Source organism: Petromyzon marinus, chromosome 20 (assembly GCF_048934315.1).
Source record: "Petromyzon marinus isolate PM22_M1 ecotype Great Lakes invasive population chromosome 20, UKy_Petmar_22M1.pri1.0, whole genome shotgun sequence".
NCBI lineage: Eukaryota > Metazoa > Chordata > Hyperoartia > Petromyzontiformes > Petromyzontidae > Petromyzon > Petromyzon marinus.
In genome coordinates, this window is record NC_133686.1 from 4,254,626 (window position 1) to 4,367,998 (window position 113,373).

The window sequence follows — 113,373 nt, forward strand, 5'->3', positions numbered from 1 at the left end:
ATGTTCACATGGACCATTCGATACGCCTATCGGGAGACCCAAGAATCGATTTTAATTGATGCGCTTGTCGATGCCTGGGAATGGCTGAAGAAGTGTTCAGGCAAGCATGGAGAGGTGCCTTGAGTTTCCACCTGAGCGACAGGAAGGGGGTTACACGTGGATTAGAGGTCATACACAGTCAAGTAATTGACTTATTTTACCAGGCAAAGGCCCACTGAGCTATATAGCTCTTTTCCAGGAGCGACCTGGAAATGCATAATAGCGCAACGAAGTGGTTTAGCATACGTACATTTAAACGCATGATTATAAATGTGGAGGAAAAAAACCGAAGGACCCGGATATAAATGCATGCGACCATGGGGAGAGAAACACGCAAACTCCAAATATACAACAGGCGTCGGGATTGAACCCACGACCTGTGTACCAGGCGAGGTAGTCAACATCTCGCCACCGTAGGTTTTAGCAGAGCACAGTCACTGGAAGAGGTGGCCTTAGACAACGTCCTCCGTGCAGGAGCTGAACAGATTGTTTTTCAATCGTGAGACATGAGAGATGACGATGGTCGTTAAGCAGTGGATAGATCGTCACGGCTGTGAAGATGAACCAGGGAATAATGTAGTTCATCGCAGAGGTTGTAGCACTCGCACCAACCACACTTGTGTCTCCAGGGCAGAGATGATTTCCCAAGCGAAATGCTGAGGGAGGGTGGCGTTTGTGCACAGACTGCCCTACATGACCTCATAACAACAGTCTGGATCACTGGACGGGTTCCGCAAGACTGGTACGATGCCCTGGTGGTCCCCATCTTTAAGAAGGGAGACCGCACAGACTGTAACAACTACAGGGGCATCTCACCCCTCAGTGTGCCGGGAAAGGTCCTGGCAAGGATTATTCAACACCGCCTTGCTAGGCACGCTCAGGAGAGGCTTGCGGAGTCCCAAAATGTAGTTTCAGGAAAGGGCGGTCCTGCACAGATGGCATATTTTCTGTCCGTAACTCACAAGGCATAACCGCCATCGAGCAAAATCTGGTCATCCTCGCAGCGGCTTTTGGCGAACCTTTCAAACAAAGACGGTCACTGCATCGCGCACTTTCAGATGCCCTTCTGCGGCCGTCTGGAATGCTCTTTCGATAATGGGAAGCCACTGGAGCTATGCAATTTTAAATCACCGAGATTGAAAATTATTTAAAACTGCTTTTTGTGATTCGTTTGTCCGTCCCCCTGCCGCAGCTTTTAGCGCGGTTGGCTATAAACATTGCGAATTAAGTGCAACATTCACACGTTCCAGCTTCGCTGCGTTTTATTTTCCGTGTTTTTTTTATGCATCTCACAAGCAACATGATACAGCGGTTTTCATCACATTTAATTATGCAGAGAAAACAACAACGCACAAAAAGGGGCACGTGCACACTCGCGTGTACGTGGACGCTGCGGGTTTACAATGGGGGTGGTCGTTTAAAGCAACGGTAACATGACAAACTTGTCCGTATTTCTAAAACATTTCAACAAAGCAAACCCCCCCCCCCCTCCCCGTTACAATTTTTTTTGAATAAATCACGTGAATTCAACTCAAGTGTGACGTTAGGCAGGTGAAGTTATATAAAGTAACTTGTTCTCAAAACGTTGAACCGTCCCGTTTATGAACCAACCCACATTAATTCAGTGCCGTGATTTATTGAATACAACTGATGTCTCGTGCGGGGATCTTGGCAGGCTTTTTTAAATTTGGAAATTACGTTGGGCCAACATTGGTTCAGTGGTTCCAACCTCATGCCAACGTTGGCACCAAAGTTGACTTGTCGAGTTGTTATGGGGGTTATGTTGGGGGGGGGGGATTTTGTCCATCTGCGCTTGCCTTCAATGATTTAAAGCATAAACCTAGCAGTAATGGGAATCTAAAAGCCTCGCTGTGCCTTGCTAAACGGTGCAGCGTGTTTTCCAACAGCTTTCATTGGCACATTTCCCCAAGACACGTGTTCCGTTATCCCATCTGTTATATATTTTCTACGCAGAGTTGAAGCCAAAAAAACAAGCATACACCTTTCACAAAGCCCCCGTGTGGTGAAGAAAGCCCCCGTGTGGTGGTGCGTGCGACGATATGTGGGGGAGCTTCTTGTGACGAGACACGTGTGACCATCTCGGTAGGACTGAATTGGCATTGGCGCTGTACTGAAAAATCCCACTGCTTTGAAAGACACTGCTGTAAGGAGAACAAAAACTACTTAATTTTGGAATCCAGAATATTAACTACCCAAAATATAAAAAAATGCTGATGTTGAAGAAGCTCCCAGCGCGTGGAATGGAACATTGTGCAGGACGACACGAGGCACAACTGGAAAATACACAGCTATAATTTACAATCATTTGTTAATCTACTGATGGATGAAGGCCTCCCAATCCTGTCATGTATGTGTTTTTTTTGCCATACTTCGCCACAATGGTCAGTGCAGGTTGGCAAAGAAGGGGGAGGGAGGTACATCTAGGATTGGTTCAGTTATCTCTCGCCGCTGATGTTAGCCCGTGACCAGATATCAAACTCGGGTAGCCGGGTTCATCGCACAATGTGTTGTGCCCACACACCATATGTGCAACTCTACTGCTAGACGAGAACTTTCCTGCGCTGGTGCAGATCATTTTACCATACTTCACGCTGGAATAAACTCCGATTGCGGTCGGGACTGCTGCTGATTTGGCTGCCGAGTTATTTTTTGGGGGGCGCGGGATGAATCGCCGATCATGCAGATATCGGCCAACCGCAAAAGGTAGGCGCCTCACGTAACGCGATCCTAAACAATTTGGATTACTCGATCAATGATTCGCTTGGTGATTAAACCCCTCGATTATTGTGTCATAGCCTCGATTCTGTGAGCTCATTCAAAAAGGCAAAGGTTATTCTGACGTCAGTTTTTTTTACGTAAAACTAATTTTGTGAGTGTGTATGCTGAACTTATTTCACACCGTATGCAGACAACCATGCTAAAAATAAATACGTACGTACGTGCGTGTGCACGCAAAATAATTTGCATTCTGATATCTGATTCCGCCCACCGCCACCGGTCCCGTCGCCCCTCTATCGATCATTCATACTCCAGCGGTCCCTCACTGGCAGTAGAATGTCAGCACGTTGGGTTGGTTGTCGGGCCCTCACTGGCAGTAGAATGTCAGCACGTTGGGTTGGTTGTCGGGCCCTCACTGGCAGTAGAATGTCAGCACGTTGGGTTGGTTGTCGGGCCCTCACTGGCAGTAGAATGTCAGCACGTTGGATTGGTTGTCGGGCCCTCACTGGCAGTAGAATGTCAGCACGTTGGGTTGGTTGTCGGGCCCTCACTGGCAGTAGAATGTCAGCACGTTGGGTTGGTTGTCGGGCCCTCACTGGCAGTAGAATGTCAGCACGTTGGATTGGTTGTCGGGCCCTCACTGGCAGTAGAATGTCAGCACGTTGGATTGGTTGTCGGACCGTCACTGGCAGTAAAATGTCAGCACGTTGGATTGGTTGTCGGGCCCTCACTGGCAGTAAAATGTCACCACGTTGGGTTGGTTGTCGGGCCCTCACTGGCAGTAGAATGTCAGCACGTTGGATTGGTTGTCGGGCCCTCACTGGCAGTAGAATGTCAGCACGTTGGGTTGGTTGTCGGGCCCTCACTGGCAGTAGAATGTCAGCACGTTGGGTTGGTTGTCGGGCCCTCACTGGCAGTAGAATGTCAGCACGTTGGGTTGGTTGTCGGGCCCTCACTGGCAAAAGAATGTCAGCACGTTGGGTTGGTTGTGGGGCCCTCACTGGCAGTAGAATGTCAGCACGTTGGGTTGGTTGTCGGGCCCTCACTGGCAGTAGAATGTCAGCACGTTGGATTGGTTGCCGCGCACGAGCAGCACGGGTGCCCGCAGGTCCTGCGAGAGAGCGTCGAGCCACGCCATGTAGAGCGCGCTGGGACACGAATCCTTGCGCCCCACGGGCATGCTGCTGCTCACAGTGCACGAGAGACACAAACGACAAGGAAAAATAAGCCCCCACCCAAGCGTTTTACATGGAGGTGAAGATGCGTGCCCCCCCCGGCAAAAGACTCGGACGAAACTTTCTCCCCGTTTTACAGAAGGCTTCAAAAACAGGTCCGCGATAAATTTGTTACAGAGTGGTCCAGATGTGGGCCCCAGCAAAAGACACGGACAAAACTCCCCCCCCCCCCCCCCCCGTATATATGAGCCTTGGTAACATTGTTTGCGGCAAGCGTGTTGCAGGATTGTCCAGACGTGAGCCCCCCCCCAACCCCCCAAAATCAGAATATTTGTACTGGAGGATAAATTCGATGAGCTATAAAGTTCTTTTTCACAGATGTCCAGTAGGGGCGCGGGGTCAGAACGTTAGAACAACAAATAGTACAACAACACGATAGGAGTGCAAAGTATAGGTTAGGTAAGCAAATCGCTGAAAAGTAACATTTTAAAACTACACTTTTTTTATCTAACCAGATAAGGCCCACTGAGCTATTAGCTTCTTTTTCAGAAGTGACTTTGCCACAAATGATAAGCCCAACGAATTAGCTTAGCACGTGGAAATGTATAGCAGCAAAACAATCTTATCTAAACACATGCATCTATTCATTAATGGATCCCGAACATTTTTGTTCCGTTTGCTTAACTAATTTCTGTTTTCGCACCCAATATGTGTGGAATTTGTATTTATTAAATTAACATTGGACCACCCAGTGGAGTACACACTGCACCAGGTAGTCGTTTCAAGGTCGAGTCTACCTAGGGGAGGGCCCCCAGGACTGGTTGCTATATTCGTCTCGTATTCTTGCTCTGCCGCCTGCCGCTTTCACGGTCGTAATCCGTATTACGTGCGACCAGCGGGCCCTCTCCGCAGGGTGCTTTGTGACACTTCACGTGGCCTCAACGTGCACATAGCCTGGCACAAGCGTCGTGGTGACGTCACCGCCGGTTATTGTTGTTGTGACACGTGCCCGTTCCACCACGCGGCGAGGATGCCCCACAATCGCCTCTCTCGGCGGCAAGAGGCCGCGCGTGTTTCTCCATCCCAAAAACAAAAATGTCCCATGCCACTGGAAGGCGACCTGCCGTGAGTTTATGGTTCCCTACTGAGCGGTCAAGTGGGGTTGAGGTGGGGGGTGCGGAGAGAAAGCGAGAGAGAGAGAGAGACCCAGGAACAGTGGTGGCCACTCACACAACGACGAGCGCAGAGTCCCGGGAGTAATCCAGCAGAATCTCATTGAGCCGGATCTGGCGAGACGTCTGTCAACAAAACGCACACACGTGCAAAGACAGATCCCCCCCCCACGTATAGCCTCAACAGCCTGTTGGGCAAGTACTGTCACGCGAGCACCTATGAAGGTCCGGCACGGTACACGAGGGGTGGGTGGCCAGCACCACGCCCGACCGCATTTGTCTCCCCTAGTGGCGACGTTTACACACCGCACCAGGTACTCATTTGAGGCCGAGTCAACCTAGGTGAGGCCCAGGACCTGTTCAGGTCACTGTCACTGGTGTTGGCCGTGGGCGGGAAACGAACTCGGGTAGCCGGGTTTGTAGCGCAGCGTGCTAACCGCTACACGTGCACACACACACACTTGCTTTATGGCCACGCTGGTGATGCCTGGCCCCAGGACTGATTTAAGTTCCACCGTAGAATGCCCTGGATTCTGCTACGACCCCCACACACACACACAAAGAAGTTATTCATAAATCAGTTCACTGATGTGATCACGGAATTTTTGGGGGGGTTTGCTTTGCTTTTTTACTTCTGCTTCTTCCACTCTGAGCTTAATTTCTCAATGAATATTGTTCACTAGCCTCCAGCCCGTCCAAGGACGGGTGAATTGCAGTAAATCTGAAACTTGCAAGCGATAAGCAGACCGCGACGTCATATTCATTGCATCAATTCGTGTGCATTTTGTAAGGCCGCGGTGAGACAGACTTATTTCATTAAATGGTTATAATCCTTTGTTCATCATGACGTCCTTTTTACTTCTGTCTCAATAGCGTTACGGAGATCGCGTGACGTGAGGGTTCTGCCTTTGTAGTGAGGGTTGTAAGTTGACGCTGAGGAGGGGGGAGGAGGCGCCTCGCCCTCCCATGTGGAGTGGCGTCACCCGTACATGATTATTAATGACAGGGGGGGGGTCCCCACCTGTTCATGATTATTAATGAGAGGGGGCTGGTCGACGTGGAGTGACGTCATGTGCGTTACACACTGAGATTCTTGGGTAAATGTAGTAAATGTTTGCTGGTAGACTGGAGTCGGCACGTGACTAGTAGTAGCAGCCACGGCCGTAGCGAGGGATATACTGGATGCGGTGTGCTGGGTGCAGACATATTTTGTTGGGTTGCTGAGCCAGAGAGACCCAGCCTAAGCGAAGCCCTCCTCCGTCCAGCTCGTTCTCAGGGGTTCATGGCAGATCAGAGCCGTAAGCGTTCAACCTTAATGAAAAGTGATTGGTGGATGAGTTCTAGCTCGAGGTGACTTTTTGCAAAGTAATATTTTATTGATCACGGAGAGATGATAGGATGATAGGCCGAGTTGACCCTCAGCCAGGATTTGACCTCTTAACCTTCCGATTGGGAGTCAAGTTCCCAACCAACATTGCCACCTTGCTGGAGATGAGGGATTAGGGATTTGGGATTTCCTCTCGGGGTCAGAGGTCATTGATGGAGGATGCTGAGCGGACCTTGGTGCGGTGACGCTGGATCTCCTCATCGGAAATCTTCCAGGGGCAGTTCTTCCTCATTTCCTCCAAGGCCAGCTCATCCAGGAAGCCGTCGTTGAGCCGATACGGGGCTATGGTGTCCTCGAAGCGTTTCTGGCTGTGCGGCACGAGTGTCATCGTCGTCATCCATCCATTCATCGTCATCAGTCATCATGAATAAGTCCTTATCGTCAGTTGTCATTAGTAGTCATTCATCATGATCGTCATTTATCACCATCATCAATCAACCACCACCATCATCATCATACAAATACCGAAGTTAAATTAATGGAAAGAAAACGTAACGGTAAACTTAAAAAAAACAGTGAGGGTGTACGGTTAGAACGACCTTCATAGTTTTTTCTACCCATCTGGACAATTCCAACATTTTTTGGGTGACCGATTGCCTCGGTGGCATAGCTATCGAGTGTGCAGGCAGCGCAACTGCACCTGGGCCCATGGGCCGGAGGGGCCCAGGTGATGCGCTATGAAGAGGTGGGGGGATGGAAATTGGACAGGAGGCCCCCTTTGCGACATCACTGGATTGGCCAAATAATTATAATTATTTGATATAGATATCCCCAGTCTGTCAATGTAGATTTTGAACAATATACCTGCCGATGTCAATATCTCTAGAGTTTTGCTCATTGGAGGTCTCGCAGTTTTTCCCGTTGTGTGTTTTGGCAACATGGATGTTTGCGTGTATGTATGTTGAACTTCTTTCGTATCGTACATAGCCAACCGTGCTCAATCGGAGGTGTGTGTGGGGAGCGGTAGTGTCGTGGTTAGTGTACTTCGCAACGAACACAGCGACTCGTGTTTGATTCCCGCTCACGGCCACCAACACCAGCAACGATTATCTGAACCGGTCCTGGGCCTCCCCTAGGTCGACTCAGTCTCACAAATGAGTACCTGGTGCGGTGTGTAAACATCGCCACTGGGGAGACAAAAGCGGCCGGGCGTGGTGCTGATCACCCACCCCCTCGTATGTCATGCCGGCCTTCATAGGTGCTCGCTAACAGTCTGTAAAGACTACATAGGGGGATCTTTCCCTTTGTAGTGAATGCATCTGCGATCGCTGGGCACTGCTCACTGTTCTGGCCGGGGTCGCTGGTTGATGTCCAGAAGGACGTGCACCTCGTGGAAGTTGAGTCGGAACTGGTTCAGCAGTTGGACCATGCTACAACAGGGACACGTGGGCACAGAGAGAGACATGGGGAGAGACGCACCAACACAGAGAAAATGAGCATCACTAGCTCAAAATATAATGGTTTAGAAAAATTACCCACCTTTTATCCACTATTGTAGTACGTTGAACTTCTTTTGTACCGTAAATAACCACCAGTGCTAATCGGAAGTGTGGGACTAAACACAAAAAAACTAAACTATTGGATAAAAGGCCTTTGCATACTGTAGCGTCATGGGGGGGGGGGGGGCGGTGGTTGTTTGACCATACTTCACCACACTGGTCAGTGCGGTTGGCCAAGGCGGGAAGCACATGTCAGAGCATCGAAAGTCAGCGCAGCAAATTGGGATTTTTTTCCGCGCTCCAAATCTGCCGACACCCCTCCCCCCCGCAGCCTCCCGGCGGCCCACACCGCCTCTGCCGCATGCACCGTGACCCGACCACAGCAGCATTCGCCTCCCGCCGTGCTTGGCCTGCGAGTCTTGGCGAGGTTCGGTGCATTCCGGTGGATTTGGTCCTCGTCTCCACATCGCCCAGCGAAGGAGCAGGTGGCTACTTGCTGGGATTTATAGCAGCCGGATAAGGAGCGGGTGCTCGAGCTTGTGCGACGTATGAGACTCTTGCTCGAGTTCAAAGAAAGCGAAGGAAATTGAGGGTCCGGTCATGGTGCGGCCGCCGGGAACCCACACGCGGCGCTCCTCCTCCACGCGGTTGAGCTGGCCTCCGATGAAGACCCGCAGCTTGCAGTTCCGCCACCTCTTCTTCCTCGTCAGCAGATACGGGATGAGGAGGGACAGCCCTGCAGCCCGTCAGAGCAGAGCGCACGGTCAAACTCTCCTGCGTCACCTATGCATTGGTGCAGGGTGATCCACCACGGATCAGTTCACCGACTTTATTGGGTTAAGGCGCAGCCCTTGCAACTGCTGGCAGAAGGACCTCCCGCTAAACACAGCTCTATAGATCCATAATACAGGGGTTTTTTTGGGGTTAGATCAGGTAAATATATAAATGTGTCATTAAACCCGCCACCACCCGACACAGCCAATTAGTAAGGCTTGTCACGTCAACAGAACGTGCCAATTCGTTACTAGTACAGCACACCGGTGTGTGGGAGAGCAAAGCCACAACATTTACAATCTGAGTACGACGTTTTGTATTGGTGGAACTAGCTGGATGAATAATAATTGTTTTTTTACCCCTTTTATCTGGCAACAAACTGACACCTTTTTTACAAGGAGTCATGTTTGCATTGACCACAGTACCTGCGGTCGGAATGCAAACAAAAAACATAATTCTGATAATGTACGCACTGTTCTTGAAATTGATTGGTCCACACCCGAGAAAGCTTTCCTTAGAACCTCGTCTCACATGGTGTTGGACCAGATGGCCAAAAGGCGTCATTGGTCCAACACCATGTGAGACTAGGCTCTAAGGAAAGCTGTCTTGGATGTGGACCAATCAATTTCAAGGACAGTGCCAATACATTATCAGAGTTATGTTTTTTTGTTTGCATTCCGACCGCAGGTATTGTGGTCAATGCAAAAATGACTCCTTGTAAAAAAGGTGTCAGTTTGTTGCCAGATAAAAGGGTCAAAAAACAATTGTCATATTTTGCTACTGGCAAAGGAGGTTCCAATGGTAGCTTGATGAAGTTATCTCGGTGAAACATCCTTTGTGTCGCCGCGTCTCTCTCTCTATCGCGGGGATGCTGCGGATCGCCCTGCGCCGGTACCTCCGTCGTCGAAGAGCCAGTAGATGTCCACGTACTTCTTCCCCTGGGAGCCCTGGAAGCTGCTGGGCGTTTGGACGTCTGTGATTGCGGCCTCTGGATCGGCTGTTCCCATGGACAGAGCGACGGGGTGCGTTAATGGGGTGCGGCGGGCAGACTGCACAGAGGGTTCACTTTTCTCAGTTGAAATTCTTTTTTTATGTCACCAGGTAATGCCCACTGAGCTATGAAGCTCTATTCATCAGAAGCGACCTGGCCACAAATGATAGCTCGCCGAAGTGGCTTATCTCGTGGAAATTTATAGCAACCAGATACTCTCAAACGCCTGTTTCTACATGTGGAGAAAAAAGAAACCAGCGGAGATAGACACGCAAACTCCAAATATACAACAGGCTTCAGGGTCAGAATCGAACCCACGATATCCTGTACACCTGGCGAGGCAGTTAACATCTCCTAGCCACCGCGGCACCCCATCATCTCGCTCACGTTTGATGGTGGCTCACCCGGCTGCTCCGATTTGGTGGCGAGATCTCAGTGCCTTGCTGTTCATCATTCTGATTGTGATCAGTCATGATCAATTCACTGCTGAGAGGCGATAAGGTGTCATTTGTGGAAAGAGATCGAAAGTTGATTGGAACTGGGGACGCCATCTTTGTCAGCTGAGCCTCACTCGCCGTGCATTAATTGCAATGTGAATTCCTACGATACCCAAACATCGTCATGATCATCATCGTTACGTTTTTCGTAAAATGATGCATTGATTCACTAACATCGATTCTGAAGCTCATGAAACATGGTTATAATTGCATGTGTTTTTAGAGATGTGTGTCTATGCTGTATCCAATGGGGCCCATGTCACCCCTCGAGAGGCACTAACATTCACTGCGATGCGAAATAATAAATAACATCGAATCAATCTTGACCGTGAATTTCGACAATTTCATTGCCTCTTCCTGGAGGTTGTATAAATCCACCCCTAAGCATCGTCATCATCATCGGCAACAATCACGATTATAGTTATTGCCGAATTATTATTGTTGAACAAATACGCCTGCTTGATACTCTTTGTTTTTTTTGGGTAAAGTCATGTAGGTAAAATAAAAATAAAAGAAAACAATTAAATCACGACGTTTCGGAGGCAACACAAGCTTCCGTCTTCAGGTGGAACAGTCACAGCAAAATCGCTGCATCAAGTGGGGAGGCTCTGAGAGCCTCGAGCTTAAATACAGGTTAAGGGGGGGAGGGCCAAGTAGAGGACATTGATGGGGTGCGGGGCTAAGTTAATCCGTCTTTTGTTATGTTGAGGGTGCGGTGGATCCGGTGGGCCACTGCACGCGGGCAATGGATCCACCGCACCCTCAACATAACAAAAGACGGATTAATTTAGCCCCGCAGCCCATCAATGTCCCCTACTTGGCTCCTCCCCCCCCCCCCTTAACCTGTATTTAAGCTCGAGGCTCTCAGAGCCTCCCCACTTGATGCAGCGATCTTGCTGTGACTGTTCCACCTGAAGACGGAAGCTTGTGTTGCCTCCGAAACGTCGTGATTTAATTGTTTTCTTTTATTTTAATTTTACCTGCGTGACTTTACCGAAAAAAACCAAAGAGTATGAATCCTTGCAGTCACGAAAGCTTCAAATCTAGATTTTACGCCCGCTTGAGTTTTTGTTTCTTTTCGGCCACATGAGTGTCGAGCGACATCTCCAGCGGTTCCGGGGCGCCCTCTTCCCCGAGCCGCGCACTGCCCGGCGAAGCGCGGCTGAAGGGCCGAGCGCAGCGCGTGCATTGACTGAAGAGCGTGGCCACAACGGTGCTTTCTGGGTGGCCGTGAGTCTCGAGAGTGCGAGCCAAGCCACCTGCGCCGCTGCCGTCCCCATTGGTGTGCGAGTGTCCGTTTTCCGTCCCGTTAAACGCCGGGTTGACTGCACGCACGCACAAAGGACAAAGGGACAAAGAATCCCTCCGAATGGCTTCCGCAGAAGAGTCCCGGCGGCCCGGTTCACCAGGGTGGGTGGGGGGGGCGGAACCGAAGGTGTTATGATATCTCTAACGCTGCCCTTAAATGTCAACGGACAAGCCTAGAGCCACAGCCTTACGCTGTGGCTCTAACTGTGATAAATGAGTCGGCGAGCACAAACACGGGCTTGGCAAGAGCCGCAGAGGTTCTCCCCGCCAAAACAGGCCGAAAGGTGCTGGGGGCGTCAATTTTACGCCGGCCCTCGATGCCGGCCGGACACGCGCGCGGTGGGGGGGGTGGGCGGGGGGGGGTCAGCGATGAGTGGCCGAGTTGCACCGTCGCAGGGGGGCAGACCGCTGGGGTGCGTCGCGAAGGAGAGGTAGGAAGGGAGAACGCGGAGCCATCGACAAGAGGCTTTAGTGGGTCTCACCTCGCGCCTGCGCGGATTGGGACACGTCCAGTCCCTCCTTCACCCTCAGGATGCAAACCCCGAAGTTTAAGTCGAAGGCGTCACTGAGGAACACAGGGAGAGGGGATGGGCAGGGGGTGGGGGGGGGGGGGGAGAGCCGCTGCGGGTGGTGGGGATCGCGTTGACGCGACGGGAAAGCGTGGACCCGATCCCCTTTCTCCGAGCGGTGACAAGTGCACAGGGGGCGTAGCGTGGCCGCGGCACCTACTGGACTATGTTGATGTAATCCTCCATCTGCTGAGGATGCTTGGAGCGCCAGTTCTTCTTGAAGCCCATCACCAGGACGTCCGGCTTGAACTTGCCAAGTCCGGCAGCCTGCCGCGCCAGCCACGAGGATATTTCACTCATGGCGCGGAGTTTGTGGGGGGGGGGGGGGGGGCACAGGGGAGGGGGCAATAGCCCACCCAAACTGGACACCTTTATTTATTTTCAGTAGTTTACAAGTAAGATTAGATATACATTTCCTTGTTGCACCTGCTCGAATTCCGCCGACGATTTCACAGCCGCACCTTTGGCTTGGTCTCAAATTGAGCGAGATTCCGTCACAATCGCCAACATTTTGACGTCTACGAAATCCGTGACTTTGTATGACATCATCATCATAATCATCGCCACTCTTGCACCGCACTCCTCCCATCTTGGTATCATAGCCACGAGAAGTGAGAACGAACACATTACATGAGGTCGCACTCGTCACGCACAAAGTGCTCACCACAAATGAACCACAACACCTTGCTGATTTCATCAAGGAGCATAAATCATCACCCAAACTCCGGACATCCTCGCAGCAGCCATTGGCTAGCCATCGAACAAAGACGGCCACTGCATGGCGTGCTTCTGCAGCCGTCTGGAACGCTCTTCCTTTCGATATTAGGAAACCACCTGGCGCTATGCACTTTTAAATCATCTATATTGTCCTTCCCCCGCACCTCCGATGAGCATGGTTGGCTACGTACCGTGCGAAAGAAGCTGAACATACATATACAGGATCCTTTAAAAAAATGTTAACACTTCTATGGGACTATCGTTTATAATGGAAAAATAACGGATTATACACTGTAACAAATGTAATGTTAATAGCTTAAAAAAATCAAGAGTCTCCACTTGCTCGCCATCGTTGTCAACACGTGGCCCGGAATCTTCTCCAGGTGGTCTCCGGAGCCCGGAGGTACATTTCTTGTGGTATTGTTGCAAATTCTCAGAAGTGTTAAAAACAATTTAAGCACCCTGTATATACAACATACATAACATAAACTTTGCAATGGGAAAAAGTGATGGAATCCTCGAGGGGGTGGCGCAAGCGGCCAACCAAACCCCAGCCCGACCGCTGACCCGAACAGCTCCACCTTTGGTTTACTCTTGGAACAGATTCGGATATTCGCGAAACAACCATTTATCGGCACATCTCCTACAAAAAAGTGGCAAAATCGTTGACAAGCGTTAACACGCGCGTTGAGGCCAACGAGGGGACGTGCCCCAGGCTACGCATCGTATGTGTCTGTCTGTCAAGGGACATAAGTGGCCTTGCGGCTTGCACAGCATGCGTCACCACAAAGGATGGTGGGGCCCGTGGTCAAGACTCATAATGGGAGTGGCAGCCAAAGGAGGGAGCGTGCCCAAGTGTTTGTATGTTTAACTTCTTTCGCACCATACGTAGCCAACCGTGCTAAGTTTTCAATCTAGATGATAATTTAAAAGTAAATAGCTCCCAGTGGCTTCCTAATATCGGAAGGAAGAGCGTTCCAGACGGCCGCAGAAGCGCATCTGAGAGCGCAGCACGACGCGGTACGTAGGGAGATCGCCAAAATCGGCTCGTGCGCAGGAAACTCGATGGACCGTTGCGTCGCGCCACCGTGGGAGACATCGACGGGGGGGGGGGGGACGCCTTCTTCCGGCAGTGGACAGATCACAGACAACGTTGAAGTGAGCCCTCGGGGTTTACAGTGCCCGCCCGGTGGGGTGCAGTCGCTCGTACCTGCAGCATCATCTGGGTGCCGGTGCGCAGGTCACTGGTGGCCACGGTGTGGTAGAAGGCGTGCATTTTGCGCTTGGCCATCCACCGCACCTGGCCCTCCAAGCTCGCCTCCTTCTGCTTAAGGCCGCCGGGGCCCTGTGGGGGTCAGCGGTAGAGCAGCGGTTTCGTACGTGTGTGTGTCGAGCTTCTCTTCGCACCGTACGCAAGCCGATCGTGCCGATCGGAGGCGCGGTTAGCAGGCGCTGCGCTATGAACCGGGCCGACCCCCGAGTTTGATTACCGCTCGCGGCCACCAACACCGGTGACAATTATCTGAACCGGTCCTGGGTCTCGCCTCAAATGATAAACCTGGTGCGGTGTGTAAAACGTCGCCACTGGGGAGACAAAGGCGGGCAGGGCATGTTGCTGGCCACCCCCCTCGTGTGTCACGCCGGCCTTGATAGTTGCTCGCTAACATAATTTGCCCCAACAGTTTGTTCAGGCTACACGGGGGATCTTTGTCTTTGTAGCGGAGCCTCGATGCATGTAGAGTGTGGGGACGCGGATCCGGGCCGTGCTACTGATCTGCTCGCTCTCCCGCTGCCGAGCCACCTCGGGAGCTGTACGTGTGCGCCCTTTTTGTCACTCCACTGCTGGATGAAGGCCTCCCCCACACCATCGGGGGGTCATGGGGTTTTATTTTACCGTGCTTCACCGCGCTGGTCGGTGCAGCTTCGCGAAGGCGGGGAGAATATATGACAATTTTTTCTATTCTTATTTTACCAGGTAAGGCCCACCGAGCTATGTAGCTCTATATCAGACGCGACCTGGCCACAAATGACAGCTCAACGAAGTCGCTTACCACGTGGACATTTATAGCAGCCAAATACTATGAACGTGTGATGTTGATTCTAAATGCGGAGGGAAAAACTGGAGGACCCGGATAAAAATCCACGCGACCACCGGGAGAGAGAGAGACACGCAAACTCCAAATATACAAAAGGTGTCAGGGTCGGGATGGAACCCACGACCTCCTGTATATCAGGCGAGGTGGTGAACATCTCGCCACCGTGGCGCCTTACATAGTACTGCTGCACTCCATAACGCGGCGTTCTTCACTCATTTTCAGACGGTCACTTTCGCCGATCAAACATCCTCAGTGTGCGAGGGCCGCCACGCCATTTGAAACCATTGGGGGTTTGACAGCAGCAGCACGATGATGACGGGGTGGCTGTTTGCACCATTTGTGCATTGTCAGGGGGCCTCGCAATGAAGAACGCCGCTCTATAGCGATTTATTTCACTGTGACTGCCCTCGGCTGGCCGCCACGGTAGCCCTGCAAAGCAGCCTATAACACCTGCTTTTGTCTGCGCAGTTGCTCGATTGATGATTTAAAAGCTCGCACGGCTGACGGCCCCGCGCGTGCTCACCGACACCACGTTCCCGCACAGCATGAGGCTGTGCTTCTTCGTGAAGGTCCCGACGAAGTCCACGAGGGCCGGCCGCAAGTTGGGGGGCCCGGTCAGCACCAGACACTGAGGCCTGCGGCAAGGGCAGAAAATCGTGCGTCAGCCAGTCTCTATCTGCTGCTGCTGCTGGACAGGCGTAGAGGCCCAGTGGCGTGCTGTGGCTTTAGGCCTGGTAGACGGCGACACGCACGTGGCGTCAAGGGTTGCCCCTTCGCAATGCAAGGGGGTTGCGGGGGATGATTCCACTGCACTTCACCACGTTGCAATTATTTCCCAAGCAGCATTATTTGTTGTTGTCTTGAGACAAAAGGCAGACGTTGTGCAGTTCGCGAAAGACCACGAGATGAGGAGAGGGTCGATTGCCAAAGTAATTGATGGCTCCACCACGACCCCCATGGTTAAGGGACTGATGATGAGGATGATGATGGCTCTAGTAGAATCTATAGACGATAAGAGAAGCTAAGACGATGGTGATTTGGATGCTCAGTATTTTCCCACCACGGTTGTTCTAACCCAACCCCAGCACGAACACCCCCCGAACGGCATACCGGTAGTTCTTGATGTGTTCCTCCACCTGGTTGAGACCCACGGTGTAAGACAGCGCCATGTTGTAGGATCCGGCCTGGACCGACGAGCCCCAGTTCACGGCTGCCGGGAGGAGACAGCGGTGGAAACTGCACATCAGCTAACCCCGATGGAAACATACCGCTTATAACACAAGTCAAGTGCATCACAACAGCACCGATTACATGAAAAAGGAGTGATATTTGAATCATCTTCCTTCGTTTAAATTCCTCCATCATACAGTGAGTTTTCTCATTTTTAACTCGGCAAATATTTAGTTTGGGGATGTTTCGATGATTCTGCTTTGGTCTGTAGACCCACAGGCTGGGGAATGAAAACACAACTCAGAGTATTTGAGAGGTGGCTGGGTTGGGGTTCAGAGGTCAGAGCAATGAGCCAACGCTGCTGAGATCCTGGGTACGCAAATCAGGCAGGCACCTCTGAATAAACAGACGGCTGTGACCAATGACTGCACAAGGAAAATATTACGTTAAATTTTCTTCTGCGCCTTAGCTAAATTCCAGCTTTGAGAATGAGAAATATCAGTCTGGCGAACATTACTCTCAATATCAAAATGCTGTCCTTGACTGTTAAGGAACAGTGGTCAACAGAAGGCATCTCAGACGTAGTTCTGTTTCATCTGCTTCCGTGGGCCGTTCTCTAACACGACGGCTCGCACTGCTCTGCGAGAGTTCCAAACAGATTCTTCATCTCGTCACGTGACACCGATGGTGCACTCGCGATAAAATGTGGCAAAGAAATATTTTATTTGTATGTAGAGAAACTGCCTCCATATGTATTATTTGTATTTTCACAGAGTTTTTGTTGCATGCTGGAAAAAAATATCTGGCCGAAGGATGACACTCGTGCTATGTTTGCAGGGCTCACTGCCTACCAGGCCGAGTGGCCTAGGAATAGCCCGGCCGCATGCCAGTAGCACGGCCCGGATCCACGTCCCCGCACTCTACGCGCATCGAGGTTCCATGGACGCGGCCTCGCTACAAAGACAAAGATCCCCCCGTGTAGCTTTAACAGACTTTTGTGGCAAGTGCTGTTAGCGAGCACCTATAAAGGCCGGCACGGCACACAAGGGGGTGGGTGGCCAGTACCACGCCCGGCCGCATTTGTCTCCTCAGTGGCGATGTTTACTACACACCGCACCAGGCACTTATTTGAGGCTGAGTCGACATAGGGGAGGACCGGTTCAGCTAATCGCCACCGGTGTTGGCCACGAGTGGGAATCGAACTCGGGGTCCCCGGGGTTCGTAGCGCAGCGCGCTAACCGCTACACTACCGTGGACGCGGCTCCGCTACAACAACAACAACCGCCATTCGCCACTAAGTGGCGGTGACATCACCGCCACTTAGTGGCTTGTGCCAGGCTATGTGCACGTTGAGGCCACGTGAAGTGTCGAACGCCCCCGCCGGCAGGAGGTCACGGGGCAGACCCAGGTGCCACGGGTCAACCGACTGAGATGACTACTGGCCAATGCACCACCTGTGCCTCCCACAGTTGGCCCCGCTACACAACAACAACAACCGCCTATCGCCGCTAAGTGGCGGTGACGTCACCACGACGCTTGTGCCAGGCCATGTGCACCTTGAGGCCACGTGAAGTGTCAACAAGCGCTCGTCGCTACGCACGCACACGCAAGCACGCGCAGATTGCCCGCGCCGCCACAGTCCCGCTCACCTGGCTTCTTGTAGATGACGTAGGCCAGGAGGAAGACGACAATCCCCACGACGATGAGCGCGGCCCACCAGGTGAGCAGGAACATGATGACGATGGAGATGATGGCGCCGAACAGGGACGCCCACTTGCTGTAGTAGCGGAACGACGGGCGCCAGCCTGACAACAGAACCCACTCGCGCTCGTGACACGCAGCAAGCGCTCGTCGCCAGCGAACCCGCGGTACCTTTGTGTTGCGTTGCGCATCTCACCGGGAGAGTTGGTGATGGAGGCGTGGAAGCAGGAGAAGTTGATGAGTGCGTATGAGGCCAGGAAGAAGTTGGAGATGATGGGGGCGATCGTGTTTAGCTCGGCTGTATGAGACACATCCCCCCCCCCACCCGGCGGGCAGCGATCAGGGTTAGGCGGGACACAACGTCACGCGAGCTTCGACCATCCTCGCCGCGTCGCGCGCTTTCAAATGCCCTTCTGCGGCCGTCTGGAACGCTCTACCAGTAGTAGGAAGCACTTTTAAATCTCGATTGAAAACTAATTTCTTTAGAACTGCCGTTTGTGTTTAGTTTGCTGTCCTTCCTCCGACACCTCCGATTTGCACTGTTGGCTACGTACGGCGCGAAAGAAGTTCAACATACATGCATACATCAACAGTCCTGATAACCTCATGAAATACGGGTTTTCATTGCAGTATGCGGTAGCAGATGCGTTCCAAGAAAAGGGTGCACAAAGCGGAACTGCGCGAGGCAGCTGCCTGCCAAATAGCGCACACAGCACGCACACAATGTTCTCCCACGTCTGACCGCATCGCCGCATATAGAGTGAATGCAAACCGCATAGAGCAACATTTGGGTAAAAAATATGTTAGCCGAATAGAGTAAGCGTCATCGCACAAACCGAACGAACCCGCGTAGAGCGAGGGAAACCTGTACCCTGCACCCGGGGTATTGCCACCATGACTTGACCATCAACATTTTTAATTGCACACTGGAGGTGGGCTGTTCAGGGCTCCGATACAGTTGGTGACGTGACACAAACCTAATCTCATTGCCCGCGACCATTTGCACATTTGCAAATATTCCTCTCGGCGCTCGTTTGTGTCCGCAGGTTTTTTCGGCCAACGCTTTCATCTGTTTGACCAGTTTTCTGTAAGGTGAGTCCCTATTACGAACAGAGCATCATGGTAAAATGAATTTGTATTGGATCATCTTTACCAGAGTTCTCATGACCCCATGTTACCCACCAGACATTGCCGGCTTATCCTAGTAGCTAAAGTATCTACACATGCTACGGACCCCACACTTCAAAGGGCCCCGTGCTAAATGCTTTCAAGATATAAATTCCGATTCAGTGATTCTGCACTTGCTCTATTACTATAGTACTATACCGCCTTCAACTTATCTGGCTGAAAAGAAAATGAAAAAATACAATTACTTTACTATGCAAGTAAAAAATGTACGTGTTTTAATACTTCTGAGTTTTTATTTATTTATTTAGGGCCCCTTTATAACATATGCTACAGGCCCCGCACTAGCTTAATCCGGCACTGCCACCAGACAGACGGACAGTGCTAATGCGTGAACCCTTTCAAAGCCAGTTGACGAGCCTTCGAAATAAACGCGAACGGTGTCTGCGGAGAGGAGGATTCACCGATGAGGATGAAGCCGACGGCGATGATGAAGGTGAGGATGTAGCCTGGGATGGGCTCGTTGTTCTTGCCGTAGCCACGGCCAAACATCCCAATGCCCGGGTAGAGTTGATCCTTGCACAGGCACTGTAAGTGAGGGGAGGATGGGGGGTGACATTGCCAACCCTGAACCAACGGCACGGGCTCAGCTTCTGCAGCAGGAAAAAAAAACCCGACCCGCGCCTCCAGACCCGCGCGTTGGCTTGGCCTCGGGGGCGTGGCCCTGGCTCGGCTCGGATGCGCCGATGGAACACGGGGGCATCAAAGGGTGCGCGTTTTGCTGCCGACCGCCCATTTCCCGTTGCTCTTGCCTGGAACACTTTGGGAGCGCTGACGAGGCAGGCGAGCGCCGACGACAGCGTCGCCCCGAATATCCCGGCTGTGATGAGCGGCGCGATCCCCGACACCAGGCTCATGGTCTGTGGGGCGCGCACGGGGTCCACACGCACGTGCAGAAACAAAGATCCCCATAACAGACTGTTGGGGCAGGTGCTGTTAGCGAGCAGCACCTATGAAGGCCGGCACGGCACACGAAGGGGCTGCGTGGCCAGAACTTCGCCCGGCCGCCTTTCTCTCTACCCTAGTAGTGATGTTGCTGACGCATCGCACCAGGTACTCATTTGAGGACGAGTCGACCTAGGGGAGGCCCGGGTCTGATTCACATAAGGGTCACCGTTGTTGGGCGTGAGCGGGGAATTGAACTCGGGGTAGCCGGGTTCGTTATGCGGCGCACTAACTCGCTACTTCTACTGCTCCCGACGAGCACACATACACACGCATGCGTGCAGGGAACTGCAGGGATGCACTTTTTACCTTTAATTTTTGTTTCACTCCAAATCAATCAAGGCCAACGGGATGGGATTCAAATAGCGACGTCTCAGGTGGGAGAGGGAGTGTGCCCCAGGCTGCACCTGGCCGCTGGCCAGGGGTCCCCCCCCCCCTCCCCGCACCTGGTAGTTGTTGCTGAGTCCGTAGAGACAGCTCTGCGCGAGGGTGCACTCCGAGAAGTTCCAGCCGTGGCCGCAGCCGAGTCCCACGCAGGGCACCGGGGGCACGCCCTCCGGCAGGGTGTCGTTCAGACTGCCCGACGCGTCGCGGATCACGCACGACGCTGCGCGAGGGGCAAAGAATAAAAGACCACAGAAAGTGACGCTCGTTTCCTCTGTGCGTTGGCGCGTTTCTCACCATCTCTCTCCCTCTCTGTGTGCCCGCGTGTCCCTGTTGTTGCATGGTCACATTGCTGAGCCAGTTGCGGCTCAACTTCCACGAGGTCGAGCGTCCTTCTGGACATCAACCAGCGCACCCCCCCCCCCCCCCCCCCGGCCAGAACGGTGAGAAGTGCCCAGCGATCGCAGATGCATTCACTACAAAGAGAAAGATCCTCCACGTAGCCTTTACAGGCTGTTAGCGAGTAGCACCTATGAAGGCCAGCAGGGTGCACGAGACGGCACCACGTCCACCCGGCCGCCTTTGTCTCCCCAGTGGGCGATGTTTACGCACCGCACACGGTAGTGTGTTTTGGCTCAGTCCACCTAGGTGTTTATGGCTCAACGGGACGTAGATCTATCTGCGTTCATTTGTTTTCCTTGCGCCTTTACACAAAAGAAAGCCTCGGAACGCTTTACACAACAAGAAAAAATATATACATTTAAAGAATAAGAGATTATAAATAGATACATCAGAGGAAAAAAAAAACACCAATAATTTTGAGAGCGATGTGATAAGCGGAAAATGCATTGGAAATGAAAAATACGAGCAAGCAGTATGGCCTACTGAGCTGTATGGCTCTTTTTCAGAAACGATCTGGCTACCACAAATGAAAGCTCAACGAAGTGGCTTATCAGGTGGAAACATATAGCAGCCAAATCATCTAAACGCACGTTGATTCTAAATGTGGAGGTAAACCCCGGAGAAAAATCCACGCGACCACGGAGAGAGACACGCAAACTCCAAATATACAGAAGCAGGCGATAAGGTCGGGATCAAACCCACGACCTCCTGCATACCAGGCGAGGTAGTTAACATCTCGCTACCGCGGCGACCCTGCATGTACGTGTGTTGAACTTCTTTCGCACCGCACGTAGCCACCCGTGCTAATCGGAGGTGCGGGGGAAGGACAACAAACTACACACAACCAACTAAACACAAACAATTAGTGCCACGTTGTGGGGAAGCCAATGGTGCCAAAACGACGCCGCTCGGCCCCATTCACCGATCGCCAAGTGACTCGGATTTGCAGTTGATGAGAGTTGACGTGGCGGTCAACAGATTGTGGGGAAGAAAGTGAAGTGAACGAGATGCGACATCTGGAGACAAGGGGGTGCGCGCATTAATGGTCATGTGTACAGATGCCCCCCGTGACGTCCTAACATAAGAAGTCATGTGCATGCCAGCACATTACATTTTTTTTTAAACACTAACCATGCTGTGGAACAATGACACCGGTGTACACGTGTGTGTGTGTGTGTGCGCTACACGTGTGTGTGTGTGTGCGCTACACGTGTGTGTGTGTGTGTGCGCTACACGTGTGTGTGTGCTACACGTATGTGTGTGCTACACGTGTGTGTGTGTGTGCGCTACACGTGTGTGTGTGTGCACTACACGTGTGTGTGTGTGCGCTACACGTGTGTGTGGGCTACACGTGTGTGTGTGTGTGCGCTACACGTGTGTGTGTGTGCGCTACACGTGTGTGTGTGTGTGCGCATCTCACCGATGGTTGCAGATATGACCAGGTAGGAGACGGTCGTCCAGAAGATCGACAGCATGGTACCCTTGGGGATGGCGATGTTGGGCTCCTTAAATAGTCACAAACGGGGTTCATTGTAACTTGCTTGTCAACGCCGATGACCCCCCCCCCCCCCACGTCTGTAGCCATACAGATTGTTAGGGTAAAGTGCCGTTAGCGGTCACACACCTGTAAAACCCTGATCAGTGCCCTACCTTAATGCGGACAAATTCAGATTTTATTGGTCACCCCGTGCTATTTTTCGCCCGTATTGAAACTGCAGTAAGCCGTATGGACCTAAAAACTAAATTTCCCTATGCAAAAATACGGGTAAACCGTATGGGTTGACAAGAATGGAGTAACACAGAGTAACACCACAGTGACACAGAGTAACACAGAGTAACACCACAGTAACACAGAGTAACACAGAGTAACACCACAGTAACACAGAGTAACACCAGAGAAACACAGAGTAACACCACAGTAACACAGAGTAACACCAGAGAAACACAGAGTAACACCAGAGAAACACCACAGTAACACAGAGTAACACAGAGTAACACCACAGTAACACAGAGTATCACAGAGTAACACCACAGTAACACCAGAGTTACACCACAGTAACACAGAGTAACACAGAGTAACACCACAGTAACACAGAGTAACACCACAGTAACACAGAGTAACACACAGTAACATCACAGTCACACAGAGTAACACAGAGTAACACAGAGTAACATCACAGTAACACCACAGTAACACAGAGTCACACAGAGTAACACCACAGTCACAGAGAGTAACACCACAGTAACACCACAGTAACACCACAGTCACAGAGAGTAACACCACAGTAACACAGAGTTACACCACAGTAACACCACAGTAACACAGAGTCACACCAAAGTAACACAGAGTAACACAGAGTAACACCACAGTAAAACCAGAGTAACACAGAGTAACACCACAGTAACACCAGAGTCACACCACAGTAACACCACAGTAACACCACAGTAACACAGAGTAACACCACAGTAACACCACAGTAACACAGAGTCACACCACAGCAACACAGAGTAACACCAGAGTCACACCACAGTAACACAGAGTAACACAGAGTAACACCAGAGTAACACAGAGTAACACCACAGTAACACACAGTAACACAGAGTAACACCAGAGTAACACAGAGTAACACAGAGTAACACCACAGTAACACAGAGTAACACCACAGTAACACCACAGTAGCACAGAGTAACACAGAGTAACACCACAGTAACACCACAGTAACACACAGTAACACAGAGTAACACCACAGTAACACACAGTAACACCAGAGTAACACAGAGTAACACCACAGTAACACGACAGTAACACAGAGTAACACCACAGTAACACAGAGTAACACAGTGTAACACCACAGTAACACCACAGTAACACAGAGTAACACCACAGTAACACAGAGTAACACCACAGTAACACAGAGTAACACCACAGTAACACGACAGTAACACAGAGTAACACCACAGTAACACAGAGTAAAACAGAGTAACACCACAGTAACACCACAGTAACACAGAGTAACACCACAGTAACACCACAGTAACACACAGTAACACAGAGTAACACAGAGTAACACCACAGTAACACAGAGTAACACAGAGTTACACCACAGTAACACACAGTAACACAGAGTAACACAGAGTAACACAGAGTTACACCACAGTAACACCACAGTAACACCACAGTAACACAGAGTAACACCAGAGTAACACAGAGTAACACCACAGTAATACCAGAGTAACACAGAGTAACACCACAGTAACACAGAGTAACACAGAGTAACACCACAGTAACACAGAGTGACACAGAGTAACACCACAGTAACACAGAGTAACACAGAGTAACACCACAGTAACACAGAGTAACACAGAGTAACACCACAGTAACACAGAGTAACACCACAGTCACACAGAGTAACACAGAGTGACACCACAGTAACACAGAGTAACACCACAGTAACACATAGTAACACAGAGTAACACCACAGTCACACAGAGTAACACAGAGTAACACCACAGTCACACAGAGTAACACAGAGTAACACAGAGTAACATCACAGTAACACCACAGTAACACAGAGTCACACAGAGTAACACCACAGTCACACAGAGTAACACAGAGTAACACAGAGTAACACCACAGTCACAGAGAGTAACACCACAGTAATACAGAGCAACACAGAGTAACACCACAGTAACACAGAGTAACACCACAGTAACACCACAGAAACACAGAGTAACACAGAGTAACACCACAGTAACACCACAGTAACACAGAGTAACACCACAGTAACACCACAGTGACACCAGAGTAACACCACAGTCACAGAGAGTAACACCACAGTAACACCACAGTAACACAGAGTAACACAGAGTAACACCACAGTAACACAGAGTATCACAGAGTAACACCACAGTAACACCAGAGTTACACCACAGTAACACAGAGTAACACAGAGTAACACCACAGTAACACAGAGTAACACCACAGTAACACAGAGTAACACACAGTAACATCACAGTCACACAGAGTAACACAGAGTAACACAGAGTAACATCACAGTAACACCACAGTAACACAGAGTCACACAGAGTAACACCACAGTCACAGAGAGTAACACCACAGTAACACCACAGTAACACCACAGTCACAGAGAGTAACACCACAGTAACACAGAGTTACACCACAGTAACACCACAGTAACACAGAGTCACACCAAAGTAACACAGAGTAACACAGAGTAACACCACAGTAAAACCAGAGTAACACAGAGTAACACCACAGTAACACCAGAGTCACACCACAGTAACACCACAGTAACACCACAGTAACACAGAGTAACACCACAGTAACACCACAGTAACACAGAGTCACACCACAGCAACACAGAGTAACACCAGAGTCACACCACAGTAACACAGAGTAACACAGAGTAACACAGAGTAACACCACAGTAACACACAGTAACACAGAGTAACACCAGAGTAACACAGAGTAACACAGAGTAACACCACAGTAACACAGAGTAACACCACAGTAACACCACAGTAGCACAGAGTAACACAGAGTAACACCACAGTAACACCACAGTAACACACAGTAACACAGAGTAACACCACAGTAACACACAGTAACACCAGAGTAACACAGAGTAACACCACAGTAACACGACAGTAACACAGAGTAACACCACAGTAACACAGAGTAACACAGTGTAACACCACAGTAACACCACAGTAACACAGAGTAACACCACAGTAACACAGAGTAACACCACAGTAACACAGAGTAACACCACAGTAACACGACAGTAACACAGAGTAACACCACAGTAACACAGAGTAAAACAGAGTAACACCACAGTAACACCACAGTAACACAGAGTAACACCACAGTAACACCACAGTAACACACAGTAACACCACAGTAACACAGAGTAACACAGAGTTACACCACAGTAACACACAGTAACACAGAGTAACACAGAGTAACACAGAGTTACACCACAGTAACACCACAGTAACACCACAGTAACACCACAGTAACACAGAGTAACACCAGAGTAACACAGAGTAACACCACAGTAATACCAGAGTAACACAGAGTAACACCACAGTAACACAGAGTAACACAGAGTAACACCACAGTAACACAGAGTGACACAGAGTAACACCACAGTAACACAGAGTAACACAGAGTAACACCACAGTAACACAGAGTAACACAGAGTAACACCAGAGTAACACCACATTAACACACAGTAACACAGAGTAACACCAGAGTAACACCACATTAACACACAGTAACACAGAGTAACACCAAAGTCACACAGAGTAACACAGAGTAACACAGAGTAACACCACAGTAATACCACAGTAACACAGAGTAACACAGAGTAACACCACAGTAATACCACAGTAACACAGAGTAACACAGAGTAACACCACAGTAATACCACAGCAACACAGAGTAACACAGAGTAACACAGAGTAACACCACAGTAACACCACAGTAACACAGAGTAACACCACAGTAACACCACAGTGACACCACAGTAACACCACAGTAACACCACAGTAACACCACAGTCACAGAGAGTAACACCACAGTAACACCACAGTAACACAGAGTAACACCACAGTAACACAGAGTTACACCACAGTAACACCACAGTAACACTACAGTAACACAGAGTCACACCAAAGTAACACAGAGTAACACCACAGTAACACCAGAGTAACACAGAGTAACACAGAGTAACACCACAGTAACACCAGAGTCACACCACAGTAACACCACAGTAACACAGAGTAACACCACAGTAACACCACAGTAACACAGAGTAACACCAGAGTCACACCACAGTAACACCACATTAACACACAGTAACACAGAGTAACACCAGAGTCACACAGAGTAACACAGAGTAACACCACAGTAATACCACAGTAACACAGAGTAACACAGAGTCACACAGAGTAACACCACAGTCACACAGAGTAACACAGAGTAACACCACAGTAACACAGAGTAACACAGAGTAACACCACAGTCACACAGAGTAACACAGAGTAACACCACAGGCACACAGAGTAACACAGAGTAACACAGAGTAACATCACAGTAACACCACAGTAACACAGAGTCACACAGAGTAACACCACAGTCACACAGATTAACACAGAGTAACACAGAGTAACACCACAGTCACAGAGAGTAACACCACAGTAACACACAGTAACACAGAGTAACACCACAGTAACACCACAGTTACACAGAGTAACACCACAGTAACACAGAGTAACACCACAGTAACACCACAGTAACACAGAGTAACACAGAGTAACACCACAGTAACACAGAGTAACACCACAGTAACACCACAGTTACACAGAGTAACACCACAGTAACACAGAGTAACACCACAGTAACACCACAGTAACACAGAGTAACACAGAGTAACACCACAGTAACACAGAGTAACACCACAGTAACACCACAGTAACACCACAGTAACACACAGTAACACAGAGTAACACCACAGTAACACAGAGTAACACAGAGGTACACCACAGTAACACACAGTAACACAGAGTAACACCACAGTAACACAGAGTAACACAGAGTAACACAGAGTTACACCACAGTAACACCACAGTAACACAGAGTAACACAGAGTAACACCACAGTAACACAGAGTAACACAGAGTAACACCACAGTAACACCACAGTAACACCACAGTAACACAGAGTAACACCAGAGTAACACAGAGTAACACCACAGTAATACCAGAGTAACACAGAGTAACACCACAGTAACACAGAGTAACACAGAGTAACACACAGTAACACAGAGTGACACAGAGTAACACAGAGTAACACCACAGTAATACCACAGTAACACAGAGTAACACAGAGTAACACCACAGTAATACCACAGTAACACAGAGTAACACAGAGTAACACCACAGTAATACCACAGCAACACAGAGTAACACAGAGTCACACAGAGTAACACCACAGTCACACAGAGTAACACAGAGTAACACAGAGTAACACCACAGTCACAGATAGTAACACCACAGTAACACAGAGCAACACAGAGTAACAAAGAGTAACACAGAGTAACACCACAGTAACACCACAGTAACACAGAGTAACACCACAGTAACACCACAGTGACACCACAGTAACACAGAGTAACACCACAGTAACACCACAGTAACACCACAGTCACAGAGAGTAACACCACAGTAACACCACAGTAACACAGAGTAACACCACAGTAACACAGAGTTACACCACAGTAACACCACATTAACACTACAGTAACACAGAGTCACACCAAAGTAACACAGAGTAACACCACAGTAACACCAGAGTAACACAGAGTAACACAGAGTAACACCACAGTAACACCACAGTAACACAGAGTAACACCAGAGTCACACCACAGTAACACCACAGTAACACCACAGTAACACAGAGTCACACCACAGTAACACAGAGTAACACCACAGTCACACAGAGTAACACCAGAGTAATACCACAGTAACACCAGAGTAACACCACAGTAACACAGAGTCACACCACAGTAACACAGAGTAACACCACAGTCACACAGAGTAACACCAGAGTCACACCACAGTAACACCACAGTAACACCACAGTAACACAGAGTCACACCACAGTAACAGAGAGTAACACCAGAGTCACACCACAGTAACACCACAGTAACACAGAGTAACACCACAGTAACACAGAGTAACACCACAGTAACACCAGAGTAACACAAAGCAACACAGAGTAACACCACAGTAACACAGAGTAACACCACAGTAACACCACAGTAACACACAGTAACACAGAGTAACACCACAGTAACACCACAGTTACACAGAGTAACACCACAGTAACACAGAGTAACACCACAGTAACACCACAGTAACACAGAGTAACACAGAGTAACACCACAGTAACACAGAGTAACACCACAGTAACACCACAGTTACACAGAGTAACACCACAGTAACACAGAGTAACACCACAGTAACACCACAGTAACACAGAGTAACACAGAGTAACACCACAGTAACACAGAGTAACACCACAGTAACACCACAGTAACACAGAGTAACACCACAGTAACACACAGTAACACAGAGTAACACCACAGTAACACAGAGTAACACAGAGTTACACCACAGTAACACACAGTAACACAGAGTAACACCACAGTAACACAGAGTAACACAGAGTAACACAGAGTTACACCACAGTAACACCACAGTAACACAGAGTAACACAGAGTAACACCACAGTAACACAGAGTAACACAGAGTAACACCACAGTAACACCACAGTAACACCACAGTAACACAGAGTAACACCAGAGTAACACAGAGTAACACCACAGTAATACCAGAGTAACACCACAGTAACACAGAGTAACACAGAGTAACACACAGTAACACAGAGTGACACAGAGTAACACAGCGTAACACCACAGTAACACAGAGTGACACAGAGTAACACCACAGTAACACAGAGTAACACAGAGTAACACCACAGTAACACAGAGTAACACAGAGTAACACCAGAGTAACACCACATTAACACACAGTAACACAGAGTAACACCAGAGTAACACCACATTAACACACAGTAACACAGAGTAACACCCGAGTCACACAGAGTAACACAGAGTAACACCACAGTAATACCACAGTAACACAGAGTAACACAGAGTCACACAGAGTAACACCACAGTCACACAGAGTAACACAGAGTAACACCACAGTAACACAGAGTAACACAGAGTAACACCACAGTCACACAGAGTAACACAGAGTAACACCACAGTCACACAGAGTAACACAGAGTAACACAGAGTAACATCACAGTAACACCACAGTAACACAGAGTCACACAGAGTAACACCACAGTCACACAGATTAACACAGAGTAACACAGAGTAACACCACAGTCACAGAGAGTAACACCACAGTAACACACAGTAACACAGAGTAACACCACAGTAACACCACAGTTACACAGAGTAACACCACAGTAACACAGAGTAACACCACAGTAACACCACAGTAACACAGAGTAACACAGAGTAACACCACAGTAACACAGAGTAACACCACAGTAACACCACAGTTACACAGAGTAACACCACAGTAACACAGAGTAACACCACAGTAACACCACAGTAACACAGAGTAACACAGAGTAACACCACAGTAACACAGAGTAACACCACAGTAACACCACAGTAACACAGAGTAACACCACAGTAACACACAGTAACACAGAGTAACACCACAGTAACACAGAGTAACACAGAGTTACACCACAGTAACACACAGTAACACAGAGTAACACCACAGTAACACAGAGTAACACAGAGTAACACAGAGTTACACCACAGTAACACCACAGTAACACAGAGTAACACAGAGTAACACCACAGTAACACAGAGTAACACAGAGTAACACCACAGTAACACCACAGTAACACCACAGTAACACAGAGTAACACCAGAGTAACACAGAGTAACACCACAGTAATACCAGAGTAACACAGAGTAACACCACAGTAACACAGAGTAACACAGAGTAACACACAGTAACACAGAGTGACACAGAGTAACACAGCGTAACACCACAGTAACACAGAGTGACACAGAGTAACACCACAGTAACACAGAGTAACACAGAGTAACACCACAGTAACACAGAGTAACACAGAGTAACACCAGAGTAACACCACATTAACACACAGTAACACAGAGTAACACCAGAGTAACACCACATTAACACACAGTAACACAGAGTAACACCAGAGTCACACAGAGTAACACAGAGTAACACCACAGTAATACCACAGTAACACAGAGTAACACAGAGTCACACAGAGTAACACCACAGTCACACAGAGTAACACAGAGTAACACCACAGTAACACAGAGTAACACAGAGTAACACCACAGTCACACAGAGTAACACAGAGTAACACCACAGTCACACAGAGTAACACAGAGTAACACAGAGTAACATCACAGTAACACCACAGTAACACAGAGTCACACAGAGTAACACCACAGTCACACAGATTAACACAGAGTAACACAGAGTAACACCACAGTCACAGAGAGTAACACCACAGTAACACACAGTAACACAGAGTAACACCACAGTAACACAGAGTAACACAGAGTAACACCACAATATCACAGAGTATCACCACAGTAACACCACAGTAACACCACAGTAACACAGAGTAACACCACAGTAACACAGAGTAACACAGAGTAACATCACAGTAACACAGAGTAACACCACAGTAACACACAGTAACACCACGGTAACACAGAGTAACACCACGGTAACACAGAGTAACACCACAGTAATACCACAGTAACACAGAGTAACACAGAGTAACACCACAGTAACACCACAGTAACACAGAGTAACACCAGAGTAACACAGAGTAACACAAGTTGCAAATTACAACCACGGCCACAACTTCAAGCTACAGAACAGTCTACATTCTAATTCAAAGGCGAATGTGTAGTAATAATTAAAAACAATTTTTTTTTCAGTCGGAGACTTAGTCGAGTCATCGCCAATCCGGGACTGTCCTCGGGTCTTAGTCTGTAAATTTAATTGAGTTACTAAGCTAAACAATTTTACTAACCAGGTTAAGCCCACTATGAACTCTTTTTCAGAGGTGACCTTTGCCACACGTGATGATATGCTCATGGAAGTGGCTGATATAATCATCAACATCACCACCACACGTAGATTATATTAAATCAAACACAACTGTCGGCAGTTGCAGAACATGCTTGCCAACAAGGACACTCAATTGGATTTTGATAACTTTGAAGTGTTGTGTGAAACTAATTATTACTGGCCAAAACTAATTCGAGAATCCATTGAAACTGAGAGAAATATAAATTATTTTAACTGCTCTGACAGCTATAGGCTTAGTGCGGCCTGGAAGCGTATTACGAAGTAATACACATTACAATTACAATTCCTTATAGAGGAAACACATACTAATTAACCGATTGATAATCTATTATATAATTACAATACCCCCCTGCTCCTCCGCCTCTGATCTCTGCACCTGATGGGTTCAGGTGATGACGTCACCCTGCTGCTCTATTTAAGACCTGAAGCAGGTGGATTGCTTCACAATTCTGGCAAATCGCCCGATGATGCTGGATGTAACTACCAGTGAAACGTCGTACTACTCAAATAGTCAATGTCGTGGATTTACTCTCCAACACACCGGTGGGCTGAAGTAGTAACTAATTTGCGTTTTTTTTACGTGACAAATCCTTTACTAATTGGCTGTGTCGGGTGGTGGAGGGCTACGACACATTTATACTTACGCGATCTAACCCCAAAAAGCCTTTATTATCCCCTAGACTCGTTGACTACAGCGGTGAAACATTTAATTAAAATTCCCTTTGGTCATTAAATCTTGATGTGAGAGTGGCGTGCAATTCCACCACCCCAATATTATCATCACTATTACTACGTCGGCCAATCATTGAACTCGCTTTTATTTTCTGTGTCTCTCGCGACGTAACTAACTTATCTCAGTTTGCATCTCCAGTCAGAATACTGCAGTGAAAGGTCATCCCGTCACAGTGAGTCACGCATTGTTCTTCAACGGTTAGCAGTAGTAAGTCGACGTCGTCACAGCCATCGTTCACGAAAAAAAAATAAAAGCCCCCCCCCCCCCCCCCTTAATTGCCAAATTTTGTTGGCACTAATTTCGATAACAAAACTGACACTGCGTCGGTGCATCCATGCGTCCGTACATTTGTGCGTTCACGCTTCCATGTGTTCTTGTGTGCATCTGCGCGTTCATGCATCGGTGCGCCCGTACATTTGCGCGTCCAATGTGTTCGTCCGTGCGTTCGTGCGCGCGTATCGAGCGCGGCGTGCCGGAGTCCCGCCGAGACGGATCTCACCCTAAGGTCGCCGGAGATGTTTGCCCCCGCCAGGATCCCCGTGGCCGAGGGGAAGAAGATGGAGAACATGCCGAAGAAGGTGCCCTGCTCGCCCCTCCAGTCAGGCCCAATGTTCTGCGCAAAGATTTCGGCTGCAGAAGCGGCAGAAGGCGAACAGCGGTGGCGTCAGAAACGCAGCGAGAAAGATTCGGATATCGTACTCTTTTGGTTCTTTCGGTAAAGTCACGTAGGTAGAAGATCAATAGATCGCAACACAGGCAACCGTCATCAGGTGAGACAAACGCAGCAGGAGAACTGCTGATGCAGGATGTCGTTTCGTCCTTTTGCTGTCGCTGCTGCCGCTGCTGCTGCTGCTGCGCTCAAACACCGCCACGGATAACGGGGCGACCAACTGGCTAAACGGGACAGTGGTTGTCACAAATGCAGAGAATCTGGACAAAAATAAAACTCAGAACGAGGTGGATTCCGATTGTTAATTTTTTTGGTCTGCGAGGTTGCCGAGCCCACGGACCCAGGTCTCAAAGCCAGCGGCGGCGTCACCGGTTTACGAGAGGGCCCAGTTTCCACGTGTCCTTCGTGTTCACTGATGGGTCTAAATCAATTTGTATTTATTTTGGACAATGCGGTAACTCGCTCACACGAAACATCTGACTTGCGATAAAGAGCTGAGAAGATATTGGTTAATAATTTTGGAGAGAGAGAAAAAAAACATGGAACGATGCGATTCACTACAGCGAGTCAGGGTCGCTCCTGAATGCAGGAATTCGTTAGTTTGCTAGCGTTGTGGTGAATGGTGGCACCTCGAGTGACTACACGGCTGACATTAACCCGCTGGATACGACATATACCAAACAATAATTCCAAATACACATCTATAAGGCGAATCCTTCCACCCCTAACCAGTGCCAACGCTTCGTGATTGAGCCACCGGTAATTTGAACATTTGACATAGGCCCTGTCGTGTCAATGTTACCTTTTATTGTGATTCGTTGAGTGGCACGCGCGCGCGCGTGTGAGAGAGCGTGTGCTAAAGGTTACAAATTACATCTGTAGTTGTAGAATCCCTTGGACTGCTTCTCCTTGGTGGAGGGAATAACAGTGCCCACCAGGTAGTTTGCGAAGGAAATCATGATCACGATGAAGAACACCACCTGGGCCTGCAGAGACGAGAGGCGATGGTGTTAGCGGGTTCACTATCTCTCCCCCAGCCCAGAATATGTTTCTGCACCCGACACACCGCATCGAGTATACACCTCCTGATGTGGCTGTGGCGACACCGCTCGTCACGTGCCACCCAACGCAGCATTCTACCGACGACCCGCAAAAAGCTTTGTCGCACCTCGAATGAACGTGATCCATCACAAATCGACTGGTACCTATGAACACAGTACTCGATAAGGAAGTGATGAAGACGACGGTGATGATGATGGTGGTGAGGAGGTAGATGACAGTGTTAGGAGGGGAGGCTTCACACACTCGTCACCTTGGCCTCCCACTCCATGCCGGCGAGCGAGATGCCCAGCAGGATGGTGACGGTGATGACGCCGATGATGCGGATGTCGTTGATCGGGTCCACCATGGTGCTGCCCGTCTCCTGCGTGAGACAGCCGCTCGGCGTTTACCGTGACCCCGGCCGGTGACCCGATGGCTCGCCGCGCCGCCGACTAGCACGGCCGGCTACGTGCGGTGCGAAAGAAGTTCAGCGCACTGGCCCTGGATGTTGACAACTTGCTGAACCCTCCTGCCGGCAGAGCCTCGGGTGCAACAAGAAACAGCTGCTCGTGATGATGAATGATTCATAGATGGGATAACATAATCTAAGTTTAACACGTACGCTTTCGCGACCAATATTATTCATAATGAAGGTTGTTTGGGTTAAATTGCGTAAGTGTAAATGTTGTGTCGTAACCCTCCACCACCCGACACAGCCAGTAAGGTGTGTCACGTAAACAATGCGCCAATTCGTCACTACTTCAGCGTTGGAGAGTAAATCCACAACATTTACAATTAATGAATAATATAATCTGATTTTATATTTATGGCGCGCCTTGACTCGAGGCGCTTGACGTAGTTTAAAACGTGTTGGCAGAATAGAACGCTGTAGATGGAAGGGGCATGCGAGGATTGATGAATGGGTGCTGACCGCGATCGTTGGGTGCTTGGGGATCACGAAAGGGCCGGGTAAGGAGTGGAGGGGTGAGGGAAGAGGTTTGGGCAATGGGGAAGAGGTTGAGGCTTTAGGAGAGGAACAAGAAGGAGGTTAAGTATGGGGGCTGCCTTAATGTACAGGGGCAGCGTTGACTCTATGGTGCAGCGTTGAGTCTGGGTTGAGTTTGTGACGATGTGAGTTGAGTTTGTGATGATGTGAGTTGAGTTTGCGATGAGGTGGGTTGAGTTTGTGACGAGGTGGGTTGAGTTTGTGACAAGGTGGGTTGAGTTTGTGACGAGGTGGGTTGAGTTTGTGACGAGGTGGGTTGAGTTTGTGACAAGGTGGGTTGAGTTTGTGACGAGGTGGGTTGAGTTTTTGTCGAGGTGGGTTGAGTTTGTGACGAGATGGGTTGAGTTTGTGTCGAGGTGGGTTGAGTTTGTGTCGAGGTGGGTTGAGTTTGTGACGAGATGCGTTGAGTTTGTGTCGAGGTGGGTTGAGTTTGTGACGAGGTGGGTTGAGTTTGTGACAAGGTGGGTTGAGTTTGTGACGAGGTGGGTTGAGTTTGTGTCGAGGTGGGTTGAGTTTGTGACGAGGTGGGTTGAGTTTGTGTCGAGGTGGGTTGAGTTTGTGACGAGGTGGGTTGAGTTTGTGACGAGGTGGGTTGAGTTTGTGTCGAGGTGGGTTGAGTTTGTGACGAGGTGGGTTGAGTTTGTGTCGAGGTGGGTTGAGTTTGTGACGAGGTGGGTTGAGTTTGTGTCGAGGTGGGTTGAGTTTGTGTCGAGGTGGGTTGAGTTTGTGACGAGGTGGGTTGAGTTTGTGTCGAGTTGGGTTGAGTTTGTGTCGAGGTGGGTTGAGTTTGTGACGAGCTGGGTTGAGTTTGTGACGAGGTGGGTTGAGTTTGTGACGAGGTGGGTTGAGTTTGTGACGAGGTGGGTTGAGTTTGTGTCGAGGTGGGTTGAGTTTGTGACGAGGTGCTGCCGCACTCACGATGAGGAGGTCGCGCACCGTCTCGGCGAAGCCCACGGTGTGCATGGCCACGGCCACCGCGTTGGCGAAGGCGAAGATGAGGCCGATGGAGCCGCCCAGCTCGGGCCCCAGGCTGCGCGAGATGAGAAAGTAGGTGCCGCCTGCACATACACACACGTACACACACACACGCGCACACACACACATACACACACGTACACACACGCACGCACACACACGCACATACACACACACGCGCACATACACACACGTACACACACGCACACACACGCACATACACACACGTACACACACGCACACACACACGCACGCACATACGCACGCACTCACACACACGCACACACACGCACGCACACACACACGCACACACACACACATACACACACGCACACACACACATACGCACGCACACGTACACGCACGCACACACGCACGCACGCACACGTACACGCACACACACGCACACACATGCACACACGCACGCACACACGCGCACACATACACACGCACACGAGACAAAATGGAAAGGATCCCCCCTCCCACCTCAGCATAGCTCTGGAAGACTGTTTGGGCAGTGCCGGATTATGATTAAGTAGCTACTACATATGTAGCTACTACATATGTAGTAGCTACACATGTTGCTCTATTACTATAGTACTATACCGCCTTCAACTTTTATGAACGACTGGGTGTTTAAGGTTAGCGATTTGCCGTATTATATGGCTGTATGGCAAATGAAAAAAATACAATTACTTAACTAAACAAGTTAAAAAAATATTTTTCATTTATGTTTTTTAGGGCCCCTTTACAACATATGCTACAGGCCCCGCACGAGCTGAACCCGGCACTGCTGCTGGGGCAAGTGCTGTTATGAAGGCCGGGCACGGCACACGAGGGGGGGTGTGGGGTTGGCCAGCACCACGCCCGGCCGCCTTTGTCTCCCGGCGGGGATGTTTGGACACCGAGCACACAAGCACGCCAAACATGACACCGACAAACAGACGATCTCCCCCACCTTGTGTAACCGAACAGATTGTTGGGGTAAAGTGCCGTTAGCGAGCACACAGCTGGCAATCACTTATCAGTGCCCTGCCTTATCACAAACCAATTCAGACCTTATTGGTCACCCCGTGCCCCTTATAAATCTCAACGTCCATCCCACAAAGTCCCATCACAAGGGAGAAACACAAACAAATAGGCTAAAACTCTTCTTATTTTTCATATTTTGATACTGGCCACAAAAAGGTCCCATGATAAAGTTTATAAAGGCATTAAAAATGATATCGCGACTCTCGAAATCCGTAGCACGAGCACAAGGAAGAGCGAGCGAGCAGAGGGCAGACGACGAATGGATTCAACCAGAGATTGACATCGAACTACAGAGTGGGAATATATGAGCGAAGCAACGAAGCCGGTAAAGGAGAGACAAAGGTGGACCGAGTTCATGCAACGCCATCGTCACTGTCGTATGTACGCGCGTGTGTGTGTGTGTATGTATGTTGAACTTTGTTCGCACCGCACGAAATTCGACCGTGCTAGTCGGAGGTGCGGGAAGCATCTCGAGCTGACGGGAGGGAAAAGAGGAGCGAGAAGACGATGTAGATGATGACGATGTCGATGATGACGATGTCGATGATGACGATGTCGATGATGACGATGTCGATTATGATGACGACGATGACGATGGTTGTGGGCACGTGGCTCACCCGACTTGACCTTGCCATTGGTGGAGATGGCGGAGATGGAGAGTCCCGTGATGCTCGTTACGGTCACGGACATGAGGATGATGAGCCACGTGAGCGCTAAAGACGCGCGCCAGACACACAAAGGCAAAGATCCTCCATGTAGCCTCGACAGACTGTTGGGGCAAGTTAGCGAGTAGCAGCACCGATGAAGGCCGGCACGACACACGAAGGGGGGTGGGGTGGCCAGCATCACGCCCGGCCGCCGTTGTTTCCCGAGTGGCGATGTTTACACATCGCACCAGGTACTCACTTGAGGCTGAGTCGACCTAGGGGAGGCCCAGGACCGATTCAGATAATCGTCACTGGTGTTGGCCGTGAGCAGGAATCGAACTGGGGTCGTCGGGTTTGTAGCGCAGCGCGCTAACCGCTACACCACCGCTCCCCCCACGTGCACGCATTCAAATACGTGAAGGTTTACGTCCTGCGTGTAACGGGCGCATAACACTCCAAGGTACTTTAAAAAATGTCAGATTTTTGTTGCTTTACACTCGTGATCTCACCCCCTGTATTTAGAACAATAATAAAAGCCCTTAATTAAGGAAGCCTCACACAGTTCTGTGACTCCTGACAGAGAGTCTTAAGCGTCAGCGAGTCTTCAGTACACTTTTTCAATCGGATCCTGCATTAGTATGTTTGGCAAACATGTATTTTTTTCAATTTTTATTTTACCAGGTAAGGGCACACACTGAGATAGGAAGTTTTTCTTTTCAGAAGCGACCTGGCCACACATGATAGCTCAACGAAGTGGATTATCACGTGGACATTTGTAGCAGTCGAATACTCTAAACGCGTGACGCTGATTTTAAATGTGGAGGGGAAAACCGGAGGACCCGGAGAAAAATCCACGCGACCACGGGGAGAGAGCGAGAGACACGCAAACTCAAAATATACAGCAGGCATCAGGGTCTGGATCGTACCCACGACCTCCTCCATACCAGACGAAGAAGTGTCTGGCCAAAGTTCTTTGCATGCGAGTGGATAACACTCAAAAGCACCGCAAATATGGATTCCACAATCCATTGCTGTACTGTCATCCCTTGGCCAATTCGCAACCGGCTCGTATTCTCAGGTAGTCTCATATCAAGTACCACGAACTAAACGCGTAACTGCTTAATGTATTCGATCCAAGGCATCGAGGAAATGCCACGACGTGTCTTGCTAAATATATTCCGGCTTAACTGCCTTGTCTAACCCGAGAAGCAGTGCCGCATTAAGCTCGTGCGAGGCCTGTAGCATAAAGGGCCCCTAAATAAAAAAAACATAAATAAACTATTTTTTACTTGTATAGTAAAGTCATTGTTTTTTTATTTCCGATACAGCCAGATAATACGACAAATCGATAACCTTAAACACCCAGTCGTTCGTAAAAGTTGAAGGCGGTATCGTACTATAGTAATAGAGCAAGTGCAGAATCACTGAACCGGAATTTATAGCCTGAAAGCATTTAGCGCGGGGCTCGTAGCTACACATGTAGCAACTACATGTGCAGCTGCTTGTGCTACTAGGATAATCCGGCACTGCCGACAAGTGAATCCAAATCAGGTCACACGGTGCAGGCGATAACGCGAGCTGTTACAGATCAACTTCATCAGGGTGTGTGTGCGCGTGTGTCTGGCCTTAACGTGCACATAGCCTGGCACAGGCGCCGTGGTTACGTTGTTGAGTCACTTCAGTTCAAGTTATTTGGAATCACCCCGTGAGCCGAGAAGCTCATAGATCGAGTTTCAGAAACACTAACAACAACAGCAGCAGCAGCAACAACAGAAACCACCGCTTGACGAGGTGATCGCTCACAGCGATTCTCCCCAAGCAGTCTGCGTTAAAGGCCATGTGGGGGTGGGGGGGGTGGGGGCATCTTTGTCGTTGTGTCCCGTGCGTCGTGAGATGCCTTACCGATGCCGGCCTGCGCCGTGATCCAGGGCAGCCGGAGATAGAGAATGACTCCCCAGATGTTGAGCATGCATCGGATCTGCACGCGCACGTGGCGATGACGCTTCGTTAGCCCGCTGCACAAGACAAGCCGTGGAGCCGACCACAGGCTGGCGGGGGCAAGTGCCGATGATGAGCACCTCGTAAAGGCCGATTACTGTCGCGTGGCCGGGTTACCCGGCCGCCTTTGTCTCCCCGGCGCTCGTGTTTACGCACCGCGCCATGTAGTTATTGTGGGCTCGGGGAAGCACAGGAATGGTTCACATATATCACTCGCCGCTGATGGTTGTCAGCCTTGGGCCTGGGAAATTGAACAACGCTCACAGCCAACACCGGTGACGACTATCTCAACCGGTCATGGGCCTCCCCTAGGTCGACTCAGCCTCAAATGAGCACCTTGTGCGGTGTGTAAACATCGCCACCGGGGAGACAAAGGCAGTCGGGGCGTGGTGCTGGCCACCCACCCCCTCGTGTACCGTTCCAGCCTTCATAGGTGCTCGCTAACAGCACTTGCCCCTACAGTCTGTTAAGGCTGTACGGGGGATCTGTGTCTTTTTTAGTGGTTGTTGTGCTGGTTGTGGTGGTGGCGTTTGTGGTGGTGGTTGTGGTGGTGACGTTTTGGCTGTGTTGGTCGTTGTGGTGGTGGTGTTTTGTGGTGGTGGCATTTGTTGTTGTAGTGGTAGTTTTGGTGTTTGTGGTTGTGTTGGTGGTGGTGCTTGTGGTCGTGTTGGTGGTTGTGGTGGTGTTTGTGGTGTTTGTGGTGGTGGCGTTTGTGGTGGTGGTTGTGGTTGTGGTGGTGGTTGTGGTTGTGGTGGTGGTGTTTGTGTTGCTGGTCGTAAATCCCAACAACGTGGGAGCCTCACCATGACGCCCTTGACCCAGCCGAAGCGAATGAGCTCGGGCTCCGGTGCCGTTTCATCGGCGTCCCCATCCTCTCCCCCAACGGCTCCCTTCTCTACCCCAGCGGCTCCTTCCTCGGGGGACTCCAGCGGTGACGGCGGCAGCTGTGGGGGGGGGGGGGGGCAGGAGGGGTGGAGAAGGTGGGGGGGGAGGCATGACCCCCTCTCTCTTGAGACCCAAGATGCCACCTGAGTTGTCGATGCACCCCGGGCCATCTCAGCCGCTCATGCCAGGGTTCAAAACCACGTGGCTGTGCCAGCCACGTGCGTATTAGTCACAGCAGTCAAACAGCGAGGCATCGCACATCTCCCGTTGACAGCCCTGAGCCAGGAGTGGAAAGTCCACGTTCCTATAGGCGGGGGCGAGTATGCGCATAGTATAAGCACGGTACATGCGTACACCCCCCCCCCCCCCTCCCATTGAACAAAGAAAACTGAACAAGAGCTAAAGGGTGCACGAGAAACAGACAAAAAAGAATCATAATGAGAGCATGTGGTTATATTGAAGGAATCCGATGAGCAGTACGGCTCTTTTTCAAAGACGTCCAAACACATGGGTCGGATATACAAATGGAAATCACAGATCAAAAGTACTCTTACGGGAGGTACGAGGGCTTGGGTAGGGCACATTGCGAGAATGTCAACTGCCAGTGGGCAAGACCGGTGGATGGAATGGCAGCCAAAGGAGAGAACGCGCAGGCGAGAGGACGACCACAGTGGAGAGGCAGCGATGAGATGAGCTCACGTGTAAGACGGCGAGGGATGGCTACGGTGTGTGTGGGTGGGTAGCCATTCATCTATCATCATCTATCAGATGTCGAGCGAACGCGAAAAAAATGATCATTTATGAATCGTGATGGTTGTTGGTCGTGAAAAACCGACGCGTAAATTTTGCACAGTTTGGTTTAAAAGACGTGCGCCGGGAATTAAATGTAGAAGTGACACTTTGGGAGTTTTGTAAGCATGGGTTTTGAGTTCCAAAGCTCACACCCGTGCCACTGTAGGTTGCGCCTTTTACTCGAATCTGGCGCTGGTAGTTTGCGCAGGAGCTACACACACACGCGTAACCTTCGCAGTAGCATCGCCCTATATACTCACGATAAATCATCGTTACATCAGAGACCTGGGGGGCAAGGCACGTTTGTATATATTTTCCCGAATTATATTTGTATATTTTCAACAACAACACGTGAAACTAATGCAGTGAGCCCTAAAAAAACGAAACTATTTTTTTTTTACAATGTACAAGGTAAGGCCCACTGAGTTATGAAGCTCTTTTTCAGAAGCAACCTGGCCACAAATGATATCTCGACGAAGTGGATTGTTATCATGTGGACATTTAAAGTAGCCAAATACTCTAAAGGCGTGATGTTAATTCTAAATGTGGAGGGAAAAACCGGAGGACCTGGAGAAAAATCCACGCGACCGACGGGAGCAAGACTCAGCAGACCACAAATATACAGCAGGGGTCAGGGTCGGGATCGAACTCGCAAACCTCATGTATACCAGGCGAGGTAATTAACACCTCGCCACCGTGGCACCCCAGCAGCTGTGATGTCGGGGTAAAAATCATGAGACAGCACGACAAAGTTGGAGTGGAGATAGGAGAAGAGAGAAATGGGAGAAGAGAAAGAGGAGAGGGGGGAGGGGACGGATAATAACAAGAATACGGATGGTGGGAAGATGTCAGATGAGGAACGACTAAACGACGGGACATCAGGTCGTCCCCGCACGCCCCATGAGCGATCCTTGTGGAAGAGGGCGCACCTTCACGGGCGCTCCGTGCAGCTCGGCCAGAGAGGGCCGCACTTGCTGGGCCCTCTCCCCCGGCACCACGGTGTTGCAGTAGAAGTCGATGCGTGGCACCGCGTCCACCGTGTCGTGCCCCCACGTATTCTGGTCGTAGGTGTCGCTCGCGGTGTCGTAGCCCGTCAGCTCCAGGTCGCCTCGGGCGCGACCCTCCCCGGCGTCGTCGGTGTCGTCTTCGCCTCCTCCTCCTCCCAGCGAGGAGAGGCGGCTCACTCGGAAGCGGCTCGGACGAGCCGCCTGGCCGTCGTTCTCGTACAGGGATTCCGCCATGGGTCCCGACACCTCGAATCGCCCGCGTCTGACGCCGAGCATGGGCGGCAGTGGACCCCGAGGGTGACACGGCCGGCTGGAGTCACCGGTGGTGCGGCTTGAGATTAATGTGTGTGTATTGAACTTCTTTCGCACCGTACGTAGCCAACCGCGCCAATCGGAGCCACCCGCGACGCTGACACGGTCAGCTGCAGCCGCCCGTGGTGGAGGTTCCAAACGCGGGCGAACTCGCGAGGCGCACAGCCAAAGGCCCCTGGCGCCCGTAATTGTTTTAACCTCGGGTTTTTATAAACCGCAGGGCGTGCGCTCGATTGACCACCGCTAATTCGTCTCGCTCCCGGAGATCTTTACGATCGGTTTATGCGAGCGTGGGTGATGACCCTGAAGTCTGGTTCATGCCAGCAGTGGACGGAGATGGGCTTCTCGTTAGCGAGGTGCGCCTCGGGGCAGCGAATTAAAATCGACATCAGCTGATGACTGACAAAAAAGAAACGTGCCCAGAGCTCATTCGGGTTGAAGTAGTTTTCTTTGCGTAAAAATAAAAAAAAATAACACAACGCACATTAAGCGTGGACTGGAATTTCCGAGAAGGCAATGGAGCAGAGCGAGAGATAATCTCACGTCAATCTCAGCGCATGGTCATGTTGCTGCAATGGAGAGTCACGCCAGTTTGCTAAGGCCCGAAAGTATGTCATTCATGTTATTATTCATTTACCTACTTGTAGCCTCAGGAGTGTGTTTTTGTTTGTTTAATGAATTTGTTTTAAAGGCTAATGCTTGTTTTCCGGTCTCGCAAGTTTGTGTAAAGAACCAACGATGGCTTGACATGTATTTGGCAGAGAAGAAATTGTTGCCATTATGATTCATAATAATGTAGGGGGGTTATGTCAAATTTGTAACTATAACCCTCCGCCAGCTGACATAGCCAATCAAAGCAAGTTGTCACGTGGGTAAATATGCCGATTGATTTTTTTTGCTCAGCAAAGTTGGAACGTTGAAAAGCGAGCTAAACGTTTACGCCTGCATCGCCTACGCATTCAATTACAACCGATGCTGCTGCATTGTTGAGACAGCAATATGTTTAGTGCCATTCATTTGCAGGGTCAATGGACATTAAATGATAACCCACACATTTTGGGAATCGCATAACGTATTGAAGTTGAGGATTACTAAAGTGGTGCCACCACAGATGCCATCATGGCCAGAGCCTTTGATCTCAGCACACCTCGCCAAATGTTTTCTACCCCAGAAACATTACCAATATTAAGGATTTTACTTTAACAAACATCCCACGCATTATATTCTTCGTTCTTTCGGTAAAGTGACGTAGAAGGGAAACAATAAAATAACAAAAATATAAAACAATAAAATTCTCACGACGTTTCGACTGCAACACAAGCAATCATCATCAGGTGTGAAAACCACAGCAAGACAATTTGAAAAAAGTGGCGGTTTCTTTAACGTTAGCACCACGGAGAGCGATTTGGCAGTTATTCAGATGGACGAGTCCATCTATGTTCGGAAAAGAGGAGGGGGGAGACGAAAATAATGGATGCGGTCTGAAAGCCACCGTAAGCGTGAAGAATCAATTAAGACCCGAAATGATTGATCAAATCCTTCTAATGATTGCTAATCCAGAATCCATCTTTTCGGTTGAAATTGTCTCTGTGTTTGTATATGTGGATAGCTTCATGAACGAATCTCTCATGGTAACCAGATGGCTTGCAGAGAGCCTCTGTCTTGGAGAAGTCAATGTCATGTGAGTCTACTGAATTATAACAGTGATCTGCCACGGCCGAGGTGTTGTTCCTACCGTGTTTTAGGTCTGCTTTGTGTTCACGGATGCGGTCCGAGACGTCGTTTGGTTTCTCCAATGTAACTACTACCACAGAGGCAACTTAGTTTGTAGACACCAGGGTACTGTATGTCCGGAATCACATCTTTTACAGACGGAACCAGATCACAGATTTTATGTAATCTATTGAATCGGACCTGGATCTTGTGTTTATTCAAGATTTTGGAGATCTTTTTTGTGATCCCCGCAATGTAGGGTAAAGTGATGTTTTTGAAAGGCTCCTCAAGAGGGTCCTTCTTCATGGTTGGAGTGATAGCTTTGCGGATTGTGTAGTCGGAGTAACCATTAGCCTTAAGAGCTTGGTGTACGTGCTTGAGTTCACTGGCTATGTGTTCCTGGTCGGATATGCATTTGGCTCTATGGTGCAGAGTCTTCATGAGGAAATTCTTCTGGGATGGATGGTGGTGGGAATCCGGTTTCAGGTAAGCATCCGTATGGGTATCTTTCTTGTAGACAGAGTGGCTCATTGAACCATCAGGTCTCTTTTTTATTAGGACATTCTAAAAAGGTAGCTTGCCATCTTTTTCGACTTCCATGGTAAATCTGATGGCTGGGTGTATGTAATTGATGTGGTCGAAGAATTGGTCTAGAGCAGGCTGGCCATGTGGCCAGATGACAAAAGTGTCATCCACGTACCTCTTCCATAAGGTTGGGCGCAGAGTGGCAGTCTGGATGGTGTCAGTCTCAAATTTCTCCATGAAAATGTTGGCTACAACCGGAGATAGGGGGGAGCCCATTGGGGTGCCCTCAGTTTGTTTGTAGAAAGTTCCATTCCAAGTGAAGTATGTATTGGTTAAGCAGTGTCTCACCAGGGGGGGGGGGGGGTACCTCAGTGTTAGTCCTTGATGAACCCCTCCTCTTTTCCGAACATAGATGGACTCGTCCATCTGAATAACTGCCAAATCGCTCTCCGTGGTGCTAACGTTAAAGAAACCGCCACTTTTTTCAAATTTTCTTGCTGTGGTTTTCACACCTGATGATGATTGCTTGTGTTGCAGTCGAAACGTCGTGAGAATTTTATTGTTTTATATTTTTGTTATTTTATTTTTTCCCTTCTACGTCACTTTACCGAAAGAAGCAAGAACATGAATCCCTGCAGTCACAAAAGCTTTCAATCAAAATTTAAAATCCCACGCATTGTTTAACAGGGAGTAGTCGGCTTTCGCGACCAATATTATCCATAATAAAGATTTTTGGGTTTGATCGCGTGAAATGTAAATGTGTCGCTAAACCCGCCACCACCCGACACAGCCAATTAGTAAGGTTTGAAATGTAAACAAAAAATGCCAATTCGTTACTAAATTTCGATTTAAAGCTTTCGTGACTGCAGGGATTCATATTCTTGGTTCTTTCGGTAAAGTCACGTAGAAGGGAAACAAGAAAAATAAAAACCGCCACTTTTTTCAAATTTTCTTGCTGTGGTTTTCACACCTGATGATGATTGCTTGTGTTGCAGTCGAAACGTCGTGATAAGTTTATTGTTTTATATTTTTTATTATTTTATTGTTTCCCTTCTACGTGACTTTACTGAAAGAACCAATAATATAATTCGTTACTTGTTCAGCACACCGTTGTGTTGGAGAGTAAATCCACACACCGCTGTGCTGAACTATTGGAATTCTACGTATCTTAATTATGCATTGTTTGGTTTTAAATCTCCATTCGCATTAACTGCTGTTGGTCTATACATTACGAACGACAGTCATCTGAACATCTGTAATAGTACTGTTGAATCCATTCGGTCGCATCTAATTAATCCAGTGTATTTGGTGCTTGAGTATTTGGGCTTATCAATTACCGCACAACAACAATAAACCCGATCGTATTATTAATTATTTGGTGTTTGCAAGTACAGATATCAGTTTGTCCGTAACGCTTCGTAATCTTACTCTCTGTGGAAAGCGTGGGTGAGACATTGCTGCCTCCTACTGTGTGGGTGTCTCTCTCAGTGGTAGCTCTGTGATGTTCGCTTCTGCGGGCCGTTCTCTAACACAACGGGGCCGCGCTGCTTATACGAGAGACGAATTTGACATGACGCCGATGGCGCAGTGCGGACACAAATGTGGTAAATTAGTCAAAAAACCAAACGTTATTTAGCTGCTGTTGCTTATGCAGATAACGATGATGCTGATGAAAGGCATGCCCTTTGAAGTATTCATTTTCATGCGTATGAAAGTTTTATTTGGGCCGCTAACCTAGGTCCTACGTTAAGAGATTATTCATGTTGTAACATAACGTAGATGTTATTGAATTGCATGGCTTTCATCCCCGGTGAATGAGCCATGATGCGTATCTATTGTGTTTGTCCGTGTCAAGTCTACCACGTGCGCTCTTAATTGAATCGTGTTTGTCAACAAGAGCCAACATCGGCATAACAGTTGTTGGGACATCAATGCAACGTGGGTTTTGTGTGCGTCCGTTCAATTCAACAGTGAAAATCAAATGAACGAATCAACGCAGCGGATTAATCGGTGGGCTAATGAAGCTGGATGCTTCATCGTCAGCTTTGCTCAATTCGCTGCTGGATGAAAGCGTCCGCAAGCCGAGAGCATCTCTCACGATCGTGCGCGCTGCAACGACGCACGCAACCTCCTGCACGCGACACGATGTCATCGCTCCAGTCGTGGGTGGGTGTCCTCTCGGGCGCGGTTCCGTCCCGTGGCTGACACTCCGTCGTCATGTATTTACTAGTGCAATTGCCCGTCATATTACGGGTTGATAAAAACAAATGATTTAATGTAAAAGATAAACAAAAATGTAAGATTGTATTGAATTTATTACTAAAATAATTTAATCTATATATCACGTTTGGTGTAAATCGCCTTTCATTAAAAACAAATAATTTAAAATTGCATGAAAATCCACGTAGCCTACCCAGCGTTACACACACAGCGCACAGAGTGTCAGGTGTTAGGCACAAATCACCCAAACTATATGTACAATGACCATCTGCAACCATCCGTTGTAGCGACGTGTCCTGCCCACGTGCATTTTAATTAACAGCACGAGTTGACATTAATGATGACTCCGCGTGTGTCCTCTAAATCCACGCGCGCCTCTCTTTCTACTTTCTGCAATAAACGGCATTGCTTGTTTATTGTATTTCGAGTTGCTGGGAACAATCCTTTGCGTCTGGCAATGCACTCAACTGCTGAATGAAAACCTCCCCACGTCACGTCGGCCGTGGCGGTTGTTTGACCATACTTCACCAGAACTGGTCAGTGCAGGTTGGTGAATAGGGGAAGGGGGTTGTCAGGTTCATTGCGCAGTGCGCTAACCGCTGTGCCACCGCTCCCCTCAATGAAACAACGTACAAGTATAGCGTGTGTGTGTGTGTGACTGTGGGGAGCGGTAGTGTAGTGGTTAGCGTGCTGCACTACGAACCTGGCGACCCGGGTTCGATTCCCGCTCACGGCCAACACCAGTGACGATTATCTGAACCGGTCCTGGGCCTCCCCTAGGTCGACTCAGCCTAAAATGAATACCTGGTGCGGTGTGTTAACATCGCCACTGGGGAGACAAAGGCGGTCGGGCGTGGTGCTGGCCACCCACCCCCTTGTGTACCGTTCCGACCTTCATAGGTGCTCGCTAACAGCACTTGCCCCTACAGTCTGTTACAGGCTATACGGGGGGTCTGGGAACACTTGTCAGGATTTGAGTTTCCTAGAATCTGGACGGAGGGTGGAATGTACAACGACATCACCGACGCCACCATATTACCGAGATCTCGTTGATCTCGGTAATATGAACCTTAAATAACAATGCTCAATTAGGTATTTAATTCGGCGTTTCATATTGCAGAGTTTGAAATTAGCGGGTGTAAGAATTAGAGCTGTCAAAACCCCAGGACACATCAGGGGAAAGAATAATATCTCACAAAACTGTCTTGAGTAAGCCTTACAGATTCCCCAGGGATAGCTGCTACCTCAACAATAGGTTGATGGTGCGAACAGCAATTAGTGCAACCAGTTTTGGTGTTCAGTTTCTCTCAAGTTTAATAACATGTTAGTACAGCGTGGTCCAGATGTCTCGTGACCCCCAATTAATTGACCCGTTAACATTTTTTTTCCTTTGTATATTAATTTCTGTTTTTTAAATACACCTTTAAAAAAAGATATTACATTTTTGTTTGATAATTAAATGTAGGTATAAAAAAAATTGCTTCCCCGTGGCATGAGTAAGCACTCATCAATGGGCCGATCACACCTTCATATGTCGAGGACCGCAGAGCTTGGCGGTGGGGACTTTGACGCCGACTCATCACGTGGCTTCTGCTGCTGCCTTCACGCTCTTCTGTGATTCCTCTTCGCGCCTTTGGGACCGTAGTCTCTGTCTCAAGAGTGAGCGAATGCTTGAAATTATTAGTACGTGAAATGGCTAAAGAAGTTGAACTGGATTTCCACGAATATTCATTTAACTTTTATTTGTATTATTTTATTTTACCAGGTAAGGCTCCACTGAGCCATGTAGCTCTTCTTCAGAAGCGATCTGGCCACAAATGATAACTCAACGAAAGTGGATTATCGTGAGGAATTGTATAGCAGCCGAATACTCTAAACGAGAGGTGTTTCTAAATACGGAGGGAAAAACCGCAGGACCCGGAGAAAAATCCACGCGACCACGGGGAGAACACGCGAACTCCAAATATACATCAGGCGTCAGGGTCGGGATCGAACCCACGGCCATCCTGTATACCTGGCGAGGTAGTTAACGTCTCGCTCGCGTGGCGCCCAATATCTCAAGCAACACAGCTCAACATTTGCGAATGCAAAACCATCTGCAGCATGCGTGGCCCGAGGCGACGTCAGCCACAGGCGTTGAAGCAAATCAAGCTTGCCGCACCACGGTCACGGTTGTCGGCGAAAATCTGACCCAAAGTTGCTCTCCGTGTCCACCTCAAAAAGCTGACAGTTTGATTTCGAATGACGCCGATAGACGCCAGGTCGATGAACGCCAGGTGAGTCCTTAATTAATAAAGGGTAGGTGACAGACGAGCAAAATCAATTCGCATTGCGCGGCACGCACGAAATGGTTGGAGTCGTTGAGCATGGTAGTCGTTTCATTCTCACGGTGGTCGTTTCATTCTCACGGTGGTCGTTTCATTCTCATGGTAGTCGTTTCATTCTCACGGTGGTCGTTTCATTCTCGTGGTGGTCGTTTCATTCTCGTGGTGGTTGTTTCATTCTCCCGGTGGTCGTTTCATTCTCGTGGTGGATCGTTTCATTCTCATGGTGGTCGTTTCATTCTCACGGTGGTCGTTTCATTCTCACGGTGGTCGTTTCATTCTCACGGTGGTCGTTTCATTCTCACGGTGGTCGTTTCATTCTCATGGTGGTCGTTTCATTCTCGTGGTGGTTGTTTCATTCTCGTGGTGGTTGTTTCATTCTCGTGGTGGTCGTTTCATTCTCGTGGTGGTTGTTTCATTCTCACGGTGGTCGTTTCATTCTCGTGGTGGTCGTTTCATTCTCACGGTGGTCGTTTCATTCTCGTGGTGGTCGTTTCATTCTCACGATGGTCGTTTCATTCTCACGGTGGTCGTTTCATTCTCACCGTGGTCGTTTCATTCTCACGATGGTCGTTTCATTCTCACGGTGGTCGTTTCATTCTCGTGGTGGTCGTTTCATTCTCGTGGTGGTCGTTTCATTCTCACGGTGGGCGTTTCATTCTCACCGTGGTCGTTTCATTCTCACGGTGGTCGTTTCATTCTCACGGTGGTCGTTTCATTCTCGTACTGGTCGTTTCATTCTCGTGGTGGTCGTTTCATTCTCACGGTGGTCGTTTCATTCTCACGGTGGTCGTTTCATTCTCGTGGTGGTCGTTTCATTCTCACGGTGGTCGTTTCATTCTCGTGGTGGTTGTTTCATTCTCACGATGGTCGTTTCATTCTCACGGTGGTCGTTTCATTCTCACGGTGGTCATTTCATTCTCACTGTGGTCGTTTCATTCTCACAGTGGTCGTTTCATTCTCACGGTGGTCGTTTCATTCTCTTGGTGGTCGTTTCATTCTCACGGTGGTCGTTTCATTCTCGTGGTGGTCGTTTCATTCTCACGATGGTCGATTCATTCTCACGGTGGTCGTTTCATTATCTTGGTGGTCGTTTCATTCTCACGGTGGTCGTTTCATTCTCACGGTGGTCGTTTTATTCTCACTGTGGTCGTTTCATTCTCACGGTGGTCGTTTCATTCTCACGGTGGTCGTTTCATTCTCGTAGTGGTCGTTTCATTCTCACTGTGGTCGTTTCATTCTCACTGTGGTCGTTTCATTCTCACGGTGGTCGTTTCATTCTCACGGTGGTCGTTTCATTCTCACGGTGGTCGTTTCATTCTCACTGTGGTCGTTTCATTCTCACGGTGGTCGTTTCATTCTCACTGTGGTCGTTTCATTCTCACGGTGGTCGTTTCATTCTCACGGTGGTCGTTTCATTCACAAGTGCATCGCGGCTCCTGACATGCTCAGTGTTTGTCGTTACCGGTTTAGAAAGAAAAAGGCTCTTCTTGTTACGTTGTTTGCCAACCGCCTGGCCATGCTCATTGCACGCGACACATTACCTTGCATCCATGTACAATAATGTGCGCGGGATATTCTCGATCCGCTGCTGGATGAAGGCTGGTCCACTTTGCGCGCGGATCGTGGGAGGTTATTTGCTCGTACTTAACCGTGCGGGCTCGGTTATCAGGCACGGAACATAAACGTATCGTGCAGTACTAGCAATTGAAATTTGATGCACTGTCCTCTGGTCCTCGTCACGAACGCAACGTTCTAATTGTGAACATCCCCAATGCGGGGTACAACCACGTGTTTGCCCATCACGACACAACTCTGGCGTACAAGTTTGACGCGTTGCAGCCTCAACCGTGGTAATTATTGACGTGTATACACGCATGCACACGGGAACGCACGCCGAGGGTTTGTGTTTACAGGTACGAGAGCTCTCAATCAAAGGTGAAGTTTCGTCGCATTCATTGCGGTATGCATTGTGCACAGACTGCATTTCACGTGAATATTGGACTGGGGATGGGTTGGCCAGGTGGGTCCCTTTTTCTAGGTTTGGGTCCGGCCCTCAGCACGTGGAAATCTCGAACGGAGCAATGATTATTTGAAGTAGCATGTGTGGTTTGTTGATCGAACGCTGTGCGATCGTCGAGAGTGGTACGACAAAGTACTGTATTGAGCATTCCAGTGAAAAAATCATAACTAGTAAACTGCAAACTTAATATACCTCTTCGTGAATCTGTGCGTACAGCCCTTTGCCAATCCACTGCTGGACGAGGCCCCCCCCCCCACACACCCACACCCCCCCCCCCTCCCACACCCCCCCCCCACACCATATGGATGGTGTTTTTGTTGTTTTGTTTTACCTTATCTCACCGAACTGGTCAATGAAGGTTTGGTAAAGGCAAGGACCTAGAGGCTGCGAATTGAGTACAATAAAGAACCATTGAATTTGACGGACTGCTGCCTTCTACTGCCCTCTGCAGCCCCCACAGCTGATCGTGGTGTTGTGAACGGTAGACGCTCACCCGATCACTGTTAAGACTTAAGCTGCTTAAGCTGCAGGAGATTATGAGATCCGCTCATCGTCTCGTCCATCTAAACTCTGGAAGCAGCTGTAACAGTCTAAACAACCCGTACCATTCAATGTTGGGAAACTATTCGGTATTCCGTGCGGTTATTTATCTGCACAAAGGTACAGCTGGGAGTGGACATTTCAGCATTTTATAGCATTTATAGGAATAGGTTTTACCCTTTTAACTGGCACAATCAAATTCAAGGACAGTGCATATTATTATCAGAGTTGTCTTTTTTGTTTGCATTTTGACTGCTTGTGTTGTGGTTATTGCAAACATGATGCCTTGAATAAAGGTGTCAGTTTTTGTGCCAGTTAAAAGGGTAAAACCTATTCCTATATCTTGTTACTGGCAAAGGAGGTCTCATAATGTAAATTTCAGCATTTTGTTACACTGCATTGTGGAAATATATACGCTCCCTTCGCAAAAGAAAGATGGATTTTGCTTTCCGGAGCTACGAGCGACTCCCTTGAGTCGACTTGCAGTGCGTCCAAAATGTGACCACCCTTTTCGAGGCCACGTCGAACCCGTGCTCGTCTCATGCGTTGAGCTTCCGGGTCAAACCCCACGTTGAATATAAGATGACCTCTCCCCTCACCTTTACGCTCGGCTCTAAATGGGTTTGCTGCACTGCACCGTACACACTAGGATTGGGCCACACCACTCCTCCACCGAGATCCACGGATGGTGTCCCCAACTCGGCCTAGCTCGCTCAATGCTTGCAAAGCTGGGGTGAGAGAACGGGGATTTTGAGACTGCACGGCGTCCATTCTCTGGAATTCCCTGCCCGATGGAGGTCGATGGAGAGATACTTCTAAGCCCAGGCTGAAGACCCCACCACCTGTTTAACACGGCCTCTCTATCGTTTGGGCGTCACGGTGGCGAGATGTTAACTACCTCACCTGGTGTACAGGAGGTCGTGGCTTCGATCCAGACTAACGCCTGCTGTATATTTGGAGTTTGCATGTTCTCCCCGTGGTCGCGTGGATTTTTCTCCGCATCCTCCGGTTTCCCCCTCAACATTTAGAATCGACGTGCGTTTTCAGTATTTGGCTGCTATACATTTTCACGTGATGACAAACCACTTCGTTGAGCTTATTACATGTGGCCAGGTCGCTGCTGAAAAAGAGCTGTATAGCTCAGTGGGCTGTACCTGGTAAAATAAAAAATGTTCGTAAGTTTCCCATCTCGTCCCGGTTACTTCACTTATTTTCCTGCATGGTTCTCTGCGATTAATATTTAAGGACGCCTCAATTCCAAAGTATTATTTTCATTTTCATCACTTTCATAAGTAATTTGTCCCATAGATGATATCACACATCATTAGCTCCGAAGCAACCATGGAATGAACTCAGTCAAATAAACAAAGCATGGCATGATCATGGCAAGTTTAATATAATGCCCATACAGACTACCGACAGAAACTTCAGAAAGGAATACTGGACACAAACATAACTGCAAACATTTTGGTCCAGACCGACAGCTTACACAAATAGTTTACAATATATGCAAGGACGTATAGTTAGTAATACAATACATCTGCTTGTTAATATAAAAACTTAAATATAGCAAAGCGTTTTCACCATGCCATGCAATCAATCATATATACACATCGGCCAGACGGCTCAAATTCACATTTGCAAGCCATCGCTTGTACCTACACACGTGCAGGCACACACACAATCTCGCCAACCCCCATATATAGCCAGAAGCTTGCTTTGATATATAAAAAAAAACTCGCGTATGTACAATGTCAAAGAGCGTGTTACAAGTTACATTTTTTGCGAATATAGAAACCCGCAGCACGCGTGCACGCTGGAGCATCGGTCGGCTGCCACACATTCAACGCTCTCTGTGACACAGAGGGCACATTTTTTTTAGGTGGGTGAACAAAGTGAAGTACTGTATACAATATAAGACAACATGAGAAAAAAATACAAGTTCCAAATAAAATAATAATAAATTGGACACTTGGGGTAAATTCGTGAATTCACAGTCGGGTTCCAGCCGAAATATGCTTCGTTCACGAATCGCACCGTTGGTCAAAACCTAGCGAGCACCACAAAAGATAAACAATATTTCGCACTGGCACGTTTAGACACCGCAATGCTTTGCACCACTTTGCCAATCATCTTGACTTTATCAGCTTAGCAATGGGAAGCCCCCCCCCGCCTCTCAGATTGGATTACTGTTGTCCCAAGTGCAACAGCAAAGGCTACTAACGCCCCACTCAGAAAAAACTCCTCCACGCTTAAGATCAAGGAATCCTCCATATTCTTAGGCCCAATAAATCCATGGTGATACCCACGATCCCAAGTCCACGCGCCACGTTTTCTGGCCCAGCCCAAAACACATCCAGCTGCAGCTGTGATCAGTCCTGAAGTCAAACCTGAACGGAAGCTGTAATCATGCCAGGCCAGTTAATGGACCAACACATTTAATGAGCGTGGAGAGATGCAGTTGTTTAATGTACTCGAGCGCCACATGGATGATTTGCGAACATTTAGAAAGCCATTCACAAATGTAGGGATTGTTTATTGTCTGTGCTTAATTAAGACTGTCCACCTGGCCAGCCATTTGGTGTTTTGCCATTTTAGAGAACGTACAATAACAAAGGAAGAAAGCCAAATATCACTAGCCAGAACGTCAAATTTTAACCGATTCAAAGCAAATATCTGACTGCTGTATGTCGTGGAGTGCCATCATGAAGAGTATTTAAATATATAACCTGGTTATGGTTAAGAACAATGATTGTTACGAGTTCTCCACCAGTTATTCATGGCATGTTAATTCCACCAAAAACCTCTCACACAGGCTTACTAAGCAGCTGCATGGCAGCAGCTAGAATGAAACCTCAATTGAGATCCTTTATAAACACAACTACATGAGTTGACCTGTCCACTCATGCAACCTACAGCCACAGAACATAAGGACATCGAGCCTAGCAATCACGGCTCTGCTGTGGCGTTATGATCGGCCACTAGTATATCTCCAAAAGTAGTTGGCCACATATACCCACATGTTCCATGTTATCACGGACGAATGCTTTGTGTGCCTGCTCGAGGCGCAGCTCAATTCATTGATAGAAAAGTGTTACAGCCCTGCCCAATGAATTTAAAACTGATGTCAGTCGACCATGGCATAATGTCCCACCGATGTAGAAAACCAGACTCCGTTGAGATGTGCTTTTATTTAAAACGCGGGGGCTCACAATGATCAATTCATTATTATTATTCAGTACTTACAACAATAACGTTGGGTTAAATTATAGTGGGTTGTGCATACGATAGATATAGAATATCGGGAAACACGATGCAAACAAACAAACACACACCTTGCAATAAAGTGATCCTATCCAAATTAAAGCGCTGATAGCTAACCTGAACAAACACGCAGTTGTATGCAAAATGAATTCCACGCTTTTAACACGCTTCGCCTATACAGCAGCAACATGCAGTTGTACAGCCGTGCATTGTGTATCAAGCCTGTATCCATTGTCCAATGTTATGCAAGATTCAAAATAAAGTGGCACTGCCCCACAGCCCCTCACTTGCTGCTGCATGGCCCCACCGAGGGACGTCACAGTGCACTTATTAGCGTTTGGAATGAGGTCTGCTCATTAGGATGGTGCTTATACGCTTGAAATGGTAACTCCCAGGTAAAAGGGCATTTCCGCATTGTCTTCAAGATAAAACGGGATCGGGACTTAAGAGAAAAATTCTCAAAAATAGGCAGCGCTTTTGATAATACGTGTTTTCATATGGGGTGACCTTACAGAGTAAAAGTGAGGTAAAAATTTGAATTACAAAACCCTGCTTGTGGTCAAAGGGCTGAGCTTAATGAACATCGTGCTCAGAGCAAACATTAAAAATGGTGAACAGAAGTCTAAAGAGCAACTTTTCTCATATCTTTACCATGCACAGCAAAAAAAAACACAAGAAAAACAATATTCTTTAAAACCACCGTCCTGAATTTCATATCTGACAACATGGCCCTCAATCCCTGAGAAGCCCTAAAATATGTACACTATCAACTTGAATTCATATAATCAGACAACAAATAATAATACTCAACAAATGACAAGAGGTACGATCGCTCTCGGATGTCACAGCTGCACCAGGCGCATTATTAAAAATAAAGTCTTATTTTATGAATAATGCAGACTGTTTTCTCTGCATGTTTTGTTAATTATATGTACATCGCTGAGTTATGGCTTTGATGCGACCATCTATCTGGCAAGGACACTGCACTGCAAAATGCGAAGCTTCAACAATGAAAAATCCAGCAATTGGCGAGATGTGTTGGTGCGGAGGCTGCAATGGAGATCTCCTAACAGCGCAATGGCACTACAATCACACGTGTCGAAAAGAGCAGCCACTGCAGCTGCGTCGCTTATACTTTGGCGAACGGGACGACCCTCAATGCAAGAGCCCACAAAACGGGAATAACTTTTGGAGGCCATGTACCAAAAACTCACCGCCTGAGGCATTGGCTGGTGCAATTCACGTTCTGGAACATTTTGTTCAGCAAGTATGAACGAGATTATGAATTATGATTGACTTCATGATTTGGGCCAAGGTTGAGCCGAGAGTTTGAGTTACAATCGAGGAATAGGGGGTTTACTGTCGGGTTTGTATTTGTGCATGTACAGCCCTTTAGCAATCCACTGCTGGATGATGGCCTCCCCACGCCAGGCGGTCAATCTGGGCTGATGAAAGCTGGGTGCACAGACGTGGAAGCATAATGCACAATGGACTTCGCTGCAACGACCTCTGCTGTCCAGCACACGGTCACCCCCCCCCACCCCCAGAGTCTATAGCCTTTAACGTCCGTCATTAATGGGCGTCGGCCCATTCTAGCACTCAGTCCCGTTCAGTTTCTGTTAACCTGAAGAGATCAGGTGCATGCCGGGGCGATTTGGTCAAAGGTAATTTTTAGCATTATCATTATCAAAATCATCGTCCAGTGCCAAATTCTAGCAACAGAACCAACGCCAAGGAAGGATTTTTCATTGCAGCGCGTGGTTGGCCAGCGAGAACGCGTGCACATGCGTGCGTGCACCGGTGGCGGCATATATTTGCCACGTAGTCGTGAAAACGATGGCATTATCTGGAACTATGCCGTCGAGTAAAATACGACGATGCAATCCATCGGGCAGAGTTTGCTCTCTCGCCGACCAGTGCAGGTGCGCAATGGCTGCAATGCTAGGAAACGAGGAACATAATCCCTCTTGTGAAGAGAATTGTTGCAAAGTTGCAGCTATCTAAAAAGTTAAACAATAATAGCAAAATACACACAGGTCAACCCTTTTGGCCGAGTTTCAGTCGATGTCCTTTCTCCCACAAAAAGAGATTATATGCGGTCTACATATATATTATAGACTATTAAATACATAAGCTCTACAACGGCGGACCGACAGATGCACACACAGGAAAAATGACACTGTCGATGGATGGCAGCGCTTCTGAGAAAGTAAAAACGCTTATCGTGTTGTTATTATTAATAAGTGCTGACAACGATCCCCCCGATGAGGTAAGCGAGTGGCCCCGGCTTGGCAGAGCGCGTTTTCAATCTCGGCGCTCTGTCATCCATCAACCGGCAGCGCTGCCACCAACACAGCCCCTGTGCACTGATTTACCCACTGTCGGAAAATTGGCCAACTGTTCTAAAAAGAGGGGACAAAAAAAACCCTAGCAGGCTAGGCTTGGGCACTATCGAAATAATGCTATAAGAAGCTTTATTTTTTGTTCTATGTTTGGATCATGACGCTTGGCAGGTTTGAGGGCCGCTGTAATGTACGACAGGAGACTTGTCAGTCTAATGGTGTGACAAAAACACTCAATTACAGGATGCGTGTGTACGAGCTGTTTAACATCGGTGTGCTTTAAAACTTGGGAATAATAAAAGTTTGCAACTTAATACAAAACCAAAAGAAGCTTGCGAAAACGTACATTAATTTTAGCATGCTTTGTGCAAACATAATGCTTTAATACAAATGAAATTCCTTAAATGTATGTTTGTAAAAAAAAATCACCCTAAAGTAACAAAAATTAACCCAAAAAGAGCTGGCTACGTGTAAAATCAAAATAAACATTGCATATTTAGCACTGTCGATTTATCAGGTGCGCACCTCACATTCTGACCTAATGCCTTTAGATACCAGTCTTTTCCAAACAAGTAAATGTGTAAATACTTTCAATGCATAATCAGTCTCCTCTAGCTCACATCATGCAGGAAATTCTGGCGCTGCGATTTAACTTGAGCATCCGTAGATAAAAGATCCTCGAATATTCATTTTAAATTTTCGAGTAAATAGCCAGCGTCAAAGCACAGTGCTTATACGTAGTCTACTTAAAAGGCATTTTAACCCATTTGCGAGAAGTTTAGAGAGATATAGTAACTGTTGCAGTCGCAAAGTGACAGTCATAAATACATTGTGGCTGTAAGCAGAAATGATTTTTGTGTTTAACACTGGTACAGGAAACAGTGGAAATGGTCAGTAGGGTTTCTCAACTATAAATATTTTTTTTCTAAAATATAACTTATTTGTATCCATTTTTCACTGTGACTTATCAGACCTGTAGTGCTGAAAATGTATGATGGTAGTTTCAAAGTTTTACAGTTGTGGGTTTCCTCCTGCTCACTATTGGCCAGATACTGCATCCTTTGACCTTTCTTAAGGAACCTTCCAGTGTTCAGCCACATGCAACCGAAGCGAGGAGAAAACATCTCCTGCCCCGGATAAGCGACTTTGTATCAAACCAGGTCAACTCTCAAACTCTGCGCGGTCAAGGCTTCCTCTCCAATAACTCAGCGTTTATATAAATCGAGTGCCCTTCCCTTTAAGCCCACGGTATCCACAGAGCCCGCTGTGAGATTCAACCCACGCTCTCCCCGTCACTCGGTCCGAACAGCGAGGGCCGCGCGCGTAAGGTCGGCGGGGCCGCGTCAAACGACCTGACAGCAGGTGACGTGGCTGAGCGCGGCGAGAAAGACCCCCTCCCCGGACCGGCCGGCGGCCCCCCCGACGGCGGAGCGCCCGCCAAGCGCCAGGCCCCTCTTGAGGCTCTCTCGGAGCTCGGCCGCCAGACTCAACCTGGCTCCGGCCGCCACCGCCGCCGTCGTCGTCCCGGCACCCGTGAGCCCCCCACCGCGCAACAGCAGGCAGCAGTCCCCGGACAGCAGCGAACTCTCGCTGCTGCAGCGTCTCAAGTGGCTCGCCGGCAAGGGCGCCACGGCCCGCCATCCGGCGCACGACGACGACAGTGCCCCATTCCGCACCAGGAGCTGGCGCCTCCTGTCCTGCCCAGCGTCCGAGCCCAACTTCCTGTTCGCGTTGGCGTCCGTGGCAACCGCGCCCTCGGCATCTTCTCTGTAACCGTCCTCGGTGACACACACCGTGACGCTGGACGACCTCTCCCTTCGTTTTCCAATGTTGGGGGAACCCAAAGATTCCTTTGCTTTTGTGGATGTTCTACGACCGCCTGATGGGACGCCGCCTTTACTGCCGGCATTTTCAGTAGGGCAGCTAGGTTCTTGCCTGGACGGCGCTGACATGTCGGTAACGATGGTGCTAGACTGCGCCTCCTTGCTTGGTGCTGCGTCCGAAGCACTGCAGACAGAAATATCATCGCCAGCTGGACGCCCACAAGACTCCGTTTCCATGATGTCCGTGAGAGAAGTTTGTAATTTGATGCGATTGGAAGGGCTGCTGTTAGCAATGCCGATGTTTCCATATGAAATGTCATCGTGCGAAGCAGCATCGATTACCGGTCCCGATTTGTCACAGTCCATTGAAGACGGGTCGGCCCTTTCGAAAATGGCAGCAGTTGGATTCATATTGATGTCTGTAATTTCAGAGCACTCGGCCTGTTCCTGTACGTGGTCATATAGCGTCTGCCAATTATCTTGCGCTAGAGCCTCCGTTACCTCCCCACCCTCGTGCACGGTCTCCAGGGAGGTCCGAGACACGGAGCAGTTGCACAGCGCACCCGGGGGCAGGGACACTCCTCCAGTGCCGTGGCTGCCCCTTTTTTTCTTACTGCCGCGAGCGGGTCGAGCGCAGTCCGAGGCCTCACCACCGCCGCTCCTGTCCGACACGCACACCTCCTGTACGCCTGTGCAGGACGCCACCCGGGGGGCGGAGCCACCGCCGCCGCTGGCCCCGCCACCGCTTCGTCCGCCGTTGGCGCTGCCGCCCCCCGGCTGAGTGCTGCCACCCTCGCCGCCTTGATTGCTCCCGCCGCCGCCTCCCCCGTGACTTGGCCTCTCTCCGGCACCTCCGCCGCCGCCCCTGTCGCCTCCTCCTCCGCCGCCGCCGCCGCTCCCGCCTGGCGGTCCATCTTCGTGCTGGCCCTGCCCCGTCAGGCCGCTGCCGCCGCCGCTGTTGTTGTTGTCGTCGTCGCTCGTCTCGGAGCTGCTGCAGCCCTGCTGGTGCATGGGCTGAGGCCGGGAGGCGTGGCTGTCGGGCGACTGGCCGTGGGGCGGCGAGGGCCGGCCGGTCCCGGCCGTGCGCCGGCCACGTGGGTAGCGCTTGTGCGCAGTGCCCGGCGAGGCGAGGCTCATGCGCAGGCGGTTGAGCTGCGGAGCGAGCGCTGCGCCGACGCTGAGCTCATCTTCGGACTCGCAGCCCTCGCCCCCCTCCGCCTCCTCGCAGATCTGGTTGAGGAGCGGGGCGCTCTTGCGCGACGTGATGCGGGACATGAGCGACGGGCGCCGACGCAGCACCACCTGGGCATGCACAATCGTCGCAGGGAACACAAACGATGAGCACAGTTGGCTATGTGCACTGCGAAAGAAGTTCAACGCACATACATACGTGAGGAAAACGGCATCCGAGAGGTCCAACATACTTCCAGGCGTCCAATATAAACAAAAATAAAAAAATATTGGGAACATGAATAAACCAAATGTTTTATCCTCGCCAAATAGGCTTACTCAACATTTGCGCGATATCCTTTGCGGAATGCTAAACAAAAATGTGACTTAAAATATAATGCCATTAAGTCCATTCATTGAAGCAGGAACATAACTGAAAGTTCAGAGGATTACGCAGTCACGAGCGAATATGCACCTCAGTGTATATCAAAACAGGTATTAATGTACACAATCGGTCTAATGTGCTGCCAGGACGCGGGGGTGAACTGATGCCAGGCTCTCAAGTCAAAAAGATCATTCATAAGCCATCATCTACTTCACGGTTAGCAGATGACAAAGCCACTCTTTCCCCACTATGCGAGCTTTACATTCCTGGTCTACGATAATTAACTTTATTAAGGACCTCCAAGAAACAAGAAATGCCTCAATTGGACTCCTATTAATTTCAAGATGAGAACCCCTCCAATTACAGGAAAATGTTATTACAATTTAGCATGCCACTGTAAAGATCACAGGACACGTGGCTTGGTAAAAGACGCAGCACACATCTAACTAAACTTTTTATTTTACCAGGTAAGGCCCAGAGCTATACAGCTCATTTTCAGAAGCGAACTGGCCACAAATTATAGATCAATGAAGTGGCTTATCACAGGGAAATGTATTGCAGCCAAACACTCTAAATGCATGTTTCTAAATGTAGAGGGGAAAACCATAGGGCCCAGAGAAAAATCCACACGGCCACAGGGAGAAAAGGCAAACTCCATATATAGAAGCATCAATCGGGATTGAACCCACGACCTCCTGTATACCAGGCGAGGTATTTAACATCTCACCACCGTGGTGCTTAGGAGCACTTGGGCTCTATAGTGCGAGATGAGATGAAAACGTTCACATGGGGTCAGGACCCATTTTTCTTCAAGCGTTTTGATAACTTTGTTACATGGGTTCACGTAGTAATCCCGTCAAACGTCTGGTCATTACTCACATGTTTTGGATAGAGAGTTAATAGGTTTTAGGGCAAAACAGTATTGCGTTGCGTTTGACTTTGCACTTGTATTCATATTGTATCGAGGGTTCCATTTCTCTATTTAATACGTTGATCTTATTTTATTCTCCTAAATTTGCCATAATTTTTATTTCGTCTGTTATTAGAGAAACAAACATGGTATTTATCAATGCTGTTGTGAGATGTTGAAATAAACAAGGTGTTAGTTTTAATTACATAGTCTTTCATGTGTAAGCTGGATGATTTGTTTCAATTACATAATTTAGTCCCACTTAATTATAAGAGAAAGTGGTTAATGATACATTAGAAGCTCCGCTCATTTCAATATTGTCATTACAAGGTTATATATATATCATTAGAGCATAAATGCTTTGGAATTGCCAATCATTATGTTCAGAAAAAAAATCAATGGCCCTTTCCCACTCACTCCACTGTGCTTAGGTTAGTTGACCTCTGTACGATTCTTGTACTGAACATGCCACTCCAAATCAATCGCCCTACACCTGCTACGCAGGTCGGTACGGTGCGGCCTATTTCATTAAGAACACTGTATTTTCTTTACAGAAAACAACTAAATGAGCGAGGGTGTAATTAAAGGGTCGGTGTACAAGACCATCTCGCAAAACACTTCACAAAAGCCACGAGGCTGAATGAAAATGTACTGCTTACACTGGTCCACAATGGAGCAGTGGTCTTAACGAAATGGCCAACTTGTTTGCAGTGCGCGGTGATGGCAATCTCTTAAGGTTGTTTTGTATGCCTTGCTTGCCACCGAGTTGTGATAAGCAAAGGAGAATCTAGGCAGGAAAAAATACATTCAGTGTCGTTTATTAAATTTAGACGGTAATCGTGGTGCAGTGGTGAGTGCACTGCGCTATGATCCCGGCAATGAAATTTTTTTCGGGCTTTGACGAACATCAATTTGCCAGTGATATCTGAACTGCTCGAGCTGCTCCCCTTCACCATCCTACACTGACCAGCATGGTGACGCGTGACCAATAAGACATGGGGATACCTACACCTAGCAGTGGATTGACAAAGGGCTGTTAATGATCAGAAATTAATTAAACGTATATCTGGTTAGGTCATACCAGTGGATGGCTTGCCACCAGACGGATGCAAGTTCAAATTCCTATCAGTCATTGACTCCAGAGTTGATAACACGATTTTCACTTTGTGCAAATTCAACACACTCGGTATACTAATTCACTGAAAGAAAAAAACCTCATGAAAATGAATTAGCAAATCGGTAAACTTCAATTTGGGTATGCAGACTGTCACCAGCACAAAGAGACTCACTCTTATGGCCAATGATACAGGATCTACAATGTTCACCGGTACATCAAGCGGTACACGCTTTGGCAACGCTTCACGTAAACGACCCAACAGCTGCAAACAACGTGTGCAGCTTCTTCTTCTTTTGTATGGCTGCCGATGAAGACGCAGAGCAACAACTACAATTCACATTCGGGTAGTCAAGCCAGGGGACCACGTCAGGAGCAGCAGAGTGCATCGCTGTGATGCCTGCGCAGCTTCACTTGCTCGGCAGTCACGGCAAAAATCCCTTCGATAAAACACCCACCTGCACGGCCTGCTGCTGTTTCCTCTTCGCCTCCATCTTCTCCTCCTCCTCCTCGTCCTCCTCTTCGCCCTCTCCGACGGTGAACACCACGGACTTGCGCCCCCCCCCGCCGGTGCCACCAGGAGATGGGGCTGGCCGTGCCGGCGTCAAGGTTCCCATGGATGGCTGGGATGACCCATCGGCGGGAGAGCCCTGGGGGCCGGCCGATGTCCCGGGCCCAGACAGCTCGGCGATTTCCTGGGAGATGTTGATCCGCGCTGGCCACGATTGTCTGAGCAAACAGGGGATAAAATAATGATCGATTTAGGCAGAAATTTTACATGGGACAAGCAGAACCTGCTCTGACATATGGTCATTGGCAAACAAAAAACGGAATAAAAAAAACTTAAAAAGTGCCCAAGAAGCGTGGACAGATGCTTGGAATTTCACACTGAGAGACAGACGGAGGAACACGTGGATGAGAGAAAATGGGCAGGTTCATGAAATCATTCAAACGATTAAGAAAAGTGATACTGGGCAGGACACATTGCTAGACGGGATGATGGACGAAAGTCAAGAAAAATATTGGAGCGGCAGCTAAGGAATGAAACACGTTGCAGAGGTACGTCCACCGAGGAGATGGAGTGATGAAATCAGTTTGTGTGCAGGTGCTAAGTATATTATTACATTGCAGAATCGTGAGAGGTGGCGGCTTGGAGAGGCGTTCATCCAGCAGTGGACTGACCATGGCTGATGATGATGATGAGCAGAAGCATTCATTTTCAGTCGTGATGTTCGCACGTTGCGATTTAAAAATGAATATCAGCAAAGCATTACCATTAAGCCAAATGATACTGCAGTTAATACCCATAAATATTTACGAGCCAAACAGGAGTGGAAGATATAATTATATTGTTTTCTTGCTGGCGCTGAAAACGAACAAAGGAATGCAGAGATATCAGCACTGGATTCTCACTCACATGGGAATTTTAAATCCAACTAATCCACCCAATGCTTTTAAAATATTTTTTCCCTTGCTTCAACACATGGTGGCCCGTTTTATCATAAAACGAGATTTGCTCACAGCCTGCAAGCTTTCATGATGGGCTAAACGAAGTGTGTGCTGGTTTGCACAGCATGTACATATTTGGCCATGTCTGGGCAAAGTCCAAATTCCAAATTACCCACAAATAAAATTGTGCTTCTCAGGTGCGGTCGTTTGCTGGTGGTTGACATGCCGGACCCCAAATTGGCCCGAGCAATGTTAAGAATGTTTGCGAAAGGAGACGCAACAAGTCACCGGTGCGAACAACTTTTGATCTAACCCACATTATTGACAAGTATTCGCAGTAAATACCACTCGCATTGCCATGGACAGGAAGAGAAAGAGTACTACATACCTGAAGTGCGCTTTGGTGGCAGCGCTAGGGCTTCCAGAGCGAGGGCTCTGCATCTGCTTGTCCAGCTTGTCCTTGAGGATGCGTTCAGCGAGCAGGAAATACGTGGCCGTTATGTGATTGTATCGGTCTGCCTCCAGTGCCCTGCAAAATGACGATGGACAATAATGAACGAGAATATGAGAACAAAACATGAAAATACACTGCAGGCGTACATGCACGTGTACACACGTACACATGAACAGCCCCCCCCTTGAGTGCGGGCCCTCCCCACACTGTGGAGGTCGTGGGGGATAGTTGACTATACTTCACCATGCTGACCATTGCAGATTGATGAAAGTGGTGGGCATAGATACGGTAGCATGGAAGCACAATACAACAAATAATTTAGCCGCGCTGTTTTTGCTACTCTGAACACAGCCGCAACCTATCGGTCGCCTATAACAACGAGGTGTGCATTGTGGTCATTCATCTAAGCACTATCCAGGCTCAATCCTGCGTAGTTTCTGAGATCTGATGAGATCGGGAGTATTCTGGGTGAATTAGTTTGAGGCACAAACTGTGGTACTAACTATAGTACGAGTTATTTTTGTTATTAAACTTTGCGGTGTGAAAGAAATCTGCCCACGCTTTCCATAACTGAAAACGCTGTGGTCATAACACGGACAACTTGATGCAGAATTTGCAAGCAAAGCAAAGAAATGCTTGGCCAAAATTGATGCCGAGTTTTAGGAAGTCCATTATACTCGATAAAACCATAAACATTTGAATCTCCAGACAAAAAGATTATGAATTATGGGTTGTAATCATAACATAGCCCCGATGCATTTTCGCACTGCACTGCGTGTTGTTCAGAATTATGTCCGACGTTTTGTTCCACGTGCTTGCAGCTACTTCAGGAACTGCAGAAACTCCCAGCACATGGCGCAACACACCTCAGAGAGCCACACTGCACAACTGTGAAAGCCTATGCATTGGTGATGAGGATAATACTTTTCAGAGCCTTTTGTCAATCTGCTGTTGGATGAAGGGCTTCACACATTACTCCACCCCAAGCAGTTGGGTGAAGGGAGGAAGGCAGAAAACGAGAGTGAATGCATTTGCTCATTGTTCTACGAATGTAGGTTCACAGTTCTGCTGCCTAGCTCTCTGATCACACGTTTCCTGGTTGTATCGTGGGGCGTTTCGGCATGACGCCTGGCGTTTTTTTCTCCACGTGCTGGGGACGCTTCTTGAGCAACTCAAGATCCCAGCACGTGGCGAAGCTCCTGGCGCGTAGAGCGAAATTCCGGACATTGTGCCGAAGAGCACGCAGTAACAACCCCCGAAGATACATCAATCGGAGAGGTTCATCCGCTCGTCACTCGCGGTCCTGAGGCCACGTACTCTACGATGGCGTCACGTTCGGCGATGCTGCCCAGCACCATGCGCTGCACGATGCCATTGTGCTCGTCCTCCGACAGGCTCTTGTAGGAAATGAGCGGGGTGCTGCATTTGGCGGCTGGGGAGGGGTCCACGCCGCACAGCCACGGGTGGCCTTCCATCTCCTGCAGCGAGGCGCGGCGGCGTGGGTCGCGCTGCAGCATGCGAGCGATCAGGCTGACCGAGACGCGTGCATCACAGAGGGAAAACACGACAACAACGGCACGCAGTGTCAGTACGGCAGCGCGCACCATATATGTGTGGGCACTTGGTTAAATGCACCGAGTTAAATGATCAAAACCAGAGTGTGTAGTAGGCGTGTGAAGACTTGAAGATGCTCTCACACGATACATGCATCAAATTGTGTCTATGAGGAATCAACTATTTAGAAATTATGCGAATGGTTTACGAATGTTATAGTTAGGATAATGGGGCAAATGAGACAGAGTAAATGGAAAAAGTAGACGATTGAGTCAGTACATAGGAGACAAAGGAATACATTATTATAGGTTTTAAATAGAATTATGACCACCAAACCTTGATGAATCACTGAACCATAAAGGGACAGTTTGTGCCACAAGTTAGGCGACGCTCCATCTGTATGTGGTACCAGTATAGCTGTGTATGATATACGTGATGGGAATTCAACTGTACCTTGTATATCGGGTGTTGACCAATTCTAGTTTGCTAGATTGATGTCAGATTATATATTTCTGTAAAGGTTTTAAATATACATTTCTAAAACTACCAGCACTCACGAGCCCTACGAGAAATACTCTACCTAAATGGGTTCTCACCAGGTTATATTAGGTTCATGCATTTATGTATCCCTCTCATCCATTTCTATCAATCACACACCGCCATCCCGAACGTAATAATCATTCCTGCCTGCTAGTTTGCTTATTGATATACTGGTCTGGCTGGCTGCTTTGATAACTGATTCACCTGTCCTTCAAAAATACTTTGCCGGCTTTCATTGCTCAGAAGCAAAAACTGCATTATAGCCGGGCTCATGTGACGACCCAGAGCCATTAGGACAGCACAGCGTGATGCATATTTTATACGGGATACGACAGTTACATAAAAATTACATTACACAGCCACTACATGGCAATACACGTTCGGCAAAACCTCTCTCTATGCATTAAAAGGGTCGAGTTCTCAAGGCACTACGCCGAGACAAACACACTGTACCCATTGCTGCATCCGCATAGCTGGGTCCAATGTGTACATTCCAGGGCAGCGCCTGTGTGGATGTGGCCCATTGTGCAATTGTGTGCACCTGTGTTTGGTCGAGACGGAGTTGTGCACGCTGAAATTTGTGCGATTTGGTGTGTGTCAACACTTTTGTTTTTGTATTTCATCATTGCCAATCACAGCCCAATTGTGTGCCACGGGTGTGAAGGCACCCCCGAAGCACATTTACAGCCCAACCGTTGCCACGGGTGTGAAGGCACAAGGTAAAAATAAACAAGCACCGGTTACTACTCACTCCTTGCACTCGCGAGAGATGTGCGCGGGGACCGTGTACTTGCAGTCCATGATCATGGTGAGCGTCTCGCTGTCGTTAGCTTCCTGGAATGGCGGGTGTCCACACACCAGCATGTATAGGATCACGCCGAGGCTCCAGATGTCTACACCGCACACAAAAACAGCAACAAAATTACACTTTACGCTGGCATCTAGCTTCGCGGTCGTTTGCGAACGCGGCCGAGCACATTCGCCGCCATGTTGATGGTTCGACGCCTGCCGCTGTGAATGCTGAGTAGTCGTGCCGAAGCGTTGGCGGAAAGCTGATGAAGAAAAACGCTTGATGGAACTTGTTGTAGGACAACTTCTTATCAGCAAAAAGTCCCATTTGTTGCATGCGTTTCAGCCGCTCGGTATGAGGTGGTGCCATGCTTTTGCACTCCAAGAAGAGTCCACTGATGAACCGCGAATTCAAAATGTGGCTGCGAGCCATGCACTCTACGACAGCCGTAAACATCTTTGAAAAAAAAACTATGTAAAAGCACTCCATTAGGCGCAAACGCTGGGGGATAAAATTAGTGGGCCCACTCTTAGCGCTCCGACAAGAAAACCCAATGGAATAGCTCAAGGCCTTATCAGTGGGGGTGCTTCAAAGATTTTCCCGTGAGAAATTATGCACTATACTCATATGCAGGCCGATTAACTGGCCTCCATCATTAATCTTTTCTGCAACACACCGAAAAGAAAATTGACGTCCGAGCTGGTAAATGGGGCCAAAGAAGGATGGGGGGACACTGGCTGTGGGGATGTACTAAAGCACACCGTACATTTACATAACATTCTCCCCCACACTGAGTTCTTGTTCAGTATCCCACTTGCTTAGTCAGACAATATCAACGATAACACTAAAATACTTGATCATTAGGCCCGATTTCAATTTATAGGTCATGTTTTTCTTTTTCCTCCGAGTGATATTCGCACAGTATTGTATATTTTTGTTTTGTAACATTATCACGAGTCATTGTTTTAAACTGGCTGGGTTATCAGCATCAGTTTAAAAAAAAACAATGACTGATGTAGTTTTGTTATTCGACACAATTTGCAAACAAAACTATGGATATGAAATAAGTTCACAAAACAAGGTAAACAACTGTCCTTTCCAGTGATGTATTCATCTTTTTTTTGGCTAATGACCAAATCCTACATCCAATACCATCAGATCTCAAAAACGAATAGGATTGGATTGTGCTTGAATGGGTGACCACCATGCACAAACAGTGCTGCAGGACTACACTGTGGGCAGCTAAGCACAATGCAGAAAAAAACAATTGTCAAACTATAGTCATCATACCAGTCACCGATGCTGCGACATAATAGGCTCGTACATTGACATGCTAATCTAATACAATACAACAGCCACTTCCACAGCCTCAGGGAGACCATCTCTAGCCCCGCCCTCTTACCCTGAGGCTGCACCCATCTCAGGCCTACACAAGACCTTGTTCCAGTAGCTTTATCTCTCTCACCTGAAGACGGTCGCTTGTGTTGCGGTCAAAACGTCACAATCTATTAATTTTCTATCAACGTTACTTTACCGAAAGAACCAACGAGTATGTCATACTATACTTCTACGGGTCCCAGACTTTACCAACCTGCACTGACCAACGTTGTGAAGTATACGCAAATAACCCCAAAGGACCTGCACAACAGTGTGGTGAAGCCCTTAACAAGCAGTCAATTGACAAAAGGGCCATGAAGGTGGTCTACATCAGCTGAGCCCCACCTGCTTGGAAGTGGCAGTGTCACAGATGTGAGGAAGGAAGGGACGGGCACGCGCACAAACTTGCTTGGGCCACCAAGACACACCCTCCCAGCATTCCTGATGCCTGACTGATCATCATCAATGACTGCGGGTATTTTTCTGTATGCCCAACGGAATAATTACGAAATGCCATTTAACGGCTACTTGAGTTTCACAACTTGCACCGAATCCAATAAGCCACGACTGGACATATGCAAAATTCAGACAGGAGTGGTCAGTGTGAAGGCTAATTGACCAGTGTGAACATATTCGACCATTTGAGACAGAATGTTGTAAAGTAGACTTAGAAGGATTTTGGAGGACCATGCGATTTCATTTTCAACAGTAGCTCATCGTTTGCTGGGTTTTAATCAAATTTACAAAACATAAAATGTACATCATCGTGAGTCATGGTGAATCTACTGCTGGACAAAGGCCTTCCCAAGCCACCACCATCTCTCATGTATGTTGTATGTTTGTTAAACTTATTTCGCATGGTACGTAGCCAACCGTGCATGCAATCCACCGAGGACCTGTGTTTATGTCATCGCTCCATGTCCTTGGTTGACATCCTCTTCCTTTTGTCAGCTGCCACTGTTATTACTATTCACCATTGGGCCATCATCCCTACAAGCGACGTGTTCTTCCCAAACCCACTTCATTTTCTCAAGTCAACATGGTGCATTTAAATTTTGATTTAAAGCTTTCGTGACTGCAGTAATTCATATTCTTAGCTCTTTCAGTAAAGTCACGTTGAAGGAAAACAATAAAATATATTTTATTATTTTATTGTTTCCCTTCAACGTGACTTTACCGAAACAGCTAAGAATATGATGCATTTAACTATATAATTTTTTACACAATAAATTATACCGAGGACAAACACATGTTGGGAAAGCATCACAGGCTCCACATGTATGACTGTTTAGTCGTTCCATTTACAAGGCAATAAAGAAAACAACAGATCTCACCCACAGATATTGCAATTCTCCGAGAGTAAGAGCTAGACTTATTTAAGCAACAGCTCCGTTGAGCTGTTACTTAACAAGTGGCTTAGTTATGTATAAAATCATCTCAAAGCATGCAATACCAATTCGTTCTCTTTTTTTATGTTTTCCACCCTCAGGAAAAAAGTGGTGTAAACAGCCGGGGCAGAAACACGCAGACAGGGCCCCACAGCGTGCCGAGACGTGCCCCTGCGGGGGGTGAGCATCAAGCCGTGCGAACATGCATGCCACCATGTCTCCTGTTGCATGCATGTGCTTGCTCCAACACACAAAGACAAAGATTCCCTTAACAGACTGTTGAGGGGGGAAGTGCTGTTAACGAGCACCTACGAAGGCCGGCACACGAGGGGGTGGGTGGCCATCACCACGCTCGACCCCCTTTGTCTCCCCAGTGGCGATGTTTATATAAATTGCACCAAGTACTCATTTGAGGCCGAGTTGAGCTATAGGAGGCCCTGGACCGGTTCAGATAATCGTCGCTGGTATCGGCCGTGAACGGGAATCGAACTCGGGTTGCCGGGTTCGTAGTGCAGCGCGCTAACCGCTACACTACCGCTCCCCACAACATACATGCACGCGCGCACGCACACCACCCCAGGGCAATCGCAATCGCCTGCTTACGTGTGCGTACGCAATTATGCAGGTCCATGGGAATGCACTTGCGTGCGTAATTGTGTATGGTAAACAGACACGACCATTTAATCATGCATTTCGTGAAAAAAAAAAAACCCACAGCTGCCGAGCTTTTAGGTAACACGCGTCCATAATAAGAGTAAGTGGACAGCTCTAGTACTTTCCACCAAGGATTCGTCTAGTAAACAAACATTTATGGTTGATTCAAAACACCCACCATCCACATCAACAGTTCATTCTTATGGTCCTAAGTGTTCGTCTCTGCAGTCCTATTTGGTCAAAATGTACGCACACTACAACGAGACCGGGTACTTCCCCCCCCCCCCCCACCGCAGACAGTGATGGTTCTTAGTTTTCATCGCTGACATTACTAAATATTTCACAAATTGGGATTTATAAAAAAGAACGCTTGTGCCAGCAATTAATGAGCTACAAATCTTGGCAGTGGTGAGTTAATTCAACCGACTGGATGCGTCGGCCTTTTTAACACAAAACACAATTAAGTTTACTTTCAATACAGACTTGTTTTAAAAAAGGCTCTACAGTGCTGCATTTCAGCAAGCAGCAATACCAGTCCATGAAAAAGACAGTTCAAGAGCGATTCATTGAGTCTCCAGATCCCACCGAGGAGATGCAATTCACTCATATGCAGGAGTGACATGGATTGTGGCATTCCGGGACTGTGGGGAGTGCCAACAATGTGGAGGCCCTCATCCAGCAGTAGATAGAACACCTCCAATCAGCACGGTTGGCTATGTACGGTGCGAAAGAAGGTCAACATACATACATGGCTGATGGTGATGACAGTGATATCAACATCAACGTTGAGTAAATAATCAAGGCAGAAAAAGAGAGCCTCTCAATTCAGTTCCTGAAGAAGCTCCCAGCATGTGAAATAAAACGTCAGACATCATGCCAAACGGTACAAATCAGAGAGCTATACAGCGCAACTGTCAATGACTACGCAGTACTCTTAATGCTAAGCATGAAGTAAACACTCCAGATAAAAAAAATGCGTAACATTATTCTGGCAATTGCCATTCATTTACCCTGAAGCTGAGAGATAATGAGCCCTCTGCCTAAGACACAGCGACGCGCTGTACAATGAGGAACGTACCCACGGCGGGCGCGTCGTACTCGTCGCCCAGCAGGATCTCGGGTGCCGAGTAGGCGAGCGAACCGCAGCTTGTTGCCAGCTTGGTGCCTGGCTGGAAGAGGTTGCTGAACCCGAAGTCGGTGAGCTTGACGAGGCCCTGCTTCTCGAAGAACACCACGTTTTCTGGCTTCAGGTCCCGGTGCACCACGTGCAGGCGGTGGCAGTACGAAATGGCGTGGACCACCTAACACACGTACACAGGCGGAATTATGTTTTAACGATTTTCTTCTCTCCGTGGGTTCGTGAACCGTCGAGATGCCGCTTTGCAGGTTTCACACCAGAAATCCATAGACCACGTCATCGCAATACTCCAACCACCCCCACTGGCACGCAATCCAATCTCAGATCAATTTCCAGACTATATAGTAAACCCTTGTTAATTCGATACATATGGAGCTCTGGCCTAAATGTCTCAATGGTACTCCCCAGTGCCTCCTGCCACAATATAAAAAAAATATATAAAAATGAGTTTTCCAAACTCTTCGCACACCATACGCATCGACGCGCCTGCATCAATTATATCCAAAAGTTTGGATTTGTCTCGCAGACCAAGGGATTTATACTTCAGTCCCTTTCTATTACTTCTCGATGTAGGTGTAGACGACATTTCTGAGAGGGGCGACTTGCACAGTGCATAAACAAGGTCAAGTCCAAAGCGACCGGTCTGCACTAACGCTCACCACGCACGCCGCTTCTAGACCGAGTCGTTGCTTTGGTCGTGGCGCATGTCGTCGCTCCACGTGCATGCTGAAATTGGACCATTCGGTACGGCAATTCAGCTCATGGCAAATTACTAATACTGTATATACATGCCCCAAAGCGCAGCCGTGTCGAATTATCGCCAATCACGAATTATCAAATAACAAAATAACGAGGTTTTACTGTACTTGCAGTATTCAAGGTTCTCCATGGAATCACCTGTGGTTACCTCTAACCGCTCATCTCACTCTACTCCCTTCCACACTCTCTCAACTCCAGCAACAAAAGCATTCTGTCAAAGCCCCAGTCACTCCTTGAGGGGTCACTCATTTTCTTCTACTGTCCACATGGTCTGGAACTTCCTTCCATATTCTTATCCATGCCGTCATCTCCCTAATCCTATTCAGCAATTCAAGTCCAAGCTCAAGGCCCTTACCCTTTTTTTTCCTCTGCATAGGATTGACTGTCTATATGAAATCAATATATGCCCGCTCATTTTATATAGTCTTGAGATGTGGTTATATTTATATTAGCATGGTTGGCTATATATGGTGCAAAATAAGTTCAACATACATACACAGATGCTATAAAAATCTAGATCGTGTTGTATTGCCATGCTTAGATTTACAAATATATAATTTTTTTCACCATGGGGTATAAGTAGAATCCATAATGGCTACAGTGTTGCCATGAACAAAGCACATACAAAAATGTGTAATGGAAACAATTGATTCTTACATGCACATTTTGATGTTTGCTTCATAAGCATTTTAATACATTTTAATGGATCATCTGTTGCATTCATACTTGGTATAGCGGTGAAAGAGTGAGTGTATCCTACACAAAGTGCTGATTTCACTGCAGAAGGACATTCTTCCTCCAATGAGGTGTGGTAAGCCTATCTATTGTAAATTTGATACACTCATGTGCAGTGTGCAGCACAATTGTGGAGTACTATTTATTTAGCTGGACACATTGTATATTCAAAGAAAATTAATGTTTGCAAGATAACTCCGTAGCACGTAATGTAACATGTCATGGAGAACCTTGAGTAAGCTCCTCGATGCTACACAGCAAGACTCTAAATCCATTTGCCAGGCATTTTCAAGTAGGTACACAGAGAGACTCCAGTACCTCGAGGGAATTTTGGCAATAGGAATGAGAAATGAAGGAAAAGTGAAAATAATAAATACTGAAACGAAAGAGAATGAGATTCTAGATTTGAAGCTTTCGTGACTGCAAGGATTCATACTCTTTGGTTTTTTCGGTAAAGTCGTGTAGGTAAAAAAAAAGAAAACTAAATTAAATCACCTATGTGATTTTACCGATAAAAAACAAAGAGTAGAATGAATGAGAACATGGGAGGAAATGCAGAAAAAGGGACCAAAGCTTTTAGCCAGATGGGGAAATAATGTGCGCAGCTGGGGGTATTACAACAAGCTCTGCAGTGTATTTAGGTCAGTGCTCAATTATTTTTTGCACCTTGTCGCACGACCCGTCAGCAACGTGCACATTCCCGGCCGTGAGCGTCAGTGAAGTGACGGCAAATGTTCACGGGGTATTTGGGCGCTGAAAATGGGGCGCGCACCTGGGCAAAGTACGTCTTGGCGAGCTCTTCCTGCAGGCCCCCTTCGTGCCGCATGATGTAGTCGTAGAGGTCCCCGCCGTCGGCCAGCTCCAGGATGAGGTAGAGCTTCGTCTGAGTGTCGATGACCTCGTAGAGTCGCACCACATTGGGATGCTGCACCAGCTTCATGCACCGCACCTCCTGCTCAAAAAAGCACGCAAGTGCGGGGGTCAGGCGAGTCGGTGACGCCCAGGTTCGGCCGCTTAAGCAACCAACAACAGTTAAATCATCCCAAATGCACCCAATCTCGTGGAATCTCCGATGTTGAACAGGGTTGACCATGGTTTAGGCTGCAATGTGGCACGAAAGCAAAAGGTTAAAGAATAAATGAGTGTGAAGCTTCGAGTGTTACCCCCTTGTTTGTGTTGGGTTTTCTCTGTGTGCTAGTTTCTTCCCACATGTTAATCAACCATTATTGGATTGGTCAAAAATCCCAACGTAGGAGACTTGAAATGGCGTTTGAGTCTTCGTGAGCCTTTCCTACATAAATAAAGGGCATTATTGGTCATATTTTTCTAAAAAGAGTGTAGCTTAATCGTTACTAGATGCATATAAAGGAGCAACAGGTGCTGATCTGTCAACCTCTGCTCTTGTAATTCTTACCACCTGGGAAATAGTGAGTGTCAAATTGATAGATCGCCAACTCACACAAGAGTCTAAACCATAAAGGAATGACGACAATGTTCTCAAGACAGAATCACACCAGCATAGTGTGTCGCAAGTAATGTTTTTAAAGCACACACACTACCAGAGAGCCGACGTATCTGGACTTTAACTTCATGTCAAAAACCCCTATAACCCAAAAAATCATAGCCAGCTCAAGCAACCAATCGCATAGACACAATTATCTTCACTATTAACCACGTTAAAGCACGCGACAGCAAGAGGACCTTTGTGCGGTGACAACCTTAAAAAGATCCAGAGCTTTGCAATTGGCATGACAGGCATACCTCTACTCTCTTTGTTGAGTGAGCTAATGAGATTTGTCTTGCTTCCTAAATGGCAACCACAGCTGGCACGAGGCTGAGGTCCCAGTTGCTAATAGTTTGCATCTAAAGCAACCGCAACCGGTACATATGCACGGCTCATTCATTTATTCAGCTGCTGCTATTTGTGTGACTTAATGGCCCAAAGAGTGTGCGTCGAAGCCAGATACAAATTGGTGAGAAGTAAAGCATGAACATCAAATGTTCACTTACAAACTGTTCCATGTTTTTACACAAATGGTGATAAATTGCTTGATCTGCAAGTTGCCCCAACCCTTATCATCAAACATCAACTTCTTAAGAGGAGAAACAAAAAACAGCCCTTTATCAATTACACACATTCATCAAAATACAACTGATCATGAATGTAAATATTAGGTTAAGTTAATTTTTCCGTGGCATATCTAAATGCGCTTTTCTTATTTAAAACGAGGAAGTTTATCTGTAATGCCCGTGTCTTTTGATCTTTGCATTTAGCGCAAAGAGCATGGAAAATGTACGCATTATTTATTTATTAGCCACACCAGATGTATGGCAGTGGATAACACAAGCTGGCTTGGTAGTGTAACAGCGGCACACTGTACTTTATCCGTTATTTATGCGGCATATATTTGAAGATATTAAGGGGACACAAGGCACTATGTAAACAATTAACTGGACCTCTAGAACGCTTTTTTTTATCTAAAGCTGAATGAGGGCCTCCCCCATGCCTGTGCAATTCATGAGGGCTATTGACCATACTTCCCCATGATGGTCAGTGCAGGTTGGTGAAGGTGGGGCACGTATATACTAAAGTAGAGAAGTACACTACAACAGTGAATATGTTAAACTTTCCTCTACTGCCCACCGCGTATCTTCGAAGTCTCCACGAACACCTGTATGTACAAGGTGGTCACTCATCCAAGCACTATCCATGCTCAAATCTGCCAAAAGCTTCTGAGACCTGACAAGATCGGGCACATTCCAAGTGGTTTTGTCAGAGGCTGTTAAATGTATGATCCTTAGATGTAAAAAAAAACAACATCGGATCTGCCTATTCTCAAAAGCAATTCTAAAGAATGGAGGTTTCTCTATGACTCAACATCACACACTAAAGTACCCTTGCAGAGACAGATGTTTTTAAAATACCCATTAAAAATGCGGTTACTGTTGGGTCAAGGATTTTTATAGCAAAGCACTGTTGACCTTAAGCTTTCATAGGGTTGTCTTGTGTACACTGCACCACGTGATGCATAAGATAAATCACATCCATATATACACATTTGCAGGTTTTTTTTTCCGATGTACCAATGCAATATTTATTTATACGTTTACTCATTTTTGGCTTTGGAACATACAATTGGACTATGTAAAAAGCACAGAAACCTTTTAAGAATTATATTTTAATGAAATAAATATATTCCAATATCATTTCTTAATAAAAATAACGTAGTGCAAACACACGAGCAAATTACGATATTTCACTGAAAAAGCACTTAACGGCCATTTCTGTAGATTTAAAAATATTATAGCAATCAGTAAAATGGAAGTGAAATAAACATTGAAAATGTAATGCACCGGTTAGCTCAATTTAAACCAAAAGCTTTTACGGCATCTCCCAACTCTGCTCATGAAATATGTAATTTCAAATACGGCTGTACATTCCACAAGCATCGATGCTGAATACAACAATTGTTATCGCTAGAGGATATCAGGTAAAACCGGACAAGTCGGTGCACATACGTCAAGTGCACGAAGCTCACACCGATCCCCTCCAATATGTTGACTTAAAAAAAAAGATTCCAATGGCTTTCAAAGCAGCCAAATAAGGACTGTGGCTCGCACCGACCAACTTGGAGGGTGGCACGAGGCAAAGTGAACATTTATCACCAAAACGAGCCACCATGAAGAATGTTCTGGGGGTCCCTTATGAACACAGCATGGGGGTGGGGGGGGGGGGGTAAATAATCTACATAAAGAGGTAATTTTGGCTCATACCATCTCCATTTATTCAACCAATGTTTTCTTTTAAAATATATTCCAATTGCTATGGGAATCATGTTAGGAGATGAAATGATAATATTTTTTGGTGCCGTCAAAAGTGACCACGTTGAGACAATCGGTTTGCCATACTCAAGAACATAGCTTTAAATCATGGGTGGCTAACTGGATTCAAACCCAGGCCCTCAGCAGTGGAGGGCTCAGTACTTTGACATGGTCGTCCCAGAGCCACCCTGCAACTTCAGTACAAGTCATTTATATTTATTACAGTGATTAGAATGTGGTTCTTTGGTGCCAAAACTCCGCAGGCATCCTTACATAATTCCGCTGAAAACACAACTACAGAATTCAACTGCTATTTCAATTCCACAACTATTATTCCAAATCCAGCCACTGTACAACTGAAAAATGCATCAAGGAGCTCCATGGGAAATGCCACTGGGATTTTGCCCAGACAGACTATGCCGCGTAGAATCGACTTGACCGTACTGCGTAAATGCACTCTTTTACCACCCTGTTGGAATCGTGGACCCATAGACCCATGGTCCACAAACTAATTCACAAAAAATATACAAGGTGATCAAATGTATTTGTGAACCATTGGAATTGTCAAATATACGCAGCTCAGATTAGCATAAGAATCCTAAATTTGATTTATTGTCTTTTAAATTATTGCCCAAATATCATCTCCTGGCAGCTTGGCAAATGCATCAAGTGCCAGCCCAGACCATTTTTTTCTCAGCAAGCAAGGCTGGTAATTATTGTAGCGTTTAATAAACAATTCAGACGGACGGTCTTCCAACACCAATTTAGTCGGATAGTTATGTGGCCTAACCCTAGAATTATGAATCTCAGAAAATGTTCCAATACGGGTCTTAAAAAGACATGTAATTGTTAGTTGTTTGCACAACATTAAATTATCCATGATGTTTACTTTGCAGGAGGTGCCCCTCAGTTAATGCCATGGATTCTAACCACTACTGAAATCTGATGTCTGTCAAGAGCTGGGATAAATTCATGTTAAAATAGGAGCAGAGTTTCATGGACCTTAGTGAATTAAATGAGAGTTTTAAGCAAATCAATTAATATGCAGACACACAACCAAACAAGTGCAGTAGTCAGTCATAATGGTTTGGTGTGTGGGGGGAGTGTGTATTTTGGCAGTGTGAACCAACTTTTAATTACATTTAGAAAACGTCCTTAAAAGTGACTTTGGAACGATGTGCCAAACAAATGTTAAATACTGCAGCCTAATTATTGACATATAATATACGTATACATATATAATTTTCAACACTACAGGGTTGTGTATATCTTTTATAATAATAATAATTTTCAGCGTCGTATTAATTCTCAATTGAAGCAAACCCCATGCCGTGTGGATCATCGGTGTTGTTTAATCATAACTTCACCACACTGGTTAATTTAGATTGGTGTAAGACCGGTTTCATTTTCCACTGCTGTTAGCCGTGGCTGGGAATCAAACATGGGTCAGAGTACAGTGTGCTAATCACTGTCACTGCTCCACACCCTGCATGCCTCTTATGGTTATAACATTTTTTTCCAAAGGATGTTATTGTAAGTATCCAAACTAGGCAGGCCCATTGTTATAAAATCAGTCACATTTGGAGAACAAAAAAAGCATCACCATTACTCATCTATAGGCAATTAAAGTACTTCCACTCCATTTCACATATTATCTTTGTGTTCCGAATGATTTCAGCTTCACATTTCTGCAGCAACACATTTCATAATTTGTTGGCACATGTTGTGCTTTCAAACGGAGGGGTATGGGTCGGAGGGGACAATGTGTTCCATGTGCCAACGCGGGTGGGTGTCCGGACAAAAGTTTAACGTACAAGTCACTCTGAATGAGATTCACGTACCATCTGTGGCCATGTATCAAATCATCACCACCAACACCATTAGCCCACCAAACTCGTTAGGTTGCCCGCAGTCAAAGTCTGTCCTAATTAACCTCAACCAGATGTTCTTGTTTTGCAAATTCCTTTCATGGACAAGCGGACTTAATTTTTCGAAATTATTTGCATATGTACTGAATGTCGTCAGTTTTCAATGTTGTAAAAGTACGACTACAATTTTCATAAACATCTAAAATACAAGCTCCACCTGCCCATAGAGACAGATATATGAAAATATGTGCATGTCTGTATTCTCCCAAGCCCAAAGCGACTACCCAATCCACTTATCACATTAAATGTTTTACCATACCCTTAAGCATATATACAGCCTTTTTATTTATCCATTGCTGGATAAGCCTCCCCCACGCCGTCCATGTCAGTCATGTGGGATATATGACCATACTTCACCACGATGGCCAATATGGGTTTATGAAGGCAGGACGCATAGACATTGGAATGTAGTACACTACCAAATGGATTTTGCTGCACTTCCCTCTGCCAACTCCAACCTGCTGAGCTTATGAGATTTGGTGAATTGGGTGACGTGGTCATCAGCTTAAGCACATGCGGAGTAAATCTAAATCAGAAGCACGCACGTTCCTTTGGTGTAACGATGATAGAATATTACAATGTTTAGTGTGGGACAAAGGCACAAAACACGACCGTGAGTTTTGGCAACATAAGTCAAGAGCAGATGGCGGAGTTTCCATGCCAGAGGTGTATACAGACACCTACAATTATGCATACCTAAAGTACCTTTATGCCTACAAAGGGTATGGGTTATGATAACAGTAATAAGTCTGCTCATTCAAGAAAACTTCAGAGTATTCAAATGTTTTCTGTGTGGGTGAGGAAATGTCTTTTGGAGAAGGCCCGTAATAAGATGTTTGGTTAATTCACTTGAAATATTGCATTCTGGCTTGAATCTGGAATACCCATAGAAAACAGACCAATATAAATGGAACAATAATCAATTAACCATATAAATAAGTTCAACACCTACTTTCTATACTGCAATCCAATTGCCACAATGTAATGATGCAAGTGGGTTTAGCACAATTAAAATAACTCTGGATATTCATCATTAATCATTGCCTTCTAACAGATAAAAGCCATAAGAGCCTAAAGTTTTGGGGGAAATGGTCTTTCCTCAAGAGGATAGAGATCAGAGGCTGAGATACTCTGCTGCATAGGGGTTCACAGCTGTGCTGTATAGCCCTCCGATGCGTTTCGCTTAACGTGCCGGGGAGCTTCCTTTATGGTTCCTCTCCACAGGCTCTCCCAGCACTTGGGAGAAAAATGTTGAATATCATGCCGAACAACACGCGATACAACCCGAAAACACATCGGTGAGCTGTGGGGATTAGCATAGTTGGGAGCAGGCACTTTAAAAGTGGATGTTATACACACAGTATAATGTCTGCACCAAGATCCACCAACTTTGCCTCCAAAGAAAGGGCTCGATCATCACAAGGCTTGTGACACGTTGCGTGGAGTGCTGCAGACTCACCTGGAAGAGGTGGCTGGTGGCCATAGGGTCCAACTTGCTCTTGTCGATGACCTTCACGGCCACCTTCTCCCCCGTGAAAACATGGCGTGCCAACTTCACGACGGCAAAGTGCCCGCGTCCCAGTGTCTTCTCCAAGTCGTACAACCCGGCTATCTTGCCCGCCTCCATCGCGTGCAGCGTTGCAATCACTTCCAGTTTACGATGAGGCAGGCTCTCGCGCACTTTGGAACTCACAAAGGCTGTCCTCGGTCTCGTAGTCTTCAAAAAATGCAATGAAATTGTGTTTTTTCTAGCGTTGCTCGATATCAGAAAACTGGAACAAATACAGCCATGAGGATAAACTGACCTACTGGGTGATAACTATGTAACAATTAGCAAGTAATTTAACATGCTCTGTGAAGCAAAAGACATTTTAGATGCGAGGCGTTTTAAAGGTTTTTTTGTGTTGGTAAGATGTGCCTAACTTCAACGAGGCACACTAATGATGTATTAATCTTCCCTGGAGAAGCCCAAGGTTGTTTTGAAGAATGACGTACGTGTAGGACATCTTGCTTGGCACTTCGGTAAATCAGTTGAGAAGCACTAAATACTTTCTACTTGAACCATCACGATCTCATTCAATTAACAAAGCAGCTGCTAGTGTCTGTCATTAAAATGAAACTAGTTAATGCCGGATGATAGAATGTGTTTTTTTTATGTATATCAACAATGTCTTCCTTCTTAAATGATAACAACATCCTTCAACATGGTGTGTTGTAATTTTCCATCTTCACTTAGAAGTAATGTCCTTAAAAAACCGAGTTCATTGTTGTCATTACCTGTGAAAAAAAGTACAAAATAATACATGATCACATTTACAGTATTTAAAACATTCAACAAGTACCAACCGTGCTACTAAATGAGAAACAATTAGATGTACTGGATGCATCATGCATTCAGTCACAACCGAGTACCAGGCATCATTCTGTTAAGACTATGTACTGGCTGCACTGAGTAAATAAAAGATGGAATTCAAAACAACAACTATGCATGACTAAAGCGATACGTAACAAGGTAGGGCAGACCTGGTTGTTTAATCTGCACCGATCTGTAGCTTTGTCGTGCTGGCAGGGACGCTTATAAGATACACATCAATATGTCAAGTGGATGAAAGCGGAGTGAGAAAACGCACGGTGGTATAAAAATGGAGTAGAAAATTGTGATGGATGGTTGTTGGAACGGTGGAGTGGCTGACTGTGGGTGGACAATGTAGGATTCTGTTTGCATAGTCATTCCGGCTGAGTGCAAATGCCAATCACAACCTTCATGGTAAAATTATTTTGGATAAAGTATAGTATTTTCCAGCACCTTAAATCTACCCAAAACGTATCTTCTGCATTCGATTCGGCGAATTTGCTGACAGTTTGAGAATGTGTCCATTGCTTGTAGCTTTCAAGTAGATGTTATGTTACGCTCAAGATGTTTATTTAAAGGAACAAATTACTTGTTGTAGAAATAGCTGTTTCCTCTCTTGTGAATTCCATTAGAACTCAACAATGCCGTGGTGCATTGTGCAGAAAGTACTTAAATGCATGCAATGCATAATCTCACAGATGAGCTTATAAATATTTTGTGACTTTTAATGTAATATTGTTCTACTAAGCCATACATATAAAGATACATTATATTTTATATTCATGTAAAGATTTTATAATATTATGGTGCTTTGTCTATGGCAATTTAACCCATAATGTATCAAATATCATATCTCATGAGAAAAGCGCGTTTGTGCGCCTTTGTAGCCCGTGGGTGGCCATACATGGGTATGATAGGCTGCTGCTGCTGCGTTATTTTGTGAACACCAGAGGACAAAACAGTTAAAACTATTGTTATATTCCACTAATGTCGCCCCCCCCCCCCGCATTCACCAATCCACAAATAACAGGCATGGTGGTCAGTTAGCTCCCGTGGCCTACACGCCACGGGATTGACAAATAGTATTACCATTATAATAGCCAACTCATTTGATTACAGAAGGCTAAACAACCTGATTACTCTAATAAGAGGCTGAAGTGGGTTAGCAGATAGTCAGACCTATCTCCAACCCTAATCAGATTCAGCCTCTTAGTGGAAGTAATGAGGCAATGTAGCCGCTTTCAGGAATGAGCCAGAAAGGGGAGCCAACTTCAGTCTAATACATGTTCACCACCACCACCACCAACACATACCACGCATTATGGACTGCCAGAGGCATGTCAGTTGAGAGCGTATAGTACCAGTTTCTGAATGGCTTAATGTATTTTATTTATCCAAAGGACAGCAGAATAAGCCTCACAATATCCTTCGTAATGTGATATCACATAACATTGTTACAATAGCGCAGTTATACAATTTACAACCACAATTTTTAGATATGGAACTTGAGTAACGATGCCAACACATGATGGTCGTGCTTTGTCATCAGTTATTATAGACACTTAGTCTGTGGTTGTTAATTTGACAGGTTTAGCATTCTTAATTTTCTTATGAAAAGAATACACCTTTGTGGTTCTAGTATTTGAAAATCTACCTGTCGAGCCTTTGCAAACATGCCATATAAATAATATGGGCACTGATCACTAACTCAAGCCACGTTATCAAACAGCCGCAGACTGGAGGAGCGAACAGTGAGAAACGAGCCATTATAGCAGCACGTGGCCAAGAAAATACACACGCATCACGGATCACCTTGGTAAGCTGTGCACAAACAGGTGGTAGTTGTGATGTTCGTTACCTTGGTGGATGGCAATGGAAATCGTAAACGTAAAACGAGTGAATGGAATAATTACTCAAAATAGTAAGAAGCCAATTTCTAATTGTGGAAAGTTGCACACACGGCAGCATAAAAGTATCGTTTATAAATGTGCCAGGGCATAATGCTCACCTGACAATTCTCTCTGGAGCTGGTGGAAAAATACAGAACTTATTTATGGAATTCAACAAATATTCCAATAGAGCATCTGCCTGGAAAAAAAGTCTAGTCTTTTTCCTGCATAAATACAGTTTATTATGATCATATTTCAATATGTACAATAAAATTACAAGGGCTATCTAAATTGCTTGGCGAGTGTCTTTAATTCATTGGCAGGTGAGAGACTACTTAGTGGAATAAGTCTGAACAATAATCCATGACTTTGCCACTCTATATACTGTACTGTAACCTGCAGTACACGCAGGGCCATCTCCAAGCCTCAAATGACAGTTTTTGGCAGCCACTGCTGGCCCGGTTGACATTGGCTGAGAGGACACCAAATGTGCTTTTGCTTGACAGCTGTCACGATGAAGTTACAACGAGAAATTACAACTACCTTGAACGCTGAATATGCCCGAATCCTAATACCCAATCACCCACCTCTGAAGAGGCTGCCCCAAAGTCGTCAGATCTTAAAATATAGGAATGTTTTGAGCCTGGTGTTTTGTACAGATTTCCTGGGAACCTGTGTTGCGAGGCTGGTTAGTAGAGGAGATGGCATACAAGAACGGATTCTTCAATCTATCGTATTATGTTCCTGGTGGGGCTACTCCACACCGCTCATTACTCAGGAGAAAAAAAATCGTGGCCACACATCCTCTAATGTAGCAGGAATCTGTGAAATAGCCTTGAGTTTCAAGGAAGCTTTCCTTGGGTAAACAGACATTACGTAACGCGGAGCAAAACGCAATGGGGGAAAAAAACATAATCTTAGCAGTAGTAACCACAGTCCGTGGCATCTTGAACGCGTGTATTATAGTCCGGAGGTGTGTTTTGTTGTTGGTGTAATTGTCTACACGGTTATTGCTGCTGTTATCGGCACTGCCAGCAAAATACTGCACTGCCTCCTATAAGCGCTTCATCACTGCAGCCCAAGAATACACACACACAACTCCTTGTCAAGTCTTCTCTCGCCGAAAACCCCTGGATATTGCTAATTTAATTCGTACAAACACACGGGCGAATAATAAGAAGCGTCCGGGCAACATTCGCCGCTATTACAGCCGCAATATCTGCGGTTAAAAAACATTTAATCAAGTTTTACCGCTGCGGCCTAGCGCGCTCTAAGCTCCCCTCGTGAGCCTACGCACTTTCCTAGCGCGCCCCGCCGATGTTGAGACGTGCGCCTCGGTATCGCGACCAGGCGGCGGACCGTGGGGTTGGCGGCGGCGGTGATGATGATAAGAGATTTGTGGTTTGACGTTCGTCGTGACGGTGGCAGTGTTTGTGGTGGCGCGATCGAGACGTCTCCACTGACCTGGCCGTGCCCGCATTGCGACGAGGGCGACGAGGACGACGACGAGAACGCCGCTTGCGGACGCCACTCGCTGCTCAACGTTAAGAGCCCGGGATCCGGATCGCTGGGAGTTTAAACGTCAGAGGCGGGAACCGGATCCAGTCAGCAAGCCACTTTAGTGGCGGGGTGGCCCCATGCTGTCAATTCCACTGTTGACAATGAGAACGATTTTTATTGATGTTGAAATTCGTACCCGAGGAAATTCGATGATCCCTCCTCCATCCAGCAGTGGATTTGGTCGCGGCTGGAATTGCTGATGCTGATTGATAGGCCGGAGCAGAAATTGGCACCGTTTATGTTGATTTGTTGTTCGGTAGTAGCAAGGTATTGACAGGGGGGAATAGGGCTAATAACATTATTATTTGATATCCCACTCATGTCAAAGAGTGTGGTTATTTGGCCGCATAATTTAATTGGGACAGCCAACGTGATGCTTGCCACCTCGGGTGGTATGAGCAAGTGAAATCACTGCTCTAGGCACATTGGACTATGATGATTGATGATGATGGATTTAAGCAAAATTACTGGTGTTCATTTAAACTGCCGACGGTTGATGCGATTAATAATAACAAATACTGTAATTCGTTTAAATGAAAGACAATTCATATTTAATTAGCACAATTTGTAAAAAATATATATACAACTGATAAAACTGTATTAACTCATTCTTCATTCCTGCAATCAATTTAAATACGATACAAAATTAATCACTGTTATACAATACATACAAATACAATCAATTTATCATGTTAAATTTGGGGTGTATGCTTTATTTGGCTCATTGCATTTCTAATAATTAAACATTTCAGTTTGGTTGTTTGAAATAGTCATTTTTATTTACTATGAAAAGTATAGCTGCCTGAAGCATCACCTTTTGTTCCCCTTAAAGCAGTGTTCGACGCATGTGTTGAGTTTTGGTTATTTTTGCTTGTGCACCACTGCCAATCCGTTACTACCAAATAGTACATTTATCTCAGCAGCGTATGTGCATTGTTCCCCTACTGTTGAAAAATACATCTGATAAAATGACTTCAGAGGTAGTCCTTTGACACAGGGTGGTGCTCTAATAGTTGTAGGCGTCACAAATAGAGGTGTATTCGTCTCATTAAATAACAATGATGGGATTAGCGAGTCTCTAGGCTTTCTGGACCAAGGATTAAATCTCTTCCGCCGGCTTTGACTTCATGACTCTCATAATCAGAGTGTATACTGCATATTAAGAAAAATGTCATTAATTCATATAGGAAAGCCTCACTGAGGGCCATCACTTTTCCATGAAGGTCAGTCATTGGGATGTTTGGGAGGACACTTGGCCACAAGGAGAAAGCCCATCGCGCAAATGAGGGCTTAACACTCATCAAAGCTCTGCACACGCAGATTGATTGACCCACTTGCTGTACTGCCATCGGCTGGTCACTTCACAGTCCAGCGAGTTGGACATTTTCTGAAAATGATGTGACCCAAAAATCCCCTCACCTCCAAAGCGCTGGAGGCATGGGCTGCATTTTGCGTTTGAAAATCTAATTTTGTTGGTGGAAAATGTAACATCAATGGCTGTTTTTATTCCATGTTTTCCAATTTCGGTGAGAGCTGGAGCTGCAGTGCACGATAGACAAAAGCAGCTCATATCATTACTCATCCTGTTCTGCGCTTAACATATGTTTGAAGTTTGTCTCAGAGCGACTGTATTGTGCCCCCCCCCTGTGAGTTGGTTTTGTATGCCCCCCTTTAAACAAGGTCACACTGCAGGATTGCTCCTGTATAATGTGATGTCATTTAATTTAACCAGGTGGCGGTTCAGTAGCAAGTTTCATAAAACATCTCAAGTGGAAAATATGCTTAGTTGGCACTTTTTTACAATCAACCACAAGTTAGAGAAAGGGGACCCTTTCCTTAAGTATGAAGCTTCGTTCGAGACCTTAAGAGCAACCATGGCAATGTGCCATCGCCTTAATTTTCACTGCAGTGACGTTATGGCTGTACTCTGGCGGCCTCTCCAGAATGTCACATGAGCGTATATATTCATTATAATGAAGGGAACTGCAATCTCACGTCGAACATCCTTTGACTCACTTTTTGTACACTTTGAGCAAGTGAGAACCTGGCTACATAATATATTCCGTTCTGTTTTTTTTTTGCAATGAGACCTTGGGATCACGTACTGTGGATTTATAGGAATGGTGTACCAATCAACATACCCCTGACAATGGACTATGGAAATTCTATGAGATGAGTGTCTCCTCACACTCTTTACAGCGTGAATAGAACGAACCTTTCTAATGTGAATGGAGTTATGAGATAAAATTGTATTGTCTGTTATTTTAGTAATTAAAAATATTTAAATTTAGCCATAATTATTTTAAAATAAATTATCCAAAACCTCGCAAAGTAATTTTTATTGAGATACAAAAAATAAACACATTTGCAGCATTCATTTTGAATGTTGATTTTTTTTTATTGTGCTTATGCACCACTGCCGATGCAGTATCACAAAATAAATAGCTTTTATCGAGATACCACCATTATTTATTTTGCAAGGGAAACAATCCTGCCAGAAGTTACAAATAGTATTGGAATTTAGTCATAAAAACCTGCAAGAACACGAAAACACATGCACTATATAACTAAAATAACAACACACCATGCATCGCAATGGACTTTCACCTGCTGAAACAAATCACACAGCGTGTTGGATCACATGATGGAAAATAATGCAACGAGGTCTCCCAATCCACAGTAGCCTGAGCACAACGTTCAGGACTGACCTTTTTTTGTTATACAATACACATCACACCGCAAGCAATATACATATGCAGGTACATGCACAGCCCTTTTGTCAGGACACTGCTGGATGAAGGTTGCTTGGCCAGCCTTCACGCTGGTGTGCAAGTTCGTGAATGGGATTGCCCCAGGACGGGTTCAAGTATAACTCGCCACTGATGCTCAGTTCGTAGTGCAGTAAGCTAACCACTGTGCAACCACTCCCCCTCCCCACAGACAGTAGGGATGTGTACCCGATTCTAGGATATATCCGAAAAATCTGAAAATCAGGCCGAGATATGACATTTAGGATCATACAAATTTTTATTTGGAAATATGACGAACAGGAAATGTGTCACGAATATGACGTTATGCCCCAAATGTTGCCAAATCATATGGTGCCATGTGCAATCTGTTGATGACAATTTTGTTCGTGTGACTACATGTTAAATTGTTATTGAAGGTAAAGATCCCAAACCTGGTTGATATGAAATTGTCTTTAACAATAACAAAATCTGACATGCTTAATCTCAAACTCATCCCGAGTACAGTACACAGTTAGCACAATACATCGTGCTATGATTGGACCTACCATGCCAAATTCATGCAGTGGCTCATTTCCTCATACCTGTCAAGCTATGATTAAATATAGCAATACATCCTGCAGTCTACTTGGAGAGGGGCAAAATAAATGCAAATTCACAAGTGAAATCATCATATACTATTTCACGAAATGACATGTAAATTGCCTCTTTAATTAAAAGCTGCATTGTTGAAATATAATGCACATGACGTTCTGTAATTAGATATCATCAAATGCTATTATAAGACACTCTGTCCCTGGGGCGTTAGGCCTTAAGAAAATTAATTTCCAATATTAAATTACTGTTGGGAGAGCTGTGACGCAGTGGATAGCGCACTGCATTATAACCCTGGCTCACCAAATTTGATTCTGGACTTGCTTAACATCAGTGGTAAGGCACATCTGAACTTGAGTTATATTTATAAAAAAAACATGACCGACAGTATCAGAATCGTAATTTAGCCTGGAAGAATCTGATGAGCTATGAAGCTCTTTTTCACAGATGTCCAGTATGAGGAGGCTTTCATCCAGCAGGATTGAAAAATGGTTTGAGGAAATGTATTTCAAGGTCAAGAGGTCATCAAGGCCGATGCCGCTGATGCCACCACACCCAGCCGTCACTTCCTTCCTTCTGCGAGGTCCCAAATCTGTTGTAAAGTCAACATCCCTCTTCCATTATATACTATTTACATCGATGCACAACTAAATAACATTATAAGAACGTACATACCGTATCATAATAACGTTAAGGCAATGATTTGGGTTCTGTATACTGCATCAGCCTTTGACCAAATCATCCAGAATTCAAACTGATCTCGTCATATATTTGAATGCTCAGCAGGCTTTTACGCCTGGTGGATAGTGCTTGGATGGGTGTTCACCATACACAAACATAAAACACTGAACACACTCGGTAATTACATTACCTTAAAAGAAAAAGAAAACACATGCACGAAGAAGTAGTCACAGGGCTTGTGGGTCTATGTGGTGGGAAGCAAAGAGCAGTAGAGCAAATTCGATTTTTGGACTAAAACTTCTGTAATCCTGTGTCGACGCAGTTCTCCAATTTCACCAAACACACGGTGGTCACAAAACCGCTCATAAACGACACACGTCGTTGGGGTTAATCCTCGTCCAGCAGTGGAATGAATAAAGGGTTTCAATGGGCGTATATCAAAATAAGTTTAAGATAAAGATCTGGGTTGTGCTGCATAAGTGTGGGGAGTGCCGGCGCAGTGGTGAGCGCGCTGTGCTACCAAACCCGGTCGCTCAAGTTCGATTCCCGCTCACGGCCACCAACACCAGTGACAATTATTTGAACCGGTGGTGGGCCTCCCCTAGGTTGACTCAGCCTCAAATGTGTATCTGGTGTAATGTGTAAACATAGCCACGAGGGAGACAAAGACGGCGGGGCGTGGTGCTGACCACCCCCTTGTGTGCCGTGCCTGCCTTCATGGACATCCGTGAAAAAAAGTTTTGTAGCTCATCGGATTCCTCCAGTACAAACAAATATGCTGACTCCGATGTGTGCTACTCGCTGACAGCACTTGCCCCAAACAGTCTGTTAAGACTATAGGGGAGAGGGGGGGAGGAAGGGATGCTGTGTCTTTGTCTTGCAGTGTCAGCGTGTGCGTTTGACAGGCAACCGGATCCCAGGGCAGAACTCATCTCGGCGGGGGGGCCTTGACGTCACGCAAATGTTGTGTTTGTAAACCCCCGACTGTGAAACACCTCGGGGGGGGGGGGGGGGGGGGGGCTGGGGTTTGTCCCTGCGCTCCGCTCTCGCCGCACTTAAACTTAGCCGCACACGCGAGGTTCAACGTTGCGACACACAGAGGGGAAGGGACGGATTGTTGGGCAGGCGCTCGTTTTGTAAGTCTTCGAGGAGGGAGGAGGAGGAGGAAGCGTGAAGCGGAAACAAAAATCAACAAACAATACGGGTGATCCGTACGTAGATTACCCCATTGGTTTATTATGGCCGCTGACTTTCTTCCCAACAGCGCCGATTGAATGGGCTATTGTGCAAGCGACGCCATGTGGCTCCGTGTGTTGGAGAACGATGTTGTCTTAAATACCCCAAGTGTACGGACGGGTGTTGAGATTGATTGGGAGGCTTGCAGAGGCGCTGGGATTAAATAGCCGTTTTCTCGATACAGCCAGTTCCCACTGTTGTTTTCATGGGGTTATCCCTCAATGTGCAGGATTGACACAGTCGCTGGAAGTGATGATGCTCTCAAGGTCAAAACCATGGCTAGCCCATCGAACAAAGACGGCCACTGCATCGCGCGCTTTCAGATGCGCTTCTGCGTCTGTCTGGAACGCTTTTCCTTCCGATGTTAGGAAGCCACTGGAGCTAGAGCACTTTTAAATCGAGATTTAAAAGCGAATTTCTTTAGAGCTGCGTTTTGTGTTTAGTTTGTTGTCCTTCCCCCGGCACCTCCGACGAACACGGTTGGCTACGTACGGTGCGAAAGACGTTCAACATACGTAAACCCATAGAGACACGGATATACCCATAGAGACTCGCATTAAAAGTTCAACATATATACATCAAACTATTTGAGGTCCATTGAGCAAGATGGAGCGGTGACATCGGCCATCGTGCGGGTGATGAGTAAATTGTTGCATTGCAGTCTCATGAAATACAGTGTTTGGGGAGGCTTTCATTCAGCAGTGGATTTATCATGGCCTATTCTGATCATCTATAAATGGCTTATCATGTATGTGGCATGTGTACTGAATTGATTTTGCATCTCCATAGGCAGTAGATACCACCTGGGGTTATGTTTTCGGAAAATACTGATGGTAGATTGATGCGTATGATGTATGTTATGCCACAACGTATCGTTTAAAAACTTGCCAATTTGTTTCTAAATACTGTACAGGGACTCCTTTACTTACGAACGAGTTAGGTTCCAGAGGTCTGTTTGTAAGTCGATTTGTTTGTAAGTCCAACTTTACTCCTGTCGATTCCAAACATATTGTACGGCATGCACACTAAACACGGGGAATTGCTTCAAAGGATGTATAATCTCCTGTAGATGCCACTGGTTCTTCACGTTCTGCAGATGTAGATGCCACCACCGCCATCTATTGCACAGTGGTTTAATTTACGACTATCCAGCCGAACAGCCACTTGGACATACGAACAGGTTTGTTCGTATCTCTGAAAGTTCATCAGTCAAATGTTCGTAAGTAGAGAAGTCACTGAACTGAATTATTGTATTGTTTCCCTTCTACGTGACTTTACCGAAAGAACCAAGAATATGAATCACTGCAGTCACGAAAGCTTTGAATCAAAATTTGAATTATTGTATTGCGTTTATACTGCGTGTACCTTATGCAGATACCTGGGGTTGGAGCGGTGGCACAGTGGTTAGCACACTGTAGAATGAACCTGAGGACCCGAGTTAAATTTGCAGCCGCTACTGACAACTTATTAACCAGCTGTGAGAGATATCTAAATCGATCCTGCCTCTTCCCCTTCACCGACCCGTCAAGCCCAGTATGGTGAAGTATGGTTAAACAACTCCCAACACCAACACAGAGCGGGCTGTAAATGACTATTCTAACTGTATAGTAGTAGTAATAATGTAATATTATGCTTTCTGTCGAGATTTGATTGGCTCCAACCCTGGCAAATGGAATTCGTGAGACTGTTCAGTGATTAATTTATGGATACCTCATACATATTTCGGGATAAATTGGAAGAAATCGACATTATAGTATTTCAAAGCCTCTACACATATCTCACACCAATCTCAATACTCATTAAAGGTTTTGATCACCTTCATGGTACACTTTGTCCCATCACTTTCGGTTTAATTTGCTTACGGCAGTCAATGATGTGTAAAGTCTAAGGTCATGAGAAACGTGGGTTAATAAAATCAATAGGGGTACATATATATAGGCGAATGGCTCACCCTGTACATAAATACGTACTGCACTGTGGAACTGTTATCTTAAGTCTATTTGTGGACTCGTTGTAGCGAGCAAAGGAGTAATAGGCCAAAAGCCAACGTGAGCTTGGCTTAATGAATAATCCAGAACACCCCCCCCCACATCCATCCCTCTCCCCGACGTGTATTTATTTGTACACGTATTATCGCGTATGGAATTTATTGCACGGCTGCTTACGTACGGGGCCACGGGGCAAAGGCTGTTGTTGTGAACATACTATCTCTGTTGCTACTACTACTGCTGCTGATAACGTTGATTTCTTTTTTTTAAAGAAGATATTTATGTTTCTCCGTTTCTAAAAATAGAGCTATGTGGCTATGTGGCTCAGAACTCTGGGGCTGACATTTCCGAAATCCCAGGTTAGAATCCAAGTGGTGGCACCCATGATTCACACGGGGTTATCTCACGTGGAGGGAGTTGATCCTTACAGTCCGGTCACCAACTACTACTACGCGTAACAATAGCATTTGATTCCGGCTACAAACCAGTTGGACTATCGTGTGATGAATATTACTCTGTGGCAGATAGGGTGGGTATATTCTTTGGGTCTTTCGGTAAAGTCTACGTGACTTTACCGAAAGACCCAAAGAGTATGGATTCCTGCAGTCACGAAAGCTTCAAATCAAGATTACGGACATTAAGTTTCGATTGTTGGACAGGAAACAATCAAACGACGGTGCACTGTAATGCCAGAAATACATCTGTGTGATTTTGCTTCCTGGTGTTTAGAAATGCACTGCAAAGAGAACAATGCAAATTAAAACAAATATACATTTTTGACATTTAAGCGATTGTACCCAGGAGCAATGCACGTCACGTGCTCTGAGTACATCGTGTATGACGTAGCAACGGTGTCATCATGCGACAGTGAAGATACTGAATGTCATGGTCAGTACCCGTCACCAACGCACCGCTGGTTGACGACCTGCGCTCAGCCGTCGCCCGGCACGGTGTCGCTTGCCTTGCACGTCGACACCCTATTTCATCGCACCATCTCCGCTGGTTTTGGCTACGTACGGTGCGACAGAGGTTCAGCATGCATGGTGCATCTCTGCGGTGTTACAGCCTCTTGGCTGTGCTTTATTAACCTTTGGCCGCCACTCAGTCGCTAGTCTCGACCACGTTTCCTGCCTAGGCCCACCACTTACCTCTCTCTTCATGGTCAATGCAATGGCTCCCAACTGCAAGCGACTGTTCGTTCCCTCGTCGAGGTGGTCCTTGTTCTCCTCTCGAAGTGCAATTCCAAACATGCTACACCTCTCCACCCTTCTTGCGCACGTTCAAGCTATTGTTCCATTTCATTTTTTTCTGTTCCACACGTCACAGTCGTCACGAATTGCGACGTTGCAACGCGTTTCATTCTCCCCTGCAGGTTGGCTGAATGTATTCACGTGTTTGATCGGTGAGCTTCATATTCACGGATTTATTGTCGGAGCACGGATTTAAATTATCTTCAAGGTTGTAGTGGTGTATAGCCTTCGCGTATGACGGACAACCCCAGAATCCCACTGCTCAATAATCTTTCTCAAGTCTGTTACAGAAAAGGTTGCCACTTTCCAGAAGTATGAGGTCTTCCCCTTCTCACCTAAGGGGAGAGGTGTTAATTGAGGTTTCAATGGGAACACCCTCATTGCCCCCCCTTCCCGCATCCGCCATTCTTCTTGTCGTATGGGCTGGTGTCGATGCAGAGCATCAACTACAATTCCACATTCAGGTGAGCAAGCCGGACAATCCGCCATTGCGTGAGGCCAACAATGTCCCAATGTATTTGCTCTCAATAACTACCTCCAGTTCAACAAGGTTTAACGAGTCTTCGGATACAGAACTCATCTTGGGGACAAATATCATAGGTCCTAATATCCGCTGGGTTATCAGCGACTTTGCTCCTCTTATCCGTGCGCAAGGTAAAAATTCACGGGTAACCCACGCATGATAGGAATAGGGCTGCAGACGACAGGAGTTTTCGTGGAACTTATAGCTGCCGTGGAGTCGTGGGTAATAGAGCCACGGACGATAGCTCTCCTGTAGGTATTTGAACATTGCTACAAACTTGTGACCGGTCGCCTCCAGAATGACTGTATTGTCTCACTCTTAACTAAATCCACGTTTAGCGAAGGAAGAGTTCCCCCCCCCCCGCCCAGCCACGGCCCTTCCTCCACGTCCCACGAAAACGCACGCAAGAAAATCACGGCAAAGTTCATGACCTATGGTTGGCGTGTGCAGGATGCCCGGTGCTCGGTCGCACACGCAACCCCCGATACCATATAAAGGACGCCGAAGTCAACCGTGCGTCAAGGAAGTGTAAGCAATCCGACGGCTATTATATAAAACACGCACATGCCATAAATCACTCAAGTACCCTTCGTTTGGCGTGGCATAATCACACTAACAATCCATCAAGTCCATTTGTTTAAGGGTAATTGCACACAAGCGAGTCAATATTAACGATGCAAGTGAAAAATACTGCTCATCTGATTCTAAGTAGTGCACTTCTGAATTTTGTTTTTGATGAAGTCACACTTAGATAATATAGGAACTATCCTGAGACCCGTCTTTGTTCCCACTATTGCATACTAATATAAAGTAAGGAACTTCATACTTTTCTCGTAAAAGTGCGGCTGCTTCTCGCACAATTAGAGGTACCCACCCATCTTCTGTCCAGTCAAATGGGATGACCTTACCGTAAAACTTTCGTAAATTCCACATCTTGCCAAGCACTGGCACGAGGTTTTTAACAACTTGGACAATGCACCACATCTTATTAAGTACGACTGCTATTGTGGGTTGAGAGAGGAAGCTATAACATTAGCACGCAAGTCCGATTAGCACGGTTGGCTACGTACGGTGGGAAAGAAGTTCAACATACATACAACACTGGCATCACAGCGTTTAAAAAGTGTTTAAAAAAAAAGAAATGCAGTAACACATTCCGCAAAGCATTAGCATAACCACTTTATTAATCTTAACTGCACATTCACAATAAAAAAAAAATACAAATATCATTAACGCACACTAGGGGACATTAAATACAGCGAACCAAAACGGAGGCTCATGAAGCATCGAGGATTGATCTGCAGCGCTTTCTTCGCGCGTACGGTCGGACGTGGACACCCGGCTGGACATACTTGGCGACCAACGCGCACTGGACACCGCTCCCATGGCACTTCTGTGCACGTACGCGGAGCACGCGCCGCGCACATCGGACAAAAAAAACCACGCAACTGAACATTCGTAATGCCGCTGGGCTCGTGCGAATGGACACGAGCGTTTTGTTCAGCATCTCGCGAAACGTTTGACGAAACGTGACGGGAAGCAGCAGCAGCAGCAGCAGCAGCTCCAGGGTCAATCGTTAATGTTCCAGCATCCCATTCTCACCAGGGATTGCATTTTCAGATCAAAAAATTGTTGCGGTGACATTCACCATTCCACCCGCCCCGCCATAAAACCACACCACCTGCGGGGCTACCGTGTGGGGGCTTCCATGAGAAGAAGACAAAAAAACGTTCCACCTAAAATATTTAGAATATTTATGAAACGTTGAAACAATTATTACTTTTACATGAACGACAGAACTCTTTGTTTTTTGGTTTATGTTTACCATTCAAGCTTATGTGCTAGTGATGAGGCGTGATTCAGGTTTGGGGACAACAATGCTGGCTGTCCTATACTTCTTCTTAACACCTCGTTAATGTGGCTAAAGTGAACAAGACATAATACAGTACAGTGTAACGACAGAGCTGTCGAAGCATTTTTTTGATCTGTGGCACGCACACACAGTGATCGTTTTCCAAAGATGGACTTTGGTTGGGAGATGTCTTTTAAGTTTTACCAAAAGAACCGTAAGCGAGCAATAGAACCGAACAGTTTGGATCACAAGCCACACAACTGAAAGTGCGAGAATTATTCTCGGGCCTGGCGAGATCAAACAGCATTTTGGCATGGGGAGAACTGAAACAACAGCAGGGCGGGCTTCCGACTTGAAACTCACAGACCCCTCCGTACCTCGTTAAAACGTCCGACCGCCGTAGAGCGGCCAACACAAAGGAGATCATTTTAAAACCACCGCTGCATTCACACTATACTGCTCAAGCATATAAACCTCGTACGTTTATCTAAAGCATGGCCAGTGAGCCGATCAGCAATGTCGTTGGACGTAATTTTTCCGCCTCCAAACACTGGTGCCGGTGGCGCTTTCGCACGACGTAACCTAATCTGGTCGACAGATGCGGTTTATCTGCACTGCAGCTCTGGATTAAGGTCATCTGTGTCCAATCAATCACGGGCAGCGGCAGACGGCGAGCTCGCTGCAGCCTGCAGTATTGGAACCACGTTAGGCGCGGCGTCCCCACGCATAGGATCTCCACGCGCGCGTCCTCAGCACATGTTTGCTAAATAACGCTTGGCCGCTTGATACGCCGGTTTTTAATGTATTTTTCTTTTCATGTTTTTTTTTTTGGTGTGTTCCCCCCTTCCATTAGTCGCACAGTGGGAGTTTGTTTTGTTCTCATTTTTCAATGCCAGCTCTCAGCGAAACACATTTTTTCAAGCGACGTTTTCTTTTGAACGGGCACACGTGCACAAGCGAGCTATTGCAAATAACCATATTAATAAGGAAGTCAATTTGTTTTCAACAAATCACTTTTGTTCATATGCCATCGTATGCTTTGCCATACAAGTCTATTGCACAGGTGCAAAAATACAACTTCAACCACCAAACTTTCACAAAACACACAGTTGGAACACACATAGGTGCGTCTACATTTCAAATATTAACACCTCCGGCCCCAGAGGGCTTTCTATACTGATATATTACATGATTTAATGTGGGGGGTAGTCACGAGGCTGAAGGCAGTATCTTATTTGCCTCAGCTTCTTATTCGCTAGAGGCCAACTGTTAAATTCATCAGCAGTGGAGTCAGATTGGTGTTGGAGGCTGATGGCCAGGACTGGCTATATCTCAAACCTGGCTTTGCCTCGGAGGAATTAATTGTTTCGTCTTCGCAAACAATATTAAGCTGGGTTGGAAAATATTCCAACTTTTCAGCTCCTGCGAAATTGAGTAATTTTGCTCTCTGCCATTTATTGCTTTAAAAAACCCACAACGGTAGCAATAGAGCACGAGGCTCGCGTTATTGAGACGTAAAGGCCCACTCTGAATTCCACTAAAATGCAATGGGTTTCGGTGGGTAAGTTAGGATGCATTCTTGTGCAAGCAATGATGTGTTCGTACGACTCTCAAGTGACGTGAACCTCGATGCTGCATAGTCAAATGAGTAAGCTATTGCAGCACGACTGCTTCCCAAATATTTATTCACACAATGCTTAAAGTGGTATGTGCCATCTTGATCTGAAACACACGTGCCGTAAGTCGGTGTCGCTAATTTTTACAGTGACCTCATCCCTTTTTGTTGCAATTACACATCCGAGAGCGACAGTTGTATAAATAATAAAATGTAAAAAAACCCCAAAAGGGTTCCAATAACAGCGGAGCTCTCGGTGCACTTTGACAGCCTTGTAGAAGCAAGCTGGGGTCAATACTTAGGGCTTTAATGATTTCCACTAATGTGGGGTCAATGTATCTTGGCCACTGTTAATGGGTTTAACGTGCACTGAGAGCAAAGTGGGAGAAGAGGCAATGCATTTTAAGGATCTGTCTGTGCCTTTAATAGCAATTCCTTCTCATATAGCTATACCATAAAACAATAACGCAACGTGCAAACAAATGCGTAAAAAGACAATCAACGCAGGAACATAAATAAATGTTATTATTTTTTTATTTTAACATGTAAGGGCCACTGAGCTATATAGATATTTTTCAGAAGCAACCTGGCCACAAATGGTAGGTCAACGAAGTGGCTCATCAGGTGGACATGTATAGCAGCCAAATGCTCAAAGGGCACATTTCTAAATGTGCAGGGAAAAACCGGAGGACCCGGAGAAAATAGCACGTGACCACGGGGAGAACATTGAGACTCCAAATATCCAGGCGTCAGGGTCGGGATTGAACCTACGATCTCCTGCATACCAGGCAAGAGAGTTAACATCTCACCACCGCGGCGCCCCAAACTTCATGGGTGAAAACTACAAATTTTATAAATAATAACAATATTGAATGTATTCAGAATCAGAATGTTTATTTATCCTGGATGCGCTATGCAGTGATGAGTTTGGATAGTAAATGGATGGAAGGCAAGCATGCACAAAACAGGTGTTGGAGATGCTGTGGGGCTGCGTCATGGACTCTGTTGTACTGTAATATGCTCTCAGATTCTATGTTCCTCACTTTCACCAACCCACACTGACTTGTGAAGTGAAGTAAGATCAAATAACCCCCATGACCCAGCACGGTGTGGGGAGGTCGACATCTAAAAGTGAATTGACAAAGGGGTCGTAAAAGGTAAAGATACAGCCTGGGAATTGCTTCCTTACGCCACTGCCGGCAGAACGGACTTGGCTTCAAGGGAGCTCTGGGGAGCTCCCCCAGAGGATGTATTAGCCTCCTCATCCACACTGGCCAGCCGTTTTTGATACAGCTGGGGGTATACCCACACTACCCTCCACCACACACAACCTGCCAGTAGACTGTGGTGTATCCATTTAGAAAGGCGGAAAGGCGCTGTACCGCGCACGTGCGATTGTTCAGAAGAGCCGTTTACGAATTGTTATTTCCACGTGACGGTTTCCACGGACGGGTATATATGCACACGAACGCAAACGCCCGTGAACGCGCGTCACTCCCGCGCGTCACTCCCGCGCGCCACTCCCGCGCGAGCCCTCGCCGACGTGCGATGCCCGCCCGTGCAAAAACTTGCGTCGTTGCTCAGGCGTTGCAGACGAGGGCCTCCGCGAAGGGTCCCTGCAGGGCCTCCCCGAGCAGGCAACGGACCCACACGTGGTAGGTGGCGTGCGGGCGAACGTGCTCGCGAAACGTGTGGTTGAGGACGGGCAGGATGTAGGGCGTGTACGTGTTCTCGCCCAGCTCCTGGATCCACACCTCGTAACGCACCTCGTGCTGCGGGGTTCGGCGAGTGTGGGAGCGGCAGAAATAACAGAGGGGTGAGGTGGGGTGGCGGGGGGGGATGGAGTCGGAGACAGAGAGTACACAAAGGCCATGCAGATGAAAACCCTAAGACCAAATCGCCCAGCATGTGCCCCGATCGCATCAGGTGGCGAGATGTTAACTACCTCGCCTGGTGTGCACGAGGCCGTAGGTTCGATCCCGACCCTGATGCATGTATATTTGTAGCTGCATGTTCTCCCTGTGGTCGCGTAGGTGTTTCTGCCGGGTCCTCCGGTTTTTCCCTCCCCGTTTAGAATAATGCGTTTCAAGTATTTGGCTGCTTTAAATTTCCACACGATACGCCATCCATTTGTGGCCAGGTCACTTCTGAAAAAGAGCTATATAGCTCAGTGAACCTTACCTTATAAATACAGAGTTAAATTTTGTTTTAGATTTGAAATCTTGAGCCTTGGATAATTCCCGGGATCGGTTGACGCTCATGTGCGCACGGCTCGTTGTAAGCACTGGTGTGGCTGTGCTACGTTGTGGGCGCCAGAAGAGTAGCTCAGAATAAAGCCACTATTATTGATTCATGATGTTATCCTTTAGTGTACGCTTTATTTGCATTATTACTTGGCCATCCTTCACTGCAATCGTCAATGTGGGATGGTGACGGCAGGGAGCATAGACAGAGGAGCATAGTAGTGCAGTACAACAATGGACTCTGCTGCACTGCCACCTACAATGACAGCAAAAAAAAGATAAAGGTGCAGGCCTGAACTGTCTCGTTCACACCATTGCTGGTAGAAGGGCCTCCATCAGAGGGAACTTTAGAAAGATTATATAGACAGTATTTGGCCTACTCTTCCACGCTGGCTAGATATTTTCAAAGAGGTGGGAGTACCCACACTTGACCCCACCAAATGCGACCTGTCGTTCGACTGCGCTGTGCCCATACATACTTCCGAGTGGCCAGGTGGGGTGGGGGGGGGTATTTCATGAAGTTGCCTGTTGTTTCATCAATGGGCAAGTAACAAAACCTAATATCCATACGTAATGCTCATTCTCATGAATCCAGTTAACCCGTGAAAATGCCACTTTAAGATCGTAAAAAAAAAAAACAACCCTGCCCATTGTTTAAACTGCCGTACCGAGAGATCTCTGGATCCAACCGATGCACAACAGCAACAGTGGTCTTAAAATATCACGGAGGAGAAGGAGGAGGAGAAGAAGGGAAAAACTCTGAGAAAGGGGAAATACCGAGGGCACTTTGAGAAAGGGCAGATTCCACGGTGGTTCCCACGACACGAGGAGGCCAGCTGCGGAGCCCGTGGCTGTCCCCTGGGAGCCGGCGTCTTGTCGGTTCACAGCCTCGCAGCGAGCGGCCCTCACGCGGCCCGGGAACATGACGGGAACCGCGGGGGCATCGCTCGGGGAGGGAGGACGGTCGCCCAGCGCCGCTCGTACCGTCGCCAGGAAGGACGGGATGTTGACACGTGTGTCCTGGACGGGACGACGGGATGCCGGTTTTAGTTAGGGTCATTCAACCGAGGGCGTGGTGACTGGCACGCACACGAGGAAATAACCCGACTCTCCACACATATCGCACGTTAAAAATGTGTTTGTTAAAAGGCAGTCAAGTGCGCAGTGTAACATTTTAAGGTGTTCGTGTATATGTACGGCCATTTTGTCATTCCACTGCTGGATGAGAGCTTCCCTAAGCCATGCAGGTCTTGGGTTTTTTTTATGACCATACTTCACCACACTCGTCAGTGTGGTTTGTGAAGGGAGGTGAGCATAGATGTGGGAGCATAAAATAACCGTATAAATTGTTAGGTGAGAAATTTTTATTGTTTGGTAATTTTTGAGCTGTAACTTGCACAAATATCGACGCTGATATTTAAATACGTTGACAACCTTAATGAAGTGTGGAATAGCTAAATTTAGAATGTGAGCAGTATTTGTGATGGCAACGTAAGTTGTAGGCCAGTTGGTGCTTTATCTTTAGATCAACATCACATGGAGAGAATGACTTTAGAAACAGGCGAGTATGAATGATGCATGCCTCATTCAATAATCAATGAAAAGTAAAATGTATTCAAAGTATGCGTTTGTTGGGTTCCAAAATTTTAATGGGAGACCATAAGCAAAACTGGATTTGTGCTAGTTGGGTCATATTGGCCTAATCCCTATGCACAGGCAATACATGTTTGCCTCAATGCAGCCCTTCCGTCAATTTAAAAACATTGCCACAAATCATACAGTTGTCTCCACTTTGCAGCTTCATTCTCAGAGGCCAAAAAATAATAACCGCTCGGTTTTCTGCTTTTGTGCACTTATGCAAGGGCACTACCATCTTTAATCAATGGCAGGTCTGCCATCTAGTGGCAACACATAGCAGACAAAATATTGCACATGAGTAAGAGGCTCATGCCCCATTCACTGCAATTTCTCGTTCCGAAGACTGATTGGAAATGTTATATTCAAACACGCCCACAAATTAACATGAGAGGAAATGGACATTTCCAGCCCTGGACAACGAAGCACTCACTTGGTAGATGCGGTAGAGCCACTCGGGATTGCGGCAGCAGAGGTGGGGGGGCACCTCGGCACTGCGCTCGATGCGCTCCTGCTCGGCCGGGGGCAGGTGGGCGATGCCACCCTCATCCCACGACCGCTGCGGGTGCGCCACCGAGTCGCCGCGCCGCTCGTTTCTCCACGCCGCGTACACCAGGCCCATTCCCGGCAGGCCGCAGAGCGTGCGGTACGGCGTGTAGTGCGTCGGATTCACGCCGTACGGGAAAATCTCCACAAGAGCTGCTCCCTGCGGCAAGAAAGCGGCGAGGGCGAGGTGGGAGCCGTGGACGCCAACGAGGGCGGACGCGCCGCTCAGAATTCGCACCAGCTCGGGGAAGGAGTGGGACTCCTCAGACACGACGAGCACACGCGTGGAAAACTCCTGTGCCAGGGCCACGATCAGCTCTGCTTCGTTCAGGATCAGCCGGTTCAGTGTCCGCCGGAACAGAACCACCGAGTGGCCAGTCACGGCATTGCCGACAGGGTTGTTTTCTGCACTTTGCCCGTGGTCAGCGGTAGAACCGAGAGAGCTGGGGCTCGTCCCTGCTGGTTTCTCACCGGACGCAATGGTGCACTCAGTCTTGGAATTTGTGTCACAGTCACTGTCCTGAGAACCTAAATTCGCGCTGTTTTGTTCACTGAAGTTGAACTCTGGTACGGACACGTTCAGTCTCTCTCGGATGAAGTCAGCAAAGTGTCGGACCTCATTTCCCGATACCAGGAGATTGGGCTTAGGCCCCTGCGGTTGTGTGAAGCCATACTGGTACCAAGTCACCAGCTTACTGACACCCACGTATGCACGCGGAAAGCAAACTAATGGACCCAGTCTGGCAAGGTCTTCTCTGAGCAGCGGGCGGCGGTCTGTGAGCAACATGTACAGGTCGAAGTGTGCACCCTCCGACCAGCCTTCAGAAAAGATCAGCCTGGCCTCATTGCCTAGCTCGCCAAATTGTCGTAGGGTGTAAAAAGCCGGGAGCAGATCGTCGTGAAGAACGTGCATGATGTTGCCTGGGTTGAAACGGTTGAAGATCAACGCCGGGTCAGACAGGAAGACGGGCTGGGGCAGGCCGCCCAGGGCTGACACGGGCATGTCGACGAAATTAAAGTACTGCGTGTTGTGATCGTCGACGGACGACAAATCCATGAGCGCCGGCTGGAATCGGCGGGCGCCGAGGCTGGGCAGCGCCACCGAGCCGGGCCCGTGGAAAAACACGAACTCGTCGGCGTCCGACCAATAGCAGAGGCGCTGGAAGCGGCACAGCCGGTCGGTGTGCACCTTGCCGGTGCAGACGGCAGCGGTGCCGAGGGCGTGCAGCTCGTCCAGCGCGGCGGTGTAGTCGGCGGGCGACAGCAGCGGGCTGGCGCGAGCGGCTCGCAGCTCTTCCTCCGCCTGGCTGGCGCGCTCATGCACGCGCACATATTGCCAGAGTACGGCCGCCAGCACCGGCAGGAGGACGCCGTTGAGAAGCATTGGCACGTTCATGGTCGACGGGGATCCTTGCCACTGCCGTTATCTACTTGGTACGGAGATGATGTCTACAGCGGCGGCACAATGAGCGGTGCTCATGGGCTTAAGTTCATGGAAACCATAACAGTAATTTTAAGATGTTTGTGATGATGGGATTATAACTGGAGCAACTAAAGCGAGAGGAGTTCACCTTAGTGCCTGACAATATATTAAATTGTTCTTGATTTGAACGAAATCACCCATTCCAGCTGCAAGCTGATAAATCATCTTCACAAACTGCTACAATATTTACAATATTAAAGTAATGTTGATAGAAAACAACCTTGCTAATGATGGCAGGATACTTGGATACTAAAAACTACTGCATAAGCAAGAGCGCCACGATGTGTATATAGCTGAATATTTTTTTTGGCACGCACTCTTAGCAGTGACGGTCAAGTTGTCTTTAAAGTAACCTGCATTGGCGAGGGAGGTAATGCCGTTCAACTCTGCACTCAACACACATTTTTTGGAGACAGAAACAGAATGCATATATTCAGAATGTTGTAACTTGGCGGTGATATAAAATAGTTTCACTAATGTATATAAAGTCACGTTGAAGGGAAACAATAAAATAATAAAATATATATAAAACAATAAAAATTCTCACGACGTTTCGACCATAACACAAACGGTCGTCATCAGGTGTCAATGCAAACCGACACACCTGATGACGACCGTTTGTGTATTGGTCGAAACGTCGTGATAATTTTTATTGTTATATATATATTTTATTATTTTATTGTTTCCCTTCAACGTGACTTTACCAAAAGAGCTAAGAATATGAATTACTGCAGTCACGAAAGCTTTAAATCAAAATTTAATGTATATAAGTTAGGAAAAAAATTATTACCATCCGCTGTGTTAAAGCCAGGAACAGAAAATGAAGTATATTTTTTTCTCTAACAACAGTGTTGCATTCAAACGCATTCCTGCAGAGGGAGCTGGTAGGAACGTTGGGTTGCTCGGTCAATAGCCAGGGTCAACAGCGGCGTGGTGTATTCCGCAAATATGCCCGACTGTGAGGGCGGGCACAAGCCGGCATGAATAGGTTAAATGTTGAGTTTTATAAGGGCACCACGGGGTGACCAGCCCCTCCCCACCCAGCCCCACCCCTCCCACCCCCCACCCAGCCCCACCCTCCCCACCCAGCCCCACCCTCCCCACCCAGCCCCACTCTCCCCACCCAGCCCCTCTCCACCCTCCCCTCCCCACCCAGCCCCTCCCTCCTCACCCAGCCCCTCCCCACCCTCCCCTCTCCACCCAGCCCCACCCCTCCCATTTTTGGATGCACAACGGACGGACGGACACAATAATCCCCTGTGGGCTGGTGTAACCAGGAGGTACCTACCAGTAAAACGTTCTCTGGCTAAAGTTGAAATGTTCTTTACATGTATACTAAGCCTAACGTCTTGCAATGGTGTTCATGCAACAAAAAAACCTATGAAACTGTTGAGCATGCCAGAGAGGCAATTCATATTTTTCTGAATACACTAACAGACGTGTTCTCAAAACAAAATACACTGCTCTTGAAAGATCGATTATAATCTGAATTTATAATGGAATTATACCCATCTTAAAATCTCATCTCAAGTATTCCCTCTGCACTGGATAGTGGGTATACATTTCTAAAATATCAATACAGCCTATTGATTTTGGCAGTGTGAAAGCTTAAAGGTGGACAGATGAGACGTTTAAAATCCCCAACTCACGCTTTCACTTCTTGTTGATAATCGCTTTTAATCTGTCAATGACATCGAGCTGAGAAAGGATTTTGGAAGAACAGCCACACCTGGCGTCACATAGCTTACATTCCCCAGAGATTTCTGGATTTGTGAGCATCAAATGTGCGGAGAATTCCGCGCTTGCCTTTGTGAGGACAGTTTTCAGTCTCTAAAAAAATATGTAGAAAAAAACCCCAATGCTTAATTAACTATCCATCACAAAATACATCAAACATTATGTGCAGTGTAATTTCAACCACGGAGATTGGCACATTAATCTGTAGAGCTTTGGTACTTAAGATGCAATCATGTTTTTATTTATATATATTTTTAAATGGTCCATAGCTGGTGACAGGCAACAATAAGCAAAAAAATCGTGAAAAAAAGTGCATCCTGCAATGCTACACAAAGGCTTTGTTTGGCAAAGGTGGAGATAAGGGAGGGAGTGATGAATCTGAGCAGAATAGAATGTTTTCAGGGTTTGCTGAGCACAGACCCTGAAGCTCAAAACACCAAGTGGCCAGTAACAAAATATCGTCGTTGAAGTCCCAATAGATGCGAGTAAAATGCGTTTCTTGGAGCACGGTTCGAAGAACTCGGGTAAAGATATGGTGGGAGGGCACTCCAAAGCCGAACAGTGCGATGGATGTCGCAAAAAGAGGAAGTGTTGTGACCTGCAGTGTTAGTGGGTTGAACATGGTATCGATGAGACGATTGTGGAAACGGCGACCAGTGGCAGCAATTGGAAGAGTGACATTGAGGTGACTGACTGTCAGCGAGCGAGTTGATTGGAGTGAATCAGCGAGTGCTCGATTATCAATCAACCTATGCTGCAAAGAACCTACAGCTTAAGGGCAATTAATGAATTATGTATTATATGCACACCTACACAGCACAGTGTATATAATTTAATGAGGAGACCCACACTATCGTGTCTGCAGGGAATCTAAAAAGTATGGCCAATAAAATGAATGCTCTCATGCGCAACAAAGTATGCCTATACCACTGTGTGCAGTGAATGAATTAATAACTATCCAGGGGCAAGCCAATCCAATCTAACGGGCACCAGATTACATTTCCTTGGCAAGGCTTTTTGGGATGCACTGTGGCATGAAAGGTTGTGACAGAAATTCCACGGAGCATGCAGGACAAGCTGCGATCGAGTAGAAGGACAGACGTGCCAATTGGTGTGATTTAGTGAAACGGTGGTGCAGGTACTAAACAGCTCACAGCATTAAGCTGCTCAGATGTATGCATTTATCAGCTTCAAGCACAACCAGCGTGAGAATCGCACATCCAAAGCATCGCATTTTAGAAAACACCGTTGGCAGCATATCTGCGAAGCCAAACCAAGCCAGTCTAATGAGCGATGAGCACGTTATACGGCACAAGTTAGTAAGTCAATGGGCTTGCGCTAAAAACACGGCGCTAGAAGGGCTTGATGCCCGACGGAGAAGACTGGTGACAAAATCGTAGCCGAAGGAGAGAAACGCACCCAAGAGCACAACTACCACGGAGATGGTGCGTTCAGATGAGAGAGCGCGTGGCCGCGATGAGAAATGCGGCATCACGGGACAATAAACAACGGTAACAGTATGGGGGGACACCTTCAGCCAGCATTGGATAGACAATCACAGATAGTCTTTGGTTTTTTCGGTAAAGAGTGTGAATCCTTGCAGTCACGAAAGCTTCAAATCTAGAATCACGGATAGCTATGATAATGATTAGAGCTGGCAAACTAGAGTTCATGAAGTCGATGTTATCGACCATGCCCAGCCGATTATCTCCCATCGGAAAGAGACGTGAGACTCACCCCCCACCCCCACCCTGTCTCCCCCAAATTATTTTCGCATTACCCAATAGTCGAGCAATATAAACGATAATATAATCGGTAGCATAATCACAGACGTAAATAATCTGACATCCCAGCTCTGATCATGACATTAAGGGCCAGTGCGTGCTATCAGGTAGCCTTGTGGTATCGCCGTTTGCCGCTCATTGCAGATGCTCACGGTTCTAATTCCCAGCGGCCACCCCAGTTAATACTGCGGTGGGTGCATTGACCAAAAAGTAAGAGTTAGGCCATTGTGTGCTGGAGTCTTGGTCCCAAATTTGAAATTGGAATATACATGGCAATTATCCCCACTCCCTCTCTCCCCCCCCGAAAATGTATAATTGTAATAATAATCAGTTCATCTGACGTATGTGCAGGATGACGTACCTCTCTGTTCCACGCGTGGTGAGTCAGGGGGCGCCACAGAGCTATCGTTGATGTGTCCCGGGCCTCCTCTTGTCGTTACGGTGCTGCAATAAAAAAAAATACAGTACAGAAAAGTGACAGAAACACATACCGTGTCAACACACACGGTTTACCCCGTATTCTTGTACAGGGAAATTGAGGTTTCAGGTCCATACGGCGTACAGCCGTTTCAATACAGGCAAAACTAAATGTCTATTTGTTTGTGTTTCTCCCTTGTGATGAGACTTCTTTGCAGGATGATAGTTGAGATTTTTAAGGGCATGGGGTGACCAATAAGGTCCGAATTGTGTGGTCACTGACACCTCGGTGTGAGGACACTGGCTCCACAAATCAACGCCGAAAACTCAACACACTCGTCTGCAACACTGTCTTAAAATAGCCAGTTTTATTAAATAGGCGACGTTTCGGACATGTGCCCTTCTTCACAGCACAAGCCCTGCGTTGAACAAATGCACGGATTGTGCTGCAGTATTCGTGTCTTGCGAATATACAGATGCCCGTCAGAGGCGAGCGTGTAACACTCTTTGCAGAGTTGTGCAATGCACAGCCTCTTTGTCAATCCACTGCTGGATGAAGAACCTTCCTCGTGTCGGACATGGGTGGTCAATACGCGCATTGCGCTAACCACTGCGCCACCGCTCCCCCCCCCCCCATATACCGCAGTAGTTAATAGAATACAGCATCACATACATGGGGACATTTAATTAACCTGCAAACGAGCTCGGACATACACAACATACTCTTCAGGCTCAGTGACTTAACAAGCGTATATATCGTATTTGAATAATATTCATATAAAACTTAAAAAAATTTATCCACAGCTACCTGCCAAATGTGTGCCGGCGAATATGGGATTGCACCTGCAGCTCACAGAGTTCATGCGTTCGTCCGTCAGTCAGTCTGTTCGTCAGTCAGTCTGTTCGTCTGTCAGTCTGTTCGTCAGTCAGTCTGTCTGTTCGTCAGTCAGTCTGTCTGTTCGTCAGTCAGTCTGTTCGTCTGTCAGTCTGTTACTGAGTCAGTCTGTTCGTCAGTCAGTCTGTTCGTCAGTCAGTCTGTTCGTCAGTCTGTCTGTTCGTCAGTCAGTCTGTTCGTCTGTCAGTTTGTTACTCAGTCAGTCTGTCCGTCAGTCAGTCTGTTCGTCAGTCTGTTCATCAGTCAGTCTGTTACTCAGTCAGTCTGTTCGTCTGTCAGTCTGTTCGTCTGTTACTCAGTCAGTCTGTTAGTCAGTCAGTCTGTTCGTCAGTCAGTCTGTTCGTCAGTCAGTCTGTTCGTCTGTCAGTCTGTTCGTCAGTCAGTCTGTTCGTCTGTCAGTCTGTTCGTCAGTCAGTCTGTTCGTCAGTCAGTCTGTTCGTCTGTCAGTCTGTTCGTCTGTCAGTCTGTTCGTCTGTCAGTCTGTTCGTCAGTCAGTCTGTTCGTCAGTCAGTCAGTCAGTCTGTTCGTCTGTCAGTCTGTTCGTCTGTTAGTCTGTTCGTCAGTCAGTCTGTTCGTCTGTCAGTCTGTTACTCAATCAGTCTGTTACTCAGTCAGTCTGTTCGTCTGTTTGTCAGTCAGTCAGTCAGTCTGTTCGTCAGTCAGTCTGTTCGTCTGTCAGTCTGTTACTCAATCAGTCTGTTACTCAGTCAGTCTGTTCGTCTGTTTGTCAGTCAGTCTGTTCGTCTGTTACTCAGTCAGTCTGTTCGCCAGTCAGTCTGTTACTCAGTCAGTCTGTCAGTCAGTCTGTTACTCAGTCAGTCTGTTCGTCTGTTTGTCAGTCAGTCTGTTCGTCTGTTACTCAGTCAGTCTGTTCGCCAGTCAGTCTGTTACTCAGTCTGTTACTCAGTCAGTCTGTACGTCAGTCAGTCTATTACTCAGTCAGTCTGTTCGTCTGTTACTCAGTCAGTCTGTTCGTCAGTCTGTTACTCAGTCAGTCTGTTCGTCAGTCAGTCAGTCTGTTCGTCTGTCAGTCTGTTCGTCAGTCAGTTCGTCGTCAGTCAGTCTGTTCTTCCGTCAGTCAAGTCAGTATGTCAAGTCAATCTGTCCACCTGTCCGTTTGACTGATTGTCCGTCAGTCCGACTGTTCATCAGTCCGTCCGTATGTGAATTCGTCGGTCAGTACGTCCCACAGTCAGGGATCTTCAGGGTACCGGGGTCCTGCAGCCTTGGGTTCCCGATAGTCTCAGGGTCCCGGAGCCTCGGGGTCTCGGTGTCCTGCAGTCTCGGGGTCCCCGAGTCTCGGGGTCTCAGGGTCTCAAGAGTCTCAGAGTCCCAGAGTCTCAGAGTCCCAGAGGCCCAGAGTCTCAGGGTCCCAGAGTCTCGGGGTCCCAGAGTCTCAGGGTCCCAGGGTCTCAGAGTCCCAGAGTCTCAGGGTCCCAGAGTCCCAGAGTCTCAGGGTCCCAGAGTCTCAGGGTCCCAGAGTCTCAGGGTCCCAGAGTCTCAGGGTCCCAGAGTCCCAAAGTCTCGGGGTCCCAGAGTCTCAGAGTCCCAGCGTCTCAGAGTCCCAGAGTCTCAGAGTCCCAGAGTCTCGGGGTCCCAGAGCCTCAGGGTCCCAGAGTCTCAGAGTCCCAGTCTCGGGGTCCCAGAGCCTCAGGGTTCCAGAGTCTCAGAGTCCCAGAGTCCCAGAGTCTCGGGGTCCCAGAGTCTCAGGGTCCCGGAATCTCGGGGTCCCGGAGTCTCGGGGTCCCAGAGTCTCAGGGTCCCAGAGTCTCAGAGTCCCAGAGTCTCAGAGTCCCAGAGTCTCGGGGTCCCAGAGCCTCAGGGTTCCAGAGTCTCAGAGTCTCTGAGTCCCAGAGTCCCAGAGTCTCAGGGTCCCAGAGTCTCAGAGTCCCAGAGTCCTGGGGTCCCAGAGTCTCGGGGTCCCAGAGTCTCGGGGTCCCAGAGTCTCAGGGTCCCAGAGTCTCAGGGTCCCAGAGTCTCAGGGTCCCAGAGTCCCAGAGTCTCGGGGTCCCGGAGTCTCGGGGTCCCAGAGTCTCGGGGTCCCAGAGTCTCAGTCCCAGAGTCTCGGGGTCCCAGAGTCTCGGGGTCCCGGTGCTTAGCGACGGACGGCGACGCGAGCAGGAGGATGAATGGAGGCGGGTGGGAGACTTTAGGGACCGCGGTGATTTTCACCAGTCGGCCTCATTCTCAAGCGAAGGGCTTTGCATGTGATGGCCAGCAGAGGGCAGTACAGCAAAATCAAAATGAGAAGATCACCGTCTCCTTAATAAATGTGTTGTTTTTTTAGGGGATAGATCGCGTAAATATATAAATGTGTCGTTTAACCCGCCACCACCCGACGCCGCCAATTAGCGAGAGTTGTCACGTCAACAGAACGTGCCAATTCGTTACTACTTCAGCACACCGGTGCGTTGGAGAGCAAACCCACAGCATTTACAATTCGAGTACGACGTTTCGACTACGTCTCCTTCGCACGATCCCTGCCTCCACGTAAAAACAATGTACTAGATATAAAAGGCAAATATGTTTTACACATCCCATCAGCCGCATGGTCTTCTGGGGGGTGATGGGGGGGACATTATTTTCGCCGATTTGGGTCAACAGAAACAAATTGGCACCTTTTTGCCAGTATCAAAGTGTGAAAAATAAGAATAAGAATAGCTTTTACCCTTTCTGGAAATATTGTGGTTTTTTTTGTTGTTGCCCGAAAGGGTAAAACGGATAAAACCTATTCTTAATTTTTTTCAGAAACAAATTCTGGACCGGTTTTGACATTCCGCGTCTCATAAGCAGTCAAGCTGGCTTGAACCAATGTTCATATCTAACAGAGAGGGCCTCGCCGGTAAACATCTGGTAGTTACACGAGCATTGGTTAAAACAACCCAGCACGGAGCAGCGTGGTGAAGCATGGTCAAACAACCACCCCGTTCCCCGAATGGTTTGGGGAGGCCCTAATTCAGCAGCGAGGTGACAGAAGGGCCGTACATGTGACACATTAATAATAAAATATCCCACATGTTTTTTTCATTGACTGTGTCCTAAAGTAATCTATTAACAAACTCCACTAACATTTTTACTTTTTAGAAATTTCGTCTTCAATGAGACGTGTATTTTTCCAAGTGATTACAAAGATTTGTAATTGACTTTTCCAAAACCCTTTCATGTTTATAAATATGAAGTACCTTGTTCAGGGAAGAGCATGTTCAGAGATACGATTCATAGAAGAGAAATGTCCTAAACTGAAGCAGGTGAGAGTCAATAATTATTTTCAAAGTCTCATTCGCCAAGAATGCCTGGTCGATGGAGACTACATTTAGTACTGCAAACATTGTTGTGTGCAAGTTGACCCAGACAGGTAATTGAGTGGTACCCAGATGATAGTAGTAATGATGATTCTCAAAGAGTGGTCCTCAGTGACAATTGTGGTCGACTGTAACAGCTCAAGGACTTGGCAGAAGGAAGGGAGGAAGCAATAGCTGGGTGTGGTCTCAACCACATTGAATTCGTTGACCTCTTGATCTAATTATTATACCCCTCCAGCGACATAAATCTACGGCGAGATTCATCCCAAAGAGGTTGGCCATTTCACCCAGTTAGCGCACAGGCACGACCGAAGGCCATGCATTTACTGTCATTTGAATCTCGCATTTGACAAGTAAACGCCTGTTATCATTTTACTCCATGTAAGCAAACACACATGCAGTGTAAAAAGTTGCCCACAAAAATATGACTGTACCATTACTTAATTTATTATACAGGCTGCTTCAGAGAAATGTAACACTAATATGGAACTATCGTTTTTGATGGAAAAAGAACAGATACTACACTGTAACGTGATAACAAATGTAATGTTAATAGCTTCAAAAAGTCAAAGAGTCTCCAATTATAGTAATAGGTTTTACCCTTTTTAACTGGCACAAAAACTGACACCTTTATTCAAGGCATCATGTTTGCAATAACTACAACACAAGCAGTCAAAATGCAAACAAAAGAGACAACTCTGATAATAATAAGCACTGTCCTTGAATTTGATTGGTTCACACCCGAGACGGCTTTTCTTAGAGCCTAGTCTACACTGGTGTTGGACCAGAAGACGCCAAAAGGCGTACAACTCAAAAACAGCGCACTATCAGAGTATTGAGGGCTCGGGGTGAGCAGTTTTTGTGCCAGTTAAAAAGGGTAAAACCTTTTACTATATCTTGTTACTGGCAAAGGAGGTCTCATAATGAGTCTCCAATCGTTCGCCATCGTTGTCAACAACATCCCTGCAATCGCCTGCAGGTGGTCTCCAGAGCCCGGCGGCACATTTCTCGTGGCATTGTTGCAAATTCTCGGAAGCGTTCACATTTGTTTGCAAGTGCCCTGCAACGCTAAGTGACAGGTATCACGGTGTTTTTTTTTGTTGTTCACCGCATTAGTTTGCCACGGTTCCTTAACTGCCGGCTTATTTAGCCGTGCGGGGAAGGGCGCCATTTAATTTCCCAATGGACAAAGGCAGGGAGTTGTGGATGTTGCTATTCAATATCACAATATGCACAAGCAATGCTTACGTTAAACATGCCCCCTTTTTGCTACATTTATTTAAAAAAAATATTTGTGTGCTCGTCTAGTGTCTCGAACCTGTTGCAGTTTGGCTTTATTTCAATTACTGCACCACATCTGTGCGGTAAATGTGGACAAAAATTAACACATGGCCAACCTTGCCATCACCTACAGTGAGGGAAACAAGTAATTGATCCCCCGCTGATTTTGTACGTTTGCCCACTGACAAAGAAATGATCAGTCTATAATTTTAATGGTAGGTTTATTTGAACAGTAAGAGACAGAATAACAACAACAAAATCCAGGAAAACGCAT

General features: G+C 47.2%; 3 protein-coding genes across 4 annotated transcripts; all 3 read right to left on the bottom strand.

Moving 5' to 3' along the window:
- Positions 1-1,283: 1,283 nt before the first annotated feature.
- Positions 1,284-42,734, bottom strand: LOC116944213 (solute carrier family 12 member 3-like). Its single transcript, XM_032957728.2, has 26 exons — positions 42,158-42,734; positions 40,355-40,495; positions 39,456-39,531; positions 37,524-37,619; positions 35,818-35,957; positions 34,165-34,275; positions 33,727-33,838; positions 32,682-32,812; positions 22,111-22,195; positions 20,351-20,511; positions 19,712-19,819; positions 19,364-19,487; positions 17,971-18,072; positions 17,723-17,878; positions 16,014-16,113; positions 15,427-15,538; positions 14,018-14,152; positions 12,251-12,357; positions 12,004-12,086; positions 11,473-11,538; positions 9,621-9,722; positions 8,576-8,687; positions 7,796-7,882; positions 6,685-6,820; positions 5,184-5,251; positions 1,284-3,962 (listed from the first exon to the last, which is right to left on the bottom strand). Exons 1-26 carry the CDS (start codon positions 42,509-42,511, stop codon positions 3,821-3,823), a joined length of 3,147 nt encoding a protein of 1,048 aa, XP_032813619.1. The 5' UTR covers positions 42,512-42,734; the 3' UTR covers positions 1,284-3,820.
- A 10,528-nt stretch (positions 42,735-53,262) lies between these two features.
- On the bottom strand, positions 53,263-85,959 carry LOC116944212 (uncharacterized). Its single transcript, XM_032957727.2, has 9 exons — positions 85,195-85,959; positions 80,948-81,765; positions 74,511-74,690; positions 72,185-72,407; positions 67,649-67,790; positions 66,121-66,333; positions 64,738-64,878; positions 63,359-63,629; positions 53,263-60,623 (listed from the first exon to the last, which is right to left on the bottom strand). Exons 2-9 carry the CDS (start codon positions 81,113-81,115, stop codon positions 58,842-58,844), a joined length of 3,120 nt encoding a protein of 1,039 aa, XP_032813618.2. The 5' UTR covers positions 81,116-81,765; positions 85,195-85,959; the 3' UTR covers positions 53,263-58,841.
- Positions 85,960-95,470: 9,511 nt separating this feature from the next.
- On the bottom strand, positions 95,471-110,691 carry POMGNT2 (protein O-linked mannose N-acetylglucosaminyltransferase 2 (beta 1,4-)). 2 transcript variants are annotated; one of them, XM_032957726.2, is made up of 5 exons: positions 109,728-110,691; positions 107,566-107,648; positions 102,088-104,069; positions 100,797-101,039; positions 95,471-99,548 (listed from the first exon to the last, which is right to left on the bottom strand). In XM_032957726.2, exons 3-5 carry the CDS (start codon positions 103,594-103,596, stop codon positions 99,357-99,359), a joined length of 1,944 nt encoding a protein of 647 aa, XP_032813617.1. In that variant the 5' UTR covers positions 103,597-104,069; positions 107,566-107,648; positions 109,728-110,691; the 3' UTR covers positions 95,471-99,356. The 2 variants fall into 2 exon arrangements, with proteins under 2 accessions (XP_032813617.1, XP_032813616.1); XM_032957725.2 differs by having other exon boundaries at positions 108,430-110,691.
- Positions 110,692-113,373: the final 2,682 nt, after the last annotated feature.

Bases quoted from the DNA above. Each gene is read 5' to 3' on its own strand.
- LOC116944213 (XM_032957728.2), bottom strand. From the start codon at position 42,511: ATGCTCGGCGTCAGACGCGGGCGATTCGAGGTGTCGGGACCCATGGCG. The intron at 20,512-22,110 runs GTGAGATGCGCA...CCCCTCGCGCAG, and splicing joins GGTCATATCTGCAACCATCG to CGTCGTGCGTGATCCGCGAC. The intron at 14,153-15,426 runs GTGAGCACGCGC...TGACCCCCACAG, and splicing joins TGTGCGGGAACGTGGTGTCG to GGCCCCGGCGGCCTTAAGCA.
- LOC116944212 (XM_032957727.2), bottom strand. From the start codon at position 81,115: ATGGAGGCGGGCAAGATAGCCGGGTTGTACGACTTGGAGAAGACACTG. The intron at 64,879-66,120 runs GTACGTGGCCTC...GTCATTTTGCAG, and splicing joins GAACGTGACGCCATCGTAGA to GGCACTGGAGGCAGACCGAT. The intron at 60,624-63,358 runs GTGGGTGTTTTA...GTGCATGCCCAG, and splicing joins AACAGCAGCAGGCCGTGCAG to GTGGTGCTGCGTCGGCGCCC.
- POMGNT2 (XM_032957726.2), bottom strand. From the start codon at position 103,596: ATGAACGTGCCAATGCTTCTCAACGGCGTCCTCCTGCCGGTGCTGGCG. The intron at 101,040-102,087 runs GTGAGTGCTTCG...CGTCCCGTCCAG, and splicing joins GGCTCTACCGCATCTACCAA to GACACACGTGTCAACATCCC. The intron at 99,549-100,796 runs GTATTTCCCCTT...CGAACCCCGCAG, and splicing joins CCTTTCTCAAAGTGCCCTCG to CACGAGGTGCGTTACGAGGT.